Source organism: Poecile atricapillus, chromosome 10, assembly GCF_030490865.1.
Source record: "Poecile atricapillus isolate bPoeAtr1 chromosome 10, bPoeAtr1.hap1, whole genome shotgun sequence".
NCBI classification, from domain to species: Eukaryota; Metazoa; Chordata; class Aves; order Passeriformes; family Paridae; genus Poecile; species Poecile atricapillus.
In genome coordinates, this window is record NC_081258.1 from 1,685,079 (window position 1) to 1,808,509 (window position 123,431).

The 123,431-nt window shown below is 43.5% G+C and overlaps 2 protein-coding genes across 5 annotated transcripts; both read left to right on the forward strand.

Annotated features, from left to right (window-relative positions):
* Positions 1 to 19,529: 19,529 nt before the first annotated feature.
* CDH5 (cadherin 5) lies at positions 19,530 to 48,606 on the forward strand. Of its 4 annotated transcripts, none has more exons than XM_058845867.1 (12): positions 19,530 to 19,756; positions 35,261 to 35,462; positions 37,696 to 37,984; positions 38,072 to 38,188; positions 38,900 to 39,064; positions 39,462 to 39,649; positions 41,357 to 41,610; positions 42,227 to 42,369; positions 42,919 to 43,043; positions 44,577 to 44,685; positions 44,953 to 45,198; positions 45,983 to 48,606. In XM_058845867.1, the coding sequence occupies exons 2-12, from the start codon at positions 35,274 to 35,276 to the stop codon at positions 46,486 to 46,488; spliced, it is 2,331 nt and encodes a 776-aa protein (XP_058701850.1). In that variant the 5' UTR covers positions 19,530 to 19,756; positions 35,261 to 35,273; the 3' UTR covers positions 46,489 to 48,606. The 4 variants fall into 4 exon arrangements, with proteins under 4 accessions (XP_058701850.1, XP_058701852.1, XP_058701851.1 ...); XM_058845869.1 differs by having other exon boundaries at positions 19,532 to 19,756; positions 45,995 to 48,606; XM_058845868.1 differs by lacking the exon at positions 19,530 to 19,756 and adding an exon at positions 30,575 to 30,712.
* Positions 48,607 to 69,308: 20,702 nt separating this feature from the next.
* On the forward strand, positions 69,309 to 121,480 carry BEAN1 (brain expressed associated with NEDD4 1). Its single transcript, XM_058845960.1, has 5 exons — positions 69,309 to 69,485; positions 71,267 to 71,341; positions 107,018 to 107,227; positions 109,730 to 109,871; positions 120,710 to 121,480. Exons 1-5 carry the CDS (start codon positions 69,455 to 69,457, stop codon positions 120,972 to 120,974), a joined length of 723 nt encoding a protein of 240 aa, XP_058701943.1. The 5' UTR covers positions 69,309 to 69,454; the 3' UTR covers positions 120,975 to 121,480.
* Positions 121,481 to 123,431: the final 1,951 nt, after the last annotated feature.

Here is a 123,431-nt window from a genome sequence, read left to right on the forward strand (position 1 = left end):
AATAACTCCACTGGTTACTGCATTAAAATAAATCCTCAGACAGTGGAGGCTGGACAAAGAACTTGGAATAAAACAGCAGCTCCCATTTGAGAGAGTCCCAAGTGTCTTGAGTTTCCAGACCAGCAGTGCCCACTGCTCTTATAGGCCCAATAGGAACATTTTTTTATGTGCTTACAACTAGATTAATTCAAGATTTCCATATTGGAACAAACTTTTAGTGGACTGGAAATACAACACATTCTTAGCTGTCATTTAACCAGATCTCTCAATGGCTCCAAAATACCGAGGCCATTAAATGGAAGTTCACTAAACAAGAGCAGGAATCAAGCTGAAAACCCCATGGTCCTGTGGTGCTGGACTCAGAAACTCCTCTGAGTTTCAGAAGAGGTTTGGTTTATCTGGAGCAGGAAGAACTGTCAGAACTCAGCAGCCAGCCGGGAGAAGCTGGGTCTGCAAGCAGTGAGGAAGACCCCAGGCAAGCCCAGCACTGCTGGCATGGCTGGAGCCATTTCCTGCCTCCCTTTGGGGGGGGATGTTTTTGTTAGATGGAGCACTTTTAAAAAATTGTTTTTAATACTCTTTGTTCAGTGTTGTCTCCTCTTGAGGTAACACAGCTAAAATACACAAAGCTGGTGATAATGACAGAGATGCACAGAAAAAGGGGGAAAGCAAAGAGGAGGCTCCTGTATTTTAATCAGCAGTTGCAGCACACATGGCAGGAGTCATTGAGCCTCCACATGCAGGAAGCACAGGAGAGGCAAGCATATCTTCCCTAAATTAGGTCATAAGAGGAGCAATGGGATGTGTCAGAATTATGAGGTGGAAAGGCTCCAGCTGTGTAACATTTTGGTGGTCTCTGTTAGTGCTGGCAGCTACAGGGACGCTGCCGTGCTTGAATTACACCAGGTGACATTCCCAAAGCAGTGACAAGCTCATAAACACCACAAATCTGCTCCCCAGGTCCACTGAAACGCTTCAGGAGCCTCGAGCTGCCCACAGGGACAGCGTGAGCCTCAGCAAAGCCCTACTGGTGCTCACTGGGCATCAGCTCCCAGCAAAGAGTGAACTGGAAACAGCCCATGGAGAGCAGCCAGGGACCAGCTTCTGCTTGGGAAAGCTTTTCATTTGGTTAATTCATCACTTTCCAGACTCAGTAACCACTTGCTTCTGCATAAAAGCCATGAAACCCAAATGGAAAAACCAAAGAGATGGGAAGTGTCACCCTGTTCTTTAAACATCCTCAAGCTGTTGGCACTGGTGGGGTCAGAAGATGAGTGAATGCTGTCTCTGCCCACACCCACAGCCCCTCCAAGGGCAGAATAACCCTCCAAAGAGGGGCCAAGATGCCATGGAAAGGCTTCTCCTTCCAGCACAACTCACTGTGGCACAAACATCAGGAATATTTTCCTGCTGAACTCTGCTGTCAGCTACAGGCTGTAATTTCTACCCTGGAACACATTACAAGCATAATGGAGAACACATAAATGAATGCACAATCATTACAGATATTTATATGCATCCTGCTGGTGAGAGATCATGCCTATAATTTATATGTGGTAAAGCCACAAAATTATGAAGGTCTTCCTAGCACAGCCATTCATAATCCAATGGGAATCCATTACATTTTTATTTCTCGTGCTACAAGAGGCAATTTATGACTGTCTGTATTTCACATTATGTTTTAGAGGTGATGATAATGTAAGAGCAGCCTGACCTCAAAATGGAATAACTGATTGAGTCAAAGAGCCATTGCACAAAATGTATACTTGGTTTCTTAAACAAATAAGCAAATACAGCTTTTTTAATTTCTGTAATGGAATTCACTTCAGAAAAACATTTTCTTCATATTAATTTATTTTATTTTATTTTATTTTCCTTTTAGGCACAGAGGTCTAAATTTATTTGATTTCTTTAATTCCAACCAAACATACAAATTCAGGCTCTTTCAGAAATATTAAAATACCTCATTCTCTGGTCTTTCAGTCTGGTCCTCCCCAATCCCCTTTGCAGTCACTACTGAGCTGTTTTCAGCCCAAATGGAAATTTCATTATTATGATTTCATTTCATATTTCATTATTATGATACTATTTATTGTGTTGTGAGACATATGCTCTCAGTGTATTTACATGTATTTAGGAGTTACTGTGCTGACATTGCTAAAAGAGGCCAAGAATTAATGTCAGAGTTGTCACACCTAACTGCACAATATTTGATGGGTTTGAGCTGTACTTATTCCTTCTTAGAACTGAAATAATATTTGTGATAATAACAATTCTATGTCCTGTGCAAAAGTGTTACTTTACCAGTGCTGTTGTTGTGAGGTTTGTTATTATTTCCAGGGATAAGTGTTCTATTACAAACATTTGATTCCCTAACAGCCATAGAATTCTGTTCATACTTTTGCAAACCCACCACATTTTCAGAATCTCAAGTCCCCAGTATTAAGGATAGCATTGCCATTTTCTGGTAACAGTTTTTTAAAAGCAGTAAATTCTGTTCTCTCTTGAAGGGCTGCCTTTCTGGGGGCATGAGTATTTCAGAACAGATCCATAAAAACTGACAGCTAGCTAAACTTTATACAACTTGACCTCACTGAGAGTCCTGTTTCACCTGCAGTAGAGCCATTTATATTGGCATCATGTGTTACACAAGTCTGGCTGCAGTAAAATTACCTTTAATAAGCCAGACTATATTTTAAAAGAAGATGAAATAATGGCTATAATATTTAATGTGTCATTTAACTGTCATATTAATAGTAAATCCATCAGTAAAAATGACAGAGCTACAGTGATTTAGCAGTCACCAATCCAGACCATCAGAGCTTTATGTTAACACCAGCAAAGAGCATTTTGGGGCCAAGCCATGTAATTTCTCAGATGGAAAATTACTTTCCTGAGGTTCCTGAAGTTCTACAACTACTTGGGACTTGTAATGAGGCTGCTCAGATTTAGTCAGGGTACCAGAACACGGCTCTAGCAAGGGTAAAACTTGATGCCATTTTCCAGATTTTCCTGGAATACCTCCTGACAGACTATTTTCATTTTTTTAAATATCATTCTGACTACACAGCATTTCACACTGTAACGGTGCTTTCTTTTCACATTAATCAAGCCTAATGTTGGGCAAAGGTACAAATTTATTTCCTACAGTGCGATACCTGAATTGCACCTGAATGTTTCAGAGATGTCTGCCCCAAGATCTCTCAGTTCACCAAGGACAACTCCAATTGCCCCAACATTTTCCTTTCCATGGAAAAGCAACAGCTCGAGTTCCACATGCCCTGCTGTCCCTCAGTTCATTGAAAAGGCCACCAGTGCAGGTTTAGCAGATGCCACATGGCTCATGTGCTTGAAACCCCTTTTTCCCCCAGCACTGGGCGTTGCTCCCAGCCTCCCAGAACAAGGGAAAAGCTCCACAGTCCATTACAAACATCCTGGGCCATTTGATCTCTCAGATTAGAAACTCTCCAAAGGTTACCCATGAAAGCACAGGGGTTTACCATGACCTGCTTTGGGCTGTGTGCTCTCTGGAAGCTTTTGGGACTGAATCTGCAGCCCTGGTTTCAATCTTTAGTATTGACCTCCCCCATTAACAACTTTCATGGCCACTGGGCTCTGCTCAAAAATTCTGTAGCCTCTGGCCACAGATAACCATCCACCAAGCAACCTTAAGTGTTATCCTCTCAGGGTTAAAAAAGTGTGCTTAGGATTGCTTTGCTTTCAGGTCACATTCTTGCATCCTTCCTGAACTCTTGCTTCCCAGGAGATTCTGCCCAGTGATGGATTCAATGTGTTTTTCCTCCTGTTCTTTCAGGCTGATTCATTCATCACACTAGGTGGGGTGCATTTTTTGAGCACTGGAATGAGAGCTGCTCAGCACAAAACAGCATGTGTGAAAGGGAAAACTGTGCTGAAAGCAGGCCTGGGGTAGTGCTGGGGAAGAGTCCAGAGAAATGCACAAAATCCTCTCTTATCAAACCCAAAACTTTGTATCAAGCAGCTCGCTGCACCTCCCTCTCAAAATCTCTGCAATTTCAACTGATGTTCCAATTGTTATCCTACATTAAAGTTTACTCATATTAATCTGGAATATTGGCCCAAATTTTCAAAATTTTCTCTCATCTTTGCTGAGGGAAGGCATCAGGAAAGAAAACTGCTCCACAGCCAGCCTGGGTTGGTGTTGTCTACACAATGAACACAACACCATAGACAGAAACTATTGCAAGCGGTTTTCACATCACTTTTGATAGACAATGACTTTTCCCATATATATTCTCTGTATCTACACTCATCCTCTTGGCTCTCCCAAATTACTGCCAAAGGAGAGCTTTTAGAAAACAAGAGCAGCTTTCTTTGCAACCAGAGTGGTGCACATCTTTTTGAGATACATCTCACCATTTACTTTTCATATTACGACCAAAAGGAATTGGGATGTAAAAAACTCACATCAAATAACAAGGCTACTCCCAAGATGGAGTAAATGTAAAAACTGAAGAAATCTCCTCTTAAAATCAGCTTAAATTAATAACAGACTCTGTCTTTGCAGGGTACAGAAATACATTCTTACTAGAAATTCCCTGGTCATGAAAGATTTGGCTCTTGTAAGTCCAGCTGTGAGTTTGGGACTGGTCACAAAGCCCAGGGCACAGGGTTTTCGTCTCTAGGGGCAGTCACAACTGCAGTGTGCACACAAACAAACCCATTGCTTAGAACTCAGCTTGTTCATACCCAGCAAAATCACAGAATGCATTTTGAGTTCTGACCTAAAAGCATTGTTGAATTACTGGCATAGAAAAAATGAAGCCCTAGAGATGAAATCTTTCTGCTGCTGTTGAATTTCATGTGTCACTAACCAACATGATCTGTTATTTAATCTACCATCACTGATTTTATTGGGCTAATGCTGATGATTTTTCTAATCTGTCGTTAAATACGGAAATGAAGATAGACAGCTGTCACAGAGACACTAACCAGGCACAAGGGCTGTGCCCACTGAAGTCCTATCAGAAGGGTGATTACCACATCTTGAGGCAACAGCTCCTCAGGAGGGGGCTTCAGATATAGGCAAGGGGAGACACAACCCTTATCTGTTGGAGGAAGCTGATACACACAGCAAAGGGTATCTTGGATCTCCTCCAAGATCTCGTATTTCTAAAATGCATTAGTATTCAAATACTACACTATCACAGAAGAACAATTTTCTCTCTTTCCTTTCATTCTGCTTTGTTTCTCCAATAGCCAGTTTCTGAGGCATGGAAAAAACACCCCAACAGTCCCAAAAGAGAAAAGCCAAAGGTACAAGTTTGCCATTCTGCCACAGTCTATAGCTTCTTTCAGCAAAGTCCAAACACAATGTGCTTCCTGACCTAAGCTTTGTTATACAACGGAAATCCTTCCAACAGAAGGATAGATGGGTCAAAACATACCAGAACTATTGCATTCAGACAGAAAAAAGTTCCCTTTCCCAGCTATTATTCTATTCAAAGTGTGCTTGAGAGCACTAGTGGCACCCAGGTTGTGTGCAGGTGGGTTTCACTGAATGTCTTCAGAGAGATGAGAAATGGGTTGGTCATTTTCTCATCAGTAAAAATCTCCTCTTGTGACGAAGGAGAGGGGACAAGACACTCAATAATTAATCCAATAAGTGAGCACTAGCAACAAATGCCATGGGAAAGCCCAGCTGGGACTCTGGCTCTGCCCAGCACCACCAGTGCCAAACCAGTGCCACTGGGGGCTGGACAGTGACAGAGAGCCCAGCAGGGAGCAGAGCACCCCACCCCCAGCTGCATTTGGGGTGTTCCTCACTTTGCTCTCCCGAGTATCAGGATCCTTTGGCCCTGCACAGCCCCACAAGCAGAGGGTGGAGGAAGCAGCACATGACACAAACACACCCCTGAGGAGTCAGGGAGACCAGCACTGAATACATCTCAGCAGCATCCCCAGTGTGTTCTTCTTTCTTTGACTGCTGATGAAGTTCTTTGTGTGTTTCTTTATACAACAGAAAGCAGCTCACACTACATAATGCACACAGCAAAATGTTACCAATCCAATTAAAACCAGAAGTCACCTTCTGCTTTCCAGAAAATGAAGGCACCAGCTGATTTTAAGTGGTAATAAAAGACTTTGAAATCACCATTGTAGTTCTTGCCACTTTCAAAAGATACCCTTCCAAGTCATATCAACCTCCAAGAGAAAAGCCAGAATTCAGATTGCCTGCCTCATTCCAGCAATGCCATTAAAGGAAATGGGACTGTTCTTCCCACCACAGGGCACACAGTAAGTTGTATTGTCATCAAATTCTGTGTCATACATCAGGACCCAAAATGAAAAATCTAAGCCATCCCTGAAGAAATATGACCCACAAAAACCAGGAAATCAGTAAGAAAATCAATAGGAAATAATATTTGAGCTTTTCACAGACAGATTTGTTTCACAGAATCACAGAATTGTTTAGGCTGGGAAAGGCCTGAGACCATCAAGCCCAACCATTTCCTCATCACTGCCAAAGCCACCATGTCCCCAAGAGCCACATCCACATGGCTGGTAATTCCTCCAGGGTGGGGACTCCAGCTCTGGCCTGAGCAGCCTGTTCAGAATCCCAGAATCACTGACTGGAAAATCCCTGCCAGCCCAAGGAGTCCCAGCTGTGCCCAATCCCCACCCTGTCCCCAGCCCAGAGCTCTGAGTGCCACCTCCAGCCCTTCCTGGGACACCTCCAGGGATGGGCACTGCAAACCTCCCTGGGCAGTTCCAATCCCTGAGCTCCCTTTCCATGGGGAAATTCCTGCTGCTGTCCACCCTGAGCCTCTCCTGGCCCAGCCTGAGGCCGTTCCCTCTCCTCCTGTCCCTGTTCCCTGGGAGCAGAGCCCAACACCCCCGGCTGTCCCCTCCTGCCAGGGACTTGTGCAGAGCCACAAGGGCCCCCTGAGCCTCCTCTGCTCCAGGATAAAGCTCCAGTTCCTCAGTCCCAGTGCTTGACAACTCTTCCAGCAGTACTCAGTCATGGAATTTAACATAAAGTCAGTTTTAAAACTTAATTAAACTACAGCAGGGTAAATTGCAGGATAAAACTGTTGCCCTGTTGCCTCCAACGCCTTTCAGGAGTGCAGAAATGAGCACTTTGTAGCCAAGGCTGGCCTGAAGATTTCATTTGCACAATGTTCAGCACAACAGGGCCCTGTACCACCCTGGACATCACAATAACCTTCCTCAGCAATGGTCCCAGCAGGTCCCACCATCATTTGTGGCACTACACCTCTGTAGATGAAGCTGAAAGGAGGTGGTTTAACCCTGAAATACAGAGCACCAGGAGCAGACTCTACATTACCCTTCGGTCAGGAGCCTTTTGGCACGCACGTCCCATCAGGAAATATTTTTGGCACTGAGTAGGCCATATCTATTGTGGCTGGGGAAAGTCAGGAAAGCTGGATTCCATCACTTGAGATTCCCTGGTCCCATGGCAGGGGCTGCTCCCTCCTGCTCTGCAGAGCTTTGAGGGCACAGTTCTGCAGAACAGAGCAAGCTGGAGGTGCCACAGTGGGAAACAGGGCAAGAGTAAAACCTGAGGAGCTGCAGGAGGAGCAGGAGAAGGATGCTGAGTGCAGAAAAAAGGAGGAAATACAGTGTACTGGCTGAAAAATGAGGGGGTGAGAAAAGAATCCCCAAACAGCAACAGAAAACACAAATTCTCAGCTTTGTGACAGAATATCTGCAATCATCCAACCTGCACCTCCTGTTTAATGCCAACAATTCCCTTCAAACCAGCACGTCACACCACTGCCAGCCAAGGAACCTCTCAGCACCTCAGGCTCTTGGCTGCACCTCAACAGAGCTGCATGCAGCCACACTGCTCCTCCTGACAGACACAACTTCTTCAGAAACGTCTGCAGAAGTTCTCTGCCCCTCCAGCAGTAGCAGAACGAAGCAAAACATTGTTCCACCCCTGAATTCTTTGTATTCCACAAATGGTGGAGTACAGATGGTAACTCTATCTGTGCCTCTGTATCAACAGGGCACACAACAGAGCAGGCTCAATTTGTCATGTGCTAGTTGGTCTCTTGCCCTGGAAAGCCAAAACAAAACCTGGAATTTCTCATTTGCCTGATCTGTGATGCATTCAGCCTTTATTGAATAGTTCAACTCTGTGGCTACACTTGCTCTTCATTTTCCTCTACTTCCAATCTGTCAAAACAAAATAATACTAATACTAGTAGTAATAATAATAACAACAACAGTAACAACAACAACAACAATAATTTTCACGTATAACTCAAGACACCTGCACTGGCCAATTACCACTAAAGAAGTACAATTATATGTCCAATTATTATTATTATTATCATCATCATCATCATCATCATTATTATTATTATTATTAATATTATTAATAATAATAGTAATAATAATAATAATGATAGCAAAGTGCATGTTTTTGCACAACTGTTGTTTCCAGCCTTGGTGAAAGCTGTTTATATTTGCATGTGTGTAATAATCAGAGATCAAGTCTGCTCCAATAAAGTGATTTAGCATAAGATAAATCTGACCTGACTTTGTCACAAGCTTTCCTGCAGTGTATTGAATACCTCAGCCTGCCCACAAATGCAGCCACTGGGTACCTGTCCTGTTAATCTCAGTGGGACTGTGAAACAAATCTCCTTTTTGTAATGATAGCAATAACTTTTTTTTTTCCTCCAGGTAAGACAGGACAGAAAATCTTTGCTGTGACAGGCAGAGAGTGCTTGTGAAACAAACACAGACAGATGTGATTCTCTATTTTAGCACCAGAAAAGCTGTCCCTTGTTGGGCATCTTCCAGCCAGGAATCCCAGGCAGCCAGGCTCGCTCACACTCCACTAAAGCTCTCTCTCCAGGCACACACCTCTGGGTTTTCTCCCCACACCCAGCTGGAAGAGCCACCAAAGCATCCCCCAGCCAACAGCACATTCCAGGCTGTTGACTCACAGCATCCTCTGCCATTTTTAACTCTGCTCCAGTTTAATGCTCACATTTCAGAGCTCTTCTGCTCTCGTTTGCTCTGTGCAGCCCTGGCTGTGTACCACCCCACAGGGATGATTGGGAATGTCTCCTTTTCCATCCCAGCCTCTCTGAAGATGTGAGGGGAGCACGTAGAAGGCATTTCTCATTGTGCTGCCCTGCACCTGCAGCTGCCGGCCAAGGTCACCAGAGGAAACAACAAAATCCTTCAAGAGAGCCCATTCCTTTGTCATCTGAACACGGGCAGGAAACACTGGAAGTGTCTAAAGAAAGTTTTTCTAATGAGGTCTTAGCTCAGCCTTGCAGAAGCCAAAGACAAATGATCATGGCAGGTCCCTCCCAGCTGAAATAGCCTATCCTACCCTACCCTGCTTTGAGGAAAAAGAGCACCAATACCTGGCTATTTCAGCCCAAAATCCACATCCTCATGTTCACAGGGATTCCTGTGCTCCAGAGCAGAACCTGGGCTGGAGGGAAGGGCAGAGGTGTGGTCAGAGCTGCTCTGGCTGAACCGCCCCATCTGCCTGAATTCAGGTTCTATCGCTCTGGTTTAACCTCAGGAGCCCCTCTGAGAAGGCTCTGAGTTATTCTGCAGTATAAATAATATTAATTACCAGCCCTCTTATTTCATAGGTACTCAAAGACCATATAAAAATATTGCACTCAGTGTGCAAATAACACATAAAAGGTGGGGGGCTTTAAAAAGCAAGTGTTTTAAAATTATGCTTTCTCTTCTAAACAGATTATTAAAGTTAAATCACCATAATTTTCTGCTGCATTAAACTGGGGACAAGTCAAAATGGCTGCAAGTCTGCTTGAAGTAATTCATGAACATTTCTCTTTCCTCTTGTTTATTGTAAATATATCATTAGAGAATAAGTTAATTTTGTTACATACTTTTTCAGCAGCAGTCAGGAAGACAGATCCTAACAGAGCTGTTCACACACAGTCCTTGCAAACTAGTAAGATCAATCATTTTCCTTTACTCTGAATTTCCAAAATTAATGTAAATCCTGAGAAGTCAAAGCAAGGATTTAACTGCATTAAATTTTCCATTGTGCTTTTAAATATACATATTCTCTCCTTTGAGATTCTATTTGGATGTTAGGAACCAGCTCTTATTCTTTTTAATCTCTGTAAAAATGCACAGGGATGGGCACAGTGTAACTATTTGTACGGTCAAGATGAAATATCAGCAAAAACAAACTGTCCAGAGCAGATATATTTCAGTATGAATCATTAATTCCTAAAGCTTGAATTTTTTTCATTATTCATTACCCATTTTTCATCCTGTATTACTCTCTCAGTTTGCAGAGCTGCAGTGAGATCCTCACAGCTCAGAAGTGTTAGTGTGTGGCTGGGGGGAGCAGCCCCACACCTCAAACTGAGCAATTCACAGGTAAACAGAAGATTAAAAATTATTTTTTCACTGCAGCGCAAAGATCAATCACTGAAATCTGGCATTTTATAGACTAAACCCTCCAAGGTCTGTGACTGGTTTACCTGACTATTTGCAGGGTACCTCCTCACGCCAAAATTCCAAACAACAGAACCCAAATACTCAGATTTCCATCTGATTTGCACCCTCCTGTGCTTGAAAAATAAGTTATTTAAACTTAAAAGTTATATTGCACAAAGATATTTATGCAATTATAAACATGGCATTAAGAATCAAATGCTGTTTTATCAGTTCTAGGGAAAGCCTGAAACTTTTACATTCCACGTTCCACTGCAACAGCTAAACTCAAGCACAGATCCACTGCAGAGGAGACACCAGAGCCTGCAGAGTTTAAATAAAGGCAAAGCCTGGCTGCTGTAGGCTCCACACAGATGGCTGCTTTTCACCAGGCTGGGGGGAGAAATCCATTCTGCCTGCTTTCCAAGCCATTAGGAGCTCTCACACAAGCACGGGGTGGCTGAAGAGGCACGATGGCCACTGCAGCCCAGGGACAATGCCTGGGCATGGCAGCGGGATCTGAAACCATCTGCACTTGCACAGGCCTTGGCAGCGAGCAGCACTGCCAGCCTGGGCCTGGGCTGTGATAAAGGGACTGCAATAAATGAGTAAAAGTCACTGAACCAATTTACGAGGCATTAGTGCCTTGGCTCTCGCACTTCAGCCCCTCAGCAAGGATTCATCCAGAGCAGCTCTCTCCACTCTGCTTTTGGCGAGTGCTCAGCTCCTCCGACAGCTTTGGAGAAGGCACATCACCTCCTTCCCTCACCCCACGGGCCTTTGAGCAGCACAAAACCCATCTGGAGCCCCATTCCTGGGGGAGATGGGTGGCAGCAACCCGGGACTGGGGTCTGTGTGATCCCTATGGAGCCTGTGGAGCTCCCACAGGGTCTGTGTGGAGCTGAGCCCACAGCTGGCACTGCCAGCCCAGCACGGATCCCACACGGCTCCCACACAGATCCCACACGGATCCCACACGGCTCCCACACAGATCCCACACGGCTCCCACACGGCTCCCACACGGCTCCCACACAGCCTCCACACGGATCCCACACGGCTCCCACACGGATCCCACACGGATCCAACACAGACCCCACACGGCTCCCACACGGATCCCACACGGATCCCACACAGATCCCACACGGCTCCCACACGGCCCCCACACGGCTCCCACACGGCTCCAACACAGATCCCACATGGCTCCCACACGGCTCCCACACAGATCCCACACGGCTCCCACACGGCTCCCACACGGATCCCACACGGCTCCCACACGGCTCCCACACAGCCCCCACACGGCTCCCACACGGCTCCCACACGGCCCCCACACGGCTCCAACACAGATCCCACACGGCTCCCACACGGCTCCCACACGGATCCCACACGGCTCCCACACGGATCCCACACGGCCCCCACACAGATCCCACACGGCCCCCACACGGCTCCCACACGGCTCCCACACGGCTCCCACACAGATCCCACACGGCTCCCACACGGCTCCCACACGGCTCCCACACGGCTCCCACACAGATCCCACACGGATCCCACACGGCTCCCACACGGCTCCCACACGGCTCCCACACAGATCCCACACAGATCCCACACGGATCCCACACGGCTCCCACACAGATCCCACACGGCTCCCACACGGCTCCCACACAGATCCCACACGGCCCCCACACAGATCCCACACGGATCCCACACGGCTCCCACACGGATCCCACACGGATCCCACACAGATCCCACACGGATCCCACACGGCTCCCACACAGATCCCACACGGATCCCACACGGCTCCCACACGGATCCCACACGGATCCCACACGGCCCCCACACGGCTCCCACACGGCTCCAACACAGATCCCACACGGCCCCCACACGGCTCCCACACGGATCCCACACGGCTCCCACACGGATCCCAGGGTGTCCCAGGCACTCCCAGCTGCAAACAGGGAACAATGGCACAGAGAGCGGGGCACAGAGGTGACAGCAGCTGGAAACAGGGAACAATGGCACAGAGAGCGGGGCACAGAGGTGACAGCAGCTGGAAACAGGGAACAATGGCACAGAGAGGGGGGCACAGAGGTGACAGCAGCTGGAAACAGGGAACACTGGCACAGAGAGCGGGGCACAGAGGTGACAGCAGCTGGAAACAGGGAACAATGGCACAGAGAGCGGGGCACAGAGGTGACAGCAGCTGCAAACAGGGAACAATGGCACAGAGAGCGGGGCACAGAGGTGACAGCAGCTGGAAACAGGGAACACTGGCACAGAGAGGGGGGCACAGAGGTGACAGCAGCTGGGCTGGCACAGAGAGCCAGGCAGGGCCATGGCTGTGGCACAGCAGACACTGAGTGTGTGAGTGTGTGTCTGTGTGAGTGTGTGAGTGTGTGTGTGTGTCTGTGTGTGTGAGTGTGTGTGTGTGTGTGAGTGTGTGTGTGTGTGTGTGTGTGTGTGTGTGTGTGTGTGTCTGTGTGTGTGTGTGTGTGTGAGTGTGTGTGTCTGTGTGAGTGTGTGAGTGTGTGTGTGTGTGTGTGTGTGTGTGTGTGTGTGTGTGTCTGTGTGTGTCTGTGTCTGTGTGAGTGTGTGAGTGTGTGTGTGTGTGTGTGTGTGTGTGAGTGTGTGTGAGTGTGAGTGTGTGTGTGTGCACTGTGTGTGTGTGTGAGTGTGTGTGTGTGCTCTGTGTGTGTGTCTGTGTGTGTGTGTGTGTCTGTGTGAGTGTGTGAGTGTGTGTGTGTGTGTGTGTGTGTGTGTGTGTGTGTGTGTGTGAGTGTGAGTGTGTGAGTGTGTGTGTGTGTCTCTGTGCCTGTGAGTGCTCATGTGTGTGTGTGTGAAAGCTGAACATGAGCCAGCAGTGCCCTGGTGGCCAAGAAGGCCAATGTCCCCTGGCCTGGATCAGGAATGGTGTGGCCAGCAGGAGCCGGGAGCTCATTCTTCCCCTGGGCTCGGCACTGCTGAGGCCACACCTCAAGGGCTGTGTCCAGTTCTGGTTCCTCAGTTTGGGAAGGACATTGAGACACTTGAACACATCCAGAGGAGACAACGAGGCTGCTGAGGGGCTGGGAACACAAACCCTGTGAGGAAGAGCTGAGGGAGCTGGGGTTGTTCATCCTGGAGAGGAGGAGGCTCAGGAGATCCCATCACTCTCTACAGCTCCCTGACAGGAGGGGGCAGCTAGAGGGGGACAGACTCTGCTCCCAGGGAACAGGGACAGGACAAGGGGACACAGCCCTAGGCTGTGCTGGGGAGGTTTAGGCTGGACATTACGAAATATTCTACACAGAAAGGACACTGGGCACTGGGATGGGCTGCCCAGGGAGGTGGGGCACCATCCCTGGAGCTGTTTAGGAAAGGCTGGATGTGCACCCAGTGCCATGGTGTGGGTGCCAGGGTGGTGTTGGGTCACAGGTTGGACTCAATAACCCAAAGGTTAATTCTGAGGCTCTGTGACTTTGTGCCTGTGTCTGTGTGTGTTTTTGTGTGTTTGTGTGTTCCACAGCACAACCAGAGAGCTCCAATCCCGCGTGGCCACACCGGGGAAGGGAGGGTGAGCTGTGACCAGGACACAGTGACGTCAGTGCCGTGACTTCACTTGGAATGTTCACATGGAGATGTCACTGGGGCTGGGGCAGCTCAGTGCGAGGACATGAAAGGAAAATCTAGAGACTTCAAGGGGCATCAAGGAAAGCATTTGAGATATGGGTCATCTCACATCCTGTAAACATCATTTCCCTTCAGGAACTGGTTTATTGGCACTCACAAAGCCCCAGTGAGCCACGTCCCTTCTCTGGCAGTTTACAAGTGGATCCAGCACAGTGGGAGGGACAGTGGGGTGAGCAACCCCAACCAAGTGTGTGACCTGCCTATTGTGGCACCCTGCTCCTTTCACCCCAGTACTCGAAAATCTTCCTCTCAAGATAAAACTCCTTCTGCACTTGAGTAGCCACATGAATCCCAGCACAACAGAGCTATTTTTGTGCTGCAGCTTTTGGGATGACAGCTCTCCTCTGCCTGGAATGGTTATTTGGTATATAGGTTGCAGTTCAAGCAATAATCTGACTCTTTTATGTCCTCTGAAGCTCTCATAGAAAAGTGAGAGACATAAAAATTAGGTTTTGGGCTTTTTTGAAAGAAAAATCAACATTATTTCAACCAGGTAAAAATCTGCTTCTGTTTTAGAGCTTTCTAGCAGACAATGAGAGGCAGTGCTGAGTGCAGGGACCTCAGTCCCTGGTCACCCCAGTGCTGAAGGCAGGAGCTTGCAGGCCGAGCCATTAATGGGCAGAATGCCAGAGGAGAGCCAGGGATGGCCAGGATGGACAAACAGTTGTGTAAAGAGTGCAGGAAGAAAAGGGAAGGGGCCATCAAACCCCTGGTTCTGTCTGACCCCTCACAGCCAGGACATGAACACAGGGTTTGGAGCAGCCCCAGGTGGGGCTCCCAGAGGGAAACCTTGTCAGCTCCTGCTGCCCCAGGAGCTCTTCATCATCTCCTGCACTCTCTGCTTCTGGGGTTATTTGAAATTAATGCCACAGACATGAAGAATGTTTGCACTGCAGACTTTACCAAAAGTTAAGACGGATGTTCTCCCTCTGATTTCAGATCTGGCATAGCAGAGAGAACCTCTTCTACACCAAAATATAAGGCTCCCATTTCCACCACCAGTCGGAGGTAAAAGCTGGGCTGCTTCAACCAAACAGCAGAGTTGATAAATGAAAGGTGACAATTTTCATTCATTCTGTTTAGAAGCAGATTGCCTTGTTTTGGGTTTCTATTTTAAGGGGCATTCCAATTAAAACAGATACATTGTTTGGGTGAAAAAAAATTCACTGAAATAAAGACTGTTTATCAAGAACATTTGTGGAAAACTTTTTATCAGCTTCACACCTCTACACTACACCTGCTCTTCCAACTGAACTCACTTGCAAAAGTTAGTGTGCCAGAGTTACCCTGCAGGCTTGTTGTTCCAAATCCCTGTGGATTGTGTCTTCAGTGAACACATCAAAGGGATTCATGATTCCTTCCTTCAGCTCACTGGTGACGCAGTTCCATTTTATGGCTTCTGCTCAGGGTGATACAGAGTTTTAGTACAATATGTTTGTACCATCTATTCTTTCCTGGCATTTCCAAACAAGACAACAAGATCATTTGGGATTGTTCCCTGCTGAACATTTTAGGATAAAAAGCCTGTAGTCATTAGTCTTTATGAAGCCAGAGGTCTCATTAGGGATCATGGAACTGACCCTTCCACGAGAGATCTGGAGTAGTGAAATAAATGTGGTACAGCCAGAACAGCACTCTGGAAAACATCTCAGCAGATGCTATCACACCTCCCCAGCAAACACCCAATTTCACCAGCTTTAACTGAAACTCCTTGGCAGTTTTTTTTAAAATACACCTTAAATTAAAAACAAATCAGAGCTGCATTCCATTGTTGAAAAAACCTGACAAGAGGAAGCTGAGTCAGAGTCGCTCCAGGATGCACACCTCAAGCTGTGACAGAAAGGAAACCAGTGACCAAGTGGAAATTACTAAGAGCACTGCACTGCCCTGATTAAAGGCCCAGAAATAACAACACAAAGTGCTGCAGAGATTATGCCTTCCACAAGGAGCAGGAATTGTTCTAATGCTCCTTCCAGAGAGGCTGCAGACATCAGGCACAATTGCACGCTCCAGATGGGAGGGATTTTACACTGATTGGCTGAGCTGCTGGAAATTAGCATTTGGGGTTTATTTTTATAACTGAAGGAAAACCTCTGCTCTCCCCTACCATATTTCCTAACTGGTCAGAAAAATCCTGACACAGTATCACTGCTGGGACTGAATTCCCAGCCCTGGCAGCCTTCACCTGCACAGCTCCTGCAGCGTGCTGGGTTTAGCAGGACAGACTCCTAAATTTAACTTTTATAAACTGTTACAAAAGCATTCCTGGGCTGTACTGCCAAGGGTAAAACCCTTCCCTAGCGAGAGTCTGACAGTAGGATGAGAATTAAAAGATTATTAGCTGCAGCTGTGTCAATAGCTGTCTTTGGTTTTTGTGGCTGTGCTTATCAAGAAGGGCTGATTTATCATATGGAATTTCACCATAATTCCAATTACTTGGGAAGAAAAGGAAAACTCTCACTCAGTGAAAGGCATGGGGCTGATTTATCCACTTTGCTGGCATCTGTGCTAGTTAGGAAAGCAATGAACTTGTTCTTACAGCTATGTTTTCCATGAATTCTTTGAGGAGAACTTCCCAGAGCACTGATTAAATGAGACAATGAACAAGCACTACAGTGCAAACCTGAAACCAGCTGTAAGCACAAGTCAGCCCGCTCTGCTGGGCACAGCAAGAAGAGGAACTGGAGCTCCAGATCACCAAACCAATCTCCTCAGCAAAAGATAAAATCTAATTCTCAAGAAAGGTGCTTAATCTCACATTTATTCTGTGCACTTATCAGCCCAGTGATTTACACAAACCCCCATGGGTGTCTGTGCACAGTGAGCCCAGTCTGATTTCACAGATTTAATGTGCTGAGGGCTGTGTTCCTGCCCATTATAGCACATTGTTCCTCTCAGCAGTAGCAATTGACAGTTATTACTTCAGATTCCCAGAAATGTCAAATTCAAACTATGCACAAGCACCTGTAAAGCAAACTTGAGTTCTACCCCATCACTCAGGAGAGGGAAGACTATTTTAAACTTTACTAGTCTGGCAAATTGCTCACACTTCAGCATTTCAATAACACAGGCTAAGCTCTAGGTTTCACAGAAAGAGATGCTGATCTGAACCAGATCTATCAGACCTGGGTGCCACAGAGTCCCAAAGCAGCAGCTAATGAACATCTGTGGGAAAAGCACTGGAAGGAAGTAAATGATCCAGTAAGGGCAGCTGGATATAAGATGGAAGAAAACTCATACAGCAGAGCTGAGCTGAAAAGGGTCTGATGTCATTTGGAGGAAGGGATGGCAGGAAAACACTGTGAAATTCCAAGTAAATAACTATCACTCCTTTTGCTCATGTCACCATCTCCATCCACGAGTCACACACTGTGTGTGCTAAGGTTTCTATCCATTTTTCACCTGTTCCCTTCAATTCCACAAGCTGGACTGTTAAATAATATTTCATACACAAAATCACACAACTAAAAGGTAATTATGTTTGCCAATGTTGTCTGATCATGCAAAGGATTTTTCTCATTATCAGAACTTAGTGTGAATTAATAATATCTTTGAAACATTTCCCTCTGGCTTGCAAAAGGCATGAGACACCAAGAAATTCTTCCAAAGTCTTATGATTTGGCTGCAGTGATAAAGTCTGAAAGCCCAAGATCTCCAAGAAATCCTGTTTGCCAGCATTTTGTGTCAGCAGCTTTAAAACATGGTGACATTCACTGCCTGGGAGGGCCAGCAGAGCCAGTCTGGGATCAAGCAGTGGGCACAGGGCACCCTGAACCATCAGGAGTTCTGCTGCTGGTGGGAGGGGGCTGCAAAAATTGGTTCTTCTTTCCATAAAATCTCAGTGGACCTTTCCTCATAGCCAGAGAGTAAACCTAAAGGACCAGTTCAGCAGAGATGAAATCTCTAAAGCATTGTGGGAAGGTTTTAGATGGTAAATCAGGTCTCTAAAATTTCAGTGGAAGTATCTTCCCCTTAAACTTCCAAATGGTTTTCAGTTTTCTGTCGAGCTCTGAAGCAGAGCATGTGAAAAGGCCTTTAGAAACTTTCTCACTTCTTGCCTTGAACTTTTAGGGGGAGGTGAAGCAAATCAGATAATAGGAAAGTAATTTAGCAGACATTGAAACAACCTCAGCCTGTGGCCCCAGGGCACACAGAGAGAGCCTTGGGGTCTCCCCTTTCCCCTCTGAGCAGAGGGATGATCCCCTTCCCCCCTCCTTTCCTTGGAGCAGCTGAATGTCACCCTCACTGCCCTCCCCACACAGGGACATCAGAGGCTGGAGATGCAGCTGGAGCCACTTGCAAGGCTCAATCCTATCTGGGCACCAGATTATCAGAGAGCTGCATCCTGCCCAGAGAGCTGCACTGCCCTGGGGAGCCCCTATCAGCATCTCCCAGCAGTGACACAGATTATTTAACAGCTTATTTACCTGCAAGGGAGCTGCACTCTGAGCTCCTTACACAAGACTTTGAAAAATGGCTCCTATCTTTTTTTTTTTTTTTAATAATTAATGTAACAAATTCCTTCAGAAGCCATTCATCTTCCCTGCTGTACACCATGAAAATGTGAGACAATCTGACCAAACTCAGCCTTCTGGCAAGGCAGGAAATCAGTGCCACCACCTGTGCTGGACTGTGATGACAAATAGGGGCAAGAGAGTACTTAACTGTGGAATAATATTAGAAATTTAATTCAATAATTAAAATTACTGAAGTCATACTTAAGATACATTAAGCATTTGTCTACATTTTTTATAAGTAGTTCCAAAGAGTGCATTTTGAGTAAGCCATGCACTTCTCAGTTTTCTTCTGCATTATTTAGTGAAAAAAGTACTCTTTTATTTGTAGTGCACAATGCCAGAGCTACACCCTTGTGTTCAGTTTAACACTGAAGCTTCCCCTTCTTTGTGCCCTGAGTGGTCTCCAGACTTAGAACTCACCATAATCAAGATGCTGTGAAGGTTTTCTCCTTCTGAAGCCTACCTACACTGCCTTGCTTTTCAGGTCTTCACTTGACCTGTGAAAAATACCATGAAATTTCATCTTTTCACCCAGCACTGACAGCAGGACATAGCAGGAGCCCAGTCTGATTAACAGGAGAGCTCTACCTTTTTGGTATAAAAATTCTTCTAGATAGGACACTTCCAAACTGCTTTGAAAATCCTGTTTGTGTGAAGCAGGCATAGTCTGTGCTGACCAAGTGTCAGACACCAAAAGTTCCTCTCAGATATTTGCTAGCTCCAAAAACTCTCTCTAAAACAATACTAAATAACAGAGCAACTCTAGTGTTTCTCTCAGAGCCAGTTTCCTTTTATTCAGTTCCCTCATTAGAGTCAGCAACAAAAAAGTAGATAGAGCAATAATAAGGTTCAGTTTATCTTGTTTCCTCCACTCCCTTTTCTCACTGTATTACTAAGACTTGGAACAATAACAGGATGCCGGGATGCAGGATGGGAAAAGGCTGACTCCCAGCTGGAAAACCTTGGAGACTGGAGAGCTGAACACTCCCAGTATTGCTTAACGAAAAGAGAAGTGGATTTTTCTATTTGATCTTCGTTTTTTGTATTCTGTTGAACATTCTGGGATACTGTTGGGTTCAGTTTGTCTGATTTGGTACCAGACCGAAGCTCCGCCACCTCTGACTTGGGTAAGAGATAAATGTTATTTTCTGTCCTTCACCCATGAAGTTCATTTCAAAGGTTTTTTTACCTCCACCCAATTTTCTAATGTCTTAAATAATTTAAGAAATACCAGCAAATGAATTTTATACATATCCACCAAATCCTTTGGGCCTTCCATGGGGCGGTGATGGCACCCACAGCAAGTACAAACAGCAGAGCTGTTTACAAGTGACGCTGGCAGAGGAAAATCTCTGGCTTTGTTGGGCTATACCATAATATTCCCAGATTGTTTAAAAAAGAAGGGACATTTCATGGTTTTTTTAAGTATTGCTTTGTAATATTCAGGTTGTGTTGCTGATGTTCACTCATAATGGAAAAGAGGTGGAGATTATGCTGCCAATTGCACCTGTAAAGCCTTGAGGAAGGGATTTCACTCCTGGTGTGGGCAGGTGCAGCTCCAGAACTGTTTGCAGTGAGCAGGGGTGCTCTGGGCTGGGATTTGATGCAAATGTTTTATTGAAGTGGGGGTGGATTTGGTGGATTTGGGCTCTGTCTTTAAGGTGGGTGATTTCCTGTGCCCAGGGCCAGGAGGTGACAGCCACGGTGTGCACTGGCCAGCTCCAGCATATCTGTTTAAAACTGAGAGGGGAGTTTATACAAACTCAGGGCAGTGATTTGATCTCCTAATTCCCACATTTAAAGCGTCCCAAGTACTTTAACACCCTAACTCTGGAGTGCCAGGCTTTACAGACCCTACTCTAAAGGACCAGCAATTCTTATTCCAGAGGTTTCTTGATCTTGGTGGTTCAATAAGACCCTTTTTTTTTTTTTTTTCTGGTGAGTTATTTTATGACACAAAAAGTTGGTTGAAAAGGCTTTTATCTTGTCCTAGAGCCAGTGTAGCAGGTCCCTGAACTAACAAGCTCACTCTACAGCTTGCAGAGACAAAGCATTTATGCATAAGAGATGAACTGATGGTGGTTTTTCTGTAAGAAATCTATTCTGCAATAGTGGGACTGTCAGTGTGCACAGCACCTCACTGTGCTGGCTGTCACGCTGTAATAAAGATAAAGGAAAGAAAGAAATGCAAGGAAAAAAAAAGATATGGAAGAAGATGAATTTCTGTGAGAAAAACTCTTCCATTCTTAGCCATTCCCAAAACCATTCCAAGTTTTCTGTTTCTGCAGTTAACAAAGGTATAGTTAATCAATGTGCCCCTGCCTCCTGTGAATATAAATCATTAGATCTGCATTTGTAAAAGCACACAGAATTATAGATGTTCATGCAGGAAAATATATTAGACAAAAGCAAAGATGCTCCAATGATTTACAAAAGCTTCTCATCATAGGTTAATTTGTGCCTGGTAACAACAAGCCCTATACCAGAAACAAATCACAGAAATGCTGACTTGAAATTTATCTCTGGTATCTCCAGGAGGTACTTTTTATCCTTAAATAAAGGGTGAGACACAGGAGAAAAGGACACAGGATGCATTTAGCACAGGAAAGCTTTAGAACTGTATACCAGAGAGAAGAATGTGAATTTACAAGCAATAAAACAAATTAATTTGAAAGCAAAGGATAAACTCGATTAAAAAATCATTCCTGCTTTGCCCACAAAGCCACAAACCTGGGTTATTTTTCAGACTTCTACAGCTGCACTGCAGTGCAACAGGAAGCCTTTCCCAAAGCTTTGCTCTTTAACAGAAGACCATAAAACTGTTCTTTAAACATTTTTAAAACAAATGCTAACACTGAAATTGTGTCCTGGAAGAAGAGCATGTCCCTGAGTGCAGCTCACAGAGGGCTGGACGTGGGGCACAGAGGCAGCTGGGGCAGGGCAGAGTTAACAAAAGCTGCCAACTTTGCTTCACATCCTGCCTCTGCTGGGGGAAACTGCTCTGAAAACAGGATAGAGGTAAAAATCACGGGCCATGCTTCAGAAACTGCTCTGGTTCACAGCACTTATGGAACAAAGGACTTCACTGTCCATCTCTAAATCAATTACTTCAATTAATATTTCAAATTCAAAATAGAAAAACTTCCGTAAAATTCTCTTTTCTTGTCTGGGTATGTGTCTACAGAAGAAAATTAGGCCAGAAAATACTTTATATTTTCTAAAAGAGCAGAGGTTCACAGAAGCAAGATAATGATTATTTCTGGCAGCTGAGCTTTCTGTAAGGAATCTTCATTGTATTTTCATTATAATTCCAGGTTTTGCTCACGTTCCACAAGTTTAATTCAGAGGTTCCAATGTTAGTGCCAAGAAGAAAATAAGAGGTTCCCTTTGTGAGAAATTTGTTGGGCATGAAATTACTTTGGTGTCTTTTTTTTTTTAAACAAATGGGTTTCCCTTGTTCTCACTGTGAGTTTGCAAACCAAGAACCCCTCACAGTTTAGCACTGGGGTGAGAGGTTTCCCTTCCTCCCCAGGGATTATTTGTGATTTGCTAGGACAGAGGTGCCCAACTCACAATCACCAGAACAGCTCCACACAGGCCTCGAGGAGCAGGAGGAGAGCAGACCCTGCTGAGCCCAGAGCTGGCTCTTGATCCACGGGAAGAGGTTTTTTAATCCACTGTGGGCTTCCCTTCAGAGCTCTGCCCCACCAAGGGCCCTGCAGGTGTAGCAAACACAGAAGACAAGCTGCTGTCACTGTCATGGCCAGGAGCCACCAACTGTGCTGCTGAGGGGCTCCAGGGATTACTGCAAGCCCAGGGATCACAGCAGGCAGTGCTGGGAATAAAGGCATGGTTTGGAAATGAAGGCACAGCAGCTCAGGACACTGCCCTGGCCAGCCATGCAGGAGGGACTCCCACCCCAGACTGTCCCTGCTGGGGCTGGAGCCCCTTCCCAGCTCCAGGACCCTACACACACCCTCTATCACACCAGGATTCCTTCCCAGCTCCAGGACCCTACACACACCCTCTATCACACCAGGATTCCTTCCCAGTTCCAGCCCAGGTTTCCCATGGCAGAGTCTCAGACATCTCATCCCATAAAGCCATTTATTCCTGGTGCAGGAGCACAGAACAGCCCGAGCTGGTGCTTCCCAGCAGGGATCCCACCCTGGGCTTTTACCACTCACAGTCCAAGAGTGCCAAAGTCTCTCTCTCCCTCCTGAGCCCTCGGTTCCTGCCACGTCTCTGGCTGTGCCACAGCTCCCTGTGCCCTTTGCTGTGCACAAATTGCACAAATCTCCTTTCCTGGGGCTCCAACCATTCCCAGGCTTCAACCTGAGCTGCCCCCAGAGACTGCACAGAATGAATTCCTCATCACACCACTCACCACTGCACCTCCTGAATTCTGCAGTGAGGCTTGGCCTTGGAATATGAAAAATTAATAAAAAATAGTGAAGAACCTGTTCGCACTTCTTCGGTGCAGGAATACAAATTAGTCCCTTTCATTTGATTTTCACTCATTTGCATCTGAATTTCAGATCTGGCAATAAGAATGGAACTGGCTATATTTTAAATGCAAGCTTTTGCTGAATATGTTAAGTAAGTTCTCTCATCTCCTGAAATGGAAGATGTTTGTGCCATGGGTCTGATCTGTGCATTTGCTGCTGTACACATCTCTTGGGCAGGCAGGGAGATTTGGGGCCCAGCCCTCCCAGGTGCTAATTAGGACACATTTACAGGACCTGGAGCAGCTCAAGGCCTGAGATTTCCAGGGCTGGCAAAGACAGGAGAAGGGCACAAGTGCAATTTATCCCTCCATTGCCTACACTTCAGTTTTGGTGCTCTGAGAATACTCCTGGAAAGGTTTATAATGTGTAAACCAGAAAGAGTCAAGAGGTGAACAGAGTCTCTGGTAGACTTTTCTCCAAACAAATATTTTTGTGTGAGACAGAGAGTAAAACTCTTACAATAGATTAGCAGCTGCATGTAAAAGCTTTGTTAAGCATTATCCACAGAAGTACAGAAAATATATTTTTTTATAATAATATTTTTTTATAGTGAAAAATGACTGATATTTTAGGGAAAGGCAAGCATGGTTACCTGGACAAACTAGGGAAATTTCACAGTTACCTTCCTAAAGAGCAGCAGAGAGAAAAGAGTGTTCTTCTGCCCCACCATTGCTACCTGAAATGCAAGGACTTACAGAGCACCATCGTAGTTAGAGGTAGACAAAAGGGCAAAAATGTTTTAAATTGCTCATTTTTGAAACCCAAAGAGGTTACTTTTATTGTCCCAGCTGTCATCAAGACCCTTCTGTTCCTGTCCAATTTCCCCAGCATCCCCTGCCCCAGTTTGGGGCTGCAGAGGCCTCTGTTTGTGTTACAATCCTGTTCAAAAGCCACAAAGCAGCAGTGACACAGTGCAGCAGTGGCTTTGTCCCCACTGCAGTCACCATTTCTCTGCATCCTCATCTCTCCAGATCCAGCAGAAACACCTGGAGTGATGTCCCTGGCACCTGGCAGAGCTCAGCAGGCACAAGATGGGTACACAGCACACACTTGGCCTCACTGTGCATGACAGTGGGAAGGGAAATTCCACTTCCACCTCCTGTCTGGAGGATACACTTGAATTCCTTCTCCTGCCTTTGTCCACATTTCTAAGCAATGCTCTGGTAGCACCAGTCTTCCTTTTCCCCTTCCTTTAATGATGCTATCTGCTGTGAATTTGTGCTCTGGGAATCCTCGAGGAGCACAAAGCCTGCCTTACAGCATTTGGCTTGAGGAGACCAAGGGCCTGGAGCTGCTGTCCTGCAAATGATAGGAAATCCTGCCATTGATGGGAATGGTTCCTGTGATGGGCTCAGCTCCATCAGCAGAATCCCCACTGGCACAGAGCTTCAGGTTGGCTTCTCTATTCTATTTGTGGGATTGTCCCTCCCTCTACCTCCAGCCCTAGACCTGAATTCAGAAGATATTTGAATTATCTTTCTGGCTTTTGCTGCCTTTATCTTTCAGATATAAATGGTCTGTCTGCAAGAGAATCAATTTACTCATGACTTGATGATCTTAAAGGTCTTTTCCAACTTTAACAATTCTGTGATTCTGTATTAGGATTAGGCCAAGCAATCAAGATTAATAATAATGTATCAGAGTTCTCAAAACCTCCTCTGGGAACCCAAAGCTGCAATGAATTAGTGTGTATTGACTGTTTACTCAGTGCTGTTCATTTAGGGGTTTAGGGTCTCATTTGAGCATAAACAATGACTGCACATTTTAGTGTCATTCAGATGGTCAGTGCACTCCACTCCAGACACAGATTAAGAAGTGAGGGCAGAGAGAAGGAGAGCTGGAATGTTTTTTTGCAGTGGGTTCATTTTACAAAGACAGAGATGTGAACTCGACAAGGACAGAACTATCACAGAGCTCCAGCCTCTGTAGCACCATTTAACAAACATCTTCACTCTGTACCCTGGATTTGCAGCAGCAGCTTTGGTAAAAGTTTAGGACTAGAGCACTGTTAGATTAGAATACTGAATTACTGAGTTGTGCTTGGATGTGACTTCAGTCCCAAACAGGAAGAAAGGGACGCATTTCTCTGTGGAATATATTTCTTATTTCCCTTCTGTGAAATGATGAGCTGCATCACCTGCCAAATACAGACTGACCTGCAGCTTCTTCAGATGAAGAGAAAGGGTTTATTCACACCAGAAGGGGGTTTTCAGTGGCTGGGATTAAAACGTGAGCTGTGGCAAAAATAAATGTTCCACTCACACAGCCTCTGAAGAGAAGAAAAAGTTCCACCTCAGCTTAAGGAATATCTTTGTTAAATCACAACCACTCCCACATAGAAACAAATCCACACTGGAGTCATACAACTTACAACAGCTTTCCTCATCTTTTTAAGCTTCTCTGTGTCTGAAGCTTGTATTTCCAGGCTCTCCAGCTTTCCTTTATCAGCACATTAAACTGGAAATTTGCTCCCCTAGTTTTATTTTGACTTAAAGATGGAATTTTCCTGACGAGAGCCAAGCTGTAACTAAAACTATTGAAAGACTCATTGTAAATTCACAAGAGCAGTAATAATATCATTTGCATCATCTCAAAACACATGGAGATAATACAATGGAAGTGTTCCAGGAAAGGACTGTAACTCTAGGGGTGGACATAAAAGGTCTTAAAGTTAATTAAGCCTGGTCTACAAGTCTTGTTGGTTAAGGGCAGGAAATAGAGAAGAATGAACTGACATTTGAATGAGACATTCTAAAAAGGGAGAAAACTACAGAACACTGAACAAAATCTATCCAGACACACCCTGTTTCTTTAGCCTTTTGCCCAGACAGAAAACAAGAGATTTATGTATATGTGCATGCTTTCTTTATCTGCCACAACATTAATTTTCAGAGGAAATACTAATGCACTCAGTTACCCCAGAGAATACCCTGGACAAAGGAATGAGCACACACAGCCAGCTAAGCAGGGTTTCTCTGCTGCAATTACTGTTAGTGCAGTAAATATCAATTACAGTGACCTGGGCATGATGCTCGTGTTCCACACAGATACTTTTGCTCCTGAGCTTTTGTTAAACAAAAACCTGGAGAAAAAAAATCTTATCTGCTGTAAACACAGCTACATTGTACTTTTTAAAAAATCATATTTAATGCAATGGTTCCTCAAAGGAGAGGGACTTTTCCTTAATGAGGGCGGGCTCAGCTGGAGCTCTGCACTAGGAGGCCTCTCTGATATTAAGGATTTATGTGGAAGCAAAGGGGAAGTGGAGAAAGCTCTTCAATACATTATTCTTCTGTGTACCTTATATTCTTTCAGCTTGGCCAAAGCCTGAAACACCCAGTGGCAGCTTCAGCCAAGTTCTGTAGAGCTGAGCTGACCAGGGGGAGCACCAAGACAGACCCAGACCAAAAGGTGCACACAATTTATTGCAGGGAGCAAAGAGAGGCTGGGGAAATCAGAGATCACAAACACCTCCAAGATGCCCAGACTATTCCACTTCTGCACTGTGATGAACAAATTTTTGGAGGAATCTCTTGTCTTCCTGCTCCCCAAAAATCAAACAGCATTGGAGTGTGGGGGGTGCTGGGGATGGAGGAGGCTCAGTGACACTCCTGCACCTCTCTGTCCCACTGATCCTCAGTTTGGGATAAGCAAAAGGAAATTGGCTGAGAGGAAGCAAGAAAAAAAGCTGGATCTACATCCAGGTAAATATGTCAGAGACTGAGAGAGAGCCCCTTCCCAGGGGAGTACACCTGATCATCCCTGAAATTTGCTTTTGGATACAAGGAAGGGAATAAGTTCTTTTCCTGTCTGCATCACTGGCACTTTATCACTATTTTCAGCATCTGCCTTTATCAATAATTAATCCAGATGGGAGGCCTCTTCCTCTTTATCTTGGACAAGGAATTCAGAGGGGGAAATGTCTGCAGTTCCAAACTAAGTATGCAGGGTTATCCCACCCATCTTATCAGCTCACTTCAGAGCAGAAGGGCCGGAGTTAATCCCCAGAATGGCTCTGGCTTCAACAACATTTGGCAACTGTCACAACAAGACATGTGGCCAAGAGCAAATTTTCTGTCATTTGATTGTTTGTTTCACCCCTGCAACATCTGCAGAGTAAATAAATCATATCAGTCATAGGTATTGTGGGATTTCTGATCTTAATACATGGAATGCTCTAAACCAGAGAGCACAAAATGTGTGACACTGATGATGAGGTGAGAATATTCTGTACCAACCCCAGCTCTGCCTGTGGGTTTGAGCACATTCCCTGGACACCAGAACACCCCTGCTCCTCCCTCAGCCCTCATAAACCTTTATCCCAGGGACCAGAGGCTGTAAAGAGCTACAGCAGAGTACTCTGTGACCTTAAACTCCATGGGATCCATGCTGTCAACAACTGAGGGAAAGCCAAAATTTTCTGGTTTTGATAATATTTTTATTTGCTATGAAACAAAATCAAAAATTGGTTTAATAATTTAATCACAAATGAGCTTCAAAATATTTCAGCAGCTGTGTTTATACTGGGCACTGTGCTTAAGCACATTTTATCTCTTGTTATATTTTGGACTGGCATATTTGTACATTGAGGAAAAGGCTTTATGCATGGAAAGACTGGACAATAGCACTTATTTAAAGGAATGTGATCCATTTTGGGAATACTTCAGGGAAAGGAAAGTATTATGTGAGTGCAGGAGAAAGGGCAGAGTCAGAACCCTCAAGCACCACCAGAACATTTCAGTGCTTCATGTTTTGTATCTGTCCCATTTCAAACTGGTTCTCATCAGCTCTCAGGTGTCTCTACAGCTTCTGTGGGGACAAGTAACATGATCATGAAAAATGAACAAAGGGATTCTGCAGAGACACCATCTGCATGCTGAGAGTGCAAAATGAGGAAGATTGTTAAAGCTCACCTCAGATGTGGCTCTGACAGACCTTCACCTGTTTCTCTTCTGGGCAGGTCAGCAGATTTACCAACACTGGGGATTTCTTGCTGGACATACCAGGATGGTCACAGAAAAACAGTCATCCCTTGAAACAACAATTAGCTGTATCACTAATCTGATGAGAAGAAAGTCTGTACTGTCACTGCTCATTTTAATGACCTCAAAGCAGTTTTACCTTCATCACATTTGTCATCCACAGCAAACAACCCTCAGTTCAGGAGTGCACTGTCATTTCAACAACAAATGTCATTCAAGAATTATTAATTTAGCTAGACCAAAAATAGGTCCATGAACAGTCCAGTAACTGAAACATCAACATATATTTAATTTGCTTCTCAATCACCAGATTTACAAGGAAGAGACTCAGATAAAAACCAGATTACTACAGATTGGCAGGAAAATTATTTGATTGAAAATGAGAATAGGAATCAAAGCTTGTGCCTGTGGCCCAGAGGAGCAGCCCCTCTGGGGTGGCTCATTCTCCTGGGTAAGATTGTTGGCATGACACAGAAATATAAGTCCCAGATTTTCTTAACCTATGTGGAAGTTGCACACTTTTGTACAGTCTCTCCAGGTCTTCTTTTATTAGATCATATAAGGGATTCATTTCCACAAACAGAAGGGTTTCAGATCCCCAGACATATTTAAATTAACACTATCCACAAAAGGCTACAGGTACCAAAATAACACAGGACAATCTATCAGCCTATCCTTCCAAAATCTTCCCAGGAAAAGAGATTCTTTGAGGTTTTCTTGAATTCTAACAGAGAAATTCAGAGGTGATTCTGAGCTGGGCAGGTTTTATGTACAGGGAAATCAAGGACTAAGCTAAACAACTCTGTATTTGTGAACAGGAGATTGAATCTGAACCTACACCAGAAACACACGTTCAATAAATAATTTTATCCATTCTTTATCAGATACAAGTCGTGTATGAGCATAGACAGCACCCTCCAAACTGCAAATATGCTTCTGAAAGATTTTAGAAAATGTATATTAACAGAAGGTTAACTAGAAATTGAGAGAAACCAGCAGAGGTTAAAAATCCTTCCACCTTTGAGATTTTGGGCCTTGGTGCCTCACTGTCTGACAGGACTCCCTCAATCAGATTGATCAGCAAGCAACAAAAGGGATCTTCCTTCTTCACTCATTCTGTTTACAACCAAAATCTTCTTGGATCATACATTTCTGATTTTCAGCTCACACTCTGCCCTCTCTCAGGGTTCACTGCAGCACTTCAAACCAGCAGGTCACTCACTAAAATGCAAGCAGGGGTGGCAGGATCTCTGGGATGACTCTTGGGTAGATTTATTTTTGCTGCTCACCCATCTTTAGGGCACAAGTTGTCACTCACTGGCTTGGAGAGTGGTTTTGTTTCTTTGAAAAGGAAAAATAAAAAAAGAAAAATTAAAAAAAAAAAAGAAGGTAAAAATAAGGAAAATAAATAAAAGGAAAGAAAGGGGAAAAAACACAAACCAGGTCTTGCCTCCCCCATTTTCTTCCTAATTCTGTATCTGAGATAACAGAAAGACTTAGAGCACAATTTGGCTGACTGCTTTCCACCAGGGCAATAAACATTTAATGTATACAAAGGAAGTATTTACAGGTCTTTTATAGCCAAATAGTCCTTTATAGCCAAATTTCTTGATTTCCAAAAGAGAACTCTGTCCTAGCTGAGAACTCCATCCACCCATGAGATTGAAGCTGTATTTTGCATCATCCAGAAGAAACTTTCTGATGAGCTGAACAGACAGGGAAAAACAATCCCAAACAAAAAAATTCCCCACAGACCTACCAGAAACTCAAAGCTCAAATCAAAAAGCAATTTCAGATTAGAATTAATTCTCCTTTTTCCTGGAAAAAAAATATGAGGAGCCAAAATCAGAAGTGCTGAGTTATTTCCTCACCTGTGTTTATACAGTGCTGCAGTACCAACACCAAGAACTGAGCAGCACCAAATGCAGCACAAGTGCTCTCACAACACTGATATTTTTAAAGCAGCAAGTTTGCTTCAAATATTGCTGAAGTATGTGTTCATTCAAAGGTACCATCCCACGTAGAAAATGTCATTTTCCAATTGGTTTTCAGGCAGAATTTGCACCCCAGATTGTTTAGTGCTCACAGTGGCTATTTACTTAAAGGTACCATCATTGCATACAAAATGACATTTTAGAACCAGCTCCAGGCAGGCATTTGCACTCCAGACTGTTCAGTCATCAGTGGCAATCACTTCTCACATGTATAAAATCGACACAAGGACAATCACAAACCCAACCCCAGGTAGCGAGGCACGAGGCCTGTTGAAATCAGCTCAATAATCCGGAAAGGAACAAGCAGCAGAGTGTTCCCAGGAAAGGCCTATTTTGATCCTTGTGCCTTGCTGGGACATGTGACAGACCCAGAGAAACACTGAGTTCTGCCCTGCCACACATTACATGTGAAAATGCAAGAGAAAATGATTCCTCTGAGGGGAAAGTTGCGCGATTTCCTCGGGCGGCCGCTCCCGGGGTCACTGCGGGTTGAGGTTCCTGTCCCTCAGCTCCAGCCCCACAGCAGCGCCACAGGACCCACAGGGGAACAGGACAGAGGTGAAACAGCTGGGGACAGCTGGGGACAGCTGGGGACAGAGGTGAAACAGCTGGGACACAGCTGGGGACAGAGGTGAAACAGCTGGGGACAGCTGGGGACAGAGGTAAAACAGCTGGGGACGGCTGGGGACAGCTGGGGACAGAGGTAAAACAGCTGGGGACATGGCTGGGGACACACTTGGGGACACACTTGGGGACACACTTGGGGACACACCTGGGGACATGGCTGGGGACACATTTGGGGACACATTTGGGGACACAGCTGGGGACACACCTGGGAACACATCTGGGGACATGGCTGGGGACACAGCTGGGGACATGGCTGGGGACACATTTGGGGACATGGCTGGGGACACATCTGGGGACACATTTGGGGACACAGCTGGGGACACACCTGGGAACACATCTGGGGACACATCTGGGGACACAGCTGGGGACACACCTGGGAACACATCTGGGAACACAGCTGGGGACACCTGCTGCTGCTCCCCGAGAAGCTGGGCACAGCCACAGGCACCAGTTCCGAGCTGAGGGAACTGGGACAGCAGAACCTGAGAGCGTTGTCACTCGTGCCCCTGGTCCCTGTCAGGACATCACGAACACACCTCTGTGCTCCCAGTGCCCCTTCTGGAAGGGACAATGCTTTTTATCTGCCAGCAGGGCTTGTTGGGGACAAGAGGAGCTTTATCAGCCCTTTGTGGCCCCTGAAAGGCAGCATTAAGTATTGCTAAGGCTATTTTCTTTTAATAATGTTCTGCCTGCTCACCAAAAGCACAGCCCTGCAAAGGAAAAAGAAAATTTATCCCCTCCTGTGTTTGGTGTGTAAACTTTCTGTTCCTTAGGGCTTGCTGCATTCACACATGTACTTTTGGTGTTAGCCATCCTATAGATGAGAAATTAATGTTAAAATGTGTGGCCAGGCTGTTCAGAATTATTCTGCTCCGGTGACCAGGTCAGGTTCTGCTCTCTGTATCTGCCATGGTTTCATTGAGCACAGTGATTTTGGAGGTGTTTAGATAGTGTATCAAAGCATATTTTTTTCCATCTGAAAAATAATTTTTCAATGCTGTCTAATCCAAGAAAGACTAATATTTTTGTATGGGTTTTTTTTTCATTTTCATTTACATCATTCAGATTCCAGAAAGAGAAAATAATCTTTCATTTCCAGCCTTTCTCACAATCAAGTGAGTTATGCAAATTATCTCATCAACATGGACACGACCCTTTTAAAATGGGTTGGTTTTCTTGTGTATTACAGCCACTTCCAGCAAATTTCTCTCTCAGGATGTTCATTATCACCACTCTACCACTATTTGGGTTTTTTGGATGCTGAAAAATTCCCAAAGATAAGCATAAGGTTTTAGTATGATTGACCAGGAAAATACATCATTTCAGAGGCAACTGTCCTTCATTTCCTAAAATCTCTGTACAGAAGCCTGGTTTAACTTTTGTTTCACATACAAGCATAGAACAGATTTCTTTGCCAACTAAACTAACCTTGCATAAGCATTAATACACACTTTTAGAGCTAGAAGTAAACTAAGCAAGAGACAAATACCAGAAAGGAAAAAAAAAAACCACAAATGTTCATAAGAATATTTCATCCAATGTGGTTTCATTACATGGAGACTGTATTTATATCAGCTGTTCATCACCTTTACAGTTGATTACTTGCCAAAACAACCTGTAAAATGTAAACTTTTAATTAGTACAGTATTGTCTGTATCTCCACCCGACATTTTTTAATAATTACTCCCAGTCTGGAAGATGAAACTGCACTATATGAGTCATGTATCACATAAATCACTTTGAATACCAGAATTTCTCAGTTAACTGTCTATAGTACCCTGCAGACCAAGACTTATTTGCTAAAATAATTCAGCACATGCAATGAATAATATGGGTGGGAGAACCCATCATTTGCTGGAAGAAAATTTAAGAGCAAAGCAAAAAACTCAGCTGCTTGAATTAACCATTCCCTGCTAACTTTCAGGAACATTTCTGGTCCCTGATTAGACTAAAAAAAGCTGGGATTATTGGGCTAATGAGCCAGGGACAGAGGGATAACTGGGGCTGTGTGAGGGCAGAGCAGGACTCATGGCAGCACCCAGGAGATCCACCTGCATTCCCAAGCTGTGCTGGAAGCTGGAGGCTCCTTGTTTGAACAGATGCACCTGATTCCCTCAGTCCTGGCTGCCCCAGCAGACAGGAAGGAAGGAAGAGCTGATCCTACAGGAAAAAAAGGAAAATCTGATCCCTACCTGTTAATAATCCCCTGTTATCCCTCAGAAATGTTCCTGCTTCTGACTCCATGGGGGTGCATTCTCCTGCTCAGGCATGGGAATGTCCCCTCCTGCTGCTGCCTCTGGCACCTGGGCCGAGAGCTGCTGGGGAGGAGATCTGTCATGGCCAGGAAAGAGGGAATTCAGCACAGCTGGTAAGAGCTGGCAGCCAGGGAAAGTGGCCTTCCCACCAGGACAGAGCCCTGCTGGGTGTGTGCAGCCAGGGAAGGGCATTCCTGAGCATCAGGAGCAATTCAGTGACACTCAACAGCAAAGGCTGCTCCATGGAAAATGTGCATTGTGCCACAGGGAAAGTGTCCTCAGGGTCAGCTTGTCCTACAGGGCAAGGCACCTCCCATGGCCCTGGAGAGGAGTGAGCAAAGAGCTCCAGTGTGCACTGTCATTTGCCCAAAATGAGCAGCTTGAAAGATGCCAAAGATGAAGCAAAAATCAGTTTTTGCAAGAGGTTCTCCCACCTCAGTCTGTGTTTGAGCTGTGGTGCCAGAGGCAGCCAAGGAGCTCCAAACTACTGCCAAAGGAACCCTTCACTTCCCAGGGAGGTTGGAAAAATATTAACAAGGAATCCATTAATCAGGAGTTAAAGGAATTTAAACCTCCTTAAAACCTATAAACACAAAGCTGGACATGCTGAGTGAAAGGGGCAGTAAAGTTTCAGCTGGAATGCACAAGTATGTAAAGAGATTTGATCAGCACTTTCTGTTTTAAGACCTTGTCACTACAGGAGAGCTCCACTCAGCACAGGAGCAAGAGGAAGAGGCTCTTTAAGCACCTCAGTCTGTTCTTTGGCAAAACCACAGCCTGTGCTGCTTGGCATTGTCCAGTGGCTTCCTCTGGTTATAGTGTTTTGTGGTTTTATGGTTCAAAGTCAGACTTGTGCAATCAAAACAGAATCATATCACTGCCTTCCAGTTTCCAGTTGGAAAATGTTCATCTACACAAATAAAGTATAGAAGAACAATTAAATCATACTCATTTTTCTAAAACTATTCAGAGTCAAGCTAAGGGCATAGAATAGAAAAATCTAGATAAATCAAAAAGCTTTGTTTGAATCCAGAAAATTCTATCAAACACAGCTCAGCTACCAAAAATCAGCTTCAAAGGCACCTTATTCAGCCACTTTCTACACAGCCACAAAGGAGGAACATTCCTCAGTTTATGTACAACAGTGTGGGAGAGAGAAAAGTACAGCAAAGCAACATTTCATGGTAAATAAAATCTTTTTTACTGACATTGATGCTGCACCATGGGATAACACTGATTGCCTGGTTACCAAAGAGTAATTCTGGAAACGTCTCAGTACCTTCCTGACAAAAATATCAATTTAATCTCGCTCTAGCAGCAGTGTGATGTCAACTTCTCATCACAATTAGTGGGTTTATTTTTGATGTGCATGCTGACAGCTCCTAAAAGCTAATGGAAAGTCATTTATGTGCAATTTAAAATCTGATTACTTGAGTGTTAAAGTTCCTTGACAGTCCTTTATATCGGGAACGGGAAATTTAGTAAGAAAATGAATCCGCTTTGATACATTAAAATAACTCCTCTGATATGAAAGTCAGGCCTAAAGTTTGCTAATATTAACACAGGATGCAAAAATATGGTTTCACCTGAAAATCATTTCACAAATTATCATTTTGCAGATGTTAAAGTCTGGGAACAAGGGATAAAGAAACTTTATGTGAGTCTCCAAAAGCTTCAGAAGACAAGGAGTTGAATCAATAGATGAGCTCTTAAAGAAAGACAATTTGCTGTATTGTACTTGGAATTGATTGAAAATTTCACACTAATAACTTTTTCCACCAAAAAACCCCTCAAATTTTATTCTAAATCAATATTTTCCATAGGAAGATATTGACTACAGCACATTTTGTGTTGGGGCATGTCAAAGCACTGCATTTGGGTTTGTGAAGCCTGAACATTTCATTTCAAGAGGAGTTCAGCCATGGTGCCAGGCTGCCCTGGCCCTGTGCACAATGGGGACCTGGGCTCTGAATCTGCTCCTCAGAGCAATGACAGCCACTCAGGGGGATGCTGGCTCTTAAACCAGCATTCAAAACTTGAAAAATCTAAATGCTTTGTGTTGGTTTTTACCGTTTTCATCCAGCTAAAACTATTTCATAGAAGCAAGAAGCCTTCAAATTTTGATGGAACTGCAAATGAAAAGAAACAAAGTGATCAAACTTCCCTATATAAATGGAATGTCCATTTGCACTGCTGCATGTGCTCCCTGTGCTGAATCTAATTCTGCTGTTCTTTACATTTTTGCATTTCTATATTACTTTCTAGGCTACAGAAGAGGATGAGCCACCTTATTCTGCTTTTCTCGTTGTTCTTGGCTCCAGCATTTGCTGATGGAGGAAGTCAGAAATCAACCCCAAACCTTTGTTCAAATGATGTCAGCCACAAACGCCAGAAGAGAGACTGGATATGGAACCAAATGCACATCAAAGAAGAGATTGATACACCTTTGCCACACCATGTTGGCAAGGTAAGCAGCAACCTGTGAGCAATGGCTAAAATAGCAAATAAGGGTCTTGAAAAGCAGTTGTTTGCAGTCTAGGCAGGAGAAAAGAAAAAGAAATAGAAATGGGACTTAAAACCTACATATTAACATGTTAAAATCTTCAAAATGTGAGCAAAGTGTAAATGAAGAATGGTGCCAAAGGAATTGGCACCAATAATTCCTTTGAAGAATACAAGTAAATTTAAGGGAAGAGTGGGTCTGGAGATTCCAAATGCAGGAGCAGCCACATTATCTGCAGGTGCATGGTTAGGAAGGAGGTCTGGTGCCTGATGCATGGCAGGAATTTTCTGGCAGCACGAGTTTCTTTCAGAAACCTCAGAGACCAGCAAATAAAAACATATGTATTTAAAAACACACAGTTTACATCTCTCAGCTTGTACACAAAACATGAATACTATTTTTCAGAATACCGTTACACAATCAAAAATACTGCTGCACAAAGCAAAAGCAAATTTAAAAATACTAACAAGTATTGACCTGCTTGGCAAACTCATTTTCCTCAGGGCAGTGCTCATAAAAGCTTATTATCAACTGCAGATCACCCAGGGAAAGCTCTCCCAATCCAGTGTTTCAGAGGGATGCGCTGTCCCACTTTGCAGATAAATGCAGCTGAGCTCTTCCCTGCCCTGTTCAGCACTCACATCTGTCAGGGCTGTCTCAGCAAAGTCACACAGGCCTTGCTGCCTGCTCTGGGCTGCCAGAAAACACCACAAAGAAATCACAGAGACCACAGGGTCCTCTCAGCTACCACAGGGCATCTCTGCTTCATTTCAGACCAATTCAGCCCCAGATTGAGGAGCAGTTTCTATTCCTGGAGCTGTCCTAAATAAGAGTAATTCCCCTTGTCCAGCTCTGGGCTGTTTCACCAGCACAATCTCCTGATGATTCCTGCAGTGGCTGCTCGGTGCATCTGCAGCCTTTGATAAACCCTGTAAAGAAAAGCCCCAGGAGCAGTGGAGCAGGGCTGAGTGATGGCTGCAGGAATGTGCTGACACACCTGGATTTTATCTTGCACCACCTCGGTGCTTTCCTTGGTGTGCTCATCCTCAGCCCCAGAAAGGGCACTCTGAGAAGCTGATGCTTTTACACTGAGTAGGCACATAAAAATTGAGAAAGAAGGCACAGACCATCCCATCTTTGAGACAAGGGTGGGGTTATTTCTCACATGGCATCTCCAGAGTTGTGAACTGCTCTCCAGCCGTCCCAGCAACCAGAAGTGTGGTTAAGGAATGAGGGCTGGAAATATTAATGACCCATTTCAAAAGAGAAAACCAAAACTTAAACAGTAAATGACAACTACAGGATAAATGAAATCCTGAACACCCAGCAGGTGACATTTATGATAACATCAGTAACAAAAGGCTGGAAATACTTGGTCAAATCCAGCAATCCTTGATAATTAGCTGACTGAAATAAGAATGCTGATATAGCACACGGAAAATCGTAGTTTAAACCTTCTAGCAGTGACCCTGTATGTGTGAGGGTACAGAAAGGAAAGCATCATCAAGCAGTGTGCAAAAGCATTTGGAATTGGATCAAACTATATCTTAAAACTGATTAATGTTCATTCCTCTTATTGCATCCCTTTTGCACTGCATATAACCTTAAATTTTAAAATCTATGAGGTGGAAATGTAACCTTCCTGTCAGAGCATGAGCCTCAAGACTGCCTATTAAAGGATTGCATGTGACTGAGTACCAGAAAGCTGTCAGCTGTGGCAGGAATTCACTAAATGCTAAGGAATAGAGGCTAATTCTGAATAATGTCAGGAGCTGTGAACACAGATTTCCTCCTGTAATCCTGTGAAACTGAGCAAAAAACCCTTGTAGGTCCAGAAAGTTGCAAACAAAAGAAACTCAAACTGAATGGTGGCTTTTATTGTTTCAGACATAATGAAGTTAATTATTTGTAAGTGTTGACTGAGGAACAATTTATACCTTTAGGAAATATGAGGTATGATTTGAAAAAAGCTTTGTTCTGTATAAGCAATCAAGTTTCAGTGTGGGTGCAAGTGTCATCCTGTAACCCCAGCTGCTGCTGTGGTGCTGCTCAGCACTGCCCCACTGACAGCAAAAGTTCCCAGGGCTGCTCTGGTTCCCAGTGGGATGAGGAATTCCTGAGTGTGTGAATCCTCTGGGAGCAGCTGCTGCAGCCAGCTGCCAGACCCCACCTTTATCTCTCTGAATTCTCCTTCCAGATCACATCCAGTGTAAGGAACAGCAACGCCAAGTACATCATCGAGGGGGAATATGCCAACACCATCTTCAAGGTGGAGGAGACCAGTGGGGACGTGTACGCCTTCGAGAGGCTGGACAGGGAGAAGAAGGCAGAGTATGAGCTGACAGCCCTCATCATCGACAGAACAAACAACAGGTCCCTGGAACGCCCCTCCAAATTCATCATCAAGGTCTATGATATCAACGACAATGCCCCTGTGTTTGTACAGAAGGTGTTCAATGGGTCTGTCCCAGAAATGTCACCAGTAGGTATGTCCTCTGTCACTCATCTCCCTTCATGGCTGGTGTTAAAAAGCACAATTTATATCAATATTCACCTTGAAAATCCTTTTCTAGGAACCTCGGTCACCAAAGTGACAGCTGTGGATGCTGATGACCCCACAGTGTCAGGTCATGCCACGGTGACCTACGAGGTCACCACAGGAGGGGAATATTTCACCATTGATGACTCTGGTAAGTCAGACACACAAATGTCCTTACACTTTGTCCATACCCTACCCTTTATAAAAAACAAAGTTTTAAGCCTTTTTCATTCTGGAAAATCAGAAATCATTCAAAATATCATTTTAAACATGATTTAGAAAGGTTTCTCACTCACACTCCACAATGCCACTGTCTGCATGTGGAAATGTACAAATAAAATCAGGATGTCAGCTGCCATGAACAAAATGAGAAGATAAAACGTCTTTTTTTTCCCACTTATGGAAAGACTGAGCAGGAGCTAAGATGAGTTTGTGTTTTCAGTTTGGCATAGGTACTGTTCCAGTGACCAAACAGGAAAAGGGAATACACAAATTCTGAAGCATCATTTAGTAATCAATAATCATTTGCTTTCCTAAACTTTCTAGCTTAAATTTTTCCCAGTTTTAAAACCAATGTCAGTATCTCTTGTAACCACACTAGTGTGCCAGAGCAAAGAACACAGGTAAAGAGGTTAACAATCCATTACAAGGAATATTCTGCATGAGCTCTCCTAAAAGCTCTTTGCTGCATCTCTTCCATCATGCAGAAAAAATTCTAACATTTCTTGAAAAATACCACTGTAAAATTGGTACTTAAAGCTGAACTTGTGGAGATAATAAAAAATAAACATTTGTTGTCAAAATTGAAGAGATGTTGGACGTGCTGCAAAATCTAATTGCATTCAATATTATTCTTTCACAGGTGTGATTTATACAAAGGAGCCTAATTTAGACAGAGAGACCAAGTCAACGTATGAGATTATTGTTCAAGCCAAAGATGCTCCGGGTTTTTCTGGGGATTCCAGCACAGCCACGGTGATCATCACTTTGTCTGACATCAACGACAACTTCCCAGTGTTCAAACACCGTGAGTGCCACCCATCCTCCAAACCAGCCTGAAACCAGGGGCTGGCACAAACACAGCGAGTTTAGCTCACAGTCCAGCACAACTCAGCTTTCCTTAAAAATGGCCAAAAGAACTTTACATGTTCAGAAGCTCTTCTGTGTTTCAGCCAGAGCCACTTCTCCTGGGGAATGCACACCTAGAGCAGAAAACAAAAATCAGTATTCATTTCTTTCCTTTGCTAATGATCTTGACTATTTGGGGTATTACTTATACTTTTACATGTCTTAGAGATACACAATGCTAAATTCTCAATGAAATATTTTTATGTGCATCTGTCAAGTAAGAACAGTTTTAACTAAGTTCTAACTTCCATGTACACACTCCTTACATATTTTTCTTTTTTTTTTTTTTTTAACAGCATCATTTCACTTCAAAGTTCCTGAAAACATTTCAGTAGGAGGAGAAGTTGGCAGAGTCAAAGTAGAAGATATCGATGAACCACAGCACAGAAATACAAGATACAGCTTTATCCAAGGAGAGTTCAGGGACACCTTTGACATTGTAGCAAATCCATACACAAATGAAGGAATCATTAGGCCAAAGAAGGTAATTCTCCCCATAACAAAGATTATTGTTGTGGTTTTCCATGTGTAACAAGTGATTTGGTTTAGGACTAGCAGCAGGAAGAAATAGAAATGCATGAAAGTCAGCATGAAATATACTGATCCTGAACACCAGGTCTCCAAGCTCTGAAAGAAGAAGAGCTGGTGATTTCTAGTCCTTTTCAACCTCCAGACCTGAAAAACTCCAGAATCACTGCAGAGTGCAGTGGGGGTTGTGTCAGATATTCAGGTTACACACTTTGGGTTCCTCTCAAACTTCAATTGGTTGGATGCTTCAAAGACACAGTGATTTAAGAGTTGAACCAACTCAAAGTCAAAGAATCCTTCCCTTCTGCAGCCCACGTGAAACCAAAGCAGAAAATGTGAACAAGTCCACCTGACCTCTTTTCTAAAAGTCTCTTTGCAGTTTGGAATTTGCTCCAATCCGAGCCACAGCTCCCTAACTTTCCTCAGGGTGTTTTCAGAGCTTCCCCACTAATGTCTTATAAGTCTTTGAGACTCTCCAAAGCCTTTATTAGGGTCTGTTCTTTGCTTTTTTTAAGTTCTCAAACCCACTTGATTTGTACCAAGGGACTGCTGCAGAGCATTGCCAGGCCAAGATTTCATTGATTTCATTGACTTGCTGTTAAAAAAAAAAAAGAGGAGAGAGGACTATAAATCAGCTCCTGTAATCCTCAGATAGACACAAATGTGTTTTCCCCTTCCAAATGTCTCTCCACAGCTGCTAGGACTAGAAATATCGTTAGGAAGAGAAAACTTTCAGGAAAAGCGGTGCCAAGGATTTCAAGACTGGCAGTAAAATCCTTGGCTGTGGTCACCAGTGGGTCTGAGCAGCTCTCCTTCACCTGGGGAGCTGGGGACTGCAGTGCCTGCCCAGAGGAGGAGCAGTCACAGACCCCTCACACACTCCCTGAGGGATTTGGAACCAGCTCTTCCTCCAACACACAGTGGGCAAAGCTCACCTCCCCGTTTTGCAATGTGATTTTGGTCATGCACATGCCATAATTTTAAATACAGGGCAATGTGAGATAAAATGTCAGCTGCTGGGTAAGTCCAATCACTTCCCTTTGCAATGTCTACTCCAAGAGAAAAACAAGAGTCACCAAAGCTGCTGTGAATCTCAGTGTTTTTACAATCTCAGGTGGCAGAACAAAGGAAACCTTGAAAGGAGCATTTCTTACTGCCCGAGCTCCTGGCCTTCCTCCCATTGTGTGATTCCTTTTATAGTCTCAGGCAAGGGGAAAACAGGGAAGAGGATGTCATTTATCACTAAATGCCCCAGCTGACAGCCAGTGCAGATTTGCAATCTGCCTTGAGTACCTTCAGAACACAAAGCTTCACCAAGAGGAGAATCTCTTCTCCAGCCTTTGGGAGACAGGAGCTAACCAAGTTTTGGTAGTTATAGAATTATAATAATAGTAGCATTATAGAAAGAAAATTATTTAATCCAAAAGAAAATTATTTTGCTGAACTTAAACTAGTGGATGAATCTGTTCTACACCAGAGTCAGTTTGAGCCACACTATGATAGAGAAGTTCAGCTGGGAAATGCTCTCCCATGGGTCCAGCCAAGATGAAATTTGTTAACATTGCCAAACATGAATTACAGCCCAGATTTAAATCTGCACAGAGAGGAAAGCTTGCTTAGACATCACCAATGGAAGAATATCTGTAACTGTCTTTTTTTTTAGCCCCTGGACTTCGAAACAGTATCAGAATACAAGTTCAGCATCGAGGCCACAGACCCCACCGTCAACCTTCGGCATTTCAAACCTGGCAACCCCCGGAGCATCTCAACAGTCACCATCGAAGTCACCGACGTGGATGAGCCTCCTGTCTTCTCCAAACTCCCATATGAATTTAAAGTGAGGGAAAATCATGCAGAAGTAAAAACACTTGGTTCAGTTCATGCAGAGGACCCCGATGCAGCTAAACGGAAAATCAGGTAAGACAACACCAGCTTTACAATCCTATTTAAAAGTGCAGAATCCATTAATAGTTCCAAACATTTGACAAACAACCCAGACTTTGGCCCTATTTCTTTAGAATCTGCATGCCAAACAAAACAAAAGAAAATCCAATTTAATTTTTCCAGCACTGCAGCCATATATATGCTGGATATATATGGATATATATGCTGGATATATATGGATGTATATGCTCACCAAAAGCTGAACATAAATTTAATTTACCTATGTAATTACCACATGGACTTACTGATAAAACATTTGCACATTTAGGGAAAAAAATATAAACCTGGATATTTTTACATGCTTATAATTTAGTGTTATATTTTTTCTTGTAAGAGGTCTCTCAATCATGTGCTTAGAGAAGAAAATGGGCTTCTGAAAGAGCAAACTACAATACTGTGGAAACTCTTCCGACAGATGTATTTCATTCTCACAGCTTGCATAGTTCTAGGGCAATATTCTCAGCCCTCCTGGTCAAGAGATTAATGTAATTTGTCACACAAGAACTCTCTGACCTTCCTCTGTGAAGAAATTAAGTGAAACAGCATTATCAGCCTTGCATTGACATATCTTGTTTTAAACAATAACCAGATATATTCAGCGTAGAGCAAGTCCCAGTGGCGACTATGTCAGGGTATCCAATAATGGAGTTATTCAACTTCCCAAGCCTCTGGACAGAGAATTCAGCTCCTCATACAACATCACTGTGGCAGCAGTGGAGATCCTTGAAGATGGTAAGTGCCACCCATTTCCCAGTTTGAAAGAAATCTGGGTGCATTTTTCCAACAGGGCTACCAAAAAGGAAAGGCAAACCTGACAGCCTGTTCCTACTGGGCTAGGAATAAAAGCAGTGCTTCAAAGTTTGCATCGTCATCTTCCCAATCAAACAAGTCCCTACAAATAGATCATTTTAAGATTTGGCCCCTGGCTTTTCTCTGCTCCAGGGAGTGGAGAAGGCCAGTCCCAGCTTGGTTTGGTATTTCACAATATAGACATGGCCTGATCTCTCCATGTGGCTTTAGTGCCAGAGAATGATGCTCAATCCATTGCCATGCAGTGGGAAGAATCAGGAAGTCATCAGATACTGTCATGTTATTCCTGAAAGATCCTTGATGATTTAACCATGGAAAGTATCTAAATCTCAGAGGGAAAGTTTATGTTATGACAGAGCTGGAAATTCTTCATGATGTGGGAGGCACAGAAGTGGGCACAAAGTATGGGAAGGAGAGTTTAGGCAGCACTGGGACTCCAGACCTGTGACCTGTTCCTTGCTGTCATTCCAGGCCGTCTTTCCGACAGAGAGTCACATGCCCACGTTCACGTCATAGTTGATGATGTAAATGATAATGCTCCAGAACTTGTTTCTCCTGAGGAACCCCGAGTGTGTGAAAATGCTGCACCTGGGAAGGTGAGACAGGGACAGCTTTTCCCTGAAGCCTGAATTACTGCTTGTCAGCTCAAGTGAAATAAATAAAATTAATAAAAGTGAGACTCAGTTTTCATGCCAAAGCACCTGATCATTTCACTGATTTCCAAAACATCAGTGGTCAGGAATATCTCTTAAGGATGTTGTGCTGTTGGAATATTGACTTTTATCTGCTTGCACACATGGGCTGCACTGCTCCTCTCCCCCCAGGCTCTCACATCTGTGTATTAACAGCTGAGCCATGAAGGACAGTCAACCTTTACACAGCAAGAATCAGCAATTCAGTTCTATCACAAAAATGCTTGAATGTGATACTGAGAAGGAAACCATTTCAAACTAGTAAGGGAAACATTGCTACATGGAACAATATTCTGTAGCCATAGAGTACAGGGATCTGCACACACAAATTGTGCTAATACTTGGCACAGTGTTGGTGTTTTGGTTTTACCTGTTTGGCCACAGACACAAGTGCTCAGCCCATACTGTAATATTTGTTTAATTAAGACACTTTGTGTAGTGGTTTAGGGGTGGTATTCTCCAGTTTAGTGTTCCCACTGAAGCTCCAAACCTCACGCTCTTCCACTGCAGCAGAATGGAGAGGAGAACTGGAGGCACAAAAGGGAAGGATCATGGGCTGAGATAAGAACAATTTTCTGGAAACAGCAATGTGATAAGAAAATGAACACTAATAGCAACAACATAAATAACAAAAAAATGAATAATATATATATATATATATATATATATATATATATATATATATATATATGTGTGTGAAGAATTAGAGAGAGTGCAGAGCAGCCACACCATCCAAGGTGCTCCCTCTGGCTCAGCATTATCCCACCACTCCCTCCACCACACCTGCTCAAACAGAAGGAACCCCTTCTCCAGCAAGAGAATCTGTTTTCCTCTCCTAGAAATGACATGGGCTGGTCAAGAAATAACCACTGTGCCCCATCCCAGCTACTGAAAAAAAATTAACTCTTTCCCAGATGGAGCCAGGACTCTTTATCACTGCCTGGACTCTCTGATAGAACATGCAAGGTATTCATTTCACCTTTAGTTCAATTTTTAAAATACCTTTGGGACATAATCAGACACCTTTTTTTTATATTTTATATATCTAATGTACATCAGGTTGAAGATTTCAAAACCCAAGCATGTCCTTCAGGCATGGCAGTCTCAATGGCATTCCAAGAATGACAGTCACACCTCAGAGTAGGCTGAGGACTTTAGAAGACACCATCTTAGACATTTCAACAAGCCATTTGTCTTTAAAAATGAGACTTTTTTCATGCTTTCATAACACAAAATTTTAAGAGGCAACACTGGTCTTTTCGAAGACCCACAAAGAAATTGCTTGCCTGAAAAAAATTGAAGAGGAGTATCCTGAGATGTCTGTCCTGCCCTTTACTGAAGGGATACACAGGACACACAGCCCAGCTGAAATACTCCACATGTTTTATCACTGGAGGCGATGTACACTGAAAACTGTGACTTCTTCCATCCTTGCAGGTGATTGTCAGGATTTCAGCTGTTGACAAGGATGAAACATCACCCAGAGGTTTCTTCAGATACTCACTGGCCACAGAAGACAGCAACTTCTCCCTGATTGAGAACTACGGTAGCGCATCTCTGCAATGTCCTTCCTCAGCTCCCCAGAGTGGGACTCGGGGAAGAAAAGCTGTAGCACTGAGCTGTGGTTGGTCTAGCTGAGCTATATCACTCTTTATTTTTAAAGGCTTAACATACTGAAAAAAAAAAAATGTTTAATGAAACCAAAGTTTCACTGGGCTCAGGAAAGGCTGGCACTGTCTAAGGGGAAGAGGCACCGAGTGACTGGTCATGTGTGAGAGGTTATCACCTAATGGCATGTCCTTACTTCTTGCAGACAACACCGCTAACATCACTGTCAAATACGGACAGTTCAATCGGGAACTTGCCAAATTCCACTACCTGCCTGTCCTCATCTCAGACAACGGCGACCCTGACCTCACCAGCACAAACACTCTGGTCATCAGTGTCTGCAAGTGCAACGAGAAAGGCAACTTCACCTTCTGTGAGGAGAGGGCAAAGCAGGTTGGCGTCAGCATACAAGCACTGGTGGCAATTTTTATCTGCATCTTCACAATCATTAGTGAGTATCTGATATTTGGAATGTTCTCTGCACGACAATTGTTTTGTTCTTTCTTTAGCTGAGATCTACAAAAGCTTTGTGGCTATGGTCCCAAATCCAGAAATGCTGTACCTATTTGATTCATCTCACGTGCTCTTCCTCTCTGGCCTGTTAGAACAGCTTCAGCTGCAAAGCTGCTCACTCCTCCAGGCAGTCTGAATCACTGGAGAGGCTTATTGCACACATGTAAAATATACTTGATTTACTGGTAGCAGCCCCATTCACAGCTATAAAACAGGAAAATTGGGCTGGGGCAATAACAACAGGGTTCCTGGTTCCTATAACAGAGCTAGTCTGGAAACCCTTTAAGCAGTACCATGAACATTAATACATTTGTAACAAATCAGGAGACCAGTACCTGTCCACTGCATTTGAAATCAGAGAAGGCTGAGTACATTTTTCTTGCCTGAGAACTGGCCTGCTTTGCAAGTACCACATAAGTAGCATCTGATGCTTGGCATTAAGAGATTTACCAGTTCAAGGCAGTAATTCAATCAGCTTGTGACACCATGCATTGCTACTTGTGATTCCAGCTCAAGAGTCAGGTGGACAATCCCTGTCCAGACTGAACTCCTCCAATTAATCCTACCGTTAAATAGAAATTTTAACTATATTTTAATAAATATATGTTAAAAAACCACTCCAGAAAAAAAACCAAAAACACACTTCAGACCATGTTACGTATCTTAAATGCAATTTGTTTTATTTAGTGCTTTACTTTTCCATTCACACACGCTCATCTAAGTTTCCTTCGCAGTAATTGCGTTGCTGATTCTGCTGAGAAAGAGGCACAAGAAGGATCTGAGTGGGCTCGGGAGGAACGTGGCAGAGATCCACGAGCAGCTGGTCACCTATGATGAGGAGGGAGGGGGTGAGATGGACACCACCAGCTACGACGTGTCCGTGCTCAACTCCGTCCGCAAGAACGGCCTCAAGGCGGAAGCCGCTCCCTCTCCGTACGCACAGGTCCAGAAACCTCCTGGGAACATCGCCCCTGGAGCTGGGGGCATGGAGATGATGATTGAGGTGAAGAAGGATGAGGCTGACAACGACAGGGATTTGCTGCCCTACGACACCCTGCACATCTATGGCTACGAAGGCGCCGAGTCCATCGCGGAATCCCTCAGCTCTCTGGGCTCGGGCTCCTCAGACTCAGACATTGATTATGACTTTCTCAATGACTGGGGACCCAGGTTCAAGATGTTAGCGGAGCTGTATGGATCAGAACCAAGTGAAGATTTTGTGTATTAAGCTCAAACTAGCCATGAATTTTCTCCCTCCCGCTACAGATAAACACCAAGAGACTGCCAGTGGCCAAAGAGGAACTCACAGCTCTTCCCTCAAGCCGTAGTAGGATTTCAAACAGGCATGGAAAAAACCTGCAGTAGGGTTAAAAAGACACACAGAGATCACCTATATTAACTTCCCCCAGCACTACTGTCCTTGCTAACATTCAGTTTTTGCCCCAAAATTCCTGCTCACTGATCTGCTTAAGTCTTCCAGGACACACCTCCTCTCCCCATCTTCCCCACTTCTCCTGGTTTTGTCCCCAGTTTCTCCCTCATTCCTCTCCTCCTGTGCCTTTTCCATCCACATGCATCCAAGGTCACCCTCCACTGGGACAGGTTCAGTGGCACCAGGGTGTTTTAACCCCCCTGGATCTCCAGCCAGCTGCTTTGCCAGCCCCTCTTGAACATCTTTATTGATATTCCACTCTTATGCTCACCCAGTAGAGGAGAGGAGGGACATATGGTCTATCACTTAGTATTAGAAATTATTCCATCACTTTCAAAAAGAAGCATTATTTTTTCCTTCTTTCCATTCTATTAATTATTTTTGCTTTATAGCCTTCTACTACATCTCTGAGTTACTCAAGATAAAATTAGACAGGATTTTTAGACACACAATCTGGTTTCATCTGTCATTTTTAACAGCCTGATGACAATTTCAGGCACATTTCTGGCATGCTAGAATTTGCTCTAGCTAGCAGCAAAATTGTTTTTTCTCTCTGTAAATAGGATCTCAGTGTTACTCAATGGAATATATCCTGCAGGGCAGGAAATGTGGAGATCAGGGGAATGTTAACACTCCAACACTGTAAATCTCTCTAGATGGAAACACAGGTCTGTAGATTTCTAAAGAGGTTGGATGGGGGGGTTATTCAGCATTATTAAAGCAATAGCATTTTTTTCAGGGACAAAAAAAATGAAGGGCCTCATTACTGTGAAACTGTTGTGCTTTTTTACTAAGCAGGTACTGTGAAAGTGTTTTCCACCTAGGAAAATTTTGTAGACTCCCAACCAGAATGCTACACACCCACACACTCAGCTACATGAAAGCACCACAAATGTAAGGTAGGTTTGGAGTTTGGAAAGGGACTGTGTGCAGTTTCCCACCTGGTGGAGAGCCACAGAATGACCAGAATGAAACTTCCCTCACTGGAAGTGACCCAGCCAAATACATTTTGGGAAAAGCAGGTCCCTTAGGACCATGGCCTGTCTCTGGTTCCAGCAGTGCAGAGTCCTGTGCCTCCAACAGGAACAAAGCCCTACTACACAGATCCTCCACTGTGCAGGATCTGTGCTGGAGTTGTATGTAATAGTTTAGTTGATTTGATTATTTAAATCTGGTAGCTAACCAAATAATACTAAATCTTTTTTTTTTTCTTAAACCAGTATGGTGGAACCTTGCAAATTTGCTTTTTACTTGTTCACATCATCTCTAATTCATACTCCCTTCCCCCAAAACGTTGTCTTGACAGGAAAGAGCAATGCACAATAATGGTTTCACACTGCTCCTCACTGCTGTAAAAACTTGTCCAATGCAATACTTGGCTGGATACTAATGCAACATCAACAACGTAATCACTCAAATATTCAAATATGAACTAATGGAAAACTGAGGAGAATTCTGTCCATTGGTCAAATCAGCTTTGGATCCCATCCTTTCTTTTTAAAAAGTACATTTTGGGGTGACAATCTTGGTCTTATTTTGAATGGGTTAATTCTCTTCTGCTTAATCCAGCCAGCAGTATGTGCTATAGGGGTTCCATTTGTTTCTGTATTATAAAGAATGCTAACTAATAATACTTACAGTTTAAGGATTTTGTCAGTACCTGTGGTATTGGCTATCAGCAGGTAAAGTTAGTTATAAAGTTATTTAGTGCAGTAAGTCAAGTACTTTGGTAGGTATCAGCCAGATTATATTACCTGGAATTGCTGATTTTAAGCCTGTTTTTTTTAAAGTTATTTTAAGGAATACTGTATCCATTTCCATTGTATATGATGTTTGCACTGAACAGTTTCTTTTTATATTCCTGTACTGTATTATGTTGTTTTTTATTACATAAAAACCAATCTCAAGTTTGGATTTTCTGTGCATTAATGAGTTCCACTCAGCAGACAACATCAGGCTTTGTGCCACAGTGATCTCAACCATAAAAACACTCAAAGTGAACCCAGCCTAGGCACCAGCTCACCAAAGAACTTTCTGTAAAAGCAGTTTTCCCCCTCTCCTTGCACAGCTGTTGGTGGAGAGCAGCCCCAGCAGTGCAGCTGGGAAGGTTGGACCTGTGGGAGCCTCTGCTGTCGGTGCTTCAGTGGGGATTCTGGGATATTTCCAGGTCTCAAAGAGACATGAGCACTTAATGGTTGCTAGAAAGGTTTTTATTGTATAAAAGCATCAGTCTCAAAGGAAAAGAGTTCAGAGAGTTAAAGTCTTTGCTGAAAGGTTTTGGCATAAAGTCTCAAATTCTGAGCAGCAGCTTCTCAGTGTGGCATTCTGCTGTGTTGGGCCACAAAAGCAGTTGGTGATGGTGCTGCTGTTCTTCTTCTTTGGATGGTTTGGTTCATTTTTTGATCCCCCAATACAGGGGATTAAATTCATAAATCATCCAATCAGCTAAAAACATGCTTCCAAAAGAATACTTTCTACACCAATCTGAACTTAATTCTAACCTATGAAAGCAATGTTCTTTTTACTTAAATCTCACATATAAGTCATTATCTGTTTACATGAATAATCCTATCTGGTCCTATCCAAGAATGCAAACTATATTTTCATGATGTCTAGAGCTAAATTGAGTCTGTGAAGGATATTATCACTGAATTTTAAACTGGGTAATAAGGCTTTTCACTAGCTAACACAGACTCTTAGGGCACTTAAGCTATATTTTTACCTGCTGAAAACTAAACCCTACACTTTTAATCTGTATCTATGGTTTAATATATTTTAATTCCTTTCTCTCTCTGAGGAGCTCAGAGAGGCTTTTCTTTTGGATTCCAACACTCTGCCAGTGCTGCAGGAGCCATCCCATGGCCCAGCAGATGTTTGGGATTTCAGCAGCCAGGAATCAGGGAGGCTTTGAACAACCCCTGGGCTTCTGCCCTGTTCTCCTTCCTCTGTGGTGGGGAAGAGAGACCCTGCCATGGCTCAGCACAGCCCTGGGGGATCCAGGAGGGGATCCAGGAGGGGGATCAAGGAGGGGGATCCAGGAGGGGATCCAGGAGGGGGATCCAGGAGCAGGATCCAGGAGGGGATCCAGGAGGGGGATCCAGGAGGGGGATCCAGGAGGGGATCCAGGAGGGGATCCAGGAGGGGATCAAGGAGGGGATCCAGGAGGGGGATCCAGGAGGGGATCCAGGAGGGGGATCCAGGAGCAGGATCCAGGAGGGGATCCAGGAGGGGGATCCAGGAGGGGATCCAGGAGGGGGATCCAGGAGGGGGATCAAGGAGGGGGATCAAGGAGGGGGATCCAGGAGGGGATCCAGGAGGGGGATCCAGGAGGGGATCCAGGAGCAGGATCCAGGAGGGGATCCAGGAGGGGGATCCAGGAGGGGATCAAGAAGGGGGATCCAGGAGGGGATCCAGGAGGGGATCCAGGAGGGGATCCAGGAGGGGATCCAGGAGGGGATCAAGGAGGGGATCCAGGAGGGGATCCAGGAGGGGATCCAGGAGGGATGTGGGGCTGAGCCCAGCCCAGCAGTGCCACCCTCGCTCCCTGTCCTGCTCCCCCAGACTCGCAGCAGGGCCACTCTGGGCTGCAGAACTCCCCAACCTCCTCAGGACTGGCACAGGACACACACAACAAAACACATCGGTGCCAGAAAATAAAATCACCCCTAAATTGGACACTTCAGGCAGCACAGCTCCTCACCTCCTCTTTTTGCTACTGCTAATGACTACCCCAATATATTCCCAAGATTATTCTAGCACTTTAAAGAAAAAAATTACATCCATTTTTCCTAGATATGGCACTTATAATTTACAAAGCCTGGAATAAAGCAAAAAAGTTCACTTCCTTCACTGCTAATTGCCATGAGCAAACACCAGATCAAATACACTTTAGCAGAAGTTGTATTAAAAACACAATAGATGTGCTAATTATGTTATAATGAAATGCATTTTTCCATAGAAAGAATTTGATTAAACAGCTACTTGCAACTTGTGGGAGAGAATCTCACAAAGGTTTTCATTATTCTTTTAATTAATATGCACTTTAATCTCTTATCCCTAAAAATATATCATAAATTATTATTTTATTACATTCAGATCTAGAAGTTCATGCCATTTAATAAAAGTTTTTTTACTCCCACCCCATTGGAATTTCTTATGAAGTAATGGCTTGTGATGAGAATCCTTGATATGTACCAAAGCAGCAATAAAAAGCTGCTTGAATGTGAGCACCAGGCACACAGTGGCACATCCCAGGGAGGGCAGGTGAGCCAAGGTCCCCTTATCAAGGCAAATTTACACCAGACAATGAAAGAAAGAAAGAACAATTCTATGATTTATTATCCTGTTGCAGTCCAGTGCTACTGCCACAGTACATCCAGTAAAAATAGAAGGATTAGTTATCAAAGAAAAATCAAATAATTATTTCTGAGTTCTTGTTCTACAAGAACTGCATTCTTCCCTTTCCTCTTTTCAGCAGCAAGGGCATGGAACAGCCCCAGGAGGGCCCAGCCAGGCTGGCAGTGCCACCTGCCCTGCACAGGAATTGTCACCCTGCCAGGACTGACTGCAGGGGAGAGCCTGCAAAGCCTCACTGCTTTTAGAGCTCAGGGTACAGATCCACCTCTATACATTTATTTTACATCTTTTCACTCCAAGTATATGTCACATGCAGGGGAAATGCTCTGGTGGCAGTAAATATGATATAGGATATATTCTCTTATTTGGCTAGAAATAATTGTAACACTTATTTTCATTATATTTCAGGTGGGGTTAGGAGAAAAATAAATAATCACATTTTTTGACCCATTGTCCCCTTTCTTTTTCTTTTTTCTTTCTTCTCTTTTTTAATAAATGTTTCAAGTTTGAGAGAGTAAGAAATAGAACTCTGTTGGCTTTACCTCACAAATTGTCTGGAATGAAAGACATCACCAAAGGTGATATATTTCCCACTGAAATCTTCCCATTTCACAATCTCAGTGTACTACAAGTCATCAAGTCCAACCAGGAAATGAATAAGAGTGTGATTAGATCACAGTAGAAAATTTAGGCTGAATCTTCTCGGTCAAAAACATGGCAGCAAACAAAACAGCAAAGACACTCTTTCATGCTGCATCAGAAAAAAGGAAAAGACAACAATACCAGAAAAATGCTTTTATGTGCAATAAACATCCACAGATCTTTGCTGACTTCTTTCACCTTCCTGACTGATCTAAAAGAAAAGGGAAAAACAGCATTTCCTTCCACCTATGCTCAGTGAGGAGCTGTCCCACCTGCTTCCCCTCAAGACTCTCTTAATTCATCTAGTTAACCCCTTCATCAATCATTCAGAAATATCTGCAACTCTTTAATTCCTCGTTTAAAAAGAACCTCTGCTAGAAAGTCAGTGCTCTGGGTGAAGTCACCAGAGCAAAGCAGAACAGAGCTCCCCAGGCAAACACATGCAGCAAACACAACCCCAGCAAGGTTTGCCAAAAAGTCAGAATCAAACGTTGCCAGGAGATCTTGTGGCAGCCTCAGGAGCCCAAAGCCTGGCCTGAAATGCTCCTGCAAACCAGAGCATTCCCAAATGGGGAGTGTGAGAGGCAGCCCCAGGAATCCCCCCTGCTCTGTCCCCATCAAACCCCAGGGCAGATGGAGCTTGGGGAGAGCGTGTGGCACCACAAACTGCTCTGAACTGGGCCGTGCAAAGAGCCTGAAACGATTCCCAGCTCCAGCTTTTAGAAATGGCTTTTCTAAACAGCTGTCCGGGCTTCCCTCTTCCCCCTGAAAGAGCAAACCTGAGGAACCGAAAAATGCCAAAAGCCTGAGCTGCCCTCGGTGTGTCCCACAGCACTGATGTGTGAAATGCAGTCCGGTGTCCTGGCAGGGAACCTGAGCCTTGTCCCAGCTGCCAGCACCGGGACACTGCCCTCCATCCCTGCTCCTGGAATCCAGGGATCCTGCCCTTTATCCTGGGGTCCTGATCTCGGCTTCAGGACGCTGCCGTCTGTCCCGTGTCCCTGCCCTTGGACCCGGGACACTGCTCTTTATCCCGCATCCCTGCTCCTGGGACACTGCCCTTGGACCCGGGACACTGCTCTTTATCCCGCATCCCTGCTCCCGGGACACTGCCCTTGGACCCGGGACACTGCTCTTTATCCCGCATCCCTGCTCCTGGGACACTGCCCTTGTTCCCGGGACACTGCCCTTGTTCCCGGGACACTGTCCTTGTTCCCGGGACACTGCTCTTTATCCCGCATCCATGCTCCCGGGACACTGTCCCTGCTCCCAGGACACTGTCACTGCTCCCGGGACACTGTCCTTGCTCCCAGGACACTGTCCCTGCTCCCCGGACACTGTCATTGCTCCCAGGACACTGTCCTTGCTCCCAGGACACTGTCCTTGCTCCCCGGACACTGTTCCTGCTCCCGGGACACTGTCCTTGTTCCCGGGACACTGTCCCTGCTCCCGAGACACTGTCCCTGCTCCCGGGACACTGTCATTGCTCCCGGGACACTGTCCTTGTTCTCGGAACACTGTCCTTGTTCCCAGGACACTGTCCTTGTTCTCGGAACACTGTCCTTGCTCCCGGGACACTGTCCTTGCTCCCAGGACACTGTCCCTGCTCCCGGGACACTGTCCCTGCTCCCAGTACATTTCCTTTTCTCCCTTCACCCCGACAGGAGCCGCGGTCCCCCCGCAGCAGCGCGGGCTGCAATGGCTGCAATGACCGCTGGTGGCCGCCAGGTGGTGCCCGAGGGCAGCGCTGGGCTCGGCTGTGGCCGGCGCTTCCCGATGGATCCTCCGTGAATTCCCGATGGATCCTCCGTGAACTCCCGATGGATCCTCCGTGAATTCCCGATGGATTCCCGATGGATCCTCCATGAATTCCCGATGGATCCTTCATAAATTCCCGATGGATCCTTCATGAATTCCCGATGGATCCTCCATGAACTCCCGATGGATCCTCCACGAATTCCCGATGGATCCTTCATGAATTCCTGATGGATCCTCCATGAATTCCCGATGGATTCCCCATGGATCCTCCATGAACTCCCGATGGATCCTCCATGAATTCCCGATGGATCCTCCATGAACTCCCGATGGATCCTCCATGAATTCCTGATGGATCCTCCATGAATTCCCGATGGATCCTTCATGAATTCCCGATGGATTCCCGATGGATCCTCCGTGAATTCCCGATGGATTCCCGATGGATCCTCCATGAATTCCTGATGGATTCCCCATGGATCCTCCATGAATTCCTGATGGATTCCCGATGGATCCTCCATGAATTCCCGATGGATCCTTCATGAATTCCCGATGGATTCCTGATGGATCCTCCATGAATTCCCGATGGATCCTCCATGAATTCCCGATGGATTCCTGATGGATCCTTCATGAATTCCTGATGGATCCTTGATGAATCCCTGATGGATACTTGATGAATTCCTGATGGATGCCCAAAGGATCCCCGATGGATCCCGCATGGATCCCCAGTGGATGCCTGATAAATCCCCACTGGATCCCCACTGGATGCCCCGGCACTGCCACTGCTGCCCGCTGGATTCCCGCTCCGCTCCCCTGTGTGTCACCTCACACCGACCACGGCCAGTGAGATTTCAAACATTGCAAAGGTCATTCCATCCGTCTCATGCTTTAACACTGACTTCACAAAATTCTCAGACGTTTGTGGAAGGCAGGGGGGCTGCAAGGCTTGGATTTCTGAAGGAAAAGGCAGTGATTCCTTCAGGCAGCAGTTCTGAAGGGCACAAAGGACAAGGGAAGGGTTCTGGGGGGAGGATGTGAGCTCCAGGTGTCTCCTTTAATCAAACCTCGCTGCAGCCCATCCTCCCTGGGGCACATTTTCCTGTTTGCCAGGAGGAGTCAGTACCAAATCCTGCTGCTTTGTCACACTGCAAACTGGTTTTGGTGATGAAGATGTCCAACCCTACTTCTCTAGAATATTCTCTTTCCAAACCAAACTACAACTTCTAAATGGGATTTTCTGAAGAAACAAAGCTTTATCTTCAGTGACTCTTGGTTCTCTTTTGCCTTGAATGAGAATGTTTGTTTACAAGCACACACCTTATCCACTAATTAGAATTTGTTAATTATTTCTGTGTTATAACCATAACAAAAACTTTCCCAAGTAGCCACAAAAATAAACCAGTAACAAAAATTCACCAGGAACCTTTCAGTGATCACCTAAAAATTGGAAGTAGTCACAGAAATCCTGCCACACAATTACAGACTAATAACTACCTGCAAGTCCAAGGCTCCTTGCAATTTAATCAGCCTCCATCCTCTCTCCTGCCCCTCCTCTGGACAGATTACTGCAACCCTGCTGATCCACAGCTCTGCCAAGCTCTGTGGAGAGAGGCACAGTGGGAGAGGCAGGCTCTGCCTTTGGGATCCAGATCCACCTGCAGATCACCAGGATAAACTCCAGCTGCTCAGCCACAAAGAGTAACAGCAAACACCCAGGTCAGCTTAAGATCTGTTTATGACATTTCACTGTGCTAAGGTTACAAATTAAGTGGTTGTGCACAATCTGTCCCAAACAGCCCTGGACAGCAAGCACCACAAGAAGGGAAGAAGAAAAACAACAGCAGGTGAATTTGTAGGTCAAAAACAGGAGAGGGGGGAAAAACGTTATTTCTCCCTCTGATCCAAAAGGTTCTGCTCTACACAAGTAGCAAATTCCCTGAGAGCAGAGCCAGCCTGGAGGGACACAGCTCCCCCATTGCTCAGCAGCAGCTGAGCCACCTCAGCCTGCTCAACCCACACCTCTGCTGCCCCACAGGTCCCATCCTGCCCCCCCTGCTCCTCCCTGTCCCCACAGAGTGCCCAGGACACAGTGACCAGCACCCTGAGCAGGTCCCACCCTGCCAGGCCTCCTCTTCAGAGGAGCAGCTGGCAGCAGTGGGGGTTTCCCCCCAGAGCTGCTGTCCTGGCACAGTGACAGCACAGGTGACACCTCCAGCCTGGCCAGCAGGTCCTGCCCCTGGCAGGCAGCAGGAGCAGGTTCTCTGTGCACATTCCATGCCTGGGAGCACAGCCTTCCTGGCTGAGGAATTCCTGCTGGAACAGGATGGATAACAAGGATGATGTGAGTGTGTAACACAGCTGGGGAGGACAAGCTCTCCTCTGTATCCCCCAGCCGGGTAAGAGCCATCCACATGGACACTGGAACTTCCCAAGTCGCTGCTGGCTGCTCCAGCTCCTGGGGTTGGATGAGCTCCTGCTCCTGCAGTGTTTTGCCATTGCAGACACAGGGCAGACACAAGCAGGGCCCTGCTCTCCATGGATTTCTGAGCCTGGGAATGACGTGAGCTCTGCAATTGCAGCCAGGTGAGAATCCAGAGCAGCAAAACCCAGAGCCTTTGTGACCAGTGCAGCCAGGACAAGGCTCAGATGGCCATGGCCAGTCCTGCTGCCTCCTAGAACTCAACAGCAACTGCCAGCACAAGCAGAAGGCCAGGCTAGCAGGGATCCACCACAAAACTCAACTGTGTGAAAGAGCTGGCATCAAGGAATTCACCTGGAAAGCCAAGGGATAGACACTGGGCAGCCAGAAGTGCCAAGCAGCATGCTGGCAAAAAATGATTTTGTCACTCTGTTTACTTGGCAGTGCCCACTTGTCACTGGCCTGAGAAATCACACCTTGAGCATCCTCAGATCTGCCTCTCAGGGCCTGCCTAGATCTGATAAAACTGCTGCACAAGCCAGACAGAGAAATTGCTTGGAGGAAGTGCAAAGCATTAAACCCTTCCTGAAAGCCATAAAAGAACAGCCAACCCCTCCTCTTCCTTTACTAGAACAGCTTTGAGTGAGCTGGAAAAATTAATGATTCTCTTCAATCCCGGTAAAACAATCTCCACAATTAATTCCTTCCTATAAGTAAGTGGTTAAGCCTTAACCCTAATCAGAATTGGGCTTCTTGGATTTCATCACCACTTCTGGATTTTTCTACACACTTATACTGTCAGCCTTCAGGAACACAGAATCACAGAATTATTATATGAAGGTGCTTTATTAAGAGCTCTGGGTGTCAGGGGTACACAGACCCAAATCGGACCCCACTTGGTTTTGAGCTGAACATGTTTTTATACCCTATCGTTATATAACTTTCACATTAAACTTACATTGTTCTATTGTATGCATTGATTTTACCCAAGCATGGATTTCTCATGATCCCCCCAAACCCCTAACATAGTTTCTCATTATTCTTTAAACAACAATTATATCTAATTACATCTAACAATTGTATCATTTATCATGTACTGACTACACAGGTGCAGTTTGACCTGATCTTAGCAAGCACGAGGCCCAACATTTCCCAGGGCCTACTTTTAACACTTTTCCCAGGGCTTGCCAGTCCTAACTTTCTTTCTAACTCCCTGAATTTTCTATGATTTTAGAATCTTTTACTATCAATACAAGCACCTGGCCAGCAGACAGGGCTGCCTGTGGGCAGGGCTGTGTGTGACCCCTCTGCTGTCACATCAGTCATTCCTGAGGGAAGTGGAAGCACCACACAGCCTTTCAGGAGAGGGAGAATCTGTCAGAACATTAAATGGTGACCAAACCAGCTATGCCAAGCTGGCTGCCTTTGGTACTTTAGGAGGAAATCAGGACCTATAAACACCATGCACTAATAAAGCCTGTTTGCAAGAGCAGAACTCAGGGTTCACACCCTCGCTGTGACACAGACTTCTTTCCCATCTCAGGTACATCTTATAGGCCAGTTTTTACTTTTTCACATCAAGTGTTCAGAGTGAGATTCCCTTCTGGAAGGTTCTTCCCCTTCCTGTGCCACAGGAGCTACACAAACACTCTACAAGGGTTAGTTAGCACGCACCAAAACATCCTGAATAAGGAGTATTATATTATGTTTGCTCATTTTACAGATGAAAGGTTTAGTACCACTCATCACTTTGAAGCAATTTTCAGGCAAAAGAGAATTTTGCAAAATATCTACAAAACCTTGTAAGCAAGACATCCTCCCCTGCCCATATTTACAGCTCTGCATGGCATGTACAGCATTATTCCACTTCAATTAACAGAGAACCTGTAGCAGAACACAGGAGGGGAACCTGCACCTCACAGGTCACTGTGACCAAGGGTGAGGGGTTCACAGCAGGGAGTGTTAAAACAAGGCACACACACAGCTGGAAGTTAAAATTACTGTCTCAGGCATTTATAATCCATGGCATAGCCACAAATAGTATTTACTGCATGCAGAAAACACTGGTGAGAAATAAAGCTTAAGTGTTGTTTTTATGAGCTGCAAAACATATGAACAACACACCTCACGTGTCTGTCCCATATGGGACAGAAAAAATTCACTTTTAGTCAGGGGATTCAAGTTTCAGTGCCTTTTCACTGCTTTGCTTCTGCCTCTAAGAATCATGTTTATCTTAGCCATTCATACATTCATTCACATCAGACCTTTAATGCAGCTGCCCTAATCACCCTTTTCCAAACCACAACAAATAACCAACACTCAAACTTTGTCTCTTGTATAACTAAGATTATATTTTTTAAAATTTCTACCCACCTCTGATGTTTTCAACCACCAGGTTCAGAAACCTTCTGTGATTTTCCTGCCCTCCTCTGAGCATTGCACAACTACTTCATCCTGCACTAATAAGTCTCTTAGTCAACTCAAAAATATGAGTTTGCTATACTGGTGTTCAGCTGCCCATTTTCCCACACAGGACATTCTGCCACATGGCCATAGGCCTCTGGAATAAATATAAATATAAATATAAATATAAATATAAATATAAATATAAATATAAATATAAATATAAATATAAATATAAATATAAATATAAATATAAATATAAATATAAATATAAATATAAATATAAATATAAATATAAATGTAAATGTAAATGTAAATATAAATATAAATATCTCTGCAGAGCTCTGATCTGAACAAGGCTCCACCAGTAGGAGTGAACAGTTTCACATCTTGATGTTTGGACAAATGTTTAAAGCACAGCACACTGCAAGCACTGAATGAAGATTTGAAAGGTGAGTTACAGGGCCCTGAAGATGGGTTAAGCTCAGAAATGCTGGTGGAATCTGAATTACAGAGATCCTGCTGTACGCAGCTCTGCTGGGCAAGTTATCCCAGTCTTCCAAGATTGCTTTGCTGCAATGGGAGCAGCCTGAGCTGCAGGAGCAGGTTTGCAACATAATGAACATTACAGCAGCTGATCCTTTTCCTTCCAATAAACTCATTTTAAAAGAGTTCTTTTTCTTTTTGCTGATCCACCTATCACTTCCCCTTATCTCTAGAGAGCACAATTGCCTTTTTCTGCCATTTTCAGTTAGTTGTGATTTTCAGATTCAGCTTGAAGGAGCTTCATTCTATATCAAATAAGCGTATTTTTTTCACATATTTCATTTATTTGAGGAAATGGAAGGTTTCCTACTGAATGCTGGGCATGTTATTGCACTGCACCCAGGAAACTCTTCTCTTGCTAAGTAACAAAAAGCTGCAACACCCTACCAAGAAGTCTGAGAATACGAAACTCTCACCAGGTATTTCACAGAACAGCCAAAGGAAGGAATAAGGCAGAATGAGGGGTGGGGGGCATCAAGAAAAACACATTTCCCAGCTGTGGTATCAGGCAGTGGGAAACCAAAACCAAATGAGAGACCTCTCTTCTGAGAACACAGTTTGGGCTTGCTCAGCTTCAAGTTTATCCCTCCATCCCAGCACAGGCCCCAGCTCCCTCCTCCTGCCTTACACCCACCCCCCTTTTCCAAACAAGAGCCCAAACCCCTCTTCTTGTTGCACTCTACCCATCCCAATGAACATCATGAGATTCCTAGCTGAATTCATTAAATCTGCTTTGTTTTTCTGAATTCTACAGAAAGAGACACTCCCTAGAGCTGAAACGTGGCAGCTGAGCCATGGGGAAATCCAGCCCTCTTTGGCCACATCAGATCCCCAAAGTCAGTGGCAGCAGCACCTGCTCAGAGCCTCCCAGCACAGATTTCATCTGCAGAGAGCAGATCTTTCCAGTGTCCATCAGCTTTCATGTTCAAATTGACTCATCTTCAAAGGCAAGACATGATCTAAGCCAATTTGTATACAAACCTTCTCATCAACTGTCTGCATTTATCCTCATCCTCTGATTTCATGTTTCAGCATTAAGACATTTTGTTTAATCCCATTTCTAGCTACAGCTGCTCCAGGATTCTGATTTTTCTCACAAGTAATCCTGTTTTTCACTTAACAGCCTAGTGCTCTGTCAAAAAAAAAAAAAAAAGGTAGATTATCTGCTTAACTAATTGCTTATTTTTTAATAAAACATTCTAAAACATAAGTAATGATTGTGGGGCTATATATATATATATATATATATACACACACCTAAGGACTAAGTAAGGTCATATCACTTGAATTTTTCTTAACTTAGCAAAATACAGTGAAAATACATTTTTCATATATTATGTTGCCTTGTGTCTTGATACATTTTTTTTATTATCAATTAATTCCATTCAATGGCAGAAAGATAATTTTCATAAACTGATCATTTCAATGAGGATTTCTCAGTGAGTTAATGGGGCTTAGCTGTCTTTCTGTAATAAAACTTGAAAAATTAAATGTCAACCAGAAAGGTGTACTTTTCCTGTGCCTTGTGTAAGCTTCTAAAACCAGGTGCAATCCTACATGGATCAATCAATAACTGAGTAATTATTGAACAATCCAATACCACAATGCCTGGTTTCCCTCTCTCTGGTGCCCATTTCAAGCCCTCCCAGGGAAGCACAAAGCAATTCCCAAACCCAAGTTTATGAACAGAGCCTCTTGAGGGTGGGTGGACTCTGTAAATAGATTTCTTCATAGCAGCACTAATCCCTTCCCAGCAAGAAATTCCCCTTCTTTACTCCCAACCCCCACAGGGCTGTGTCTGCACCATTTAAATGCAGCCAAAATTTGGACTCCAGCAAGGGTTAAGATCTACACCCAGCCCCTCATGTGGGGCAGCTAAAGGGAAAATAAAGGAAGAACATGTACAGAAAGCCCTAAGTGGGTGGGACATGTTTTCATTTTGCTGTCAGTTCACATTGTCAGATACAAAGTGATTTTGAAAGCAATAGAAAAGCAGAGTAGTAACAGCATCCTCAGTGAGGCTCCCAAATCCATTCCTGGCAGCCCCACGGGTTCTGCACATGGATCATTGCAGCCAAAGCTGCACTTAGCTCCAGACTAAACACCATCAGGAGGCTGGGTGGTAAATAATGCATTTCCCAGAGGCTTTGGACTGGGTATGTGATCATTTCATGCATTTCATACCTTGAGAAACAGCCACCCACACTGTCAGCTGCACTCTCCCTGCATCCCCTGGGTTTAACTCAGCCCAAAGGACCAGCACCACTCAGGGAATGAGGAGCTTGGTGCCCCAGCAGCTGCACAGTTTGAGGTTTCCCTGCTGGGCTCTGGGCTCCCAGTCCTTGTGTTTATTTTCCAGGAGATCCAAAGCAGGAGCCACAGTCACTCTGCTGTGGCACTGCAAGCAATGTTAGCTCCACCTGTACAACATAAACAAGGCCTTCTCACCTTTTTAAAGCATGCACCAACTCTCTTCATGCACCTCTTCTTCCTCAAGGACATTCTCTCTCCATATTCACAGAGAGTTTTTTTAATTGTGACTTGAATATCAAGGCCCAACACTGAATTTTTTATCAGTATTTGCCAAGCCACGTGCACGTGTGTCAGCTGGCATTGGTTTTATGCTGCCAAAAGAGCCACAGGCAGCAGTTAGAGGGGTGATATCAGCTATTCCTGGGCAGCTCTCATGGGAATATCCTCCAATTCAACCTCACACTTCAGAGCAGAGAGGAGACATATCCATGTCAAGGTGTGAACACTGGAAACTGGCTGGAAAAACTGACATTGCCTTCCCTGCCACCTGCATTCATGTTATTAATATTTGTTGTATTTATAAGAGAAAAAAGGTATTTTCCTTGCCAGGACAGCAAATACATCTGGAATTTACAAATCCACGTATTCTCTTTCCTTCTTAAAACTTGGGCATTTAAACCAAATATTACTGGTGGTAAAACATGCTACAATTTCTCGACAGATATGTATATTATATTTCAAAATCTGATAATTGAGATCAGGTAGACCCATTTTTATATTTATGTATATGAATAAATGTTTTCAGTTTTAAGATTTAATAGCTATATGGCTTTGATCTTGACCCTTACTCAGTACTAAAAAAAATGTGTTATTGACCTTTTGGCCACAGATATTACTTTGAAGATGGACTTGCAATGAATTTATTACCTACAAAATACCAAAGTCTGGCATTGTTTAAGTAACTTCTACAGATCCAAACTGTTACTGGTGGTATCAGCAATCCAAGTGCCCCAGAATAAGCAAAACTTGACCTTCTTATATTCTAGCACCTGAACAATTGTGTTGGATTTTTTGTTATTTTTTTGAGGTTCTCAAGCTCATTGCCAGTGTCTCACACAGTATCTGGAAGCAGAAGGCAGCACAGGTTGAGTCCTTTCCCTCTGCAGTGATGGCTTGAGTAAAGGTGACTTTCAGAAATAGTAAAATGAGCTCTGAGTGTTTTGCTGGCAGAAACAGGGACTATTGTGAGAGAGTTTTAGATGAGCATAGAAATCAGCTGCTCATACTATATTTTATTTAGTTTTTTTCCCTCTGCATGCTCCTATTTTTAAGCAGATCTTCATCTGCTGGGAAGAGATCCAGGTAAGGACTGGAATTGAATTCATGCTACAGTACAAAAATATGAGTAAATCTTATATTCCTGGTGACTTCTGGGCACATCAACACTGGATAACATCCTTTTTTCTGATGCTGGATGATCCAAAAGGAGCAATAAGGTCATTGGGACAACAGGTTTTTTTCCCCTCAGCTACTTGCTTACATTGTTGTGTAGCAGACCTGAAAAGCTAACTGCTGGTACAGAAATGTATGTGTGTGTGTGTATATATATATAATTTAGCTAAAAAATTTCAGAAACAAAGTAATATTTTAACAGGTCATAACACAAAGGCTCAATTCTGAAGCTTCTTGGGGTTTACCATTTAACAGGTGCTCATTTTGGGTCACTTTATAGACCTTGGGAGTGGTTTATTTGTGAGAGATCTGAAGCAATGTCATGGATGAGAATCTGCACATTGTGTTCATGCTATACTTTAATGACAGGTTCATGAGAAGAACTTTTAACAAGCAGAATAAAGGAGCCTCTAAAATATTAACCTATTCCAAATAATAAAGTACAAAGCATACACTGGAATTAAAATTAAATTAAAAAACCAACAAAACAGAACAACATAAAAAGCCCTCGAAAATCAAATTTGGTCACTTTTCAAGCTCATATTCAACCAAATTAAAACAAAAAAAAAGTAAAATCTAGTTGCCCTTTACTTTCCCCATCCCCTGTTTGACACTCAGCACATTTTCAGTTAAGCTTGCACCAAATCTGGGTTAGTAAGAAGGGCATGGTCCTCTGTCCACCTTGTGCTATAAAATAATGAAAGCAAGAGTGGCAGAGACACATCTCCAGAGCTTGTGTTTGTACCATTCAGTTGTTTCTATTGGGCTTCTGATAAAAGTCAATTGTCCTTTTAAGTACTAAGGAAATAAAAGTGGCTGTCCTAACTACAAATCACCAACTCAGGCAGCCTATGGCTCTCTTCCCCTTCAATTCCTTTCTCTTTTCCCAGCTACTCCATCATCATTTCCCTCTGCAGACAGCTGTACTGGCTCTGGCTCACTTTAAGAGTGCTCAATTCACAACTGCTCCTTTATAATTTTACCAGCAATTTTGGGAACATCATGTTCTGTCCCAAGCATACAAAAAAGGCTGACCAGAAATTGCTGCAGTCTGAGAGCTGCAGCACCCCAGCCCCTCTGAGTTGGTTTTTGTATCTCTTTATCAGTTTGGGCCACCCTTTTGCTCTTCCCACTGCATTAAACACCTGTCCAGACTGTCCAAATTTTACCCAAAACCCCAGAACCAACCATTCTGTGTTGCAAACCCTCAGGGTCTGCTCATTCTCCTTTGCTTTGCTCTGTTCCTTTGTCCCCAAATTTCTGCCTCACATTTCTCTGCAAAGGAACTGCACAAGGCACCTGACTGCCCTGCTTTCCCACCTCTCCCCATCGTTTATCACAGTGCTCCTCTCTCCTAGCAGTGAACTCTTGTGCTCTTCAGGTTTTACACTTAATTGCTTGATTGCTTATCCTACTGCACATTTATTCCCACAGGGCAAAACTGTTAAACAAGAGAGCAGGTTACAGCTTTACTTTAACCATTAATAGTTTCTAAAAATACATCTCGTATCAGAAGTGATGCCAGTCTGTCAGGAAAACTGGAGGATACAGATTTAATTCTTTTTTCATGTTTCACATAAAATCTGTCTGTATTTGAATCATTCCCTGTGCAAGTTCTTTTCTGTCACTGGTTTCTGCATTTCATGGCAATTCCTGTAGGACAGGAGCCTTCCCAGGGCCCCATTCCACCCTCCCTGTTGCCAGTCCAAGGCCACTTAAACCAAGCTGGGGTTGCACGAGGGTTTCATGAGCCCTAAGGTTTCTCCCCAAGCATTTTGATCTCCAGTCTGAATCTCTTCCTTACTACCATGAAAAAGTTCACAGTTCCAGTGAAGAACTTTGCACCTCTGTTTATTTATAAATTTTTTACCACCTTCAGAGGCTCTGCAGGTTCACAAACACCTCATAAATAAACTAGTAATAAAATGGAAAGATATTGACGTGCATTCATTGGTAAAACACAAACAATGAATTATGGGGTTTGTACTTCAAGGTGAACTAAGCATTTCTTGTTAGTACACAATGGTGTCAGAGAGATAAAATCAATGTTGGGTCACAATTACATTTTGGACTGCTGCCATGCTGCCTTTTCCTCATTTGTACTTTTGGTTTAGGTGAACAAAGGCAAGGCTGGATTCTCATTCATGCCTGCACTAACAGCACTGCAGAGCTGCCTTCTCTGCCCTCTATCAAAAGCCTCTTTTAAAAACCTTCCTGAGAGTAAATGATGAATACTTTACTTCAGTGTAAAAAGTAAGAACTAAATCATAAAACTTCTAACCTCTACAAAGGTTAAACTGACTGGCAATCTGTTAAATAAACTACTCTGCTGTGTGGAGCTTCCCTTCATTTTCCTTTTCTTTGCTCTTTCCAGTGACATCTGATGTACACACTGAGCTCTGCCAATACAGGACATGGACTCTGCACAAAAAAAAAACAGATTTTAAGCCTGGTTCCTACAGAGCCATGGATACCCCTCACCTTAGGAACAGGCATATCCATGTTCCATGGGATACAGGTGGATCTGATCATCCAAACACACAATTTCCAGCACCAAGTGCAACACTCATATCAAAGAGTGGACCTACAACATAAAAACTGTTTTTAACTATTCTGACATGCAGACTTACTGTTATTCCTAGTGGTGTTACCTAATTTTGAATGCTGTGTATGACATAATTCAGTATTTCCTTCTATATATTTCAGTATATTTATAGTTCTGTATCGCCAGGGACACATATGCTACTATTTGTTAGTAATCCATTGACCATCTTTAATTCCAAAAGTGCCACTAGCCTTTGTAACAAATTCACTCAAGGACCCATGGAAATAAACACTGAGACTCTACATTCAGCATCTGCTCTAAGGTCTTTGAAAGGTCAACACAAAATAAATTGCATAATTATCTATAAATTTCATTAAAGAGTCAGTGAATAAGAGGGGAAAGAACATGGAGATGAAATTTTCCATTCTACATCCTTAAAAACTGGCATCAGGAAGATTGAATGCATTTAGGGGAAATATTGGATTTTCAGTAACAATTTTGGACCAAATTATTTCCTAGCATATATACATATATATATATATATATATATATACAGCAGGCACTGACTGAATAACTCACCATCTTCCTCAAAGGTCTGCAAGCAGGTGAATAAGTAAGAAACTAAATCTGGCCCCAGAGCCCAAGAGCACCTTTTGTTCAAGAGAATAAGACAGTTGGCAAGCTAAAAATCAGAAAAATAGCCTCTGAGAATTTGGGCATGACATAAAATTCCTACAGAATCCTTTCCTGCCATGGTAGTTATAGAAAGAGGAACTCTTCATTCCATATCTCATTCCTTTACATGACAGGTAAAAGAACAGACTTCTGCCTTTGGGTCTTCAGGCTGCTGTGAAATATTTGTTACTGATATGCTTCATCTGTATTAATAATTTAAAATTATTTTTCCTCTTGACAGATTTTAGGCTAAATAAAAAAAAAAACACTTGATTTAAAACTCCAGAAAATATTATTCAAAATAAGTTTACCTGTCCTATAAATGCCAGCTGAAAAATGTTCTACAGTAAATGTATATATTTAAAATTCCACCTTTTTCATTAAAATAGCTTTCAGCATGAAGGAAATTCCTTTGTTAGCAATTCTACAATAAGTCCAAACTCAAAATATTTTAAACCTGGCAAACATCTGTTTGTTTGGGTTTTTTCAGAAAATTTGAAAACTTTTCCTTCAAAGGACTCTTTTTATTACATTTCAGAACCCAGGGAGCTGTGAAAGTACAAGATGCTTCCTATCAAACTCCAGAGCCTCTTTTCCTGACCTCTTTTGCTCTCAGCAGCAGGCACAGTTTTACTCAGCTGGCACCACCACACCATGGAGACTCCAGCAAGGAATTCCCTGAGCTCAGGACCTGGTGTAATGATCTTTCCCAGCAGTGCCAGAGCACTGGGAATGCCCAGCACAGGGCAGGATGAGCCAGCCTGAGGTGACACGAGGGCAGAAAGCTCTGCAGACTCTACAGCAGTGATGAAATCTCACTGCTCCCAGATTGTCCATGGAGAAAGGACTTTCCCGTTCCCACAATCGATTTTGCTCATCCTGAGGTATTTTATCTACAACTAATTGTATAATCCAACTGACATTTATTTCATTACCACCTTTTCCAAGAAGCAAAACATGGTGAACAGTATCCCCCAAACGACTCACTGTGAATACATAAAAATTCTCAGTCAAAAGTGATCTCATTATAGCAAGAAAATGTATTTTGCCTTACAAAAACTGGCTACCAGACTGCAGCTTCCACTTAGCTCCAAGGATCCCAAAGCAAATCCCAGGAGATGGGAAGCTGAGCCGAGGTCTGTCACTGCACTGATGGCAGCTTTATAATGAAGTCCCTCGACTGAAGAAAATATAAAATCATCCAAGAATAGAATTATCTGTCTTCACCAAGGGTTCCTCACTGGTTTTTCTACTTATCAATAAATTAGGCAACAGCCACTGTGGACAGCAGCTCTGTGCAGCTCCACCCACAAGGAATACCATTCCAAACTTTACCTAAATGTGCTTGGGCTCCCAGTCAGTCACACTCCCCATTTCTGTAGATTGGAAAAAAATGAGAAGCTAACAGAATTCAGACTGGAACCACTCAGGTTCACACAGGCACTGCCTTGGTCTCCCCTGCCCTGTGGTGCCCCAAGGACAAACTAACCCAAAGTTAATAGATAATTTTCTTTAATACAAATCCATTTTAACAGGACAGAAAAGCAGATGCTACAAGAACAACTAAGGATGTAAACTACTCACAGTATCACCATGACACAACACAGCACTGCTGCCCTGGGTGTGCAAATACGAGTCTGGCCCAAGTCCCACTCCACAGCCAGGTTCCACTCAGCTGCACAGCTGAAGGAACAAAACAGGAAAGTCTAAAAGCTGAAAAACACACAGGAAAAAGGGTAAAAAAACTACCCCATCTCCACATGCACACAGTGCAGCTTTGGAAATCAGTGGGGTGAGCAAAGCCCACACCATCCCAGCCCATTGCAGCTGGGCACAGCAAGTACTGAACCCAGAGGTTCCTGTGACCTGTGGGGATGCTCCTGCAGGTTCTGATGGGAACTCTGTTGTCTGACCCAGAAACAAATGTCCTCTGCCTCAGAAGTAGCTGCAACTCCTACTGCAGCAAAAGGACAAAAATCTCACAGAAAGGGCTCTAAAACCAAGCTGTGAGAGAGATTTCTTCAGAACTGCAAACACTGAGCAATTCCCCTGCATCCAAAGTCAGTTACTAAGGCACTTTCCATGATTTGTGAGCTTATTTAATTGTCTGAGCGTGGATATTTCAGTCAAATTTAAGACCCCAAGTCTGTCAGGACTAAACTTTATACTGATACTGTGAGTGAGGTGCCATTGAACAAAGATGACATCACCAAAATTTGCAGAAGTACTAAACATTAGGAATTCCTGAACTTTAAAGTGGAGAAATTATTTTGATATCCTCAAGTGCAGAGTTACACACGTATATGATTCTTTACAGGCAGAATGAGGCCAAGGGACACATATCCAAAACCCAACACACAGAAAATCAGATTTTCTGATGCATGTACAGATTCACACCTTCACGCCACAACCAAACAACAAAGACCCCTAAAAGGAAGCTTTAATGGAATAAAAATTATTGAAATTATAAACAAGGAGTCTTTCAAGGAGTCAAACATTCTGAGGGGTTGAAGAAATTTATTACAAGGTAACTTCTGTAATAGCACTCTAAGGGATTTTAGAGTACCAAGGTACTAAAGTTTTGGCAATAAAGGTTTCTCTAAGCCACAAAGAAACACACCTGTAAATTCCCATAAACCTTCATTTCAATTGCCTTAGACTCCCTTAATACTCACTGGATTTAAAAAGAAAAGAAAATTAAAAAATAAAGGTGATCAGTGACAGCAGGAAACTTTTTACAAGCGAGTTTGCATGTTTTACATTGACCCCAAACTTCATTACAGCCCTGCATCCATCACTAAGTTTAGCACTCACTTGCTAAACCAAGGAGAAGCTGAACAGCCTAAAATCTGATGGCAAAGCTGTTCTGATTGCGAGAACTTGCAGGGAAGTGAAGAAGGCTGCCCGCACACCCCTGCAGCTCCAGCTCCACGTCCCTACAAACGGCATCAGAGGGACCACGCTGCAGAGCTGAGAGTGTGTGGGTGACAGAAACTGCCAGTGGAACTTGGATCACAGAAAATCCCTAACTGCTGACAGGACATTCGGAAAAGAGGCCTCATTTCATTCATTCTTTACCTATAAAGCGAATGATGCTTTTCTGAGAGGTAAACAAGCAGTTATGAAAGCTCATACTGTTCAGTGCCTGCTGCAGCCCTGTTCCCTCTGCATCCAGCATTAGGGCACTGATCAAGCACAGTGAGAAACATCCCCAGGATCCCTGGTAACAAGGAGCTCCTACCACTGTAAAGTGGGTTTAGCTCTCCCTTGGACTATATGACTACATCCTCCTCCTAGCCCCCATCCAGCCCCACGGAATTCTATCCTCCGCACTGCCGGATAATCCCGTCCATCCCCGTGCGTTTACTCCAGGCAGTCCCTCCCTTTCAGCCGAAGTGCTGGGCTGGACTCGGCTTTCCGGAGCCGCTATCCGCCTACAGCTCCTCATGCAGGCAGCGCATCCCCGCAGCAGCCCCGGTAACGCGGCTCGCCGGGCGCTGCCGCAGGAGGGATGAGCGGCGGGGTCAGCCCCGGCGTGTGCGGCCCCGGGCCCCCCCGCGCTGCCCCCGCCATGTGCGGCCCTGCCCGCAGGGCGGGGGTCACCCGCCCCCCTGCCCCCAGCCCGGGGCCGCCGGCTCCGGCCCGGCCCCGCTCCGGCCCCGCGCACGGCAGGAGGCGGCGGGGCCCCGCCAGCCCCCGGGGAGCCGCGGCGGGGGCGGATGGAGACAGCGGGCACGGCGGCGGGCTGGGGTAAGGCAGGGCAGGGCAGGGCGGCACGGGGGAAGGCAGGGGCTGAGCCGGGCTGGGGAAAGGCAGCGGCTGGGGCAAGGCGAGAGCTGAACCGGGCTGAGGGGAGGCAGGGGCTGGAGCGGCTGGGGAGAGGCGGGGGCTGAGATGGGGTAGGGCAGAGGCTGGGGAAAGGAAAAGCCTGAACCGAGCCGGGGAAAGGCAAGAGCTGAGCCGAGCCGAGTAAGGAAGGAACCGAGCTGGGGAAAGGCGTGAGCCGTGCCGGGATAGAAGGCAGGGGGCGATCCGTGCCGGGTGAGGCTGTCAGGAGCCGTGCCGGGTGGGGCAGGCTCTGGGGAGCCGATCCGTGCCGGGGCAGGCTCTGAGGGGCCGATCTCAGCCGGGTGGGGCAGGCTCTGAGGGGCCGATCCGTGCCGGGGCAGGCTGTGAGGGACCGATCTCAGCCGGGTGGGGCAGGTTTTGAGGAGCCCATCCGTGCCGGGGTAGGCTCTGAGGGATCGATCCGTGCCGGGGCAGGCTGTGAGGGACCGATCCGTGCCGGGGCAGGCTTTGAGGGGCCGATCTCAGCCGGGGCAGGCTCTGAGGGATTGATCTCAGCCGGGGCAGGCTATGAGGGACCGATCTGTGCCGGGTGGGGCAGGCTCTGGGGAGCCGATCTCACCCGGCCGGGGCAGGCTTTGAGGAGCCGATCTCAGCCGGGGCAGGCTCTGGGGAGCCGATCTCAGCCGGGTGCAGCAGGCTTTGAGGAGCCGATCTCAGCCGGGGCAGGCTCTGGGGAGCCGATCTCAGCCGGGTGCAGCAGGCTCTGGGGAGCCGATCTCACCCGGCCGGGGCAGGCTCTGGGGAACCGATCTCACCCGGCCGGGGCAGGCTCTGCGGAGCCGATCTCAGCCGGGTGCAGCAGGCTCTGGGGAGCCGATCTCGCCCGGCCGGGGCAGGCTGTGAGGAGCCGCGGGAACCCGTGGGTTGCCGCCCTGCCGCGGGTGCGGGGATCCCGCAGCCCAAGGGCTCCTGCCCGAAACTTTGTGTGGGCCGGGTCCCCTCCCGAAAAGGGAGCAGCCCCTCCCCGGCGATGGGAGCGCAGCGGGCAGGGCAGGGCAGGGCAGGGCAGGGCAGCGCAGCGCAGCGCAGCGCCGAGACCCGGAGCGAATCTGTGACACTGCGAGCGACTCTCGGGAAACGGCCTTTAAACCCGTCTGCAGTCGCAAACGAGCTCATCTTTTAAGAAATCTAAAGATTTGGTTATTTAGGACACGTTTTACTCGTGTGCATTTTGTTGCCTGTAAATATAAATCTTTGAAGAGCAAGTTATAAATATTAAAGCCTAAGTGCATAGGGGGAGTGTGTGTATCAAATTTTAGACTAAATTTATTCCAACCCAGTTTGGCACACACACGCCCGATGCATTCAAGCTTCACTCACACAAATCAGGGAAGTTATTTGGTTTTACAGTGGTAGGTGCCTGTTTCAGAGACTGGTGAATGACTTAACAACAATAATTAGCATATTTATATAACACATTGTTTATACGTGGGGTTTGGATTCTGAGAGGCATTAATATAATTTCCTGAACAGGAGGGATTCCTGGAAGTATGAAGCAATGGCTCGTTTGGCATTTCCCCTCCATTCGAGCTACTTCTGTGGGTGTACTCAGGGTCTCAGATGTGCAATCCTGCCCAGAGAGAGCAGGTGAACCTTAACTCAACATGTCTTCAACTCACATCTGGTACCAAACGAAACCAAACTGCTATTAATGACCTTTCTCTTCATTTTTCCCTTTTTAGTTATTTTCTTCCATCTTCCTCTCATCTCTGGAAGCTCCATCAGTATTGGGATAGGCAGCAATTATTCCAATCTCCGTAAGTAATCTCTCTTTTTTTTTTTTTTTAGCTGCATTATTGGCACACTTTGCAGTCATGTAAATGAAGCACACTGACATCAGTCAAAATTGATATCATTTTGGCACTCACTAGTGAAACAAATGTGGCTAAAAATTACTTCCAGTCATTGAAATAAAACAATTCCTGACATTTGACTTCCTTCTGCTCTCCTTTTTATGACTGCCTTTGTAGTCATTACATGAAGGTTTTTTGGAAAGGAAATACAGCATTATAGGAGCCAATTATCCTCGTGTCACTGGTCCTATTTTGGCAGAAAACCACGTGCATGCAGGGAAGCAGGGCAGCATGTCCAGTGTCTTGGATGGAAGAATGCATAATGAGAAAAATACACTCAACAATTAAACCCACCAAGAGCCCTCTTGGAGCGAGGGCTGCAGCTCAAGGAAAGCTGTGCTGGAATGTTATAATTAGAGTGTAACTTTGTAACACTGTTCATGCCCATCATGGCTGAGAAATTGTACAATTAAAGGCACAGTTTAAAGGAAGAAGGGACAAGAAGTTTCCTTAATTTACTTTGGAACATACATGGAGGAGCACAAAGTCAGACAGCTACAGTCATTCAGAGACTAGAAATCATACCCACTATAATGTTTGCTGTCACAACCTATCGGGACAGCAAACTTGGAGAAATTATTCATATTCAGAACCAGCTTCTGTCCACAGTAGGGATTTTTAAGATCCATCCCTAAGATAACTTTGAGAGCAGAGTTTGGTTGGTAAAGGTGAAGACAATGCAAAACCAAGTAAATGCCAAGTGCTGTCTTTCAGATTGCCTGGTAGTCCTTTAAACTCCAAGAAACCACATTAAACTGGGCTTAAGAGCAACTCCAAAATTCAGAGCTGCTGCCTAATAGATGCCCAGCTGGCATCACCCAAGTCACAGAAAATATGTAATAGCAGTACAAAAATGTGGACATTGGTATAGCTGCATTGGCAGTCTCCTCATTTGTTAGTGAGCTGTCTGTGGGCTTGGCAAGAAAATCCCTGTGGTGTGCTGGTGTTGTTACAGGTCAATATTGCAAAAAGAATGCTGAGATTATTTCCCCCCAGAAATGCTTGGCTTACATAATGCACAAAGTGATGTTTCCCAGCATTTCATTGCAGCACAGCTTTGTATTGCATTGGGTTTAGATCAGCAGAGTTCTGTAACAGAACAATTGCAGCAAACAGTTCAGAGGAGTCTGAGGGTTGCTCTCATTTCCACGCAGGCACCTATAAAATTAAGTGGTTTAGATCATAGATTTCCTTTGGCCTTAACTGAGTCCAGCTCAGCCAGGCCTGACTCTCTGGCCCTCTCCACAAGGGCTCTCAGCTTTAATTCCTGTAATGCCTAGGCTCTGAAATGTTCCACTGACAGGAACAGGTAATATTAACACAGTACCAGGTGGGCATTAGCCAGAAATGAAACCATGGCTCTTAGGATGGTTTTACAGCAAATGTGGAGAGACCAGAGTTATCCCAGGCTCTTTGGAGGTACCACAGGAAGGAGACTCCAGAGTGGCCTTTACAGAACTCACACAGGCCAGGTACCAGACCTGTTTGCTCTCTGAGCACTGAATTTCCTAAGCAAGGGCAAAGGGCTGCAGGAGCAGGACTGCAGCTCTGCCCACACAGAGTCAGCTGTGCATGGAGAATCCTGTTCTAGTCCAGGACAAAGTGGGAAAGTCCCACAAGCAAAGTCCACATAAGAGAATACTCAGGGCTGGAGCCCAGTGACTTCAACCACACAGAGCCAAGGTGGGCTGACAAGGTCAGTGTTTAACTGAACTTCCTAGTCAGATACAGAATTTGACTTTCTTGCTTTAGATGTTTCTTTCTGAGAGAAATGTTGGATTTTCTTTGCAAAGTGTTTCTAGGTTTTAGTCAGTTGTATTTGGATGGCTGGTTGGTTTTCAGAATAAAAAGTGAGATTTATCTCTAGAAAATAATGAATATAAATTATTAATCAGCAGTTATGAACCTCAGCCAGTCAGTGTTTCAAATGCTTAAATGAAGGGATCCAAAAACTGTCAGAGAAATAAAAAGGAAGGAAGATGGTTCTGTGCAAACTACCTTCCCTTTCTGCATGTGCCTGCCTCCTCCACCTCCCCAGCACTTCTGAGATTTATCTCTGAGGAGATTGGTTGTAGACACAAGTAAAAGCAAAGAAGCCAACTGATTATCAATCAATTATCCAGATCACCAATACATATGTGGTATTATAAAAAGATAGTTATTTATATAATATATATATATTATATATTTATATTTATATATATAGCTATTATAGCTATTTATATATATAGCTATTTAGTGACTCTATAGTTATGTATTCAAATGTTACATACTTATGGTGGTCCCATTCAACTACATCCTTGCTTTTATATCTGAGAGCACAAGAAATGCCCAGAGATATGTAAAATGTTCATTTGCATGCATGAATGACAAAAACCAAAATATACAGACAGCATTTTCAAATCCAGCACTACAATTCCTGTCTTAGAATCTTTAGAGAGTCTACAAACTTACCCTAACTAAACAGAACTCTCTCACCAAATCAAGAAGGAACAGAAGCATTCCTACTGTGGTTCTCTGCCCACAAAAACTCACCTAAGACAGGCACAGGGACACCTCTCACAAGGGAAAAGTGCAGAAAATCCTTATCCTGGAATCAGTAGAGCCACCTTGGAGGTTGTCCCTCAGCATCTGGCTCAGGGACAGCAAAAGAGCACAGCTGGCTGCCAGCTGTGCTGCCACTGACTTCAGCACTGAGAGCTGAACCCTGAGACCCCAGGACAGTGAAAGGATGAATAAACTTCTACTCATAAACAAGGAAATCTCTGTGCCCAGCAAGAATAAAATACTCTCTGCACTGCTGAAGACTTGGGACTCTGCAGCTCCTAATGGCAAATCCTGTCTTTTTCCCACTCCAAACTCAGCCAGTTTAGTGCAGTTGTCTGATGCACAAACACAATTCCCAATGATGGGGAGCCCAACATCAGCAGGAGCATAACTGCACATCCCCTGGCATGGGTGGAGCACAGTGCCTCAGTCCAAACCAGGGAACAGACTGGGAGGTTTGGGATCTGTGCAAGCAGCTTCAGGAGTTCTCCTGGCTGTCACAGATTTGAGACACCTGGAAAGACAGGAGATTGCTTCCAGCTTTGGTGGGAGCTGCTGGCCTGGAGAGCCACAGGATGCCAGGAGTTTAAGAGAGAGCCTGACAGATCTGCAGCAAGACTTGTGCACAGCACAGCAGGACATCCCCTTGCACTTGTGGGATACCTTAAGAAGTGTCAGTGATCGAAGCACCAACATCCACCACTCATTATCAGTGTCTCTATGAGAAATGCCAGATACCACATAGGTCTGTGGTGCCAGACAGTGAGGAACATGCACTGCAGTCACCTCCTCTTAAATGCACAGCAAAATTTAATCCCCAGAATAATCTGCTCTTTTCTTTCTTCACTCTATTTCTTCTCCAAGTGTGGATATTTTTATGAAGGTGCTGAAGAGGTTCTCATCTCCACATTGCACTTCATGTTTTAATGATTCCAGCTGTGCAGGAGGGAAGGATGCTCAAATACCTCCAGAACCACATCTTGGAATCCTTTGATCCTTTCCCCTACTAATTGCCAGCATCTTTCTGCCATCAATTTACTTTATGATGGCTTGAAATCATCTGCTACGTGAAGAATAATTTCTTCACCTTTTAATTTATTAGGCTGGAATCTGCATTGGGAAGGGATCCATTTCTCTCCAAGCCTGACAGTTTCTCATCCTCCTGTATGAGGATGTAGGCTGACAACTCCAAGTCATTCATTTCCACTGTACCAACTGACTTAATGCTTTCATTTCAAACAGCTTCTCCCAACTCACACTTGTCCACTCAAAATAATAGATTAGGAAATAATAGACGCATAGTTCCCATGCACCTGCGTTGCAAACACACAAGTCTAGTCCAAACCTGCTCCTTAGCAAATAAATAGAATTATCTTCAGTTTTTGGAGAGGATCTCATCAAGCTGCTACAAGCAGCACTATCAAGAAATCTCTCAGAGGAGAGTAGGGGGAGGTTTGGTTCAGAGCCTGTTTGAGCTGTGTGTTCAGGCACATGCCCAGGTACCTCTGTGCAGAGCATCTCTCCAGGAGAGGTGGACTCCTCCTAAAGCTTCCTTACAGTCTCTATCCTCACATGCTTTGAAGTCTTGGCCTCCAGCTGGGAGCTGGCAGAAGCAATTCAGCTGGCTTTGACAGCATTTCTGCAAACGGGGATTTTAGCTCCAAGACTTAATACATTTCTTACTGTAACTCTGTAACTTCCTGAAATACCTCCAACCTTTTTCTTTTTTTTTTTTTTTTACATTACATGACATAGGGAAGCCTACAGTCCTCAAGAACCTGTGTGAAGATAATTCACTAAAGGAGATTCCAGCCAAAGCCCCATGATCACTGTCTACTCTTAATGCAAATAGTTCTTCAATGACACTTTGTTTCTGTGGGTTCTTTAATGCTAAGTTTCTTCATTTTTAATGGCTCTTTTTAGTTACAAGCATGTTAATCCCTCTGTTTCCATGTTTTAAATGAGGATTTGTCTTTCAGCAATTGTTTTTTCCTTCATTGACAAGTAATCTTTATTAGTTTTATGCTTTAAGAAAAGCAGCTCTGTAAGCATCTGATCTTTACAGGTTTTCAGCATCCTAGCTTCATTTTGATTTAGCTGCAAAATTGCTGCAAGATTACTTCTACTTAAAAGCCCCAACTAAAACTGATGCTTAATCACTCCAGGTTCTGCACAAAACAAGTGGCCTTGTCCTTTTAGATGACAGGTATCTAGAAAACACAGAAGGTGGGCAGAGGAAAATAAGGCTGCCAGAAAAGATAATTGTTTGAAATTACACAGGAAGTCAAGGAGAAAGCCTGGCTCTCCTGGCTGCTGGGCTGATGTTTGTCCATTACCTGGCACTGATGCTTGCTAACAAGAGAGGAATTCCCCGAATTGAATTTCCACTTATGAGGACCTGTAATGTTTTTTTATGGTTAGATGACAAATGCAGGTGGATCTCCATTCCATTCCATTCCATTCCATTCCATTCCATTCCATTCCATTCCATTTCATTTCATTCCAGTGGGGAAGGGATTTCTACAGCAAGGCCTCGGGATTTAAAGAGATGAGCTTTACAAAAGAGATCCCAGATCCTCTCAGGGAGAGAGTAATTGGGAGCTCTTTAGTCCCAGTTGGAAGACCAGTTCTTACTAGGACTCCCTCATATTGAATTTTGCTTCTAATCCACACTTTAACATCTCTTCATATTAGCAGAAATCAGTATTTTGGTTATTTGCAAGCTAAACCATTGAGGTACAGACTGGCTGTTTCACTCTCCAGACACACCCAGCACACAAGTCCTTGGCCCAAACAATTGGCAAGAGGTACCAGGCCTTATTAAAGAAGTTGGTCACAGAAAGCCCAGCACAGAAGACCAGAGTTGCTTGATATTTGCAAACAAGGTTTTGTTGTTGTCACCTCAATTTATTGCCCTGAAACTTGCTCCAAGGGCAGTGGTTACACAGGGAAGCACAGGATCCTCACTCCCTGGGCAGCAGAGAAAGAGTAAAGCGCTGCTGCCTTGACCAGAAAATAAAAGCTCTGAGAGGTAAATTAACAGGGGGTTATTTTATTTTATTTTATTTTTATTTTATTTTATTTTATTTTATTTTATTTTATTTTATTTTATTTTATTTTATTTTATTTTATTTTATTTTATTTTATTTTATTTTATATATTGTATTGTATTGTATTGTAAGATAAATTGCTGCTTTATTGCAGCAGTCATGTTGACAAGTAGCCCAATAATATCAAGTCACTGGATATTGTAACTCCAACTCTGCCCTAGAGACACATCCAGAGAGGAATGTGAATCCAAAGTGATTTCTGGTTTGGCCTGGAACTTGGGGCTGAGGAAGGAACACACACTCTGCAAAGAGGAGCAAAAAGGAGGAGCTGCTTGGGGTGATTTTTGTGCATCATCTGAAGAGTAAATCAAACTGCACTAATGATCACTGTCCTCACAGTAAACACATTTGTGGAATCAGATGTTCCTTGAGAAAGAATGTGGGACATTCAGTGGTAGAGTGGAAGTTCCAATGCATCCTGCTGGGTGCTCTGGCTGTACAGCACATCTCTGAGCAGCAATCCCAGCCAGAAATGCCCAGGTGTGTAGGGAGAGCACAAAATCAGAATATCACAAATACTTTTTAACTAGACAATTTTATAAAATACTTTCCTTTTAGAACAGTACAATCCTAAATGGAAACATGAGTGGAAACTGCACTTTTGCCACTTGATCCTATTAATCATTCTGAAAGATATCAAAAAACCTGATAGATAGCTAAAAATAGAAAAAAGTCCTTAAATTCAGAGTTGTATTTCTGTGCTTCTGATTAAAAACAAAACAAAACAAATTAAAAAAAAATCACTTTTCTACTGAATGAAACAAGCTGTAAATTGGAAATTTTCCTAAAGTTGGAGACATAAGATCTCCAGCTCTTCAGGAGAACTGCAGCATCCATAGAGGTAAAAACAACAACTTTTTCCCAGATTTTCAGATTATGGTTCAGCCAAGGACAACATGGTAAAATGCAGGGATAAGGTGGTATCAAGCTACTGTAGAAGTACAGAAATTACATCCTGTGTCTGTCCTCTGGTTTAAGGTTATTGTACATTTCTGTAGTTGAAATCAATGCAAAAATACTGAGGAACTGGTGGGCATAAGGAGTCACCAGAGAGATAAGAATTGTCTTCCTTATATTGTGCTTGGCACAGGTTTCTGTGTCATGCTCCTCCAGACAGATCCAGAGCATTAAACATCAACCCAGCCTGGGCCATGAGTGGTTCACTCATTATCACTCAGTGGCTGAGGTGACAGCTGGGTCCCCACTTCAACAGAGACACAATTCAGGGGTCATGTGGCTTAAAATAATGGTATTACTGACACAGGAAAATTAGCTGCAAACTATTACCTTTTATTACCATATTTTAATATTGATGCAGATTAGTTTTCAGCTTGTGGGTCAGTTTTTTGCATCACATTTATATAACACTGCCTCTTAGCCTGAATTTGACGTGGCCATTTTGATGTTCTTAAGTTACCAATTTCCACTTGCTAAATCCATCAAACATGTGCTAATTTAGAATCCAAACCCTGCACCCCATTGCACGGCCCTCTCTGATGGGAACAGGTGAAGAACCGGAAAGGGCTTCTCTGAGAGTGGCTTCTTAGCTCCCTGTCATCCATAGGAAAAATGGGTTTCAACTGAATTTTAGTTTTAAAATGTGCTTTGAAGACAAAATATCTTGTGGCAGCCTGTACTGGGACAGAAGGATCACCTTGGGAAGGAATGCATTTTTTCACCAGTGAAACAGTCAATCTCAAAAGAATTTTCATTGCAAAGAACTGAAAGCTCATTATTTGCTCGGTCAATTTGTGATGCCCCTGTCCCTGCCTGCTGGCTGTGCCTCACTCTCTTCCTCAAAAGAACAGAGATTTATTTTTAATCTTCATTGTTTTGGGGACTATTTTATAGCTCCCTTTAAGAACAGATGTGAGATTGGTATCATCTGGATCCACAAAATCCATAATTTGCACTTGCTACAGCCTGGATAGGTTTGCACACCCATTTTTTTAACCATCATTGTACCCCACTGCTTCTCAGTCCAAAGGAAGCTGGATCTGCCCGTGTAATGTTTTACAGGTTACAATCTGAATGGTTCTCCCAGAGGATAACAAAACATCACTGTGAGTTTCTGGTGTTCTCATAAAGGCCAAATCCCAAAGTGACTTCCCCAGTTCCACAACAGCTGGCAGAACACAAAGCACAGCATTATCTCATGGGAAATCAGGTGGTTGGCTTAGAGTGACCTCAAACTGGAGCCAGTAAAGTGGTGAAGGGTGAAATTGGAATTTTATATTGCAGGAACTTTCAATAGAGAATTTTCATGTGTCCAAAAAGTGGTGACATCACCACCAGAGGTAGAGAATTGTGTTGAACTGGTAAAAGCAGGCACAGTGAACAAGATACAAAAGGGTGTAAACTGCAGCAAGTTCATAGAGGTTTAAAATAATTAGGGCAACTTTGAACTAGATTAAGAATTAAATAGATTTATGGAAGATATGAGATATTACCAGGACCAATTACTCCAATAAACTTCCTAATATTTTTTTTGCTTTGCATAATTTTCTGGTTTGACATTTGTTGGACTGTGCAACAAAGTCAGTCAGCAAAGACAGTCCAACAGCAATAAAAGTTGTTCCCCATTTACACAAGGGCTACCCTTAGCACCATGAAATATTATTGCTTAGCTGCTGCTTCTAGCATTTTTTTAACTCTAAAAAAACCCCAAACCCAACAAAACAAAAAGCAATGCCCTCAAAAAAAACCAGAAATAAACAAACAAAACAACCCAGAGAATTCCATGCCATTTTACCTAAATTGTCTGAGATGCCTGGCAGAAATGCAGAGGCCGTTTGGGAGGTGCACCACGATGCTCTGAAGGAACACAAAGATCCTGGAGGTGGCAGAGCTGCCAGGCACAGGGCCCAGGCTGAGATTTGCTGTGGCAATGTGAAGTCAGTGCTGGTGATGTTTATGAACTGGGGACACTGCCATCCTCCTCTGGAGCAGCTGTGCAGGAGGGGAAATCAGCAGCAATTACCCAAACTCTGCAGGATTTTGCAGCTGTAAAGGGTGACAAAAGGTTCCAAATTAAAACTACTGGAGAGCTGACAAACCTCACATAGCAGCAGTGCCAACCTGCAGCTCTGGGCCTGTGTGCTCCAGAGCTTGTGCTCTTCAAGCTGGGCCTGAACCTTTGTTTGCCTCTGGAATGGTTTAGATTGCTCACATAAAGTGGCCTGGATACAACCTGAATTCATAATACCCTGCTGAAAATTAAAGCTGATTTCCAAAGAATCTTTCTGTACAAAGTTCTTCCTTGCCAAACTTAAAAATATTTAATTTGGTCATTAATGAACTATTTTCTGTCTGGTTTACTTCTCTTCCTCTTTATTGGAGGACTCTACATGTGTGAGTGCACACTCAGATGCCCTTGTCATACAATTATTTGCTTTTATGTACCATCCAAACAAAATCACTTTCAATAGCTCTTCTGGTGAAATGGGAAAAAAAATCCAAAATAATATATTCATTGAATAATGTAGGAAGTTTTTACCTCTTTTTTCCTGGAGAATTTTCCGACTTCCTGATCCCCATAATTTTGTTCCTTATAGTATGTTAATAGATTTGTAACCAAAGAAACTGGAATATATTTACATGACACGTTCTTTTTTCAATTATTTGCTCAGTGGTTTAGATGGTTGAGTGGGACACTGAAATTCCGTGGGATATTTTGTATTGTCAAGTGCAAATCACACAAGAAAACCCCGTATACTTCCTTTCACAGAGATGCCCCAATTCCTTTTTAAACTTTGTGTCATGCAGCTGCTGTTTGAATGTTGATGGATGTGAGAAGCCAAATTGCTGCTGCTGCAGGCAAACCCTCAGAGCTTTGGCTGGGAAGGGGTGGCCTTGCTCAGATGTGACAAGTGACACGAGTCCCACCCACACTCCCATTTCTCATGCAAATATATTTTGTACAGGTGAATATTAGCATGACCTGAAACTGCTTTTCTGGCTGTTACCATCTCTCCTTTGAGAGGAGGAAATGTCTGTTTATTGCTGTCTGTGTGCATAAAGATAAAAGGAACCCAGTGCACTATCAAAGGACAAGAGAAAATTACTTTTCCCCCTCTCTAGGCAGAAAGGAGTGATTCAGTTTTCTACTCAGGCCCCCAAAATCAATAGTAGCCCTTGGACAGGTTTTCAGTCATTTACCTGAGGGGCCAGTAAAACATTTGGTTTCAGGCAGACCCTACTGGGTAGGATTTCATGTCTCTGCAAACCAGCCCTGAGTTTATGTCTCCATAGACTTTATTAAGAGTATTGAAAAAATCCTTCCCCACTCTATCAGACTCAGTTCCACCCTCAATTGGCTCAGACTATTGTCTTAATTGTCCAACTGGAAAGGGACCATGACAGAGTTAGACTCTCACCTAAGGGGGTCTTAACCCAGTCCTTCATGTTTATGCAAGATAACAGCTCTCTTTTTTCCCCATTTAACCATTTTGTGTTGCTCAGCTGGGGCAAAGATGCATTGTTCTGGTTGGATGTTCAAGCATGTCAGGCAGACAGAAGGCTCAGAGACACCACAGCCCTGGGATTTCTCTGGTATGCTTCACCTAGACCTTATCTGGCTCAAACCCAAGTTAAATTCCAGGAACAACAGGACAGGAAGTATTTATTTCAGTCTGAGACCCTTTTCAGGTCTGACAAAGCAGACAGCTTTCATCCATTCGGCCTTTCAAAAGCAGCAAGATTGACTTTCAGAAGGAATTGCTTGTTACACAATCATTTATTGTTTCTCCTCCTTTCAGATGAACTGAGCCTTCTGCTGAGTGAAAAAGAACCACTGTGGTGACAGACCTCTCACACTGGCTGTGCTGTCACTAGAAGGGAACTGTGGCAGAGTCCACATGTCCTTGAAACTCTGCTCAAGTGAGCTACCCTTCACTTTCCTGAATCATGCCCCCACATTCTGTAAATGTGAACCCATCTGTTCACCAACTCAGTGTCTGCAGCAAAAGGCTGCTCTGAACAATAGATTTCATCTGGTTTTGCTGTTGCAAGGACATGGATATTTAGAGGCTTATTTATTCATCTGTCTAAGTCATTTGTACTGGATGCTGAGTTCAAGGACAATGTGTGGTTCAGGCAGCAGTGGAAATGGAAGATGTGATCAAGCTCAGAGTGCATTAAGCTAATGTATTATGAAAGCTTCTGCTCTGAAATGCCAGTTGAGGAGGGAGAAGGAAGAAAAAAAGCCTAAGAAAGGCAGTTGCCTTTGCCAGAAACAATTAGGCACAGGCAGCTCTGCAGAGCAGTGGCTGCTGGCTGGGCCTCTGCATCTGGAAGTGGAATGGAAATAACCAAACCACCTCACAGCTCATTCAAGTAATGCTTGGCCAGGGGAGAGGGAAGAATTCCTGCCAGGTCAGAGATACCCAGTGTATTTAAAGGAGTCATGGGGTACTTTTTGTACAGAGTGCAGACAATTTTAGCCATTTGTTTTAAAACCAGATTTGTTGCAAAGGAGTTGAAGGAGGTGTTGGAAGATCTCTGATGAACACAAGGGTGCTGCAGTCTCAGCAGCTGCTGTTTACAAGCAAACTTGGAGATGTAACCACCTCAGCTTCTTCAGTTCCTGCCTTGTTATGTTTACACGTTAATGTCAAGCTACAGTTTTAACACTGAACCCTTCCTTTTGGCATACCCACTTGGTGACTAGCAACATCTAAGAGACAAACTACTTTTAGACCTCTATTCTACACTATACAAATAGCACAGATCACATGCTGTCACTAATTAGAAGATGCTAACTTGGAGACTGGTGGATTTCAGTTCCCATGACATTTTACACAGAAGAACGTGGCCACAATTGTGCAGAAGGACCAGATGTTACAGTGGCAGAGTGGACTGTAAAGACACTTCAGGTGAAAGTAACCCAAAAAAATTAGATTCAGGAGTGAGCCTAGTACACCCCCATCCTGAAATGGGCATGAGATATGTGGAGGAAAAATGCAAAGTAAAACCCTCTGGACATGCAGAGTGTGGGCAGCAGGCCCTCACCACCATCCCTGCTCAGCACCATCCATTCCCAGGCTGCCCAGAGCAGTTCCAGCCCCACACAACACTGACAGTAGAGCAGCATCTGGGTCACATCCATGGAGCACAAAAGATTATGACTTTATCTTGAGAATTCTTAAGGTTTACACTTAATGTGCATGGGAGGAATATAAGGTCTGAATTTAAGCAAGGTCTCAGGTTCTTACACTCTGAATTCATAACCTAATCAGCAAAGATTACAGCCAAGATATGGGGTTGTGATTTTTCCTTTGAGAAAACATTGGTTGTGGCTGTGGAAGGTTTAATGGGAGCACACCAGTTTGGATGATCTTGCATTTTGCCAGGATCCCAAGATAACCTTTAATCAATTTACATTACACATAAGAATGTGTTATTTTCTGCCCTTCTATAAAGGTGTGCATAAAGTAGTGACTGGCAACAATCTTCTTAATATATGTAAATATATTTTTTTATAAATGCAAAGCTGTCACTTCAGTGCTAATAAAAAACTACAGGAATGACAGCTGACAAAATAAGAGACAAGTACTTACATATTTGCTCTGAACACACTACAGTCATTAAGAGCTCCAAACCAACAGAGCATTTGCAATAGTTACAGGAGTGCACAGAACTCAGAAACTGCCTGGAGGAAAATTCATTATTTGTCAGTGCAAGGACCGATGATCTTCAGTCTTCACACACTGACTGTTCACAAGGGAGCCTGGGAGCAGTGTCACCCCACAGACATACAAACACTCCAGCCAAGGAGGCTGCCAAAGCAGCTGTGCCACACCTGGCAGCACAGCAGCAGCCACAGCAGAGCTCCCCAGGAGGACTGAGTGGCCCCTGGTGCAGCATTCCCCCAGTGGCAGCCTGGCCAGAGCAGCCCTGCTGCCCAGGAATGCAGGACACAGCCAGACAGAATCCAGAGGCTGCCAGGCAGATTTCCATAGGAGTTGTGACCATGTCAGGAAGTCATCAATGAACATGTGGCTAAATCAGCACATGAAAAAGTAAACTGGTGTATAAAACCCCCACCTTTGTGACTAATATATAGGTAATATTATGTAAGGTATATAATTATATCACTAATATATCAGGGATGAGTATATATCAATATGTATCATCTGTATATATCTGTATATTTATTACTTTTCCTCCTATCTGTGTGCAGGGTAGAGGCACTCCACTTGAGTCATTCACTGTTCTTATTTCTGACTTTCTGGTTTTGTAATACTGACACCTAAACATTTAGCCCATAGGGTAGAAAACACCTGGGTTCCTTCAGAATAGATTTGGTATTTGGTATATTTTATATACCTGTTTCATCCTAATATATTTTAGGACATTTAGGACTTCCTGGCAGGATCCAAGCACCTTGTGTTGCCCTCTGAAGGCAACAGTCATTTAAAGAACTACATCCTTGAGCCATAAAGCATGAATTAAAATACCTGACTTTTACATGTTAATCATTATTCTTTCTCATCTTAGATTTGTTACATTTACTTTACAATTATTGGTATCTCAATTCAGAAATTTAATTTTCTTTTTATTTTGGCCAACAAAAACTTCATCTACTTCATATGAAACCCATAAATAATAAAAACCAGGTACCAAGAAGGGAGTATAATTCCCTTATAGCACGTTTTTTCTGTTAAATTATAATGAATAGATACCTTTAAAGCTTGTGTCAGTCATATCACTTACCCATTATTTGTGTGTCCTTGGACAATTTCTCACATTGCTTAAGGACACTGATTGAACATGCAAATAGATCTATCACCTAAGACTGTTCTTCATATATTTTGAGGTTTTCAGAGATGTGGGGATTGTCACCCTTTTTTAATTGAAAAGGATTTTATATAAAAATATATAATTTTTAATATATAATTTTTATATAAAAGCAGGAATAGATGCTAGATAGATAGATAGATAGGTAGGTAGATAGATAGATAGATGAAATTTACTTTAATATTATTACTTCAACAACCTAAAAATCTTTGGATAAATGTCTTTAAGTGACTTTAAACTTGTTTTTTAACAGGCAAGTGCAGCAGTCTATAAAGTTACAGCTATCAGACTGTCAGTACTAAAACCCTATATCCATCATCTCCCCACATTTGTTTAGAGGCCACACCTGCATCCCCCACACTCACACACACAAATTCCCAGTGGAAATTGGAAACCTTCTGCTAAAGAGCTGTTTCTTCAAGGACAAAAAGTGACACAATATTTTCTGAATGCCAGAGCTGGTAGCCAGCAGTGCTCCCACTGCTCTGTGTGTTTCTGACTCACATTAGCAGGGTGCAGCAGGACCTCTTACTCGCTGTAGTTTTGGTGAATTAACTGCAAAGGAGGAGGAAAAAGACAGTTGTAGTTTAGGCTTTTTTTAAACACAAACAAAACGTGTTGTCCAAATCTCTGCCACGCCAGTATGGTGTTCCTTGACTGCAAGTGCCTCAATGGATGCTAAGCAGATGTTTTGAAATTAATTTCTGCTGGGCTAGAAGTTTGTAATTCTCATAATAAATCACACTGTAAAACCAGTGCATAAATAGGTTAACCTTTCCATTTTCAGTGTGTTACAAATAAATAATTTCTACATTGCAAAAATTTAGCAGAATAAAGCCTTTGGAGCTGTCTTTGAAAACAGCCTTTGTCAAAGTTCTTTATTACCAGCCAGGAAGGACAGCTTTATATTTGAACAGGAGGCTGAATCAGCTCCTCAGATTTTCCTTGCAGCTTATCAGGAAGTTTTCTGTGAACTTCAATAGTTCCTGGGAGAGTAACCTCCAGCAAAAGGGGGAAAACTATCAGGTAGAAGATCTTCACCAGCATCTGTTCTTGCTGACAGCTTGACCCTGACTAAATAGGTTTGAGATTATTTTCTCAGCCTAAAATGTGTGAGCACCGGAAGCCCACACCTTGTTCTCTCCAGAGAGGGATGTGTCCCCAAGTGCCATTGAGATCACAGTCCCTGCTTCTCGTGGAAGGACTGGACACACAAATTTTGCACAGCACTCACCAGGCCAGCAGATGAACCCTCCAAGCACAACTACCAGACTGTGTTCCATCTAATTAGCAAAGCAATTTTGTGATAGAATCAATTAATTACAGTGCCAGGCAGATGGTGACAGAGCCATGCAGTGTGCAGAGCTCTATCTCAAATTCATTATCTGGAATATTTATCAAAGTCACAAAGCCTTTCAATGCTGATAACATGCTTTACTGTGTAATTTTGGTCTGCTCTATTTCAATTTTGCTCCAATTCTTTCCCCCACCTCTGGCTTTCCAGAAACCCAAATATCTTTCAGTAAGGCTGAAACAGCACTTATAAAACTGTTATGAGCAGTAATGGCAACTGGTGGTTATGCAGCACCTTAAAGAACTTCTTCCTCTTCTGGAACCTGTTGGGAACTCTGTACACTAATTTGACTTTCAAACATACATGAAACTGGAAAATGAGAACCATTTCAGGTGCTTCTGAAAAACAGTTCATCCCCCAGCAAATGCCTACAAGCAGGACTTAGGTACTTCTTGTTTCTACTCACGAGCAAATCTGTCATTAGCTTTTGAGATCATGGAATTTTTGGTGGACTGCATCTGTACAGGGGTTCCCAGGGAAGCTGTTTGCAACTTTATTTGGAAAAAAAAACCAGCAATTCAGTCTCAGCTATTACCTACCAGAACAGACCAGTCACCCAGAGAATTGTTATATTGTATACAACAATATTGCCACCAAAGTATTGGGATGTATTTCCTATTGCCCCAAGAAAACTCCCCCATCAGTCTGAAAACTGGCCAATCATTCCTGTCAGTGCTGGAGTTCTTAAAAAAAGAATTGCAGAAGCATGGTAGGGTTTTGCTTTGGACTGGACTAGATCCTCTCTGATGGTATTTAGGTTTAAACTACAGCTGTGGTATGATTGTTCAGGCCCTTAAACAAAACCCTAAATTCAGATTCTAGAATCCCAAAGCATGGAAGGTTGTGCTTTGTGCAGGTTTGAAAACAAAAAGCTGCATACCCATTAGTAGGTTATTAGTCCAGTTCTGGTTTTGGTCTGAGAAAAGCTTCTTTCTTTAAACAGAGAAATAAATGGTCAAGTTCCTCAGTCTGTTACAGGTACCCACTGCATTCACTGCAGGGCCTTCTGGATTGGCCTGTCACTAAGGAATATTCATGAGATCTGCTTCTTAAAACACTGGCAGATCATCAGCCAGAAGCAGATTAATGACAGAGAGAAAGGAAAATTACTTTCAAAAACCTCCTGCCCATTCTGCCATTAGTGCCTAATTCAATATCCTGGATTCCTGTTCCTGGGCCTCGGAGGGAATCAGACCCTTTGTTCTGGCATTGATAAAATCAGGTTCAGTGGTGTCTACAGCAGTGACCAGGAGGCCTCAGCATTCATCAGATAAGAGATTGTTTTGTATCAGCCATGCAGGATCTCAGAAATGAGAAGGGCAAAGCAAAATGAGATGCTAAGGAAGGAGTTCAGAAATAAATACTGAGGAAAGGGGAAACCCAAACCTGGCAGTTCTTTCTCAGCCATAGCACACTGACTTTACTATCACATGGAAATCTCAGGCCACAGCTGTGAGAGTGAAGCCATGGGGCTCTGAGAACTGTTGTGGGCAGGAATGAAGCCACGGGGTTTTGAGATCCACCAGTGTTGTGGGCAGTCTGGTCACACTGGAGCTCTGGCAGGGCTGTTTGAACAATCATGAGAAAATGGCAGGGACATCCCAGGTGCTCTGTTTGAGACAGGGAGACACATTCCCCAGGGCCTGTACACAGAATGGTGCTTGTAAAACAAAGAAAATTCACAGTATTTTACACATCCTTTCATACCTAGGCATGTGCAAAAAAATCTTTTTAGCCAGCCATGGTGAAGTGAATTTTCAGGGAAGGAACAGAGGAAAAACTCAAAATCAACATCTACAGTATCTACTGAGTAATAGTGGACTTCCCAGGGAGGGAATCCTGTATTCCAGGATAGATTTCCATCATATGTTCAGCATATTGCTGCAAGATGGAAAACATCCGTGCAATTGCCACAAACCAGGCTGGCAGGAAGAGCCTGAACAAGTGGTGGATCAAACAAGAAGGATGTGGGAGGAGGGAATCTTTGTTCTTTTTGTAGCACCTCATACATGCAGTTTGCCAGCCATGGCTCCTGGACATTATAGCTGTGTAAGAATATCAGTCCCAGTGTGCTGAGCCACAGCTCCAAAATTCCTGAAAGGGCATCATAGTAACCAACAGCAGCCTGAGAAGCCACGTGTGTGATTCTTGGAGAGAATTCCAACACAGCCCCCAGCGTGTGCTTCCCACAGCTGATGTGTGCACACACAAACACACACAGCTCTGCACAGGAGGAGCTTCATGCAGAAAGGAAAAATCAAATATAATTTGACACTTCCCATTTTATTAGTAATTAAACACTGCATAGAAAAACTTAAAATAATTCTGTTGTGAAGATTTTACTTAAAGCTCACGTTAGCAGGAGGTTTATATTTCTTCCAAGAGCTGCATCTCCAAAGCCAAGCCCCCAGATTGCCTCTCTGGGCAGCACCTCAGGCCTTGGGGAGTCAAAACCTCCATCCCTCCCAGCAGATTTATAAAGTCATGTATATAATCCTGCCTAAAGAAAGTCCTCTCTAGGTGAAAAAGATAAGGGAAGGAGGAAAGGAAAAAAAAAAAAAAACCAAAAAAAACATCAGCATGCAATTCAGGGGTACCTTAGGAAATAAATTCTTATAATCATGCTAACTCATTTGGAAAGAAAAAATAATGTCGAAATTAAAAATAAAAATTTCATATTGCAGGATAAGTCCCCAGAATTTAGTAAATTTTTACCCCTCATGGCTGTCCTGGCTTTCAGAAACAGAATCATTGCTTCCTAGCTTACTATGAGAGCTTAGTTTTATCACTTAGGAAGCAAAGCCCTTGAATAAAAGTATTGCATTTAATGTGCACCTACCATGAAATTCAGCCTAATGGGAAAGAACTTGAACTGTTTCAAGTGTATTGCAAATATGAATATATTTGCCTATTCCTTTCTGGCTCAGTCAACCAGAATCCCTAGACAAAAAACACGTTCTAGTATTTTTCTTCCTCTCCCTTTTCTCTTTCCTGTGCTCTCTTTTCTGATTGAGGGGTGTTTTTGCTGTTAAATCCTCTTGGATGGGAAGTAGAAGCACTTCTAGGACTTTACAAAAGCACTGTCATGTGTGCATTTAGGGGAAGCTGCCCTGAGAAACCGTGCACGGATTTGTTCCAATTGAGAAAACAAGCTAAAATTTCCCTGGCTGGAAGAGGAAATCAAATGTATGACCTTTGCTCAAGGGTTAGCCACACATTTCTCAGAAAATACTCTTGGAAAAGTGGTGCTGACCTGTAGCACTTAAGATGTTCTTGCCTTCATCTCTCCTCCACCTCTCAGTTAGCATGAAGCTAAAGCTCACAAAGATTGCAGCTATCTTTTGATGTCTCAGTTTACCTGTCTCCTTTTTTTTTTTTTAGGCTGTATTTTCTATCTAGAGACTTTACTGAAACCATGAGAAAGTAGATTGAAAGGGTAAAATTCTGCTTCAGGTTTAAACATACATTTTCATGGGAAGTAAAGAATTCACCCCACTGAAGCCAAAGAGAATCACAACCTGTGTGATCATTGCTCCCAGTCCCAAGGGTTACATGAGTGAAGGCTTTCATCTCAAACAAATTCTATTTTATGGAACTTGACACTTCTCATTTTATTAGTAGAGTAAAAAACTGCACCAAAGCTTAAAATGATTCTGTCATGAAGATTTTACTTAAAGCTCACATTAACAGGAGATTTCTGTTTGTTCCAAGAGTGGCATCTCCAAAGCTAAGCCCCCAGATTGCCTCTCTGGGCAGCACCTCAGGTCTTGGGGATTAACAGCCTCCATCCTCCATCCCTCTCCAGCAGCTTCATAGAAAGTCATGTATACAATCCTGCCCATGGAAATCCTCTCCAGGTAATCCTGCCTGGAGTCCACCAGGATGGTGGAACAGAATCAAAAAACAAAACAGAAGACTGTTGAGGAAAACATGTTTGAACACTGTCCAGACTTGGGTTTTGGACAGTTCTTGTCCAAAAAGCTGATTTCAAGAGAGGCATGGTACTGTTATTTAAACATCTACTGCATAAACATAGCAGAACTTGAATTAAATACTATATTTAAATATAGCATTAAATACTGATTAGTTAAATATGAAATACTGAAAACATTACATGTTAACCTAATGACTGCATTCTTTGTTTCCATTCATTTGATTGCACGCCCTTGTAGAGCTGGTCCATGTGAAGAGAAGGAATTTGCAATTTCACAGTTCTCTTTTAAGTTTGTACCCAGGCTTCTCCATGTCTTTGCCATCAATTCCAGGGAAGGCACACAGACCTTCTCCAGATTATCAGAGGCAGGCAGGTTCTCAGGAGGGGCATTTCAGAGAGGTTCAACCCCTGCAGGTGCATCCAGGCTCTTCTTACTGCCCAAATGGGAGAGCAAGAAATTCCTGAAACAAGCTCCAAAGTGAAGTTCAAAAAGAGGGGGAATATTTGCTCTTTATGTGTGGGATACTGTCAAACACAACTGAAAGAGATGAGAAAACTTAGTTTTAAGGAAGCACTGAAGCATACACAAATGGAAGGGTTATCAGAGGCACTGACAGGAAAGAATCTAAATTTAAGAGGCCCAGACTGCCCTGTGCCTGCCAATATCCTTCTCAGAAGTCATTTCAGCTTCCTTTAACTTCACTTCTTCACTCAGCAAATAAATGTAACTGTACTTGTCAGCTTGGCAAATTGCTGCATCATTACCCTAACACTTCTATGAAGCAACAAAATTATATTCCTTATATTCAGGAATACCTTCAATATACAATCTTCTCTATCAGGAAAAACACTCAAACATCCTCAAGAAAAATATAAAGGGATGGGAGCAAATTAAAAACTACCCAGTCAGCATCCAGTTTGGGGGCAACTGCATAAATCAGTTTTTATAAACATGCTGACTGATTCTGGCTTCTTAAGGTATCAGGCTGTTTGTTGTACTGGTAGTTTAGCAGTCTTTCTCAGGCAGTTAAGTTCTGAATTCACTGCTACTTGTAACTCTTATTTCTTCTTCACTTGCATGGTCACAGGCTGTGACCCCCAGACAGGTTGCAGTTCTTTGGAGCATTCACAACATTTATCAGTGTTCAGCAGGAGAATGCTGTGGAAATCACCATCTACTGGTTCCCTGCCACAACAAAATGCAGCCTGTTGCCTACAAAAATCCTGCTGCTGGGCTGGTTATAAATTTCATCAATTACCTTAGACTGGATTATCAACACTAATGCCAACAATATCCTCTTCTTTTACAGCTTCTCTTTATCCTTTCTAAGGATTCATTTGGAAGACTGCTTCTTCCAGTAGTTATGTTTATTCAGCATATTCTTCTTCTTTTATTTGCTGGCATGGGGTTTTATTTAATGAGTATTTTACTGTCTGCTGAGGGTCACTATTTGTTGCCTGATACAGAAAATCTCCCCGACACACTACCAGTTTCGGTAAGCAGAAATGAGCAAGGGACAGAATTGCATTAGCCCTCGAGTTACTGTTAATTAGAGCAGAACTTTTATCTGGTTTTGCATCTCTAATTTGACAGCTTATCTTTCCAGAGGTTAAAAGGAATAGAGGGCTTAGGAAATAACTACTGAGCACAGAGTTCTGGCCCACAGGAGACAAGAGAGACAAACCTGCAGGGCTGTGGCCCCTTTGCCTGCCCCTGCAAGCACTGACGGTGGCTGAAGGAAACCAGGAGCCTTAACACAGGAGGAGGAGCAGGAACAAGCAAAGATTGCAGTGCCAGCTCCTCCTGAAATGGGACTGGCATTGTGATGATGACTCCCCTTGTCCCAGGAACTTAGAAAATGCTCATTTCTGCTAAATACAGCCATTTTCAAGATAGATATAATGACAGTAAATTATCTGACAGGGTATAAAGAATGACCGGTTCTGTTTCATAGTGAGAAATGATCAGTAGCATTGTTATCTTTTGAAATATATTAACATATTTCTGTAAATGGCTGCCCTCTTTCTGGGGAGAAGACAAGGTTTAAAAGTTTCTACAAAGCAGACTCTAAAGGCTGCTCCATAAACCCACAAACACAGCCAAGAAACTGTTCTTGCTAAAGGAGTTACCTTGCTATGCCTTTCCCTTCATCTGTTACATGAATCTATGAATTTCAGCAAAAGCACTTTCAAACATTCTGGTAATTTTGATTTTTAACACTTCCATAATACAAACTTTGAAAACAAGACAAGCCCATCAGCAAGGCAAAACCCTCTCCCACAATCTAAAGGCGTGGAACGGTGACAGTTTTAGAACATGAATCTCAGTGCCTCCTGAAATGGAAAATTATGGAGGAATAAAATCAAGGATGCATTTACAGAATAAAAACTATGCACATAAGAACCTTCCTGAACTGAGCCCCAGTTTCAATGTCTTTATAAAAAATAGCAGACTCCAGTTTTTGGCACATTATCTTTACAAAATATGAGTTAGTGGAAAACACTATATGCTACAGAATTGAGAATAAGATGAAAAATATAGGGTGAGCAGAGTGAATAGAAAACAGGCAGCAGGGCCAGGGGGCAAAACACCTCCTTGAAATCCTAAATTCAAATCTGCCTTGAATCATAACTGAAATAATGTGTCTGGTTTCATCTAAGTGGCTTCCAGGAGAGGCTGGTTCCTATCATTGCATTGCAAAATAAGTGTTTGTAGCTACCAGGCTTTGTTCCTCAGAGGGGAGTGACAAATAAATGCATATTACATATAAATTCATAAACAGGGCAGGAGAAAAGTAAATGGAGTGGTAGAGAAGAAAATATTCTGATGTCTTTCCTTAAGCATCGCTGGTGAGACTCCCATTAACAAGAGCAACTCACAGAATCTGTAAATGATGTTTATGAATGGAATAAACCCTGAGTACGCCCTCTCTGAGGAGGGAACTGCAAGTAACTGCCTCAATCCTTGTGTGTGGGATAGCCAGGGAAATGCACAAAGCAGGAATATGGGAAAGGAAGACCAAAGAGTTGAGGATCTAACTCAGATAACGCTCCTGGCACTGATTCCTTCCCCACCTTTGTGACACACACTTCTTGTGAGTTAGACTGGAAAAGAGTCTGGGAATTAAGCATTCCTTCAGTGCAGCTACAGGGATAATAACAAATTTCCATGGATTCAGTTGTCTGGCCCCAGGAGTGCTGGATTAATCTGAATTCCACTTTGGAGTTGGAGCACTTGGTGCCCATAGGGAGCTCTGCCACCCCATCGTGGGGACGTGTTTGTGCCTCTGGTCCAGAAAAAGGCCTGGGACCTGCCCATGCATGCTCCAGGAGCCAGATCCAGGTGCTGATCCTGCTTCCAGAGTAAAATGGCTTTGGGAAAGGCTTCTGATGCCACCCTGGCCATGAAGGGTTGTGGAAGCAGAACTCAGGGAATGGAGCTTGGTGGGATGCAGGCGCGGCTGAGGCTGGCACCGCTCCCTGTGTGACTCCACGTCTGCCACCAGGAACAAACAGAGCCATTCTGGGGATTCTCCAGCAAAGAGAAATGTCAGAACTGACACAATGTTTGCAGTAATAAGCTGTGTTGGCAAAATTCTTGTAGATGTCACCCGAATGTAAATGAACCCCGGTGACTCAGGGAAGCAATCTCCCGAAGAAAGAGACACAGAATTTATTTGCATTCAGCACTGGATTGCAAATATCACTGTTCTCTCTCTTCCTCTCAGACTGAAACTGCTGGCTCAGTGTCAGCAGTGCAGGCATGCATTTGTCCTTCTTGTTTTATAACTCCTTTAATACCCAGAGGATAAAGTGTGGATCCCTGAGCTTCTCAGGAGGCTCTTTTGCACTCACACTTTGCTGAAGGACTCCTGGTTCTCTTTATACAGCAGAAACACGTGGAAGTGATTCATTGGTGCAGAAACACAGACATCAGTCAGTGAAAATATAAGACAGATTAATGACTTCAATAAAATACAGAGAGGTCAATCCACAAACTTCTGTTGGGTTTTAAAAGTTTTCTTGCTCTAAATACCACACTGGAGACAGTAGGCAGCAGGGCTTTGCAAAGTTCTGCAGGACCCCCATTCTGGAAATATTCTGTGGAACATAAGCTGACAAGAAGGACAGTTCACCTGAAAAAAATGCATGAATGAGACATTGCATTGCATAATGCAACATCTTCATTTTTGTTGTCTGGAGAAAGAAGATATCAGAATAAAAACAAAATGACCAAAGATAGTACAGGAATGTAATTCACATTTCTCACTTTTTAAGGAATATAAAGAAAAATATGAAAAATCTAACAGACATAAATGTCATATTTTCACCATAAAGAATAAGCAGCACAGTAACCCCCACTGCAGAAGAGATTAATGCATCAAAAAAAGAAAAGTGAAAACTTTTCTTGGAAACACAGCTGTTTCCATAGCAAGTCTCTTTATTCCCACTTTCTATCTTCACATAAGCCATGTAATATTCATTCAAAGTAATTGCTCAGCTTTAGGAAACAGTGTGCTGGTAATTCATCCCTCATCTCAGGTCACAGCAAGTGCAGGAAGAACGTGCAGAAATAGGATGTGACTGAACAGAAAGCATGACAGAGATCATGTGCCACAGAAAGAGCCACTGGGGTTTAAATTGAATCACAAGGGGGAATCCAGGGAAAGGCAGAGTTGTCACCAGCCAAAAGGACAATCCCTCAAATGCCTCCAGTCAGAGCCCCACTCACACAAGTGTGGGTGTTGTTTGTGGTGCCACCAGTGCCACTGTCCCTGCAGCCCTGCCAGCACCTGCACAGCAGCCTGGCCCCACCACTGCATCCTAACAGAGGCCAGCATGGGATTTCAGGAGTGAAGCCAAAAACGTCTCCATGTGCTAAAATCCTGCACATTCAGGTTATTGTTTGGTGCTGGAGCACCTGCCTTATGAGCTAAACATTCTCATGGATCCAGTGTGGGCTGGTGCTGGGCTGCTCCTGGGCACTGACATCATCCCTTCCTTCTGAAAACACAGAGAGCACTTGGATACCGAGTTCCTGGTACATCCTCTGGTCTACTGAGACAGAAAAAGCTCTGTTGGCTCTGCAGGTGATAAATTCCTTCAGTGTACTCCTGCAAGGGTCACCTCCTCCCGCTGTGTGGGGAGCTGCTGAACAGAGGAGCTGACACAATCAAAATAAACACACAGATTTTTCTCCTGGAACCCTGCAAAAGCCATTTGAGTGGTTATACAGGAAACCACAGTGCTCTGCTCCATGTACCTCAGAAAAGAGGCATCTGCAGCCCCAGAGCTCTGTGGGGACACCTCTGCTCCCTGCACACTCCTCCAGGATGTTTTGTGCTGGCAGAGGGAAGGGCTGGGACAGCAGTCCCCTCCCTCTCCCATAGGAAAACTGGCATCCAACAAATGAAATAAAACAGGCCTTAAAGTCAGCATCTCTCCTACCACCTTAGGGAAACTTGAAAATCCTGCTGCATTCTGCTAAGTCACAGTGGAAAAAAACCTTCATTTTATCAGTAGAAATTGCCAACAAGAATTAGAGGAGCTCTTCATTAATGGTAAAATAATGCAAATATCAGGCAAACTGATTTTGTATTAATCTTGATTTGAGATCATAGCACAGCAACTATTTGTGATAATATAGTTCTATAGACATTTGTAGGAGACAGAGATGGGTTTGATGTGCTCATATTGAATTATCTTGAGTCAGAACCCAAAGGACAGTGTTTATAGAGTAAATAAAACCTTGAAATTAGATTTCCCTGCTTAAGGTTGCTTTTAAAGTTTAGGGGGAAAAACACTACTAGTAAGAACAAAAACAATGTACATGGTTCTCTTTGCAGAGCTTTTGGGTAATTAAACACTGATAAAGGGCAACATGGGGAATAAACACCCACCTTGTTGTGCTGTCTCCAGGCAGGGTTTATCTCCAAGGGACAGAGCAGGGGAGCAGGAGCAGGGAGTTTCCTTCCTGAACCACAGAGCTCACCAAACACCCTCAGCACTCCCTGAATCACCAAGGCTGCCCACACCTTCTCTAGGCTGCAGGCTCAGGTATTGTTAGCTCATATTTTTGCAACCAAGCATCTGTTTGTATTCTCAGCCCTGCCTTCCTTGGCTCAGCCTGAAAATCTGGGGTTTCAGGAAACTCTGCAGCAGCTGCTACTTAGAAAAATCTGTAATCTCATTCACAGAAGGACTTAACAGGATAGTATTAACAAATGACACAGTGCATATGAATCCATCAATTATTGTAATAATCCAAACAACAGGGTTTTTGTTGTCTCACGTGCTGTCAGCACAAGGGGTATCACTGTGAAGTCCCACTCCAGGTGCTACTCAGAACAAACTGCAGCAGGTCAGCATGCACTGGCTGAACATTCTACAGCTCTAACATAGCCCCATAAAACACAGTGATCACCCTTGTTAACATTTCTAGCACATTTCTCCAATTAATACCAATGCAGGAGCCATCCAGAAGGCAGGAGGAGTTCAAATAGGATTTTGTTGTTGTTGTTTGTACCTTACTTGGCCAAGCATTGCAGTCTGTCCTTCATCTGCAGCAGCTAAAAGAGGCTTAAAACAAACCAACACAAACAAATAGAAACCAAAATCATATACAAACAACCAAAAACTGATGCAGAGGAGCCATCAAACTGATTTGTCAGTCAGTGATGGAGTCATCACTGACTCCAAATCACGTTTCCTTTCCAGCTTGCAGTGGAAGGCAGGAGCCTCCCTTCCCCAGGTCAGGAACCACATCTCTGTAGCACCTTTTAAAGACACCACCACCATCCTCACTGGGACCCCTCAGAAGACCCTTGTGATGCACAACTGAAGAATGAGGAGTTGAAGGAGCTCTTTGGTACATGCAGAGATTTGAAGCCTTTTCCATTCTCATGGTTTTCCTCAAGCTCCAGGACAGCAGGCACTTTGGATTTTTTTAAAAAACAAAAATAACTAAAACAATCCAAAAAGGATCCACTGCCCATTGCCATTCTAACAGGGCATTTTGCCAGTACAATTATATTTAGGATATACTGTGAAGTTCATGGGTTTATAACTTTGAAGGAGCAGGTGAAGAGTTACTTCTTAGAGGTAACTCACATTTAAACATTGCTTTTAGGCAACAGGTCATCCTAAATTCACACCTCCATAGCAGATCTACACTGACTGACAACTTTTTAATAATTAATGAGGCTCATCTCAGCTGTTTTACTATTTCACTTTTCAATTATGATACCCACAAGAGCACTATCAAAGCTGTCACCCTGACATAGTGCTCTAGAAACCCTGGAGCACCATTTCCCCCCTTTTATTCCTTTCAGTGCTCCATCACTTCCATGAACAAGCCTTTTTCAGAGCAGCACTCGCTTTTCTGCAGCTCACACACCTGTGTGTCTACAGTGTCCTATAAAATAGGAACTATTTTCATGCTGTCAGTTTCTTCACAAAAAAATCCTCTCTGTCTACTAATGCAAAGAATAGAAAATTTCACCTTGTTTTTAATCTGAATGTCTCTTAATCTGATTGCTCATGCACCAGGAACTGAAGAGGTTCATCCATTCCCACCAGAACTGAAGAGCAGCGTATCCAGCAACTCTGAGTTCCCTTAAGAGCTGGAGAATACAATTTATAAATCTAAGTTTATCAGTCTCCTGATGCAAACTCTTTAGATTGCCCTCACATTGAAGGACATTCTGATTCTCCTGTAATGCAAGATTGCCTTCAGGTAGGGAAGAAGAATGTTTAGGCAATTTGGATAGAACTCCTTAAGTGGCCACACCATGTGGGTCCTCTCAGCCTCATTAAGCACCTAACAAGGTAACCCTGATCTGCAGCACAGAGTTAAAAATGAATAATTAAGGTGGGTGAGAGGAAACTGAAGAAGGGGTTCCAGTTTTTTGTTGCTATTTTTTTCAGATTTGTTAATCCACAGTATAAAAGTCCTTGATGCTAGCAAACATGTGGATTAAAATCCCTTTGTAATCATGTGTGATCAGGACAACAGGGACAGAAATTATTTCCTTTTCTATTACAAAGTTGTTTCTTTGTCTGTGTGTCTACCCATGCACTTGAAAGGGGATAGAACATTACATCAGCCTAGGTACCAGCCTCTCTACCAGGAATTCCAGAGCTTTCTTCCAAAATTTTCCTTTTTTTTTTCCAGTGGGTAAATGGGAACAATTTAACAGACACATTTCCACTGTGGGTATTAATAGAAAGCAGCAATAGTTAGTGACCTTTAACACAGACTGAACTTCAAGAAGGTGGGAGCTGGGTGGTATCCTTGGATATTTCCAGGCAGTATCTCTACAAAAGCTTTTATATAGATAGTTTTATTAGAACCACCCCTGCTGGGCACACTTATTTTCTGGGACTGAACTATTTTCTGGTTCCTTTTGTTCAAAAGGCCACAAAACCAAGCCAGCCTTAAACCCAGCCAGTGTTCCAGATAAAGGAATTGTCCAGGGTCTGAGGACATCAGAGGATCTGAGGACATCACAGAGGATCTCACCTGTGTGCAGCAGCATTCATTACAAAGGGATTTATAAATCCTTTGGAGTCAAAATTTAATCAGCTTTCCCATAATGTAAAATTATTTGAGTATAATCTCCAGAACAATGGGCTCACAGAAAGAGGCCAAGTTCTTGCTCCAGCTTGACTCTGCATCCCTCAGTTATGACTCTCTCCCAGTCTCAGTGGGTGGCAGCACAGAACAATGCACACTGCAATTCCTGTTCCTTTAGAAATATTCCCTTGTTTAAATCATCTTTGAAAACAATAAACAGTTTCCTTGTAAGAAGTTTGGAATACCTACAGCCTGACAAGTGCCTGGAGGGGAAATGGTGCAGCAAGCACAGCTGATTTTCAGGATATCTGTAAACCTCAGTCTTTCTCTGATGCTTCTCTCTGGGGACAGCTCAGAGCCCTTTGGACTTCCCAGCACACACAGAGCTGGTTCAGATGTCTATGGTAACTCTGCTGAAACAGGCCTTGAGGTGGGAACTGCATTTTCTATTTTAAATATTCACATATACACACTGCAGTTTATATTGAAGGTGAATAAATGTCCTTTCCTAAAGGCTGCCCTTGGCTTAGGGGGAGTTTTTTGGGTGATTTTGAAGTCCTTTCCCCTGGCACTTCAAATGAAAAGCAGATTACATTATTTAGAGCAAGGAACTGTGTGGAGCCTGTAAGAGGAGCTCTGTGTGCAAGGCAGCAGAATGTTCTGCTGTCCCAGGAATAACCCCCCAGCCTGGCAGCTTTCCCTGCCAGCTTTCCCAGCCCTTCAGGGTGAATCTCCTGTGCTCTGGCAGCCGGCTCAGCCCTGCTGGACACACACAGGGCACAGTGGATGGTGTCATCAGCCACCCCCAGACACTGCAGGGATTCAGGGAATGGTCCTTGGCAGTGTGGCCAGCCCTGCACTCCCAGTGACCAATCCTTTCACCAAATGGGTGTTCTACAGCAGCAATAGGAACTTTCCCCCCCAGGTTTATGAATAGTAATGTTTGAGTGTTTCATTTCCACAGATCTTTCAGTGTCCTTGTATTCCAGTGGCTCCTTTAGCAACAAAGAACCCAGGTGATTAAAATGGTCTCCAGAATCAATATCTGACTTGCCATTATTGACTTCCCTGCATCTGTCTAAGCAGACATCCTGATCCTGTTCAGATGAAATCTGAAGGTATTAAATAATTTCCTAATGGTATGAGAAAAGCCCTTGATTTATGCAGGCAGATACTGCTGGGGTTTTCACAGATACAAATGATGATGTAAGTCACGCTATAGGCTTTGTGTACTCTGCAATACCATCACCATAACTCATGTGGGAGTGCAGAACACCACTGCAAACCATTTTAATTATATTTAAAAATTTATGTCACCTTGAAAGAAAGGCTGAGATAGTTCACATGTGATATCACCTCCTAAAGGAAGATCTTGGGAGTCCAGCATTTGTTAACAGGTTTTTATCTCAGCACCCAGTTCCTTACACAACTCCCTGGATCAGTATTTCAGTCATCATTATTTTCTAAGCAGTAAAAATCAGTCATTCCCCTATGTGCTTTTTCAGCAGATCACTCCTACTGAAGACTGGCAAGGAAGCTGGAAAAAGAAGTAGGATTGATTTTGATAAGAAAAGCCCTAAATAAGAAGCAGCACAAGGGCACCAGCACTGTAGGAGGAGTGCTGGGGGTGTGTATAGAAGGTGGATCTGGTTCCTAAGCTCAGTTCAGCCTCAGCATCTACTTGCAGGTGGATATTTATTATAGAGCTTTGAGCCCTGTGAGCAGGGTAAGGATTGCTAAAGATGGTGACTGATAGGGCCAGTGGAACAATTCCTTGGAACACCAGGAAAATACAAAACTCCATCATTTAAAAAATCATAAATATGAGGCAGTTTAATAGTGATCAGAAGTGGAGAACTGATTTGGAGATTCATAAATGCAGATAGTGCATAAGTCAGGTGCTCACCAGTTGTGATTATCTGAGCTGGCAAGAATTTCATCACCCTTCCCATTGTCTCTGTAGAGGTTGAGAGAAAAATCTGTAAGGAGAGGAACTTCTTTGTGGAAGGGTTTGGATTTTTGGTTTGGGGTTGTTTTTTTGTTGCCCCAAACATTTTGTTTCCTGCCTGGGCTCCAGGTCCCATGAGCTGCCACCTGCCCTTTGTAGGTTACAGACAGAGCTCATCCTCCTAAAGACAAGACATGAGACATCCAGATCACAGTTCAAGCAGACTGATAAGGTAAAAGATAAAATAATTAGCTTATTATATTTTTTTCAAACCTTAAGAAATATTACTATATTGCAACTTTTTTTTCCAAAGTTTTATATGATAAAATTGTATGCCAAAAAATCCAGAGTTTCTCACAATAAAATCCCAAAAATTGTAGGGTTTGCCCTATTCAAGTCACTACCAAGCTAGGTTGGATCTGAGCTTATGAAGGTAACTGTAGTTTAATGGATAAAAGAGAATTCTCATAGTCCTTATTTCCAAGCCCTAATGCAGAGTTTCTGAGAAAAGTAATAGCTTTGGGTCCTGCTTATAAAACTGTATTAGTTCCAAGTTGTTTGAATATGAGAAAATAGGGGGAAAATATTCCTTGTCCATCAGAAAGTGTGCTGTTATACTTGCAGAGTGATTTATTTCCCTGCAGTGGTATTTATCCTGTTGATAAAAGAGACCATGGATCTGAAAATTTGAAGATTTTTCCTGTTAATTTGAAACAGCACCTATACAAACTGCTGTGACATCAACATAATACCCTAAAGCCACAGCAGCTGAAAAGATTTATTTCCTGAGCCCTTCTGCAGCCACATTCTCTTTGCTTCTAACATTCTCAATTTGCAGGCTGCTGGAGATCCAATCTTCCTCATTCTGGCTCTATAATAAGGATGTCAATGCAAGAAGAGAGAAAGTCATTATCTGATAGGCAGCAGACAGGATGAAAAGGCAGAGTTTGCTGTCCTGGGGGAAAGGCCACCCTCTCTGCCTTGGAGGAGCTCCTCAAGGTCATGGGCAGCTTTTGTACCTGGCAGGATGTCCCACATTCCCTTCAGCTCTGGGCATCAGATAAAACTGAGCCATCCCAGCACACAGTCTCAGGTCTGAATAAGGTTCTCATTTTTAACTATTAATCAGTGAAAAATCTTAATCTGATTAAAACATATATGTGCAGTAAAAAAGTACAAAGAGACTTTGAACTGCAGAGAGCTGCAGAGAAACTGACTCTGAATTCACAGGTTAATGGCATTCATGTGAAATGCTGAAGTTTCTCCCACAGCAGCAATGAACAGGAAAGATTAGTTAACCATTTGTATAGAAAGATTTACCTCAAATTTAGAAATAATAATTAATATCATCTGTTTTGGGAGCTATTCAAATGTCATTGGTGCAGCAACTGACAGGAAAAACTGATTTTGTCAAATAACTACTAAGTGTCAATTCCAGAAGATAAGAAGAGGTAAAGGCTTGGAGCACTCCCTATAATTATTGAACATCCATTGTAGCTTTAGAGGCAGTTTAATTTTCTGTGTGGAAAGCAGAAAAGCCTAAAGAACAGGAGAACTGTGTTTGAGGGAACCAAACATGCTCCTGGGCCTCCTAAACTGCAAATTCCTCTTCCCATACTATTTGCTTGGCTGTTGTAAAACTGCTTTATAGAGAGGGCATTTCCCAGACTGTTCTGGTCATCCACTCATTTCTCAACTCCTCTACAAGAGAATAAGAGAAATACTAAAGGACAAATAACCTGCCCTGTTCTGAGCACCCTCATTGCTTCCTTTAGTCCCATAAGCAGATGACACCCTGGTATTTATCAAGCCTAAGTGAAGTTTCAGCCTTCCTCAGGACCCAATGGAATAGCTTTGAATCCAACAGAGACAATTTTAAGCTTCAGCTCCTGTGAGCCCTTGTATTCAGTGCTGGATGCATCCCTGTGCCCCTGGCTGCAGGGATGCTCCTGTGATCCAAACCCTTTCCCTGCTTGTTTTTGTGCTGCACCTCCCTTCCTCCTTTCCTGTGCCACAGAAACAAGCAGTGCAATTTCTGCTGATTTCCAGAGATTTATTTCCCAGGGCAGCAGCAAGATCAGGGTCCAACTGGTCACTCTTGGCCAGACTAAACCATCCTGAAGCAGGAACTGTTCATAAAGGCAGAATCAACAAAATCTTGGATCATTGCACTGATTTTGTGTATCTGGGTACTCCCAGCTCCTTCCTGACATCTGTCACTCACCTTCCCTGGATAAAGAGACTGCTTAATCCAAGGGACTGAGAAAGTAAAGATGTCAGAAATGTGCTTTAAATGGGTTTGGTGCTTGAGATGCTTTGCTGCAATTCTTTGAAGGCTGAAGGATTATGAAGGGTGCTCTGCACCATCCTAAACTGACCCCACTACTCCGTCCCTGTCCTGCACCCTGTGTTACTGCAGTGCATTTAAGGGTGCTGGGAGGTGCTGGATCACCATCCCAAACAGCTTCACTGACCCAGGGGGTGCAAGGAATGCTCCTGTTCTGTCCATGTGCTTCAGCTCTAGTTCAGGGAGTCAGCACCAAGCCCACCCTGCCCTGAGGAAGGAGAATCCCAGGCTGGCAGGGATGAAGAGGTGGATAATTCTAGACACAAAATCTTTCCAGAACAGCACATCAGCACTCCTTCAGGAGCTGGTCATGACCCTTCAGCCCAGGAAACAAAACCACTCCATGACTCATAATCTCCACCAGTCATAGCATGAATCATCATCTTTATGAAGATTATATATTGGAAACCAGGGAAAGAGTTTTGGTTATCTTAGCAGGATCCAGCTCTAAAATCATCTCAAAGCTCATCAATTCCAGAGGCCATTGCAGCCTCACTAGAGCTGATGTGCCTTCAGGACAAAAGGAAACAGAACAAGACCCCAGCACCACCACCAAACTCAACTCAGTGTGGAGAGGAGACTCATTTATGTGCAGGTGCTTCCCTTCTCTCTCATCTGAGGTACAAGCACATGAAAGGCACTGAGGAGGAGAGAAGCCACTCCTAATAAAGGGCTGAATGTTGGGTGAGCCAAGCTCCCAGGACATTTCACCCTGCCAGGATCTGACCCAGCTGAAACTTCCCCATCACTTATGGCCAAGTTAGAAAGGAGCAACCATCCCTTCAAAAGGAGTGAGGAAGAACAATATGCACCCAAAAACTTGGGCTGTTCCATACCTCCTTCAGTTACTTTCCAACTGGTTTGTTGAGATGCAGGAGCACTGAGTAAAATAGTGTATTGTGATATTTAAGGGATTCTTCAAAATGCTAATTTATTGTCTGACACTGAATGGACAGTCCAGGCAGTTTTGCCCTGGTGCTCACTCTGAAGTCAGTGTTCTGCCAGCCCTGTGCCAGTTGTGCAGTTTCTTGTTACTTACACAGCTCCCATCGTGGATAAAAGCCGTGGTGTGTACATCCAACATAGTTCATACCTAGAGGATTAGATAAAAAATATTCATATTTATGTATGTATAAATATACATATATAATTTGCAGTTTCATGGGAAAGGATACAATTTAGCTCAAAACAAAAGCATTAGCACTCTGTTAGTGCTGTTTTATTTATGGGCTTCACATATATTTGCAGATACTTCTATTCTGAAGGAAAAACCATAGCATTTTTTTATGAAGAAATGCAGTTTATCAAAAGAAGATGGTTTTGAATAAGAGGAGAAAATTTATAATGTGGGGTTTTTTTGCCAGAAGTAATATAAACATCTCTGTTTCCCCCCCCACAAAATTCAAACCCAAAGAATTTATATCAATGCAGCATTCTGCTGTTGTCACAGTAGTAAAGTCTGGAGGATCAGACTCACAATGTCAAACTAAAAATGGTGCCACAGGAGAAGTTTATCAAGTACATTTTGTGTTAGGAGCTGGGCTAAGGGGACTCATTCATTCCTTCTAATAAAAGCAATATTGCACTATAACTTGTCTATATGAGGAAATGGGTTCAGTTCAATTAAAAGCATAAAAAATACCCAGAAAGATTCATGCTGGTGAGAAACAATAGATAAAACAGACAAGACTTAGGACAGCCAAGGAAGCCCTGAGAATGTGGTGGAAAAATGGGGTGTCTTGAACAAAACCACACCACCTCAACACCACTGCAGGGGAGTATTTTCTGTATGAAGTCTCTTGAAGCTGTTAAACTTCTATAAAGCAAAACAGGTCCAAATATCAGTGCTCACACTGGGTGGCACCACAGGAATCTCCCAAATAGTCACTGTGGATATTCCAGCTGGCTTCCAGAACTGGGAAAACAATAAAAGATAAATAACCTCAGCCAGGCCCTTCCTGTTTAGAGGATCATTCTGAATTTATCCTAATTTTTTAAACAGCTGAAAACACCACAGCCTCCTTCCTCCCCACCTGACAGCAGTTTATCACCAATTCCATTTCAGTGCTATTTGATATTAAATTGATGACCACAACCCTGACAGTTTGTGGGGCAACCTCACACCCCAGGTTCATGTTCTCATCATTCTGACAACAAAGTTCATTCTTCTTCAACCTTTGCAAGTCAGCCAAAATCACCAATAAATTTCCTGCCACTACTTGCAGATCAGGTGTTAATCCCTGCAGCCAGGATTTAAACTGCCACTCCTGTGATATTTGCATCTCTCAAAGGCAGAATTTGGAAAAATCTGAAGAAACAAGGCCATGGAAAGTGACTGAGGGTGTGTTGGACACATTACCAACAGAGATAGCTTAAAAATTGTAAAAATGAGAAACATGATTAAAATTTAATAAAGTTTTGGGAATTTGAGTTCTAGCACAAGGGCCCTACCCCCCCCCCCAAACATATCCCACACCCATACCCAAATCCCATATCCCATACCCAAAACTTCTTTGCAATGAGTATTAAGTAGGACACTTGTCCATAACCTTTGATTTAATGCTACAGCATCAGTTTAATTCTCAGAAAATTCAGTCTTGGTTTTTGGCACAAGATACTTGGTGAAAGCTCAGCACATTTCTTGGCTGGCTGTCCTAAATGCCTATAAAGATCCTCAGCCAATAGTCAAGTGCTTCCAGAAAATGTACAGAAGTCCACTAAGTGCTAATTCCCCTGGGTTTGTGTGAATGTTTCTGGCTGCTTGTCTCAATCTCAAGCATCAGCCAGTGAGAATATCCACTGGCTTGGAGCCATTGCCTCCTTCCTAAACTTACTGTGACTGCAAATCATCGAGTGGTGTCTCCCAAAGGAAAAGAGCAAACATTGCTGAGAACTCTCTGATAACATCTATCCTTGTAAACAGCACTGCACTTCCTAAAACATAAACTCACTCCACAGAATGCTCAAAAGAGAAAATTTTATTAGCCCTGATTTCAGCAGGAAATAAATTCTGGATTTGTTCAAGAGGCACACAGCCAGATATAAAAATATATCCAGGCCAGATTCAACAGCCAAGCCTGGTATATGACATCTCCAGCAATTTTTTTGCATCAATAAAATTTTGATTTACTGATGCTGAGCAACCAATGGGAGGTTTTGTTTTAATTTGGGGTGAGAAGGGTATTCTATCTGCTAAAATCCTGAATCCTTTTCCCCATAATATCTTCTATTTACCTTCCCTTTACTGGCAATGCAATCCCCCATAAATACATCTCTGGGCAATTAATTCCCATGTATAATCGTGCTATCAGCTGATTCTCTAAGGAAATATTATTGTTTAACTTTTGATACTGTCTCTGTGGCTTGTCCCAAAAGGATGTTTGACTTGGCAATAAATCACCGCAGTTATTCTCCTTTAAGAACATTTATTATTGAACTCTAAAGTACATTTATCGATTTTTTTATTATTTTTTTTACCAGAGTAAAGCAGTTGCAACCAAACAATCCCACTCTGGATGAGTCTCTTCCTGCACTACAAATCAGTTTCTTGGGATGCTGACTCTCCTCACAAACCAAAGGAAGCACTGTGCCACAAATGCTCCTTTGGCTCATTCTTGCCCAAAACTTTCTCTGCAAAATGTTGGAACCTTCTTACCCCTAACAAAGGCAATTCCTCTGTTCCTCTTGGAGCTCACTTTTGGAATTTCCACTTTCCTCCTTGTGCACTTCAGTTCTTTCAGCATCAGTCAGTTCATGGTACAAAGCATCTCGGCGGGAAGAATCCATCAGAGTTCTGGATCACACAGGATATTCCCAATGAACAGGGGAGCTGTGTTCCCCCTGCAGTCAGTTCCTGGCAGCCCAGGAATCGGTCCAAGAGCTGGGTTTTTCCGCAGAGCAGGAGCTGGTGCAGTGTCCGAGGCTCTGTGGAACCCCTGTGACACTTTTCTCTCTCTGTCTCTGCACAGCCTTTGCCTCGAACCAGAGCAGCCCGTCCAGCGCCTTCCCCAGCCCCGCGGAGCACGGCGGTGACAGCAGCCTGCTGGTGTCCCCACTGCTGGTGGCAGGGGTGGTCATCGGGCTGGTGCTGTCGCTGTCCTGTGCCACCATCGTGGTGGGCAGCCTGCGCAAGGACAGCCGGCTCGGCCAGCCCCACCTGCCCCGGGAGGCTGCGGACGGTAAGGGAATGAACGCGGGGAGCGGGGACAGGGAGCAGCCGGCACGGTGTGCAGGGCTGGGAAATGCGGCGAAATAATGGGGTAAATTATGGTGTAATGCAGTGTTATGGAATCATCTGTGTGCTGGGAGTGTGTCATGGCATCATCCGTGTGCTGGGAGTGTGTCATGGCATCATCCGTGTGCTGGGACTGTGTCATGGCATCATCCGTGTGCTGGGAGTGTGTAATGGCATCATCCGTGTGCTGGGAGTGTGTAAAGGCATCATCTCTGTGCTGGGAGTGTGTCATGGCATCATCCGTGTGCTGGGAGTGTGTCATGGAATCATCTCTGTGCTGAGACTGTGTCATGGAATCATCTCTGTGCTGGGACTGTGTAATGGAATCATCTCTGTGCTGAGACTGTCATGGAATCATCTCTGTGCTGGGACTGTGTCGTGGAATCATCTGTGTGCTGGGACTGTGTAAAGGCATCATATCTGTGCTGAGACTGTCATGGAATCATCTGTGTGCTGGGACTGTGTCATGGCATCATCCGTGTGCTGGGAGTGTGTTCCCACTGCCCAGCCCATAGATAATGGTTCACAGAACCCAACCAGCGCAGCCAGCAGCTCCTGAACAGTTTATTTCCCTTGGTATGGGAAAAGATTTATTCTCTGTTGCATTTTCACATCCCCCAACAGCCTTAGCACAGTAATTTCTATTTCTTGGAAAGGCAGAGCAGTTCTCATTTCAGTCGAGCCTACAACAATCACTGGGCAAATGGTGTTTGAGTGCAAAAGTGAATACCTGCCTGGAAACAGAGCAGGGCACCCAAATATCATTATCTGTCACCACCATTAACAATGTCACTGATGACTTGGGTGTCATTACAATTGTCATCATTGTTAAGAGTCAAAAAGATGCCACTTCCTACCCCCTTAACCAAAATTAAACCCACTAAACAAAACCAACACATGACAAAAAGCCTTAAAGATAATTTGGGAATATCAAGAGGTAATTTTAGAGGAGTGTTTTCAGCCTTTTTGGGCTTTGCTGACAAGAAGCCACTTTGTCAAGGAAATGACAGAAGATTATTTCTGTTTAAGGAAAAAAAAAACATTTTAAAAAGTCACTGTGTAATTCTTCAGACAGCAAAAATTCAAATGATAAATGGTGGAGCATCAAGAACCATGTCCTCTGTGAGCAGGTTCCTCTACCTGCAGTTTGTTATGGGTGCAGTTCTGTGCATATCATTGAGGGGTTTGTTTTTATTTATATAAAAAAGCCAGTAACAGTGAGCCACATAAAAATGCATTGGCATAAATCTTGTTTTCACTGATGTAAATTAAGTATCCATTGAACTTCATTTAGTTATTTGAACCAGGAATTTTTCTGTCTAAACTAAACAAATCTCCTAGGATCAGTTTATCCCCTTGAAGCAAGGAATAATTTCTTTTTGGCTTTTGCAGAAATATTTATCCAGATAAGTGAATAATGTCTATATTTTGAGAATAAAGTTTAGTCCAAAGGAATTGAAATGCAATCTCCCATGGCAACCTACAGAGGGAAAATAAAAACAATATCCAGAAAATTAATATCTACTATTAATAATATCAATTTTCCTCATTTTCAGCAGCTACATTGAGGATTAAGTAGTTCAACTCAAACTGGAGTTACTGTTTGACCCAGTATTTTGGCATGGTAAAATACTGACCATGAAGCTTTAATCACTGTGTTAAATCTACTACTCTGGTAATTTCATCTCTTTGAAAAAGCCTAGAGCCAGGCAAAACCAGAAAGGAAACTTTTCAAACTCCTTGTTAGAAATAACAATGCTAGGGAAATGGAAAAGAAAAGCATATTTTGGGAGATATTCAAAAGAATAATCCTAAACTAAATTGTGCCACACTACGTTACATGGACACACACACACACACACACAAATTATCCTCTAACACAGAAAATAGCATTAAACTCTTAATATTTATGGAGCTGTGAAGCTGTTACATGGAAGCATTAAGAAATCCCTGGAGCAAGCAGCAGGATGATTTTTCTTTGCACTTTTCCAGCTGTTCCCATTTTTGTCAGGGTTTATTGAGAACAGCACTTTCTCAGCAATCAAACACCTGCCCCTCCTTTCACTCCCCTCCCAGAACAGACAAACTTTCCATGGATGCAGCTGCTGGGAATTTCAGTTACCCCACAAACATCTGAAGCTGCAGATGGTAGAACCCTCACTCCTTTTCAGCCTTTGAGGCACAAGAGAAGCTTTGGAACTTCCATCTGCCTTGTAGGGCAGCCCTAAAGGTGCAGTCCCTGGGCCACAGCCTGAATCATCTACAGGTGGTGTTCATTTACTCCTAAAGAAATAAGAATATCCTGTGAAACCTGATTGTCCCAAAATACCCACAACTCCTGTGCCCCAGAAAGGGTTTGTTTTCTGATGTATGGCAGTGTTATAAAGAGTGACAGAGAATGCAGCACAGAGGGGAAGAGCAGCCAATATTAATTCTTGTTTTGCAGCTCCGGATGGTTTCTCTCACGGCGGCTCCTCTGCAGAGCTGAGATCCACCTGCAGCGAGGAGTTCCCCCCTGCCTGTGATTTTGACTCCTATCTGGATATACTTTCTCAGGTGCACATCATGTATCCTGATTCACCTCCATGGTAAGCACTTGCCTGAAATTCTCAGGGTTACAGTCCTGCACTGAGCAAAGCTTGCTACAAAAATTCAGCTCACACAAACTCTGAATACAGACAGACCTTGTTTAGCTTGAGTGTAAGTTCAAGTTTTCCTTAGCAGAATACATTTTTACTAAATAAAGATGTGGACAGGAATTTTCATTCAGTGACATTCACATTAAAATTTATCATAGTGATGACATACTAATGAAACACACAAGTAGAATTACTTATAATCATCTTTCTTTGAAAGAAATGCATTTACAAGTCAAAGTTTCAAAGTCAAAAATACATACTTACCCCAAGAACTTCCACATTACATTTATTACTGACCTTGAGAGTGTTCAGATCAGAGGAAACAGAAAAACAAATTCCAGAAATTATACAGCAGCTCCTAAACTGTGTGCCCACATTCACAGGGTACAGGAAGAGCCTCATGAGCTGCACTTTGGGCACCTTGAGGTCCAGAAATGAAGGAATTCAGTTACTCCCAGCAATGAACCAACAGAAATCATTTTAAGCAGAACATCACTTCAAGCTTTCTCTAGTGCTGTGCCTTACAAACAGCTGTTGAACAGCCATGCTCCCACTTTCTATTTCTTTTTTTTCTTCCTTTTAAGTAGACTCTGGTTTGAGTTAAACCACAGCAAGACCAGCCCTTTTCTGACTGTGATACAGAGCAACTCAGCACTGTGAGCACACCAGACAAGGACCTTTGCTTTATTTATTTTATGCATGTTCTACAAGCAGCCTGTTATGTATTACCAACTCATCCTATATAATAAATGGGCTTTCAGGGATTGTGTAAATATTTTAGCAGAATGCTCACATGTGAAAAGTTACTCTGAGCATGGCATCTAAATGTGTAGAAATTCATATAAATCCACTTAGGAATTTAGGCTGGATTTTGGGCCCACACCCACGAGTCTTTACTAATAAAAGGCAGCCAGCTGACACCCAAGCAAGACACAGAGTGGGCAGCTGGCCAGATTCCTGAGAACAAACTGACAATCTATTTCTTTAGCAGACAGATCAAAGATTATACCAAAGGATGCTTCCATTTCCAGCTTGAAACATGCACAGAGAAGATTCTTCCATCACTATGGAGTTCTGTTTGAAGGAGATATGAGAGACACAGGATAGCACAGATTATTCACATTTCTCTGTAACAAGCCTGGCAAGGGTTAATCATCTTGTGTCCTACCTGTTCTCAGAATCATTTTGGGACACATAAAGCTGTCCAGCCCCTGCCTTCTCCTGGGCAGCGATTCCCTGCTGGGCTGAGTGGACTGAGGGCCCAGGATCCACTCTGCACACACTGGAAAACACTGCTCATCATAATTACAGCCCTGCATCACAGGTCCAAAGGTTATTGGCAATGGTTTGGCTGTTGTCTCACTGCTACTGCAATTTTAGAAAAAGTTTTATATTTTATATTATTTTAGAAAAAGTTGCTTGGGCAAATCATCAAAATCTTAGTAAATTTTATATCTTAGCAACACAACTTGGGGAACTTCAGGGAAAGCAGATGGCTGAGAGCAAAGCTACATGGAGAATTTGAAACTTGCTATTAATGCATTCTCCAGACCATTGTAACTGTTCAGAAAAGCACTGGGTGAGAGGCACTGTCTGAATTACTGAATTATGTAACGCCTGAAAAATTCCTGTACATCTCCCTTTATATTCTTCTGCATGGCATAACACTGCAGTGTCTATTTTTAATTAGTAGAGCGTTGAGATTATTTGAAAGCTGACAGTCAGACATGGCCTGGAAGCAGAAATAAGACATGCCTGACCTTGTGCATTTAAAATATTAACTCCCTGGGATCAATCTCATTGCATATGATAATATTTTGAAGAGTAGGCTTACTGAAACACAGCACTGCCTAAATGAATGTAATTCCTCCTATTAATTCCTGGAGGGCAAGATGTAATTTAAAGCTAAACTAGCATGGCCAAAAGCTAATAATGCAGCTGTGGCATCAGCAGAACAGAAATGAAGAGCAGCAAGGAAAGGAACTGCACTGGTAAATAACTCTTTAATATCTTTGAAGTGAGAGAGTTCAGTGAGTTAAAAACAGTGGGTGCTGCCAGGATAATTTTCTTTATCCTGGTGCTGGCAGAGCCTGCAAGGCCACCTGCAGCCCAGGAGTGTGCAGCCCAGGGCTCCTCACACCATTCCTGCCAGACCACACTCCAGAAATGGTTTCAGTAGAAAGCACAACACTTTTATTTGGCCAAGAGGTGGTTAGTCTAGAATGGTTTAGGTAGATTTTATAGCTGAGCTTTAAAACACAAAAGGAGTGGAAAAAGGGTCTAAGGGGAAGGCTGATGAAACAGAAGAGTCAGTGCCCATGTCTGTGGCTGAGGGAGAGCTCCCTGTTCAGCCCTGCCCACTCCCAACTCTCCAGCTGGAAGTCCAATAACACTGTTTATATAAAACACTATTTATAGAAAAAATGTTATTGGTAAATTAATCTATGAAAAATGCCTTGGGATATTAATATTTGCTCTGATCTCTAAATCACAAATTTCATTTGAGACTCAATCTGATTATCCCCACAGACACTTCCACTAACCCCTTTCTTGCATTAGATTTAGAGGGATGCCAGGCATGGAATTTTGTCATTAGCCTGCTGTAGTTGCAGGATGGTTACAGAGAAGCCATTTGGTCAATTTGTTTTGACAGCCCAAAATATACAGTGCTGCTATCCATAAACATCCCTTTAGGACAGTTAATGGTTTTTTAATGAATCTCAGATCTGTGCTAGCATCTGTCACATTGATTTTACATGGGTGTAGATGGGAAATATAAAAACAAAATACAGGGGGCATGAACCAAACACTTGCAGAATATGAGGGGTTTGTATTTCAGAGCATATTTCTGATATGTACAGATATTTGCAGCAGGGCTGGAAGTTAATGTTTCATAGTCTGGGTCACCAGACATGGCAAAGTTTCTAAGAAACTCAGTCTGAGAAAGATGGTCCAAGTGATCTCCCAACAATTCTAAACCACAGAATTCTAATCCCCCCACATGAGCAAACTGAATACATCCAACCAAGACAGAATACAAGCACAATCTCCCTGCCACATCTTACCTGTCATCATGGTCAAGATGGCTTGGAAAGAAACACTGGAAAGCCTGTAAATCCAATATTTGCCATTTTGTTCAACATTCACTGTGCTGGTGTGAATAAAATCACGCTGTTGACACTGTGGGGATGAAACCTTTATAGACAAAATCATGAGCTTTTGTTCACTGTGCTGAGTTATTTGCAACACATTTCTAGTGAGCATTGCTAATTATCTTCTTACAAATAAGTAGTAAGAAAGCTGGTTAAAAATTACTTGAGCCCACATGTTTGAAATGGATTTAATTACAGTACCAACCAAAGTCCAAGTAAATTTAAGATTATTGCATTTTCTTTAGGACAGTCAATAAAATCCAAGCAATGAGGAGATTTCACAGCAGGAAAGGGATTTTATAAACCTCTCACCTTGTGTCCAGGGCAAATGCATCTCACCCCACTGTATAAGTGCTTTTTCACTCCTTAGTGATTGGATATCAGTGGTATGTAGAGAGCTTTAACCAAGATTATTGCCTTTTACATCTGAGACTCGTGTCTAACACAGAACATCCCTGAGGAATGACTGCTAGGGGGGTGCAGGGATTTACCTTCAGGAATGGTTTTCATGGAAGCCACAGAAGTGCTCTCCATCCTTCACACTGAATGTTCCCCACAGGGCACACGAAGATAAAAAACATTCAGCCCCTCTATCCCAGTATTCATATTAAATCACATTGTGTGAGGGTTTGTTTGTGGGCTTGCTCTTCCTCAGCTGCTCACCCTGCCTAATCTACACAGGATTTGTTCTAGAGAAAATGATCTTGTTTAGGCTTGATAAATCCCAGTATTCTCAACAGCCATGTTCAGCCTGCATTGTTTAAATGGGGAAATCAATTTTAAAATTACTTTTAAATGGGAAAAGGAAATGCTCTTGTCTTAAAGTCAGACACTAATTTCCCTTTAAATAGATATTTTAAAAATAGTCCTACTTAAGGGACTTTCTTTTTTAAGACAGTCTTTTCCATCCTCCACTTTTGAAGATGCAAGTTAGCCAAGCCAGCCTCCTGGATTTTCATGAAAGGCAGAATTAGACTTGCAGGGAACTGACATAAAATCTTGCTATCTTGTGCTATATTCCTTTGCCAAGGCCTGTTTTCCTGAGAGCAAACCAGGTGAGGAGCTTTTGCCACATTACAATGACAGCAAAGCATGAGATGGACATTTGGGGTTAAGTTCAGCTCTTACTTCAGTAGCCCCACTGAGATTTTCAGTTAGTAAGGTAAAAAATGCCACTGGAAATATGACAGGTTTATAAGTCCATTAGATATCATGACATGAGCTAAAACTCTCAGTTCCTTTAACTCCAAATCCCAAACACTCTAAAGCCCCATCCCACCACTGTTCCTCATCAGTATTAGGGATAAAAACAAGTAAATTCCTAATTATTCTGGCCAACTTCTTATTTCAAGCTTAACTTTGTTTACAGCCATTTTATGAGTTTCTTTCTTGACATTTCTATTCCTCTTAAATATCCACACCTTTCTCTTTTTCTCTTGTCTTTGTAGTCAAAAATGCTCTCACACCTCAGCCTACGTGTTGGGAGGCTGAGGCACAGAATTCCCTTTGCTTTCTGTCATCAAAAATATCTCTGGGGAGGCTGCACCTTCTGACCAGCCTCTCTTTACACCTGCCCCAGTTCCACTCTGGAGGTGCAAATTATTGCTGCATAAGAAACAGCCAGCAGCAGTGAAAGCAGCAGCACCTGATGGAAGGGAAGCACCAAGGATTTCTAACCAGAAATCTGCAGTGCCATGCAGGGCAGCCAAAACTTAAAGCTGTCAAATCTTTGGTGACTGTGCTTAGAAAACAAGGAGTATTTGTCTCTGATTTCCTCATTGCCAGACTTTCTGTTGCATCTTGCAGCCAGTATTTCCTTCACCTGCTCAGAATTCATTCCTGGAATAATTAAACTAAAGCCCTTTCTAGGAACGTGATCTTGTCAAATGGAAAACTTCCTCAAACATCAGCAGGTTCTGGTGACATGCAAGAATTGGTGGTGGTGTTTAGAATCCAATTTGTGGATTAACTCCATGGCTTGGGAAGCTACAAATTTTTATTTATCTTAAATGATTCTTGTTACTCAACCAGTACCCAGCATCCTTTACTGTATAATGGTTACAGAAATCCAGAGACCAAACACTGCTGATGACCAAGTTGTTCTTACTATGTATAAAATTATGAAATCTTCATCCTAGAATGACTTATTTTATTTAAAACATTTATTTCAATCATTTAAAGTTGGACAATTATGATGAAACTGCATTATATTGTTTTCAAATGTTATGTGATATATTTTCTCATGAAAACAGTTTACACTGAATTTCATTTTTCCTCTGGAATATTTATCCATCAAAGTCATAACTTCCTCAAGATTATCTTGACACAGAGTGCAGAACAAACATGCAGCCTTTCAGTGCTCATTAACACAAAGAGTCCTATTGTAGTTCTGAGGAATTGGAAATTCCAGAAATAACTATGAACAGAAAAAAAGACAGAAAAATTCTAAATTCCACCTTTCCTGTCTCTTCAATGATTAAGTTATTTAAGCCCTAGATGTTTTCTTGAACAATACCTTGGGTTTTACTAATGAAAAACATTAAAATAAATATTTATATAAATATCAAATTGATATCTCAAATTGAAAGTGTCAGGATCAAAAATAAACCTAGGAAAATATCCTGGCTCATGACATATGTCACTAGAGGAGCATTTCTGCCAAAACTGATACATTTCCTCATGGTAATAATAAATCACCAAAGAAAATATGTATTCTAGGAAAACATTCCTCAAAGGAAACCTGGACAGATTTCCAGGCTGCTCTCCTACAAACCTGGCTGTGAGCAAATTGTGTCATCACAGAATGGAGAGTTCAGCTCATGCCTACATGGGCATCAAACATATCATTATTCTTTTCATCTGAACCTTCTTGTAGAGAGTTACAGCACAATTGTTCTAATTTCAGCTTTTCTGTCAGGTAACAAAATCATCTAAACATCCTCTGTGCTGTTTCTCACAGCTCCAACCTGTCAGCACATGGATGTTCCACTTTCAGGGGTTCTGTTTGCCATTATCAAAAGAACACCAGCAGGTCACCAGGAAATCTGAAACAGTGCAACAAGAGCAATTTTAGCAGTCAGAATGTACATCAAATGAACTAAGTGAACCATGAGACATCTATTGCACAAAGAATTCTTCATTCCCAGCTCTGCCTTTTTTCACTTGTTATTTGCATCTTAAAAAGTTCTGTCAGCAGAACCTTTTTCCTGCCCCAGAGAGGGGCTCCTGGTTGATGAATGACAGCCAGTTAAAGCTCTTTGGGGTTTCCCTGGCAACAAACCCATCCTAAAACTGCAACAAGACCCAACAAATTCACAAGGTTATTGCCCCTCCTGCCATGCTCAACAAGGTCAGCTTGGAGAGCTGACCATCAATTCCCCATGGAGTTAATCCACAAATTGGATTCTAAACAGCACCACCAATTCTTGCATGTCACCAGAACCTGCTGATGTCTGAGGAAGTTTTCCATTTGACAAGATCACGTTCCTAGAAAGGGCTTTAGTTTAATTATTCCAGGAATGAATTCTGAGCAGGTGAAGGAAATACTGGCTGCAAGATGCAACAGAAAGTCTGGCAATGGGGAAATCAGAGACAAATACTCCTTGTTTTCTAAGCACAGTCATCAAAGATTTGACAGCTTTAAGTTTTGGCTGCTCTGCATGGCACTGCAGATTTCTGGTTAGAAATCCTTGGTGCTTCCCTTCCATCAGGTGCTGCTGCTTTCACTGCTGCTGGCTGTTTCTTATGCAGCTTGGAGAGCTGCTGCCATTTTGGAGCACCATTCCCCTTTCTGCAAATCACATTTATGTGCAGCAGGATGCTCACAGACATCAGCTTTCCTTGCTTTACCTAGGGAAATTATCCCTTCAAAAATCAATAGTGTGTCTACAACAGCTGTGCAGATATAATAATAAAAACCAGGGCAGAAAGCAGCAGAGTTCATGGTCAGCACCCTTTCCTTCTCATCCCTGCCTGCTGATACTGAACCTCCAGATAATACAAGTTTTAGAAAGCAGTGGATTAAAGTGGATTCACCACAAGTACTGCAGCCAAGGGTTTTTTCAGGGCTGGTATCCACAAGGTGCAGTGTAATGAGTTCCTGTGCTCCATTATTTATGGTATTGTAACACAACACTTTCCAAAGACATTTGCTTTCCTGTCTAAAAGGATTTTCCTGTGAGTGCTGTAGTGAACTTCAAGCCTGAGTTACTTTTTACATGTCCAATATATTCACAGAAGTGAATCTGACAGATAAAATGGAACTATTGTGGTGGCTTTTGTAAAAGATGAACATGTATTTTTGTTTTTCCACTTCATGGTCCTGCATTGTCAGTTGCAAAACATAGATATTTATAAATATATATATATTATATTATCTTTTTATATATTTATATATTATATTAATTATATTTATAAATATTTATATACAAACATAAATATACCTATACACACACATAGATAAGTACACACACACATTACACACCTCTTTGTGGGTATCACTCCCTTAGCAGTTCCTGAGGTTGCAGTTTGATGATTTCTGCCTGTGAGCTGCAGTCTCAGATCCCCCCTCTTCATCTCTCCCCCATTTCCAGTTCCCTGATGTTCCTGGTGCCCCCAACTAAACTGGGAGCTTCTGAGGCAGCCAAACCAGGAGAAATCTGGCCCAGAAAAAACACAAACATAAAATAAAAAACCAAACCAAGCCAAACCTCCCAACCTCCCCCCACCTGCCACCACCCCCAAATATTTTTGCCTATTTAGGTCCAGATTGGGGATCAGGGTTTGGTTTTATTTTAAAATGACAGTAAGGTTTTAGTCCAGCATCCCTCACATCAATACTTGCTAATCACCTGCAAGAAATTATTACTATTGTAATTTTTTCTAAATAATCCTTCAAATCTTTTGAGGAATGGTTTTTCCAAACACCACCACACATGGACAGTGGGTGCCTGTCCAACTGGGTATTATTTCTTAAAATACTTGCTTAGATTCTCTAATAAAAAAGATTTTGTAAAATCATATAAGTTTACTTATTCAAGTCTCATTGAAGGAGAGACTGCAAAAGAAAATTCATGCTTGTAGAGTTGATAATGCATTATTTGTCCTACAGGAATGCCTCTATAACAGCAGTCAGAAAGCACAACCAAAGTACTAAAACTGTTAAAGAGAGGGGGGAAAAAAATCACACCTCAAAACAAACAAACAAAGAAAAACAAAACAAAAAAAAAAAAATTAAAACCCCACAAAACATTTGGAAATGTAGGAGAAAATACAAAGTTGAAATCTCTTTTATGACCTTAATTCATGTTCATTCTGGCCTCATTAGAGAGTGCTAGGAACCTTATCTGCAGAAACAGAGCAGGAGCTGTTTGCAATGTCAGTTCTACAAGCAAAGATCCTGTGCATAGAAAAGAACACAGGAAATGAACATCAAGATCATAAACTAATAACAAAATACAAAAAGTTATTATAAAAACACAAGTATTTGAATTATTTGGAATTCTCTCTGTGGCCACAACAATCTGTAGGCACAGCTGTGAAGCTGCCAAAAAGCTGTTTAACTGAAAGTCTGGCATGTGTTTTTTACTATCTTACTCAATTTTTAAAATGTGATCTTAATTGCAAAAAAATGAGGGGGAAGAACATTACTTGCTTTTGGAGAAAAAGATTGTTATTTTTATCCATCATATGTATGAAGGATGAAATACATGAATACATTGATATTTGAAATTAAACACTAAAATGCCAACTCTTTAATACCATAATTCACACCCATTTACTTGACCCTTAAAATCTCCTTCCCAAGGGATCATTTCCCTGTTTATCCCAGCCTGCAGTTCAGTTCTACAAAGCTGAGCTGTGGTCCAGGAAAGGCATTAAATTAAACCCAAGGCAGAGGAATCATCTGCAGATGATCAGGGAACAGCAGCAAGAAACAGTTCCCACTGTGCCCATTTTTCCTTTAGGTCAGTGGCAGATTTCCCAGAAGCTTCTTCCCTTTTGTGTCTTGGCAGAAGGATTCCAAATTTTCCACCTTGAAACTCACTTACTGTGGGCTTTTCTGAATGGAAACTTTTCCCTGTGCTAACAGACCCAGTAAGTGCTCTCTGTTAGCCTGATTAAGTCAGTCAAAACCTGAGGTGAGATTTGAAATAAATTCACTGGGCTTTGGGTCAGCAAAATGTAAATTAAATAAAGATGCAGCTCATAGGAATCCTGCAAGAAGTGGCTGTTCCTTTTCTCTCATAGAGCTCAAGGAGACTTGAGGACATCAGCTCCTCAATCTCTGACTGAGGTTTAAGAGCTTTTCAAAGACTACCATGTATGTTTGAAAGCTTCAGTGCGTTCAGTAGAGGCTGGAGTGACATCTTTTCCACATGCTGTAAAAAAAACCCAATTCTATTTCCTAACATGCTGGGACTTTTCTGAAATATCTAGCAGCCCTGTTCAGGATTTTCAGAACAGATTTAGGTTCTTAAATATTATTTTCTGATAGGGAAATCAAAATTTTCTAGTCTGAATTTAAAGCTATTGTCTTGATGAATATAAAAGTAAGATGAAATGGAGGTAAAAACCACCCATGGATATTTGAGTTTAGTTGTGTAGCACTCTGATTTCACTTTCTTACCTCTCCCTTCCCTAAGAACCATTTCCATAGCCCAGCCTGGGGTTTGGGAGCTCTGTTTAGCCTGGCAGTAACACAGGTCCAGGGGCACAGTGTGTGCCTGCAGTCTGCTGAGAAAACACATGCTCAGTATCCCAATTTTCAGGAAATATCCCAGATCTTAATTGCTCTGCAGTTAGTGCAGCTGAGGAAATAGGTTCTTAATTTGTCTGGCTCCAGCAGAAATGTTTTTCAGGTTAACTCAGTAGGGAAAGGTTTGGTTTTTTGTTTTGTTTTTTTTTGACAGGAAACATTCCCTTCAGGATTTGATTTAAAATGATCCTGGAATGGTTAAGCAGCAGCCACAAAGCACGTGTAACATTTAAGATGATGATGTTGTGACTCTTTATCTCTCCTGCCAGGGAGCACAGGGCAGAGGCAGGAGGGAACAGTTTCCCTGTTGTGCAGGGCACAGACAGAACCACAAATCCTGGCTGCAGCCAAGCTGGCTGTCCATGGAAAGCCCAGCTGCCCTGCACTGCTGCTCTTTTGGAGGAACAGGATCTGTGCCCTGTCCCAGAGTGAGCAGCACGAGCCTGTCCAGGTTATCCAGCAAGGAATCCTGCTGCCCCTTCCACCCTGACTGCCCACCCGGGCAGCGCTGGCTGAGCTCCAGAGACAGCACAGAGGAATAATCTGCCAGAGACTCCAGCATGAGCTCCCCAGACCTCATTCCACACCCGAAACAGCAGCACCACCTCCTTCCCCCACGTTTTTCTAACCTGGCTCTTACAGGCAGGAATGAGCAGGAGTGAGCACTGGCTGCACTGCACCTCAGGGATTATCTCTGGCTGTTTCTGAGTGCTACGTTCTTGAGTGTCTGACATGGCAGGGTCAGCAAGGATGTGAGCTGAGGGATAAAACACCAGACACTCATTTTCTTCTCACTTTACTTGCCTCTGTTATGCTGAAATAATGTACTGTGGCATTTTTCCTAGGAGTCTAATGAACATCTCTTTTTTTTCTTTCAGCTACGACGAATGTGTGGGGCCAGGAGCGACACAAATATATATTCCCACAGATGATCCCCCCCCATATTCCCTTACGGACCCTTGCCAAAGAAATGAAATACCTATAAATATCTGTGACAGCCAGGAAGAGGAAGCAGCAGCTGGGACTGCAGGACGGGCTGCACATTCTGCAGTGAGGCTGCAGGACTTGCAGCAGCCCAGCTCGGCCATCTCGGTGATCTCACAGTGCGGAGGCTGCTCCCCCATACGGGACAGTGGGGTGTGAGCACACCTGCTCCAACAGAAACATGGAACATTCTCCCACTGGCCACCAGACCACAACCTTGTCAATCAAAGTGGCTCCTTCCTTCAATTCTTCTGAAGAATTCAGACCAATGGAAGAATAAAACCTCTGGAAGTTTTACCAATTTTCTATCTTTAAACAGGGATACAATGGGATTTTTTTTACAGTGAATTTTGCAAGTTTACCTAAATTTCCCTGTTTGTGCTTCAAAGTGTTCCATGGCATCACACAGCATAAAAGAGCAGCAGACATGCAGTGCATCTGACCTTTTTGAAGCATTGCAAAGCCCATTGAAATCAGCCACTCATAAAGAAGATAAATGTTATCCAGTCAAGCTTACTTGTTGATTTTATGACACTTTGCATGTTTTAGAACAGAAGGTAAAAGAAGAGCATTTTGTTGTCATTGTAGGTGTCACTAGTACATCTCATTCAGTGTATTGAAAACAAAGCATTTTTAAATAACTCTTTGTCTAACTATGTGTTTCTGTAGGCAAAGCACTGCCAAAAAAAAAAAAAAAATATTATCATCAGTGTCATGTAGAAGCAAAAGGAAAAAAGAATAATATTATTTTACTATTCACATTATTCCTTTGGTACCAGGCTTTCCAGAGTATTGCAGAGCAGGCTCAGAATCAACCATCCACAAGTGTGGAGAGGTGGCAGCAGGTCCCGAAGTGCAGAGGCTGCAGCGCAGCTGTGCAGGCTGGAGCTGCGTGTCCTCCACGGGCCCTGCTGTAACCAGGGGAGGGCACAGGAATCCCAGAGGGTGCTTCAGGCCAGTTCCCACACACGGCTGCACTTCCAGGCACAAAGCGGTGTCTTGTTCCGTAAGGAGCCGGGGTGTTCCCGTGTGCCCACGGTGACCTCTAGAACTGTGTGTGATGCTGCGCTGGGCAGGAACAGAACAGCTCCGAACCGCAGCAGCCTCGGAGCGTTCCCAGCTTTGAGAGAAGGGACCTGGAAAAGGAACCCAGCGAGTGAGCCCAGGACACTCGGATGGGAGTCCGAGGGTTCCCAGCCGTGTGCCAGGGCAGTGGGAGCTGGGCTGGGAGTTCAGGCACAGCAGGGTCAGGGCACGGCAGCACCCCAGGGACGGCCGGGGCTGCACTCGGGGCTCCCACGGAGCCTCCCCTGCAGCAGCCCGGCCAGAGGAGCCCGAGTGTGGCACCGAGGGGCTCTCGGAACGGGCTCTGGGGCGGGCAGGGCAGCGGGGACCCCGACACTCATGGGCTCCCCTTGCTCCTTTTCCCCTCCCCGGCCGCTGGCCGAGGCTGCCAGGGCTGGAGCCGCGTTTAAAACCACAACACATCCCCTGAGCTTGTGTCCGGTCACCCCGAGCTGGGCAGGAGCCGCCTGTGGGACACGAATATCTGCTTCCCCCATTCCTTTTTACAGCCCAGCAAAAAAAAGAACAAACTAAGTTGCAATACGCAGACTATAGGCCAGCCCTGAAATCCAGCAGTAGGCAGCCAAGGAGCCTCAAATACAGTTCGGATCCTGTTGTTCATTTCTGCCTGGAAAGTCCCATTCCCTATCTGAAATAGTCCCATGTCCCATCTGAAATAGTCCCATTCCCCATCTGAAATAGTCCCATTCCCCATCTGAAATAGTCCCATGTCCCATCTGAAATAGTCCCATGTCCCATCTGAAATAGTCCCATTCCCCATCTGAAATAGTCCCATTCCCCATCTGAAATAGTCCCATTCCCCATCTGAAATAGTCCCATGTCCCATCTGAAATAGTCCCATTCCTCATCTGAAACAGTCCCATGTCCCATCTGAAATAGTCCCATGTCCCATCTGAAATAGTCCCATTCCTCATCTGAAAGCTTCTGCATGTCTGGCTGAGAACACACAACTCACAAGAGAGCAAGGAGAGCTCAACCCTTTGCTTTGCTTAGGACTTTCCCTTGAGAAACTTCTTTTCTGTGTTGTTTTGAAACGTGTTGCTGCAGGAAAGTCAAGCTCTTAGTTTGCACTCTACATTTTACAGTAATTTTAAGTTCTGTGTCTAATGGAAACCCCCTGGGTGAGTCTGGGTGCTAGCAGGAAGCAGAAGTGACTGCCAGCACATCAACAGCAGGGATGGAGCTCCAGCCAGCGCTTGGGGCATTCACAAACCTGGGCTCCCTCTGGGATTAGGGACAGGAGCCAAGGAGCTGTGGCAGGGGTGCAGAGATATTACAGGAAATTTCTTAGAGGCATTTTCACTAAAATTCAAAAAAAAAAAAAGTTTTCTTACACTGAGAAAATGGACTTCATTTTCTATCCCCACTAAAGGATATGTAAAGCTGAGTACAGTAAATATATAATGGTGTTTTAAAGGAAGCAGCATCCAAATTATTAAAATTGCATTTGGATTTTCTCTAAATACTGAATAATTTTCAACTGTAATCATCATTCAACACTCCAAAGACTGACACAATTATAATTAATAC

Bases quoted from the DNA above. Each gene is read 5' to 3' on its own strand.
- CDH5 (XM_058845867.1), top strand. From the start codon at position 35,274: ATGAGCCACCTTATTCTGCTTTTCTCGTTGTTCTTGGCTCCAGCATTT. The intron at 39,650-41,356 runs GTAATTCTCCCC...CTTTTTTTTTAG, and splicing joins GAATCATTAGGCCAAAGAAG to CCCCTGGACTTCGAAACAGT. The intron at 45,199-45,982 runs GTGAGTATCTGA...CGCTCATCTAAG, and splicing joins CTGCATCTTCACAATCATTA to TTTCCTTCGCAGTAATTGCG.
- BEAN1 (XM_058845960.1), top strand. From the start codon at position 69,455: ATGGAGACAGCGGGCACGGCGGCGGGCTGGG. The intron at 69,486-71,266 runs GTAAGGCAGGGC...TTCCCTTTTTAG, and splicing joins GGGCACGGCGGCGGGCTGGG to TTATTTTCTTCCATCTTCCT. The intron at 71,342-107,017 runs GTAAGTAATCTC...GTCTCTGCACAG, and splicing joins CAGCAATTATTCCAATCTCC to CCTTTGCCTCGAACCAGAGC.